The sequence below is a fragment of the Glandiceps talaboti genome, chromosome 7 (assembly GCF_964340395.1).
Source record: "Glandiceps talaboti chromosome 7, keGlaTala1.1, whole genome shotgun sequence".
In the NCBI taxonomy this organism is placed as follows: domain Eukaryota; kingdom Metazoa; phylum Hemichordata; class Enteropneusta; family Spengelidae; genus Glandiceps; species Glandiceps talaboti.
In genome coordinates, this window is record NC_135555.1 from 14,002,935 (window position 1) to 14,124,830 (window position 121,896).

Sequence of the window (121,896 nt, forward strand, 5' to 3'; positions counted from 1 at the left end):
TTAATAAGTTTTTGTATTTGCGTCACGGTTGTGTTTGCTTGTTTGTTTGTTTGTTTGTTTGTTTGTTTGTTGGTGTGTGTTTGGTTGGTTGTTTGGTTGTTCGTATTTATTTATTTATTTATTTATTTATTTATTTATTCATACATTTATTCATTCATTCATTATTTTTTTATTGATTGATTGATTGATTGATTGATTGATTGATTGATTGATTGATTGATTGATTGATTGATTGATTGATTGATTTATTTATTTATTTGTAGTTGTTTCATCTTCTAAGTTTCAGTCACTTCTTGCAAGATTTGTATTCAATGGAGCAATGGATATTCCAGATAAGAAAAGTATTCCTACAGATTGTCATTATACAACTGCAAAAGAAAACGTAAGTTTTCCGAGTGTGTTGTTTAACAGTACAATGGCTGCAATTCTAAAGATCACAAGGAACTCTGCGAACCGTCGTAATATCGATGAAAAGTGACAATAGCGTATTAAAGCCAACGAAAAACATGTTTGTTTTTTTCGACTTGACGAATTCACTTGGCTGAGAAAATGTCAGATGAGACCAGCTGTCATCGCTAATCAGTCTTTCCCTGTACATCCGAGCACTATTCTTATCACTTACATTACCAATACCATCCATAAAGTTCCAAATTGTCTAATCCAGTTTGACACCTTTTCACCTATGGTCAAATGATCTAGTCTACAATCTTTACCATATAGCATTCTGTCAGTTCTTACCATGCACGTCACAGATTAAATTCACATCACGTGCATGCATCATCACGTTCTATATAGCAGAACAGATGGTGTATACTCCATCAGTTTGATCCATTTGTCCTGTGGTCAATATTCATTAGTCATTTGCTTTCTCCGCCGATCTGTTATTTGATTCATGTTTCCAGACAGTTTGATGACCCATGTCACGTTCGAACACCTTTCTCTCTCATCGATTTGTGTCGCTCAAATGATTTCATTAGCAATGCATAGTTAGACGATATGTTTGCAATGATCATTGTCGTTTTAGCACCCTTTTGATGTCTGAAATTATATTTCAATTTGTTATACACGTCATTGTTTTAACCTGCACCAAATACATCCGTGTATTATCCGGTGACTGAGCTTTTTTGCAGTTCTTTCACCACATCGAAACTGGCGTCAGGAGAGATATGGCCGTGTGGCATAGCTTCTTGTGATGCCGCAAACATCATGTATGTATGTATGTATGTATGTATGTATGTATGTATGTATGTATGTATGTATGTATGTATGTATGTGTGTGTGTATGTGTGTATGTGTGTACGTACGTACGTATGTACGTACGTACGTATGTATGTATGTATGTATGTATGTATGTATGTATGTATGTATGTATGTATGTATGTATGTTCATATATGTATATATTTGCATATAATTCAACTCATTGTTTTGTACTGTACAGTCACCCATTAATTATCAAAAGTAACTTCCCTGACAAGTATCACAGTAGTCTTGTGCTGACAAATCACATGTTTACTTTATTTACATATCAAGAATTAGAGTATATTACATAGAGGAAGTTTTTATCATAACACACATAGGAATATCGTCCGATAAGTCTGACTTTGCTTGAATAATTCCCTAAGTAGAGACCAAAAGCAATATATTACTTATTATATGATTTATTATCCTGGGAATCACTCCTGGGGTTTATGATTTTTTTGAATATGTAAATAAGAAATTATTTAACTAATGTTCATTTCACGGATGGGGTCATCTTATATTCAAATCCTTTCATCCAAATACCTATATGTACATTTGAACTTTGACCTCGAATCGCACGCCAGAGCAAATTTACATATCAACGATGAGGTCATCTTAATACCATGAATTTCTATTTATCGCAGACATTCCCGAAGCATATACAAAAATTATTATATCTATTACATTTTAGCCAAAAATACTTTGACCCGACATGCATACATTGAGTGCGAGCAATTTATTTTGAATAATTTATACATCCAAAATCACATCCCAATCAAGTCCAGTCCATCAAGTATCAATTCTCAAGATTTTCTACGAACCTTATGTCAACAAAATTTTCTTGGATAACCAAAACAAAAAAAAGAATTACGTCATCACATCACGTTTATTAAAGGGAACGCCACTTAATTTCATAAAGTTTGGGTTCTAGAGAGACATTTCAGGATTTCACATCAAATTAATTTCGCGCGATTACCCCAAAACACCAACTTTAAATACTCTTTCACCTCCATTGTTCTAGTAGTGGTCCACTGTTGCATCATGGGACTCACCAGACATACATATGTTTTAGATGAACAATGAATATTCATGACTCCTAAACTGCATATCACTTCCAGATAAATAAGTTTTCTCAAGTGTAATGGTACAGACCTTCCGTTTGCAAATGTTGATCAATGAAATATGATTCAGAAACTAAACAATCAATAACAAAAAATATACAGGCATTGTGTTTAGCCCTTGACTGTGGATGAAAGTAAACTGAAAAAATTATACGCCTTGGAACGCGATTACAAACTTAATGGCACAAATTATTCAAGATAGTCAATTATTTTTGAAATACTACGTATCTATTTGTCCGATTATTCTGTATTCTATTGGAATGCATAGTTCAGTAAATTGTAAATGAACAGAAATAATGAATATTCGTTATTCTTCTCAAATTCTATCGTGACCAAAACACCTTGTTCGACACGTACACCGATAAGACGTAACATTGCGCAGGTTGCCCAGACAATACTTTCTTCACAGTTTCCATGGACACCGGCAATGTTCTAGTAATGTAAAAATTGTGTCGTCTTGATTGAACTAATAATCTTCGTCAAATCTCACTCGCAGTGAAATTACTTCTGTCGAATTCCACACCGTTGTCGCTATGAATCATCTGAGTTCGCTATTCAGCTCAAGCAATAAGTAAAATGGAGAGTCACGCGAGATATGACATCTTGATTTCGCCCGAAATAACATATTTCCAATAAGAAAACCCCTTAATCTATCGTACTCTAGATCTCGCTTGCTTACATTAAAGTAGAAAAGATAAAACACACACTAATGATGAAAGTATACTGAACTGAAATATTCGATGCCTTTACGGAAATAAACCTAACTAAATATGGCTGAGTGAGTTTCATTCTTCATTTGAAACTTACATCTAACAGGAAATGAGCACGTCTCGCATATATAACAGAGGTCATGTGAGTAGAGTGGGATTGATTTCACTGATTTTGTAGAAAACATAGAAAATCTCGAAAATAGGCAATTCGATTTTTTCTGAAGCTTGGGTGCTGTCGACCAAAAGTGGTTCTCAAAAAACGTGACTGTTATAGCCCTTTTGATGAGGGATGAAAACGCATTTAGAAATTCTTCTAACTACATTAGATAGGCTATTGTGAAATCTAGCATCAAGCTTTCAGCTACATTGCTTTCCAAATTCAATTAAAGTGCAAGTTAACTCATGCGGATGAACAAAGTAGAAAAGCCTTGCTAACGTTTTTCCATTGTACCCCTTATTTTGTCAATTCCGTTCCATACAATCGTTCCTTCCGCCTTAGACGATGGTTTGATTACACTGAACATTGCCTTTCAAGTAAAGATTTCTTTTTTACAGTAAAAAGGCAAGTAGACTTACCTCCGTTTCTACTTGTATTACTGATTGTGTGAATTCTATAGACTAGTTGGGTGTTACAGACCGTGGGAACGTCTTTTGGGCAGTTCCAGACGTTTAAGATAGTTTCCTGATGTGTTAATACTTCGTTAGTTAGTTAGTTAGTTAGTTAGTTAGTTAGTTAGTTAGTTAGTTAGTTAGTTAGTTAGTTAGTTGCTTCAATTGGTTGGTGACTTTCTTAACTTGGCATAAAATTCAGTTGCCCGACACATGAGAAATTATTAAGATAGATATGGATATTCAGTAAGTTTCGAAATTAGTCAAGCTTAGTTGATACTTGGACATGTTAGTTAGTTAGTTGGTTGGTTGGTTGGTTGGTTGGTTGGTTGGTTGGTTGGTTGGTTGGTTGGTTGGTTGGTTGGTTGGTTGGTTGGTTGGTTGGTTGGTTGGTTGGTTGGTTAGTTAGTTAGTTAGTTAGTTAGTTAGTTAGTTAGTTAGTTAGTTAGTTAGTTAGTTAGTTAGTTAGTTAGTTAGTTAGTTAGTTAGTTAGTTAGTTAGTCAGCCAGCCAGCCAGCCAGTCAGTCAGTCAGTCAGTATGTTAGTTAGTTAGTTAGTTAGTTAGTAATTAGTTAGTTAGTTAGTTAGTTAGTAGGTTAGTTAGTCAGTCAGTCAGTCAGTCAGTCAGTCAGTCAGTCAGTCAGTCAGTCAGTCAGTCAGTCAGTCAGTCAGTCAGTCAGTCAGTCAGTTAGTTAGTTAGTCGGTTGGTTGGTTGGTTGGTTGGTTGGTTGGTTGGTTGGTTGATTGGTTGGTTGGTTGGTTGGTTGGTTGGCTGGCTGCATAGTTAACTATTTACACAATACTTGATAAGTTAATTTTTCATTGTCTTTGTTTAGGTATTCATCTCTGTCTATACATAGAAAGTGATGGATAAGAGTCTCGGGGCTTGGATTACAAATAATCGGATTTTATTTTTTTTAAGTTGAGAATGTCTTGTCTATACCTACGGTGTTATTTCAATTATCTATCAGAAACTTTTCGCTGCAAAATGCCAAGGATCACGCCCTTGGCGATTGTCACCTAGCCAATATTGATAGGTATACATTTCAAATCACTGACAAAGTACCTTACTCCCTTCTATCATGTTGTCCAGAAGAGAGAAAATGAGATTTCTGTTTTTCTTTCCAAAGCAACTTGAAAATATAGTCCTGAAAAACAGCAAATCAGAAAATAACTATATTTCTGAGAAAATGTATCTATAGTATTTTTTTTATTGAAATTTATGTGGTTGTACACACTTGTTTCTTATTATATAGGAAATGAACATTCATGATGAATAGGCCATAACGAAGTTCTGTTGGTTGATTTGTGTAGAATCTTGGAAAACTGTCTATTTGACCATTTCCGCCATTATTAAGAGATTCATAAATTTTAACTCTAATTTATACACTTTGGAAATAAAAAATATTAAACTTGTGCTTTAAGTTTGTTCAAGAAAGCTCAGACCTTATTGGTCTCATTTAAAATCCAGAAGAAAAACAGGGCATCGCACAATGTAAAAAAAAAAGAGACATCAAAATTAGATCAAAATAAGTCATTTTATAACCCAATATGTGAGTGCCCGGTGACGAACTCAAATCGTTCACCTGATCTGCCAGTATACGTTAGACGGAATCTCACAAAACTGAAATTCTGCTTACTCGTTTGGCTTGCTCATAAGCCTTTTGATAAGTGAATGATATCTTACGTATAGATAATGCATGGAGTAAGTGTATTGATACGCTCCAAGGACAATGGTATGGTTGGTCAGATCTGCTAACATATGACGCATGTCAATAGGCTTCTAAAGGTCATATGCGTGTTGCCTGTTCATCATTTGAAGTCAATTAAATGTTTAAAAGCAGACCTACAAGAACACATTGCCTTGTCAATCAAGATTGTTACATTGTGCAATGACGTTCAATATAAGGACGTCTGTTCTTTCATAGCTAGTAGTTGTAATATTTCAGGTAGCATTAGCGAGACAGTGATGACAACTGCTTAATCAGAGAAGAGAGAGAGAGAGAGAGAGGGGGGGAGGAGGAGGGAATGAGGGAGGGAGAGAGAGACAACCTTTGTCAATTTCTGTAACGTGGCTGCCAACAATTCGAAGCAAATTTAACAATATTAATGACATTTCAAAGAAAACAGAAAAAAATAGAAAGGCAAAATATACGTTCGATGTGAGAGCTAGATGTTTGACGTAGAGAGAACTTGTTTACAGTTTTTTTTTTCATAAATTTAATAATGAAATGGGACAATCCACCTTTAAATGTCACCATGAAACAATATAAATATAATTTTATATGAAATCTACAGCCACGAACAATTCTTCAGAAAGTCGGCTACAAAGAACCTATAGTTTTGTACTTAATTATTAAATTTTTCAAAATATAATATCAAATCCCTCACGTGCACACGCTTATAATTATCTGACAAGATTGTATATTGACAGAGAATTGTTTATCGTTCTCCTGTGCAAAACACAACTAATTCAAGCTTCTTTGTTCTCAAGGAGCTTTTGTTACATCTGATCATAAAAGAAATGTACAAAAGTAAAAATAATTTTTTTTTAAAAAGCAATAAAATCATCTCGATACACAAACAGGTGTACATATATTGAAACTTTGTGGGATTCCATCATTGGATGTTTATTGAAGAGTATTAAGAAAATACGAGAATTTTGATAAACTTCGTACCCTCCTGTAACGTTTATTATCCCTTTTATGGAGCGATAAAGTTGTGTTTAACTAAATAAAAAGAAGTGATAAATACACGTGAACAAGAACGACATGTATAAAAAGTCTCCTTACTCTCAAAGATCTGTGACATTATCACCATCACCATCGAAAAAAGAAAGACACGTACAACATGCTAATTGCCACAGCGTTATTGATTTCTCGCTCGTTCATTCTCCCTTTGCATCCGAAAGAAACCCTTATCAGATCAAAGTATTGAGTTAAATACACCATTCGTAACACTGATCTTGTGAACTTTCATCTTTCAACTTTGACCCGGCTGTTTACAATATTTCCATATAATAATAATTTTCATGCACCTATGTTCATAATATATTTTTTCTTATTCCTTGTGCCAGTTTTTGTAAGTCATAAGGTCTACAGGGATATACTGTAATTCGTTAACCTTGTTAAGTATTTATAGGCTTATTATTACTAGCATAGTATACGAAGGAAGATTCGGATATACTGAAATGATACAACTAATTGCAATCGCAGAATTTTCTTGTTATTACATTCTACTATGCCATTTCGGTGGATGCACAGAAACACTCAAGGGTTAGACTACGTGAACACAAGTGATCTACAGAAGGAGACTCAGTCATTAAAGCAAGTTAATTTCCTTGAAAATATAGAAAAACCCGTCATTGCCCTTGGCGCCGTTTCCTCAAAATCAAAGGAAGATTGGTTGTTAAGCAAATTATCATAACGTTTGTTTGTAAGCTTGACTTAGAGTAAAAACGTCACACAATTAGATCTTGCATCAGAAAAAATACTATTGTAAACTATAACATCCCTTTGATTGTATTTCATAAGTACTTTTACTCTCCCTGTTTTATATCTGTGAATGCTGTCAAGAAATACAAATGTAGATAATATCCCAAGAGCAAGCACGTGGCTTGGTTATATCTTGCATTTCAACACTATTTATGTCATTCATTTCAACACTTCAACACTTGTCATATCTTGCTGTTCAAAAATTTAACACTTCATCATAGATACCTTGCATATCAAAACTTCAAAACTGAAATTATCATTCATTTCAACACTTTTCATACTTTGCATTTTAATAATTTAACACTCCTAATATATACCTTACATATCAAAACTGCAACACTTCAAATATTCTTCATTTCAACACTTCAATACTTACTTTTCAATGTGCAATTCAACACTTCTAAAACTCACCCTTCAACATTTCCTATACCTTGCATTTCAACACTTCAACAATTTCCATACCTTGCATTTCAACACTTTGACATCCTATACTCTATATTGCAACACACTAACACACCTTATACCTTGTATTTCAACACATCAACACTTCCTTACTTGGCATTTCAACAGTTCAACACTTTCTATACCTTGCATTTCAACACTTTGACATCCTATACTCTGTATTGCAACACTTCAACACATCCCATACTCTGCATTTCAACACTTCAACACTTTCCTATACCTTGCATTTCAACACTTCAACACTTTCCTATACCTTGCATTTCAACACTTCAACACTTCCTATACCTTGCATTTCAACACTTTGACATCCTATACTCTGCATTGCAACACTTCAACACATCCCATACCCTGCATTTCAACACACCAAAACTTCCTTTATGTTGTATTTCAACACTTCACCATTATGATCAACCGTTCTCATCTATATCTACGTTCAATATCACAATACCAAGGCATTTAATGATGCAAGTATAGCTTCATCTAACAACGAGATTTTTAAAAACAACCTCAAACATGAGTCGCGATATCATATGATAATTACTATTTTGTTTCGAATAGACAACCATAGCCAAGCCTACTCATAGAGATAATGATATAGATTTGTCATTCGCTTCACTGTACTCATTACAAAACCTCCTTGTTATTTCTCCTTTATTATTTTCTAACTCATTAAAAGGAAAGAAAACCACAATTATCATCCTTTTGATTGGAGTTTTACAAGCTTAGTATAAAGTAATTTAATCATTACTGATCACTGGGCATCGAAATATCGAACTTATCTGTTGTGACTTGAAAAGGCAACCTTCGATCCCTTTATTTCAATTTGCGTATTATTCAATAGCTGACGTTTAGTCATGCAGACAAATCATTTCGACACAGAGTAGCTTTTGGTTACTCATCGTAGATAAAATTCCACTCATGATAATTCAATGAAGATAAAACTTATTGTGATGTTTAGTTTTCGCTTTGTATTAATGCGAAAGTTACTTTTAATGTTAATCTTAATTTAGAATAAACGAATATTTACTTATGTCTCAGTTTTGAAAGCTAAGGGATGAGATTTCATACAAGGCACTGGGTAGAGAGCATATTTCAGCTATCGGTCAGCAGTACTCCTGGCAGCTAAGGTCACATTCAATGATTGGAGCTCGATGGCCGATGCTTGTAATACCAAACACAATTCCATGTTAGTCTTTATTAAGTGTATTTGGTATCTCCAGCCATATTTTGTTCTTATCAATTAAAATCGCCCATTTAATTAAAAATGCAATGTAATTAAATCAACGCATTATCCACAAATACGTTTAGAATCAAAAAGCGTAAATTTATTTAATCATGTAACTTTAAGTTAATTAACTACTCTGTCAATCAGCATTAGTTCATGTGAATTAAGGAGCGTCGATTTAATTGGAAATGCCATTTAATTATCTTTTGGTTGTTTCATCTATATTTGTTCTTATGTATCAAAATGCGACGATATAATTGAAAATGTAAACCACTCATGACCATAGCAATGAGTGTTAACATACAATAATTCAACTTTTCAGTTCACCATTATTTCACTAAATTCGAGCTCCACTAAAATCCAATCAACTGGTCCTTGCCTAATTGGCAATCTTTCCAAAGCGTTGCATCCAAAACCATCCATGATTCTTTTTACTAATAAATGAACAAACAAACTGATAAACAGACAGACAGACAGACAGACAGACAGACAGACAGACAGACAGAACAAAGGAACGAGGGAACGAACAAACAAACAAACAAACAAACAAACAAACAAACAAACAAAAAGTCAAACAGGGGTAGAACTATAACCTTCGCCCAACTTTTCCTTTGACGGAGTTAATAAGCCCTTCTCGCTGTGAAAGGGAACTGTCAACATAAGTTTAACAAATATAACGAGAAAGTGTATGATTTCTGCCTGCCTACACAAATATACAAATACGTGATTTTACTTCGAACGGTATTGAATGTTTCGTTGATCTCTCGTGTGTCATTGACAAAAAAAATCACTCACATTCCACGAGGCATCATCATTATACATAACACGTATTTGAGATACCGGTATTGAATGAGACGTGCTATCATTTAGATTGTTATGACGATGTACTGACAGGGGTCTCCTTAAAATGTATCTCTGTATTCCAATCTCTGTGTTATTTTTATATTTGAACCTATGTAATTAACGTTTTATTGACTTACAACAATTTGCTGTAGACTAGAACACAAGGAATAGTTAATTGTGGCTCGAGGAGTGGGTGATAGGCTTGCTTCAATGCCTCCACACCAACATTGCATGTTATAAAATACGGTTTGGTTCTTTACGAAGCAAAATGTGTATTCAAATGCCTTGAGAGGAAACACTTGAGGAAGTAGATCGAGAATAACCTTTTGCTATAATGATCTCTCCTGTGTTTGGATAGCCGAGTGCGTGATGGGTCCTGTTGAGACGCAATTCACTTACCAGCACAGGCCACTTGTGTTAATGATGTCAAAAATCTGAAGCTCAAAAATAGGCTTGAAGATTTAGAAGATGCAGACGAAACGAAACGAAACGAAACGAAACGAAACGAGACGAAACGAAACGGAACGGAACGGAACAGAACAGCACAGAACAGAATACAATACAATACGAAGCCTTGGCAAAGAAGAAGAAGAAGAAGAAGAAGAAGAAGAAGAAGAAGAAGAAGAAGAAGAAGAAGAAGAAGAAGAAGAAGAAGAAGGAGAAGGAGAAGAAGAAGAAGAAGAAGAAGAAGAAGAAGAAGAAGAAGAAGAAGAAGAAGAAGAAGAAGAAGAAGAAGAAGAAGAAGAAGAAGAAGAAGAAGAAGAAGAACAACAACAACAACAACAACAACAACAACAACAACAACAACAGATATACAATTTTGGACAAAGAGGACAGAATCGATGACATCCCAAAGTCAAGTCACATTTGGACGTTTTCGATAGGTTTATTTCTATGTTTCTGGAGACGGAATGTCTGAAGATTGTAGTTGTTGCACTGCAGTCAACAGTCTCTTGTGGATTTGACAGCTACTAGTACGTATTGGTCAAGACAACTGTGAAGTTACATCTTTCAATCAACCGCATCTCATGTAATTATAGCCGACATGTGTGGGTTGTCTGAGACCACATGTAGGATTTATCGTAGCACAAGCTATCACAAATTTATCATTCAACAATCGCCTTATCGGAAATACTCAGCAGAAACCACACTCAGCAGAAACCATACACTTGTCTCTTGTGAGTTGCACACACATAAATACCCTTGGGTTCTGCAACATAACGCATCCTAAGGTTTGATTTCTGTACTAACGAGGCAAGATCATGTCATAGTGCAGATCACTGTCGTTTTGTAACCGGATTGGCAAGACTATAATGGGAATCTTTGCACCCTATCAGCACATAGCTCAGTACACATGTTTTTGCACCGTTTGTATTAGAAAATGACCAGAGACATGGCTTGCTAAGCTGTAATGATGTTGTACATATATAAAGATAACCCTGCTTCTATGTAATTTATACTTTCACAACATATCCTTTACTGCAGATAGTTCTACCTTACTTTAACTAGTACTGCTACTGTCGCCTGTATTTTGCCAAACGACAATATGTAGAAAAACCTTTACATTTAGACATGGAAGTGTGACTCGTCTATCTCCAGAAAAATCCACACCACTCTGTATAACAGCTGCTATGTAAACTAAGAACCACAATGTGTCCCAATAGAATATATGTAATGGCTATAATGCCTAGATTTTAAATGGAGCTACACTATCAATATACTCATGGTCTAATTCATGAATAAGTTTCACACTGGTTGCTAAACTATGCATAATATTGACAAATGAGTTCCCTGTATATCATTTTTTTCTCTCTCTCAAGGAGCCATTGATTGTTTTTTATGGTAACTGACATGATGTTTTTATCAAAATTATCATTATATTGATATGTATCGTGTGTACTCTATTGGATTCTCATATGTAATGGATTCACATGTATTGCCTGGAAAACAAAGAAATGCTTGAAATCACCTAATAAATTGGATTGTCCCTTCTTGCCAAACTATGTCTCCCATTAGCAAGGCATTTACATATAGATATACATATAGATGTACATATACATATACATATACATATACATATACATAACATAACATAACATACACATATGCATACACATACATTCATACATACATAAGGTAAGATTTGTCCGTAGTACAGTGCTCGATACGTCTGCACGCAGAGCGGAGTATATGTTGAGGGTAGAAGAAAATCAAGTCGGGTTTTTCGTCTCTACAAGCCTGTTTCGAAACAGGCTTGTAGAGACGAAAAACCCGACTTGATTTTCTTCTACCCTCAACATATATATATATATATATATATATATATATATATATATATATATATATATATATATATATATATATATATATATATATATATATATATATATATATATATATACCGTATCCATATACATAATTATATAAAATCTTATACATATATGAACACATAGGGAATTTCCTAAATCGCATATCAATGCAAACGTCTGCAATTTTCTCTTTTGATGTAGTAACCCAAGACCATCAATGATGATAACAACGTAGATATTATTGTTAGTTACAATAAAAATGACGAAAATATGAAAAGTTACTAAGATATAGGGCTTATATTATTGTCGTAACACTTGAGATTATATTATACTTAATATGTAGGATTGGGGTCGAATTTCACTCAAATGGCCGATAACTATTCAAGATATACTTAGTAAGAAAGAGAAGAAACAGTTTTAATGAGGACTCGCGAAACCGAGTGTACAATGAAGCGCACAACAATTGAAATCATTATCTTATCGTTGAATATACCTTAAACATTTTTACAAATCATGAACATACTTATCTCAAATACTAAATACACCATCTTGAATCCAGGAGTTAAATTTATACCACCATGACAATTATCAATTTCGTGTCACGGCATTGATTTTATTGTAATGTTGTAAAAATGGTGAATTGATATCGACTTGTTTAGTTGAGATATCACCATGGTAATGAAAGAAAGGAGTAACAATTGAATTATCTGAGAAACACATATGGACAGAGTTGTTATTGTTGGTGTCTAAGATGCATTGCCACCTGAATAATGCAAGGGATAACTTAATCATGACTGAGATAACGTATTGCCATAACGCTATACAAAGATGTGGCAATGCTATTCAACTTATATCAGTACCAGAATAGCACTGATGATGCATTTATTTGGTGTCAAAGATGTAGAAATAGATTTGTACATGTATGACGATCAATGCATGGATGGCTGGCTGAATAAATTATAGATGGTTAAGTAGTGAAATAGGCTGTGTGAATGAGAAGATTGCTTGGTTGCTTGGATGTTTGCTTGCTTGGTTGCTTTGCTTTTTGGTTGGTTGGTTGGTTGGTTGGTTCTTTGGTTGACGCGTGGCTTGCTGGATGGGTAGGCAGGTTGTATGGTTGGTTGGGTGATGCACAGACAAGGAGGTTTCTTCTTTGTCTGCGGTTGATGGACGGACTCGGATTAATGGAACGGGTGGGCGAATGATTTGACTGAGTAAAAGATTGATAAACTCAGAACTAAGTGATTCAGAACAGTTACTTATCTACTTACATAGTTACACTTTTGTCACAACAATGTATGTTCTTTTAAAAATATAACTAGAGTCTCACTAGCGGGCCTTCCTTGTCTAATTTGCACACACATACATACATTGTCATTGGTCTAAAGAAAATCAGTGGTTACAATGTTCGTACCATGTAATACATACTTTCATAACCATAGACCCTATACTAAACCAACGAATTGGTTACTATATGAAATCATACGCTACTTGCAAGGGGATGTACGTCCAAACAGTCGAACACACCGCAATGTATTTTTTAGTTACGGTGAGTGAGTGTTCAACTATTTCTCTAAGCCAACAGGAAACGTTGAACTTGTATTCAAGAAGCCGTGGATCTATAAAATGACGTTTCCGGAAAACCTTGGATTCACTTACCTTAGATGATTTTGCAAGTGGATGTCAAGTAGATATATCAACTTGTCATTAAAGATTTCGTGCACAAAGCTTGGCGGCTCTAATTCTTGCTTTCCCTTGGAGTTTGTTCGTTGAAAGTGCGATACTGCTATCGCGGTTTAAGTAGATGTCTATATCGTATAAAGCGATCATGAGTTTATGAATATACTATTATAGGTTCGGGTGATAGGGTTTTGTGTTAGATATTATAATATTAATTTCTCATTCTATATGCATATGAAAAATTTAAAAAAAATTCTCTAATATATATTTTTAAAATGACATCTTAGATATTTTAAGGGACTGACTACTCACCGTTTCCAAGCCAACCGACGAGGTGATGAAACTGTGTGTGACTATCCAGTAACTGTGGAAAAGAGATTGATGTTGAGTGCCCGATGGTTCGTTAGTGAAGTAAGATCTGTCACAGAAAAGAAAACCAACTGCGATGCAATGTTGTCACGTGACAGCCAGTGAAATTTAGAATTTCACACAATTCTACTCAAGGATTTGACTTGTCTTCACAAATTTTCACTGCGAGCGTAAAAGATGGACGACAGTGTCGCTTGCAAAATTAAAACTGGGTGTTTACATCTTATAAGTACAAAATCAATTATTAAGTACACTATAAGATATATATAGCATGCCAGAGAGAGGCTGGTGTAATATTCAGCTCGTTTACAGAATACAGCATGTGGTTGCACATCGCATGCGCAGTTGATACTATTCCATGATGCGAGATGTCATTAAGCGTTAAAGACACGATAAGACACGGTTCATTAAAGCTGACAACCGTGTCGGCATTATGAGACCAATGTTATTTTAAGGATTAAGTCGATTTAATTCGAGTCTCTAAACTTCCTCTTACACATCACTGGGCGGTAAATTCGTTGAGGAATAGATTCGTTGAGAGGAATCTGTATGGATATAAAGTGAAAACTTAGACGTCGTACAACTAGACATCTGCCAGCAATACACAGTTCCATTTATGATGCGAAGCCCTATAAACACAGTCATAAAACGGGCAAATTAAACATTATAGGGAACCAGTTGCTGAAATCAAAAAGTGATCATGACTATTCGAAGGTGAACGAGGCTGGAGAATTATATTTAAGCGCATTTAACATCAAAGGACGATGACACTAATTCCAGTTTTCGCTTGCCAATTGCGAAGTTTGACTGGGCAGGGTTATATTAGCTAGCATTGTGTTTTACAATGGTAAATATTGTTTCTCATGTCCTACTTTTACGAGAAATACCCACAAATCTGGGTCCAGATTACATTTTGTAACTTCCTTTTCAATACCAAAGCGAATTTTTAAACACATCACTAAAATATACGCTGTTGGCAATGTTGCAATTCAACTGAGCATTATTTATGCTCTTTCACTGCAGGTGGAATCAAGTGATATTTTTAGATGCATAATTTAACTTTGTTCATTGATTGCTTGTCATGGACACTCACTGACACTTCTTGTTCTCTGGTATCGTAGAAGGAAAACGATGTTTTGAATGCTGTACGATTTTCAGAAATTGTAATCTACAACAAGTGTGAAATAGATTTTAAAAATACAATGATAATGTAGACCAAATAGACTTGTCTTTATGGCCAGCATAAAGGCAATTCGTTCCATTTTTATGTTCTGTATTATTGATGTGGAAGCTAACTAACATAGACATATTTCGTTGAAAAACTGTCTGTTCTGACCGTATTGACATATAATTCCAGAAGCAAGTTTCTCATTCGAGCATGCATACATACATACATACATACATACATACATACATACATACATACATACATACATACATACATACATACACACACACAGACAGACATACAGACAGACAGACAGACAGACAGACAGACAGACAGACAGACAAACAAACAGACACACACACACATACATACATACATACATACATACATACATACATACATACATACATACATACATGCATGCATGCATGCATGCATGCATGCATGCATACATACATACATACATACATACATACATACATACATACATACATACATACATACATACATACATACATACAAACATACATGCAAAGACACATATCAGCAGACACATACACTTTCACACATCAATATCCACAGACATAGATATACACACGTGCACACACACACACACACACACACACACACACACACACACACACTCACTCACTCACTCACTCACTCACTCACCATAAACGTTACATGTCCCTGTGTAAGGTACAGACAACCAACATTGCTTTCAATACTCTTGTATCACAGTACCATATATCAGTGAACTTTACTTACTGATGATGACTTTTGATAAAGTGTTCGGTGAACTATACTAATTGCACCACAGATCTTAGCATGACTTTAAAAGTAGGTAAATTCTAATAATTATCTTTCAAGTACGTTTGAAATTAGTATGTTCTCGGTTCAATCTAAGTATATGTGTAATTATTAGCTGAGGGTACTTGGTTTTAAATCTGATAATGGCTCGGTTAAGTACGCAGTGAAGTTATGAGTTACAGCAATGCCATCTCGCCGGCCGAGGCTAATTTAACCCAATGAGATATGTACACAAGGCTTTTAAACACAAAAAGGGAATTATTGCTTTAAGAAATATATGCATAGCTATTGATTTAATGTAGTCTTAAAATGTTCAGTTTTCCCGTGGAAGAAAACAAACAATTGCATAATTGACGTTTCAGATTGTGTGTAGAAAAGAGCTAATCAGAGGTCACCATACAATTTTCTGAAATGCAGGTCAGAATGATAACAAATTCAACCATTGATTCAATACTGTATTCGGCGGCCATATTGGATTTTAGAATCCAATATGGCCGCCGAATACAGTATTGAATCAATGGGAAAATAAAAACAAGATAGCGAAGCCTCAAATTCTTTCAATTTATCCTAAATAGACATTGTATGTTATTAATTAGAGGTCGATTTTATCCCCAATTAGTGCAGTAACAGATTGAAATCGTGATCGAGTTTAGCAGTTGATTTTAGGATGCGGACCAAAATCAATATGATTGGGTTTATAGTGTACCGAATTTATGTGTACAGCTACACAAAATGGTGTGCCCACAGGTGATTAAATATTTTTCAAAGTGTGCGATATTATGAACAAGTCATTATATACAACAAAACAGTTTAAATAAACTTTGGTTCCTGGAGCCACGAGTGCAGCTTTTAAGAATGTGAAAATATCTCCTCGTATGTATGACCAGGGGAATTCGAAACACCTTTTCGATGTTTTATAGCAGAGGAAACAGTAGTGCGTCAAGCTCCTACGCAGCGCTACCGTAAAAAAGTCGACCTCCACAACTTCCGGTCCAACTTTCCAAGGTTGTGCTGCCTTCAGTGGCCCGGGGCCATATTGGATTTGTCGTAAAACCATTGCATTTAAATACTAATACGTATTTAAGTGCAGATTAGTTCATAAACAATACAAATTTCTATATCACTAGAACAACAGTCAGTCAGTCAGTCAGTCAGTCAGTCAGTCAATCAATCAATCAATCAATCAATCAATCAATCAATCAATCAATCAACCAATCAATCAATCAATCAATCATCATCACAGTTTTGGCTCAATTTTCATGAATTTTACTTAGTTTGGACTCATGACTTTACTTCTAAATTGGCTATCCTCTAAGTGAAAAACTGGTGTCGGAAAATGATTAACCTGTGCTATCTTTTACATGAATATGAATATCCCACATGTACTGTCTCATCAAATCAAAACTGGCATTAGTTGCATAATATTATTACGTCAAGAATTTCCTCTCATTTCTGACGCTTCTTTTCCGGCCACTTGATATTAAAAAAAGAAATAGCGTTAGTTGTCGGGTTTTCTTGGTTAAGGTTCATTCAACCCACAATGCCTCAGTGGTTTCATTTCGTCTTATTCTCTTGAATTCTTCGAAAAGTGATAAACGTCTCCTTGAACAGCGTCAGCCATTTATAAACTGTTGACTCGAGCTATGGATACAGATTAGCATATTGACATTTTCTTGAATGGTTACTGTGCACACGTGCATTTTCGTTTCTTGGTTACGGTGGATCAGGGGGTGGTGGTTGTAGTGGTAGTACTTGTTTTTTGTGTGGTTGTGGTGGTAGTCGAGGGTGGGCCCGGGGTTTACGAGCGAGCGTCGTGATACTACCAATGTAGATAGTTGTTGAGATCGAGAGCGCCCTCTCACTCCACTCTTAACTTAGTGATGAGTTTTGGATCCTTTTCAAAAAGAAAATCTAGGTAGCAGTTTATTGGAAATCAATGAACGGAATTAATATCCTAAGTAATATCACGTATATGATTGATATTGTCGAATGTGCCACACTCACTATATTTTAAAGTTTGCCAAGGAGATGATATGTTATAAAATTAGTCACGCACAGATGCACTTTCAATGTAGCTTTGAACAGATGCGTATACGATGCCGATTCGCTGTATTCAATATATTAACTTTGTGCACACTGAAATGGCCGAATTATCACATTTAACAACAACAGCGACATACAGCTACAAATGATTGGCCGCTCTTCCCAATGCGATCTATAGAGTGGATTTTTATGGCGACGGTAATTGACGCCGAAACAAAATCCCACTCCTGAAATAATCGATTTTCTCGTGTGAATCTAGGAGTAATCAACTAAGTGTAAGTTTTATTTGCGTTTGGAAAGAAGCACATTATTGTGTCCCTCGACACTTGGATGTTACTGTAGCTGTCAAGCAAAATTTCGTTAGTTTTCGACATCAATTTTAAATTATTCGAGGAATTACCCCTTTCTTAAACTCTAAATATAGGAAAACATGCAAGGAAAGAGTTCGAGTTCAAATTCGAGCCCATGTGCTGTTTTTGGCTATGTATATGAAGCACCATAGGTCTAAAATATTCGCAGCTTTCGATTTCTCGCACTTTCTATAAAATTCAAAGCATGAGCCTTATCGACGTGGAAAGTGAAATATAGTCACTTTGAAAAGGGTAAATTTGAAACGATTGCGACGTTCCAATCCACCTAATACGGACCTTATCAACGCGGTTTTCATTTTACCGCCGTCAACGTGTCGCCAAATTAAACCTATGTATACGTACGTGCAGCAGTGTTTACAGATACCCGCAAAATATCATGTATGTGGCGTACCCTCCAAGTTTGAAGGAATAAAAACGGGGCAGGCATAGTTTAATCATCGATATCTCTACCTGAATAACCAAGTCACGTGTACATGTCGTCTGCACTACGAAAGAATCATTAGTAACGATACGTAAGTTGTCAAGGTTACGACTTTGCATTACAAGAGAAGTCAGTTATCCTGAAACATAACGTTGGCTGGCGCGACAACAAATCTTTCTAAAAATTGCTACATTTTGTCGTCAGGCGCCACAAAAAAATGTAACCGATATTGCTACATTTTCTTGTGTGAGCTACCGGTAAAAGGATTAACGTGTAACAATGACATATTCTTCATTTTTTTCCCGAGCTAGACAATAAAACGCAACACTGTCAGTATGACTTTAATCGTGTCAAATAACCGTTTCAGATTAATTGGACTCCATTGTAGAAACAATATGATCGCGAAATTTTAAAAGATTGTTCATTATACTTTGATATGCCAAGATTTTACGACACGCCCTCGTACTTGCTTGTGGGTTAATGGACCTCGCTCTGTTCAGTCTTGTCTATTTATCATCAAATATAGTTATGAAGGTGATGAAGCATATCTCTCTAGCGAGCCAAGTTTTTACTTCTGTGTCACGACAATATACACAAGGGGCTTCAATTAATTTGTCGTTATACTGAACAAATTGTTATAATCAAAAGTTACGTTCTCAATAGGTTATAACAAAATAAAGTGAGTTGCCTTTTACTATTACCCTAGGCCCTTAACATTATTTATACTCGTAATGAAAAAAAAAAGATCGGTGATAGTAAGAAATAAACAAACTCATCGGAGGGGGGGGGGGGTACGGTACAATGTTGTAAATAGAGAAACAGACATAAAAATGATATGAAAATTTAGCCTTTTTAGAATCCAATGTACAACGTTAATGTATAGGAAATTAAAAGCCTGCATACTTCCTTGAAAAGAAGACGGGGAACCCCAATCAGTTTTATATCATGTATAAACTTCATATGGCAAAAGTTCGGAGATTGTACATGTGTAAGAACTCTTACTTTCTCGAGAGTTGTTCCCTGGTACGCATTCTACCTTAAACACGGGCTTTTTAGCGATGCTAGAAACATTTTGGTGTGTAATACAAAACTACTGCAAATTGTTAACGTCTAGACGGCTAGTAGCCTTGCTATGATTAAATCGTAGTAAAGTACCGGTAATACCTTCAAATCTCCGGAATTTAGCATATCTCACACACTCAGACAATGTTTCCATGGATTTTTTTATCTAACAGTTTCTTATTTAAAAAAAATGTGCACCGTGCATTATTAGGACATGGTAAAAAGAGGCAGGATAGAACATATCAAAGTTATGAATCATTCTTCACGTCTAAAAACAAATCATACTGTAATCTTATTTCTACCTAGCACAGTAATTTTTTTATATTTTTAACATTCTAAGTTAGCGTGCAAATACTGTGTGTGTGTGTGTGTGTGTGTCTGTCTGTCTGTCTGTCTGTCTGTCTGTCTGTTTGTCTGCCTTCCTGCCTCACTATGTGCGTGTGTGCGTGTATGTATGTATGTATGTATGTATGTATGTATGTATGTATGTATGTATGTATGTATGTATATATATGTATGTATGTATGTGTGTGCATGTATGTATGTATGTATGTATGTATGTATGTATGTATGTATGTATGTATGTATGTATGTATGTATGTATGTATGTATGTATGTATGTATGTATGTATGTATGTGTGTGTGTGCGCGCGCGCGCTCTACCTTTGATGAGCATTGGTGAATTAGCCTCCACAATGAGGTTATTCTACTTACTCAAGTCCAACACGTCACGCCGACTACAATTGGGGATTAGGGCCTTCTATCACACGTACTGCATAGCAAGAAATAGCATGACTAACGTCATTAAAAAGACTCGGTAAGCAAGTCACCTCTACAATACCGTATTAGCCGTATAAAATCATGATCACGGACGCTTTGTTTGCACCTATAGAAAAGTACACGAACGATGGCAGATTTCTCACAATTGAAGTTTAGTGGTAACTCGCGATTGTCACGTTTGCCACGATTTCGTATATATATGACGGTGTTGACGAAAGATGAATTGTAATTTTATTATTAAAGTAATTCTAGTCACCCCATATCAAATTCATTCATTCTGTTGTTTGCCTTTGGCAACAAAGATGTATAAGTTATACTATGTCAATCTTTACATTCTAATTGTAAAGCGTTGGAACCCACTTCGATGAATCAATCCGAAAGGTGTCGGTTACATTAATATATCTTACAAATGATATAGGATTATACAGATCGCTCAGGATGTTTGGAGAGTGACAAAATATGTCACCACCTACGCCTGATTGTCTGAAGCCTTGCACACTCCTTTCGGGGGTGTCATCAATCATTTGAAAGTTTGAATGTATCATTTAGTTATCTAAGTTGACTTAGAGTGAAATACACTTTCATCATTTAGTTCTACAAATATATATAGTGATTAATCAAATGTTACGTCTCTTTGGTACTTGAATATTTGTGACGTGATACTCCTACACAACTTAAAAGTATGTATGTATGTATGTATGTATGTATGTATGTATGTATGTATGTATGTATGTATGTATGTATGTATGTATGTATGTATGTATGTATGTATGTATGTGTGTGTATATATGTATGTATGTATGTGTGTGTGTGTGTGCGTGCGTGCGTGCGTGCGTGCGTGTGTATGTCTGTCTGTCTGTGTGTATGTATGTATGTATGTATGTATGTATGTATGTATGTATGTATGTATGTATGTATGTATGTATGTATGTATGTATGTATGTATGTATGTATGTATGTATGTGAATAAACCACGGAATCACAGGGATATCTTATGACACTGAACAAACTCTGCGATTTTAGTTTGAAATGTTCGTGTTAGATGGCTTAGATGAACTGCATAGACATATGCAACAGTAAACAATTATCCTTGATCTAAACATTCGTAGAACTACGAAATGCACACCTTATCTGTATGGCTTACGAGTCCAAGTATGCAGCATGCGTGTGTCATGTGTCGAGTGTCGGATGAATAAAATATCGTTATTACAGTGAAATATGCACAGAGTCGGTCATATATAGTCGTTGTAATGCAGGTGATGAAAACAATGCCCAATTTCTGTAACTAGTGAACCTTGTATTGAAGAACGATTGGGAAGTCCTTAGATGTGCCGGCATACTTGTGGATATGTAAGTTGTCAATTCAAGCACTTAAAATGCTTCGTGTGATTTTAACCATGTTGAAAAAAAATGAGGAAGAATACTATATCCCCCACCACATACTTACATACACAAAACACTGCGACTTCTAGAATATCAGCATTATATATATTTGCATTTTGTTAGCGCTATCTGGGTATTTTTTTAGAACAATACAAAAACACAGAAATTTGCGTCCGAGATAATAAATAAAATGGATGATAAAATGACCCTTTAAAGCAGTACTAGCTGAAACTGGAACGTTTTTTTTCGAAACTGTTTTGATAGATAGAATAACTTACTCATAATATCGTAAACCCTGAACAGTATTGAATCACCTGTGGGTAAATGTATTTGTTTAGCAGTACATCTAGTATGGTGCGATATCTCTAATCAAATTGATTTTAGGTCCGCCCCCAAAAATCAGCGCCTCCAATGATTCACGATTTCAGCTTATTGCTATAATACTACTTACATATATAACAGCCCTAATTGACATGTACAATGTCCGTTTATTGGTATTGTAACAATTTTCAGTAAATGTATTGTTAGTTGTCTGATCGATGAGATACAGTTAGTGCAGGTTTTAAGATGAGATTTTGAGATCACTAATTAGTTTATAATTCTAAAAATCGCATATCTCTTGGACAGAAGAGCTATACACGTGATTGCGAAATAATTTATTTAACCTTTATTTAACGTGGACATTTCCAAACGAAAGCAATAAATATAGTTACCTCAAGGCGGCGTCCTGTAAACAACGCCTTTCTCAGCTATTTGATAAATATACGGTACTCATTTTCATAACACTACATACCACCAAATATTATGTTGAGTAACATTGCCAACGTCCACAAATCGAAGGCAGGCAGGCAGGAACACACACACACACGCACACACACACGCACACACGCACGCACGCACGCACCACACACACACACACACACACACACACACACACACACACACACATACATTTAACCACACACATAAAACATATAGAAGGGCTTTTCATTTGTTAAATGATTTAATAAATAACCTTTATTTTAAAATAAATAAAACACAAAGATTACAACTAAGGACACAAAGTAAACATCAAAATGCAAATTGAATGACAATGTACATTTCATTTTACTTTAGACATGTTTCTCTTCAGGCAAATTAGAACAATAAATAAACAATACATAGGGTGGTCAAAAAAATAATTTGATACTTCAAGGTCAATGACACGTATCCAATTACGCATGAAATAAATTAAACCTATTAGCAAATGGAGAGATATTTGCAAATAAACAATATGTCGCGAGAGAAGATTGTCAAGGCCACGTTGTTACTTTGAAACTGTCGTGCTGGGTTCGAAATTCTACTTCAAAATGTGCACTGTCACACTCTTTTGCCGGTCGCAGATATTTGGTCTTAGATAGTGCGGTGATACGGTATAAGTCCTGAGTTGTCGTTACTTGGCAGTGATTCACCTGAACCAGGGGATTGTCCTGAAAGGGCAGAAAAGAAATTATGAATTTTGTTGTGGGGCATTGATTGATTGATTGATTGATTGATTGATTGATTGATTGATTGATTGATTGATTGATTGATTGATTGATTGATTGATTGATTGATTGATTGATTGATTGATTGATTGATTGATTGATTGATTGATTGATTGATTGATTGGTTGGTTGGTTGGTTGGTTGGTTGGTTGATTGATTGATTGATTGATTGATTGATTGATTGATTGATTGATTGATTGATTGATTCAGTCAGTCAGTCAGTCAGTCATTCATTCATTCATTCATTCATTCGTTCGTTCGTTCGTCCATTCGTCCATTCGTTCATTCATTCATTCATCCATCCACCCACCCATCCATCCATCCATACATCCATCCATCCATACATCCATCCATCCATCCATCCATCCATCCATCAATCCATCCATCCATCCGTACATCCATCCATCCATCCATCCATCCATCCATCAATCCATCCATCCATCCGTACATCCATCCATCCATCCATCAATCAATCCAGCTATGTGTCATCTTAACGAAAGACATAATTATATTAAATTCAAAAACTGTACACCTATACGGTTTTATAACAAATTCTCGCCCAATGACGTCACCAACAGACAAGTTCAATCAATGACGTCATCAACAGAAAAGTAGAAATTATATAACTTTACTTTTTTCACGATTAGCGTGACTTCAGTCCGCTATGGTAAATGTTTTACTGCAATGATCCAGGTAAAGACGCTATTAAAAACATTGTGTTCGCATTGGTTTGGCGCTCTAATATATTCACACCCGTAATTAAGTTAACGAGAATTACTACTACCAGGTTTTGCATCGAAGTAGGCACGATTATAGGACATCGGAACTGCTAGTTGAAGAAACTCTAAAAGCATACAGGTGCACGTGGCGCTATTAAAGCTGGACGTGAGTTCATGTATTCGTTACTTACTGCAACCATATTCACAGTTCGCTGGGCACCACTCTGCTTGCCAGTCCGGCATATCGATACAACTTTCAGCAGTGTCCATATCGGCACATATATCCCAATCTTCGTAGTGTTTGGGGTTTTCACACGGTTCTAGGGTACATGACACGTAGGCAATTAGATAAAGAGTTAATTAAAATATAGGTTTACAAGCAGTCATAAATATAATGTACAATGGGATGTGTGAATTAAGAAAAACTCAAACCCCTTTCTGTTCTGCTGTCGGCATTATTGATGACACTGGTACTGTATGTTTACATATATGTAAAAGTGAGACCCGTGATTCATTATTTTGCCCTTTTTTTCAAATTGCAATTTCATGAAGACACACGGGTTTTAAACACCTTGGTACAACACCCTGGCGTGTGTCTTTACTATAAAAAAAACACCTCAAAAGCTTAAATAATCGCCTGGAATCCTATTTGCATTTTCCTACTAGGCAAACTCTATCTTGATCAAAAGAAGAACTTTCCCGTTACCTTCACAGTCGATGCCTGTTCCATAACTGCAGTCACATGTGCAGGTTGCCTTGTTGAGTATGCCCTCACCGACGATAGGATGGTTGCAAGATTTTTTACATTCTGAAAAACAAGAAGTATTTTCTCAATCATCTGTGACACCTTTTGACTTTCTGAAAAAAATCGTTTGCAATGGTGTGAAACATGAACATCATTGTAGTCAAAATTTTATCGTCGTTATTGGTTATGATTGCCATTAATAATGAATTCATTTGAGTTTGATTCAATCCGGTACTTTCGGCTCTCATTAATCAAGAAAACGTAATTTCTCCGAAAATTTCTCTTTTCCACTTCAATTATTTCAAACTCTAACAATTTTAGCAAATAGGTATTTATTAGTGCAAGGCTTACTTACCACATGATCGTCCTTTACTTGCAAGACAGTCAGACACTGTGAAGTACACGAGAACACATATAAATGTTGTTTATATAGAGTATGAAATAACTTCCAAAATAAATCCCTCTGATAGTATTCAAGTCGTGTATAAATGATTTTGATAAGTTATTTTGAACACATAATGTTTGCCTGTTGTGTATGTGTTGTGTCATTATAACCTCCTTCCATTATCACGCAATATTCCAGCTACCAAAATTGCTGTCATTTTCGAAAGAAGTGTCTCATGAGGGCGCCCCAGATGGGGAAAATCGAGGGTTCAATTGAAGGCAACATGCGACTATTACAATTATGTGAGTTCCTGATATTTCCTCCATCTGAATTGAAATTAATAGAACTTTTTGGACTGGTTGAGACAGCCACCAACTTGCCATCTGCTTTTGAACAGCGCCCCTAGTGGCTAAACTGTACAATCCTTTGTCTTTCCGATATACGGAATATGGCATGTGCTATATTGAATCACTTTGTACCCTACTTACCACACAGTCCATTCTCACAGAAATTATCACATTGCGAGCATTCTTCTCCTATCAAGAAAGGCTGCTCAAACTGGGTTGAACTGCAAAGAAATTAGAAGATCAATTTGTAAAATATCACCTTAGGTACAATGAAACTATATATCGCTACTGGGATCCTAGACCCGACACGAGTAGGGTATGGGCTGGGATAAACCCAAACAGTGATTCTTTCACACCTTTCCTCAGATACTACGGAGTCGTTAGTTGTCATGGTAACACTCCATCTTCATGTTATGACAGCAACAGGATAGACTGCAGGGCCGTAGCCTGACCAAATTGCCAAGGCGGGGGGACAGCACTTTGTCTTGTGCAATCATGCATTTAAAATGTAGAAAGGTGATAATTTACACAAATGTGCATACAATTTACATAATATCTATTTTACCATACGCAATTAAATATCATATGTAAGGCCAGAAAAAAATAAAAAATGCTGGTCAACGGGTAACCTAACTCATCACATTGGGTAGGTAGGTCGATTTAATTTTTTCACAATGCCTGACAGGATGTAAAAACAAACCATATATAATGTTAGCAAAATATTTCAGGTCGAGTTTAGATAGAACGTATTCAGTCATCTTGATACTATCTCTTGCAATTTGTCTGCATAGCTACAGTTAGGAAATGTACACAATTTACGGTTAAACAAATGGTGTAGTTACTCTCACTCTCTTTCTCTTCTTAAAAAAATGTTAAGCCTCGTCAAATGAAACTCAAGCATTATTAGCCACACCTTCTGTCACCTACACTACAGTGGAGATCATATGGTACAATGATGCACAAGAATAGCCAACTACAATAATACTCCTAACGAGATTACTTTACTCAGGATGTGGATTTCACATACATAAGGAGATGTCTCTAATTAGCTCTAACCTATACAGGGAGGTACTTAGCCAGACACCTTCCATCTTGTTTTGGGAGATACTGATTGGAAGGAGACAACTCCAAGGGTGAAAAAAAACTGAAAAAAGACAGCGTAGGAGGCCATTTAGAGGCATAAAATATCAAACCATAGACATAATTTAAAGTGTTACAATGCTTGAATATGGTAATAAAATACCAGAATTGAAACATTTATGTTATGCATTACATATTATCTGGAAGTGCATTTTGTTGTGGCAAAGTTGAAAGATATTTTGCGGATGTGCACTTTGTAAATGACTTCTCCTGAAGTTTAATTTGGCTCCAAAAAAATCCCAAAGTAAAACATTTCAAAACTTTAAGACTTTTGATGGCCCAATGACTGCTCAGCCTACTCCAATGGTCGTAAACTTGTTTTCAATTCGTTTTAGTGTACATTGGATATGCAACAGCTTAATTTAATCTCAATTCATGTTTATATGCATCATAAGAGCCAAGTAACCACTGTATAAGATATTATATAATTTTGAATAGACTCAAATGTGTATTGTTACATGAACTATTGAAATATCGTTAATTTTGAAAAAAAATGCGAAGCCCGCATGATAATATATTGCCCATCACCAGAAACAATATATGCGTAGGTTGAACATGTACAGCCTTTTCACTTTTTCTTGCCTAATGTCGTATCTTTCAAAGTAGTTGCCGAAAAGATGTCACATTCAAAGTAAAAAAAATGGATGGTGCTTTCTCAAATAAGTAACACAACAAAATAATAATTTTCTTCTCCCCCTCCACTGTCCATGCCTTACCCAACTCCTAAAACTTTTATGGCCGCGTTTATGTCGAAACCCAGGGTGAACTCAGTGAATTCTCCTTGTCATTATCATTAAAATAGAAATGGAAGTGTGGATTTTGATGTCGAAGGTACAGCTTTGTTTACAAATTCAGGGCCATTTTTTCCATAGCAAATTGTCGCTTCAAAATGAATTGCGGAATAACGGTAGTGTCAATGTGTGCGATGAGATAATTATATCAAAGACATTTATTTACCAAAAACAACGTCGAACACATTATTGAAGGTGGATCTTCAAAGAGTGGATCTTAAACTGCGTACTTAGTTTAATAGTTTTTCAGGGCCACCAAATATTCCCAAAAGAGATCTGCCGTTTTATCAGTATGAAATGTTTTAATATAAGATCGAGCGCATCTTCGGAGTCACTGCATGCAGCATAACAGGCGACCTCACGTTGAACGACTTTTTCCGTCTTTTTATGAGTTACACTCGCTGACATTATAATTGCGACTTGCTATCTTCAAATGAAGGAGACTTTCAAGACTACTGTTACTTGAGGAAAATGCACAGTGCATGTGCGCACTTCTTTTAATTTGCTGCAAAAAGTGGACAATTTTTAACTGGACACATTTTAATTCAAAGTTAAGCAAGCGTACAATAGAGATATAAGATACATATTAGCGAGGAGTCAGTGTACAGTCAATAGTGAACCATCAATTTAAATCGCGCATGCTAGGAATCGTCACGTAAATAACGATTTTAATAACATCGCTATGTATTCAAAAAGTTGCTTTTTTTCTTGCTTTTTTCCAAAATCTCAGGGGGACAGCTGCCCCCTTGCCCCCCCCCACAGGCTACGGTACTGCAGTATGCTCTTTCACCTTTCCGGATAAATTTAGTAATGCAGGTAATAGTTTATTAGGAACACGGTTGATATAATTATGCATTATAAATTCATAGTTGGACGAGATGTCGACATTAAACGTTGCAGTAGGTATTTTGACATTGTGAAGCGTGTTGAAATGCTTTTCTTGTAAGCACTGCAACTCATTTTTTCATGATGTACGAAAAGGGAATGAGATAAAATAAATCAAACTTACGGTTGGTTGTAAAGACAGACGAGGAATCTAACAATAGCGCCGTCATGAACACAGCCAGAGTTGACGTAACAGCCAATGTGGGTTGCTTTTGCCCAGGCAAGCTATCAAGAGATATGTAAATAAGTACAATTTTAGGTATGAATCAATTGTAATGATACCATGGAGCATTATTTAATAATTTTATGCAGCCCAAATACAATACAATACAATACAATACAATACAATACAATACAATACAATACAATACAATACAATACAATACAATACAATACAATACAATACAATACAATACAATACAATACAATACAATACAATACAATACAATACAATACAATACAATGCAATGCAATGCAATGCAATGCAATGCAATGCAATACAATACAATGCAATGTAATACAATACAATGCAATGCAATGCAATACAAAGCAATACAATAATATACAATACAGTATAATACAATACAATGTAGTGCAGTACAATACAATACAATACAATTCAATGTAATGCAATTCAATACAATACAATACAATGTAATGCAACACAACACAACACAACACAACACAACACAACACGACACGACACGACACGACACGACACGACACGACACGACACAACACAACACAACACAACACAACACAACACAACACAACACAACTGTATTGCAATATAGTGATTTGTGATATGTTGAGTAACTAACTCACCTGTAAAAATTCATCACATCGTTTTCCTTGTAGACAAGATTGCCATTCATAACTGTAGTATTCTCTCTGGTTGAACCAACCCTCTATGAGTTCTCTAATTGTGTACCTGTTGCTAAACGCTCTATTCATTCCAGGTTCAACACTGTTAAACTCTGAAGCACCGTAAAAATATTCATAATCTGCTGGTGGAGATGTATCCTGATCCTTTCCGATATTTTCACACACTGCTTGGTTTTTAGCTTCTTTTTGCAACTCGTAGTCCCATACCTAAAAGACAAGTTCCCACGTAAAAAAGATTCAGTAAATACAAAAAATATATAGACAGGCTACAGAAACAAACATGACTGCAAAGTTCTATTAAAAAAAAATAATGTCAGGAGCTACGATAGGGCCTAGGGAGATGACACCATATACGACAAATCGACCACTGTCATAACAGACAAGTTATTAAAGCCAATAGCTTATTTGACTACATACTACAAAGCTCTATATGCCCAATGATGTACAATAAGGGAAAGATGCAGTCAGACTTATTTCTGCCTTCATCCTAACCTTTGTATCTCGAAAAATACAAAGCGGAGATGCATAAAGATTTCAATTTGGGTAAATGTGATATAATCACCACGGGTTTACCCATAAACCCTTGCAGGAAATCCACAAAATGGCCGAACACATACACGGTGCAGTAGGATATCTTTACAGTATTAAACTCACTGAGGTACTGTTTTATCACCCCAAAGTGTATATACAAAAGAAACCAATACAAGTATGTACTTAACTAAAGGCAGAATAAGTTTCACTGGATTTTTCTTTTAAATAATGGTTGTGATTCTCAAGTGAGGTTTATAATGTACATGAAAATAATTTAGAAGTACTGTATAGTGATAAACATTGTCAAATATTACAGCTTGTAAAAAGTTGTCTTGAAGATAGAAAACATAGCACACCAGTCCTACTTTTTATATGTCAAATTATACATATTCGTCACATATTGCCGGTACTCCATATATTAACTTTTAAGTTGTCTTTGCTGACCCAACAAGTGGGTTAATTTTAAAAGGTGCAAGGACAAGGCTAGTCTCATCTTAGCCTTAAATTCTTTGAATATGGCGGAACTCAGACAAGTCATTCACACCAACTCTACATCACATGAGCTTTCTAAAATAGTGTTATGACAAATCGGCATGTCTTAGTATATGCCTTATGTTCACTGAGCGGGACATAATGTCAAAGGTTTAGGAACTTCACAACTATTGAAGCTATAGTCTCAGCATTGTTGGGGCAAAGGAAGATGTGAATTTTGTTTGCTTCCCATAATGTCTCGCCCCAGAGAACAGCAGGCCTCTTCTAAGCCAAATTAGTCCATTGGCCTTTCTTGGTCCTAGTTTACGTAACATCTACGTATACGTACAAACTGATGACGTGAAAGCCGAATATATATAACTATGACAAGCTGTTATACAATTGACCTTGTCATTATAAGGTGTGAAAATAACCAAAGAATAATGAAGAGATACCAAATGTATAATAGGGTGTTTTTTGTCACATGCACATGCATTTCTACGTTTGGTGGCTTCTCAATTTTGTTTATTGGAAATCTACGTGTTTTTTTCAGTTTTTTTGTAGTCATTCACGTCTGAATTCATATTTAAATGGAAGCCCGCCTTTTTATTCATAGGAACATGCTCGACTCTTTTGATCTATATCGCAAAAGGTATACAAATGCAGTACGGTCAAATAATTGCTCGGTAAATTCGAACAGGGAGAAGTATCACCGAAGACAGTCTATATCAAGCACTGAAAATACCGTTGCGGTACTTGAAAAGCCCAATTTACGTGACTTCAGCCGTTCCCATCTCGTACTGATAGGCAATAAAATATCCGTATTCGTGATTGTACACTTTTCACGTACCATTGCTGTACGGACCAACCAAAGTACTTTGACAGATAGATATGTTTCTCTATAACAGCCCTTATACGAAAAAAATGTACAGTGAGTCTGAATTTCTTGAAGTGTCCGTTTAAGATTTTCTGCCTGAAGTAATATGTTCTGATTTATAGTAAGGTTTGTACGTCTCTTCCTGATGGCACTTGACGTTCATTCTGTATGATCCAGTAATCGTGATTTGGGGCTCCACTGAGTCAGAGAGCTGACAGCCAACAGGAAAACCAGGAAACAAGAGTCGAATCCATCATCGTTAGTGTTGTAGTGCATTACCTGTATATGACCCACGAGAATGCACCATAAACTGAGGAGTGGGAATTATTCTGATTTATAGTAGTTGGCGAATTTAAAGAAAATTAGGCAAGTGTGGAAATAAACGTTATTTTAAGGCAAACATGTATATATAAACACATTTTATCACGTTTTGGGCCATAGGAGATCTTTTACATGTATGTATGTATGTATGTATGTATGTATGTATGTATGTGTGTGTGTGTGTGTGTGTGTGTGTGTGTGTGCGTGCGCGCGTGCGTGCGTGCGTGCGTGCGTGCATGCATGCATGCATGCATGCATGCATGTATGAATGTATGTATGTATGTATGTATGTATGTATGTATGTATGTATGTGTATGCGTATGTGTGCGCGCGCGCGCGCGCGCGCGTGTGTGTGTGTGTGTGTGTGTGTGTGTGTGTGTGTGTGTGTGTGCACTGATTTTGTAGTACACTATCTTTACGAACTTTCTGAGAGGACAGTTTGTATTTTTTGTGTGGTTGTAGAGTTCAGTCTCCATGACGCAGGTGTTGTTTGAGCAGCAAGGATGGAGAGATGTGTAGCCACTGTGATAAATTGAAGCAGCGCGTCAAGCCATCACTTCAGTTATAAAGTAGAGCGGCCGTCTTTTTGGTGATTTGGCATACATCTTCTATAGTTGATCACTTCAAATCATATTGATGTCATATATGAGCTTCGTAAATCAGTGGACTGAACAAAGTGTGAATGACTGTTAAAGTGTCATGGATATATCCAGAGTCGTCTTTATGAAACATTGTTGAACCCCCAAGGCCTTCTGTAAGTTCAGGGATAATGATGAGCAGACAGACAGCTTGGCTCTTGGAATACACTGGAAACACTGGAAACCAATTGAGTAGAAGCAAAACGTCGTCTCTCTCAAACAAACACTTATTAGCATTGCTACATGTTATAGTTTGACATGACACAAATAGAAATACAATTGCTACATGTTGATCATTCACATGTCCTTACAAAGTACATATTGGCGCAATTTGGGCGATTTGACGACGATCTGTAAAGATACTATGAAGGCAATGTGAGCAGATCGAAATTTACGCATAGTTGAATTTCCCCTTTTTTCGCCTGATAATATCTTATCCACTAAGAATTACGGATTAGACATATTTCCCAGAAAAAATCAAGTTCTTGCAATATCTCCAAACTTTGCAATATGAAAGCTAAAGACCTAATTTCCTTTGAATTAATAAATAAAAGAAATTTGGTGGTTTACCTTTTTTTGCTTTCACGGAAATCTTTAATTTTCCCATAGAGGTAACACAGTATTTGGCGGCCATATTGGATTCCCAAATAGCTGGACGTTGGTATCATTTTGACCCGTATTTCAATATTGTGCATACTAAACCCTTGTTTTTTTATCTACTTTAACTGAGAATGGCTTTAAAGTTTCTTGAACAAAGAAAAAAACAAATTAAGGTTTTATATTTCCGCATCTTTACGTTGATAACACTTGTATACATACCAATTTATTCATGTTTGATATGTCGTAATCGCCATTTTGCCACAATATACCAACTTGTGATCTCAAAGAGTTGTGCACATCCAGTATTAGTTGACTATCCCCATCAAGATATTCTCGAAGATGTAGTGACGTCACATAGCACTGCTGATTGCTGAAAACTAACAAATAGAGAGATTGGTAATGTTATTTTCAAATAATCACGATTTCCGCAGATTAGATTATTGCTAATCAGTCAAATTGCACCATCCGAATCTAAATATATTTGAATACTTCTTAAATCTACTTTATGCATACCCTTTCTTTGCTGCTGCACATTCTAAATTGGGTGATTCTTTATCTTATAAGCCGCCAAGATAATATTGATATGAACTCAAGAATTTATATGACAATGGCAACCAACTGAGTAAAAGGAAGATGTCGACAGGTGCAACAAGAATTGCTAAATTGTATCGTTTGGCGAGACAACAAGGTTTCTTTTGATTTTCTGATACGACAAAAATCCCACCGACATTACAAAATTTATATATTTGTGGCCGACTATTATCTCAGCAGATGGCCACAAAATCACAGACATTACAAAATTCCCTTTTTTGTGGCCTACTATTATCTCATCAGCAGATCTCCGCAATATCATATACATTACAAAATGCCATTTTTGTGGCCTACGATTATCTCAGCAGATCTCCGCAAAATGATATACATTCTAATACTTTACATGTATATTATGTATGTCAATGGATTAAAATAGAACAATTGTACTTTTCCTCTCTTTTTTTGCCTTTTCTTTTGTAAATGCTAAAGCGAACAATAGCTCACAAGAAATGCCCAGTTCATGCACATATATAGTCAGCAAAGCACTATGTGAGTACTTCTGATCATTTTTGCTGTACCAGATGACACACTGTACAATGTCAATTAGATTTTTGTCTTGACTACAGATTTCAATTTTTTTTTTTACAGAATGTGTTAACGTGTTCGAGACAAAAATAAAAACAGGAGAAACAGTGGATGCGAAAACTGACATCAACTTAAAAAGACAAAATAAAATTGTTCTTTCAATCTGTAACGGCTGTACATCTGATAGGAAGAAATGAACAACACAGAGACCATTTGGAAAACCTGAACTAGACACTCACACAGAAAAAAATATAATAAAATAAAATAAAAATCTATCTAACCCCCCCCCCCACCTATTTTAAACTTGAGGGTATTCGGAACCACACAATTTTTTTATTATGCCTAATGGTTAGAGCAAGGAAATATAACCCACGTCTATGTATCTACGTCATTAGTTTGGCCAATATATCACTAAAGCAACAAGCAAAAGCAAATAGTGGACATGGTACATCGCTGTGAAATAAAGCTAACATTTGGGACCAAAAACAAAATGAAGAAACTGTGACAATTTTACATTTGTTAGTTAGTTAGTTAGTTAGTTACGAGCACATTGTCATCGTCAGCACGCACACAACCAATATTATACTTTTATTGATGAAACACTATATATGAATACAGTACTCTGCATGGATAAATTACAAATTTTACTATATCAACTGTTAGAACACGAGTGTGATACTCACATAAACAAGATATGTGCTGTGAATTTACGACAACGCCTTGGGCTTAAACCTTGAATATATGACGATGAAATACCGTATTGTGATTCATGTTGAACATCATAAAAGTCTAGTATAAATGTGACAGTTGTGGATTGAGATGACAGATACTTCGTTCATGTCTTTATTTTTGGTATTGACTCACGATCAGCTCATTGAGTCTCTTTAGCTATAATTGATATATGATATGATATATTATAATTCATTTCATTGATGGTACTTACAATTAGCATCAATTCAATTCCACTTCGATCCAAATAAAACGTCCTTCAAAATACTCAAACTCAAATTATCCCCAATTCATGTTTTCCGTTTTATGATTCGAAATAAACGGACAGCTGCAACCATTTCCTGTTATTATTTCCTGCCCAAGGTATCATGGGCTTATACAACTGCTAACAGACAGACAGACAGACAGACAGGCAGGCAGGCAGGCAGGCAGGTAGGCAGACAGACAGACACACACACACACACAGACACACACACACACATACATACATACATACATACATACATACATACATACATACATACATACATACATACATACATACATACATACATACACACGTGTACATACATAAACACACATACACATACATACACGTACGTGCGTGCGTACGTCTATATATATATATATATATATATATATATATATATATATATATATATATATATATATATATATATATTTATCTATCTATCTACCTACCTACTTAACTACCTACCAAATAATGAAATCAAGTAGCAATCCAATGAAAAGGGGACCTTAATATGCATGGTGAGACTTAACCGAAATAAAAAATTGTTAAGTAAAAAAGCGATGTAGTCACGATGACCACGGATTATATTAACTTGAAATTTAAACTATCACATCTTAGTGATATTTTACATTTTCAGAAGCAGCTAGTACAAGTAATGTCTTTGGAGTTTAAATCTAAGCTTTTAACACTGCACTTTGGGGGTACTGACGCTAACCATACATACACTATCATGTTACTCAAGATATCATTTCACATAAGAACCTCTGACTTAAAACTTACGTCATCAAATTATACCATTAGATTCAATTGGATTATATTGGGACAATTTCCTCTATTGCTTTTCATGTTGAGCGCGTAGGCACACTGCATACTATTCCACGTGTTCTGAGGATTAAATTTATTTAGTCAAATGACGTCTTAATATATTAGATTAAGAAGAATCTGTGGTCAATTTAATCTATATCTGCCGTTTCCATTTTGAGTATGTTACATGTCTAAGATAGCATGAGTGACATGCATGGGTATTAAGCTCGTAGTGGTTGAGAGGTTTAAACTTCGCAATATACCAATTATGTATAATCGGAAGATCAAAAGAATACCAATCGGAAGAACTCTGGTAACATTTCCTTTGCTATTTTCATCGATACCACTGTAATCTCTTAAAAGCTAGGCTAATCTCATCTCATTTAATTCAGGAAATTGGTATACCCGGCCCTCATTACGCGGTTACCTGTTCGACTAACAAGTCGGCAATGACTCATGAAATTACTGTTGACTTTGAACGTGTTACATGTTTACCTGCATACTAATTAGATTAGAAAGCAACACTTGTTTGCCCTACCCTCCATTCAAGTATGTTAATTTCCCAGATTGGGTAGATAATGAAATTCCAATGTTTTCGACAAGGTTTTCCTGTGTATTAGTCTTCGAAGAATATATGCAACCTTATCTGTTAAAATATTTGCTATACAAATGTAATGTATTGTAGAACGTAATGAAAAATCTCAACGTAAGTGATGAATTCCGCTCAAAATATAACTAATGAACCAAGGTAAAGACAGCTGAATCTCTAGTTTCATATCTGTCCGATTCATCGAGAGCTACTTCAACAGTTTATAAATTTCTGACGGCACGTCTTTTCTCTTCATTGTTAGTTTATCGATTTTCTGTACATGTATTCCAATACTGATAAAATCGGTGAAGTTCCTTTGCCCATGTCATAACACACTATACATAACAGCTGCACATATCACAGAGAATCAGTATACGGTTTATTGTATTCTTTCGCGCACTTTCTGTTTGACTCGACTTTGAACAGTTATAAAATATTGATTACCTTTCAAAAAATGTAAGAAACCATCGCTGCTCAAATTGTGTGTAACCAACACAACGCCTTTAAAACATCTGTGTTTTCAGCTATTAGGGAAACCCAATATAATAACAAAGTTTGAGCACATGATATTCAAAATTAGGAAAGCACGACTCCCTTTTGGACAGTTAGGAGGTTTATGGAGCAGTTACACTATGTGTACATGTTCACTTTTCATCTTGTCTCGTTGTGTTACCAGCATTGATTTGCAATAAATTCACACATACATACATACATACATACATACATACATACATACATACATGTACATACATACATACATACATACATACATACATACATACATACATACATGAAAACCAGTCTGAAGATTTTGATGAGAGTCCTTGTCCTGATTGATTCGAACTTTAATGATATATGCACGTTAATCAATACTTGACAAATACAAGTAACAAAACCGTTAAAGTATGCTTTTCAATACGCTTTCTGAAATCCAATTACGACCTGTATCATCGCATACAACACATCAGTAAATAATTCATTTGATTGTTTTTGACCACTACCCTTCATCAGAGCTAGTGAATGGGAAAAACGAATATCAGAAGAAATTTTTAAAAGACGCTATTTACAGAGAGATGTAGTTAACCGTTGAGATTAATAGATATTTAGAAAGTGATATATCCGTGACTTTAGCAACAATTGCACAACAATGTATATATAGCTATTTCAATAATATCAGCCGTTAAAGAAGAATTCGATGCACTATTAGTTGGCATCATTGTAATATTGAATCTTATGATGACGTCAGTCCTAGACAACAACCATCTGGAAAGAAGAGGTTTGTGTTATCTCTCATTATTTTTCTAGAAGCAATTAGCCAAGATGGGAATTCAAGACAAAAAGATGACAGATTTAGCCGTTTTCGGTATACCGCCTTGTATTACATTTCGAAAGACGGTAAGTCTATCTGTTACCGTTTAAGAGCACTGATTCAAACGAAGGCTGTTATCCATAAATCACATATTCGTGATGGTGTATCACGATGTAATGCTTGCAAGCAACGATTGTCGAAACTATTTGCCATTTGTAGTAATTCAGTGTACGAGCCAAAAAAAATGCCAGCATAGCTGAGGACTGCTTGTAGATGAGTTCGATGAGCAAACATTCACAAAATCTAAATGTCAGTTCGGATAGCGGATCTAGTGTAGTAGCGTTTCTCCTACACAGGTAGGCTATGTATGTATGTATGTATGTATGTATGTATGTATGTATGTATGTATGTATGTATGTATGTATGTATGTATATATGTATGTATGTATGTATGTATGTATGTATGTATGTGTGTGTGTGTGTGTGTGTGCGTGCGTGCGTGCATGCATGCATGCATGCATGTATGTATGTATGTATGTATGTATGTATGTATGTATGTATGTATGTACGTACGCATGTATGTATGTATGTATGTATGTATGTATGTAAGTATGTATGTATGTATGTATGCATGCATGCATGTATGTATGTATGTATGTATGTATGTATGTATGTATGTATGTATGTATGTATGTATGTATGTATGCATGCATGTATATATGTATATATGTATGTATGTATGTATGTATGTATGTATGTATGTATGTATGTATGTATGTATGTATGTATGTAAGAGAAACCATTCATGACATGGTAGTCATATATATGCAATGATTATAATTTTGCATGAGATAGAGGGTGTTCGCAATTCAGTATGTCTGTCTCTTGTTAGCAGAACATATCAAACGTATAATTGCTATCTGGTATGAACACGCACATCAAGATATCCGACATCGTAGAGGTGGTTCGTTGGTGTAACACAATCTAACTAAATATGGGTCAGTCATATCGAATAACCAAAGCCAAGACACTGCCAAAATAAGCAGGAAAACTTTCCACCACCAATTTGATACCCTATTGAACTTTATACATATTTATCCCAAATCATGCTTTTATTACGTAGGTTTCTCTCCCAAATCACGTTATTTACGTAGGCCATAGCACGTAAGCGCAAAGAAAAAAGATGTGCCAATTCGCAACTTCGTGTTATGAAGTACGTCATGATCCTCTAATGACCAAAGGACGGTTTCCAATTTTAGTCTCCCATACAATGGTTTTATGTTCCTGTTGGCTATTTGCACATTCAGAACGTATTATAGATGTTATACCATTGTACAAGTGTCACGAAGTCTTTTGCAGATCTGACCCAAATGTTCAACTTTTAACATTTGTAACAATTGGAACTCAACCATATCTAGTCACATAATGGATGTCGTTTTTGAATATAGGTTGTCATTTACGTTGAAAAAGTGAGCCTATAATGACATAAGATTTACTTTTTGTATTGATCAATGAAAACGTGGTCTCTTAAAATTACAAGAGTGACGCATTGAAGCTGCATCTGGAACGTTTTTTTGAAACTGTTTTGTTAGATAGAATGATTTACTCATATGATTGTTCACCATCATATGTATTGAATGCCTGTGTTGAATGCCTGTGGGTAAACACATTTGTGTAGCAGTACACATAGTATGGTACAATATTATATATCCTATAAAATATTAAATTTTGGGGTCCACACCCAAAAATCAGCACCCCAATCAATCACGATTTCAACATATTACTATACTACTTACAGAGAAAATAGGCCTCTAATTGACATGTACAATGTCTAATTATTGGTACTTTAAGAATTTCAAATGATATAATTTTGGTTGTCTGATCGAAAAAAGAGATAAATACGCCGTTTACAGCAAATGCAGGCTTAACACATTAAGTTCGGTATTTTAGGTATATAACTGACGATTTTGATATGATTTATTCCGTAATATTATGTTAATCTCACCAGCTAGATACTATCAAAAATTGTGGTGGTTGTCAGAACTTCAACAAAACCAAACTTGTAATGTAATCTCTACTCAACCCTCAAAGTAAATACGATATGTTGTATCAATGGTTGCCAGAATTAGATTACTTATCTTTGTTTATCCGTCTCGGATTGGCTTTTGTATCTAAATATTTAAATTTCATATCAGGTGTCCTGACATTTCCCTTCGGCAGTTTGAAATTTTGTCTTTTACTCTCCGCAAGGGAGGGTTGTATTTAGGGATGGGATGTCTGTCTGTCGTTCAGTTTAAATCTGGTTTTAAATTACAAAAACGATTACAAAACCTGACATATATGACAAGTCAAAACAATATGGTTGACTGAATCAGGACAGCCTGTCAAAAAACAATAATTCAAGCTTTGAGTTTGGATTTCTTTGACAGTTTAGACTGAACCCCATGACTGAGGAGATACACAGAGGAAACAATGGTGAGTTAATTATAGACAGTTAATGTTGGGGGTTACTATTGCTTTGCTTTGTGAGTGTTTGGGGTGAGGGGGGTTGACAAGTTCATGTTTGAAGAGACAACATAAGGTGGTTTGATATTTTGAACTAGCAAAAGATAATGACCGCCAACACTTGTAAATCTGATCATGAATTACCCGATAACATGTTGCAAACCTATAGAAACCTAAAGAAAATTCAAGTGGACAGGAAAGTGTCGGAAATGACGTAAATATCGCTGAGGAGAATCTGGAGAGTGATGAGTAGATTTGGGAACAGTATTTTGTAATATTACAGCAACATCTGTTAGGCCAAAAACAAAAAGAATTATTTCTGGTCAGGACAGTTTGTCTAAAATGGTGCGACGACGCTTTTTTTTTAAATTCTCAACAAACCTATCACTCAGTCTACTATTTGTGACAGTACTGTTCTTTTTATTTAGTACTTTAGAGTGAGTGTGTATATGGGGCAGGTCATTTGCTTGTGCATGGTTGGCTCTGCAGATGTCTTCACTGAAGTAGGGAGGGTTATTTTTCTGTCTTCCCCACGGATCTGCAGATTGCATGAGCTGGACAAACACAGAAAAAAGACCAATGAGGAGGTATTTAAGTGATGCGCGCGCTGACCAGAAAAAAATTCTTTTTTCTGTGGCCTTTCTGTGATTTGTAAAGTAAAACGGCCAAGGATAGATACACGGCAAAGTAAACTATATACATCTGATTAGACCGCGAGGCATGGAACAATTCAATTTCTGTTTATCGATTGTATATTCTGTTTATATTAGTGATGTTGGGAAAGATATTTTTAAAAAAGGGGGGACTGTATATATCTCTCTAATATAGTAACACACAAACCCACTTTTATTCATGTCTACGTGTGTATATATCCTTGTAGAGATACTGTAGGTTTTTCTACATAATGTATCAGAATTCGGTTTCTAAAAGGTAGTGGATTAGAATACACATAACATCTGATGATCTAGCTTACAATGTTGCAATGTATGTTCCTAGATTTATTCGAGTAAATCAGAGAAAGTAAATGCAATTTTTATGTACCGCAAAAATGTCTTCAATAATTTCAGAGTCCCAAAGTGTCTGAAACATATTTTATCTAGCTCTATAACGTTTCTAAATTGATCACGACATTTATTTATCTTTTTACACTTACAAATCTCAGTTGATCGGCACTTATGCAGACTCAGTCATTTACATGTAAAAGTATTTGAATGGGTTCGATGATTTATTAGTATTAGTGCGATTTTTGTTTTATTCTATATTTGAAGATTTTTGATGGCTCGTTAAAATAATCCAATACAAATTGGATTACAAAAATAAGTTGTCGCATCAAGACTACAAGGAAAATACGTTGATCAGAACTATAAAATAATTGACACACATATACATACATACATACATACATACATACATACATACATACATACATACATACATACATACATATATAATATACGTGTGCGTGTGTGTGTGTGTGTGTGTGTGTGTGTGTCTGTCTCTTTGTCTGTCTGTCTGTCTGTCTATCTGTCTGTGTTTGTGTACAAAATGTTATGCTGTTTTAACAAAACTCCATTTTTTTGTAAATAGAGTCACCTGCCAGAGGTCTAGGAAAACGTCATGTTGGCTGCATATCTAACGCTAATATGATAAAAGACCGGAGATTAACATGGCTATGATCGGAAGATACTGTTGTACGACCCCCAGGGAAAGGGTACATTAATACAGGCATTAGTACAAGCTAAAGATGGTACTGCGGGCTTTACACTGCTGTACCTGGGTCTATGCAAGAAAATCAAATCTTCCTCTGTGATCTGTACGATCCTCTTTGATTTTGATTTTTTGAAGACCATGTCACATCTATTCTGCATGATGAAAACTGATGCACGTTCATGTTGGTCTGCATCATCCTCTACGACAGACAACGGTTGATAAAAAATAATGCGAGCCATGATACTTTTCCTGCATCATAATGATATTCGATCTGCAGTTAATGTGGGAAATAAAGGTTGCGAAGAAGATTATGCAAATGCTGCTACTTAGGGAGATTTAACATCGAGAACCGTGATGTGGTAAACGTGATCACAAGATGACAATGTCCATGTCCATATTTTCACGAAACGGTGATAATGTGCTATTGTTAATTATACAACTACCTTCAGGAACATCAGAAGGAGGGGGGGGGCAAAGACGTGGATGTCTGATATGATCTCGCTAAATCATTCATTTTCCTGGGAACATAATCGTTGAATGAAAGATGATGTAGAGAACGAAATTGTGAATAATCAGGGATTAAGAGTAAATCTGAAAAGCATTGCCCAAAGAGCGTACCTTATTCAGCGCGGTATGATGTATAGATGTCATGTCATAGCAATTCGGATGTATGCCATTTTACCTTGGTATTGATTTCTCATCCTTTGTGGTAGGATAGATCTCGAATTACAAATGCAAAACAATATTCTCTTACTGCAGTAAAGGATGTATCATGTCGAGGGATAGCAGGGGTAGTCATGGTCAAAATTCAACATAGTGCAGACCCTGCCTTAAATAAAATTATAACGCTATCTCAAGTGGAAAATTACTATGTGTCTCAAATCGATGCGGACTGCTTTGTGTATCTTGTACAGTAATTGAAATTCCCATATCCAATACACACCAAAGTGTCAATATAAAAAATAGTAATAGTAAAATTTGATTTATAATATTGGAAATATGTTAACGACAAAAAAGAAACAAATGGAAAAGTTACATTAAATGTAAATAGCTTTGTTGGAGAAAGAACATTTATTCTGAAATGTCAGAACAAGGTACAATAAATCTTGATCAATCTCGGATGAACAGGAAATTGAGTGCACTTCTATACCAGGATAAGTGATATGGAGTAGGGGTTCGTGTAAACTGCTGATTAGTGAGAGGAGGAAGGGAGAAAGGGAATGAGAGACGCAGAAAATATAGATAAAAGCAACAAAAAAGATTGTCAGAACGTAGACAACATACAGAGAGAGAGAGAGAGAGAGAGAGAGAGAGAGAGAGAGAGAGAGAGAGAGAGAGAGAGAGAGAGATGTGGATAACGTAATCTAGATTGGAAATTGTTATAATCTCCATATAGCTTTAATGATTTAAAAGACGATGCCTTAACTGTGGTGATGCTGTAACTAGTGGTATAAATTATATATGTTATCTTTGGGATACGGTTGCTGGGGCAACATGCTCAATGGAACTATGGAAAGTAATACACGCGTTCTCAGATTGACAATAAATAAGCTAATTAGTCCCTCCGTGCACAAGCTTTTTGAGAACCATAGTCATTCAATGCAAAATATCTCACTCGATTTCCTCTTGCTGATTTTCTCTTAACACTTCACTCACTGCAGGTTTCATTTCCACGTTGATTTGATATAATTTGGAAATTTATCTTTAAAAGCTATAATACAACTATAAAGACTACAATTCTATGGGTGAGGTGTTCTATGAGGGTGGCTTACATGTAAGTATATGTATATGTATATGTATTATTTCAGAAAAACGCTAAGACATAAACGCGAATGACAAACTGATCATTTTAAGATTGTCACAAGGAGAAGATGCAGATATACTGTTTGAAAACGTACAACATTATTTTCGGAGCACGTTTGTTAATATAGGCTAAACACTTTCAAATACATCATTTATCTTTAAAATGTTGGTGATTATTGGTGTAAGAAATACTTCCAAAATATATTTTTTTACTAGATTTTTTTTTAGTTATTTCCTTCTGATTTTAAATTTCGATGACTTCAATAGGCAAGTCGCTGTCACTTTTTTTTTTATTGTTAATGGTATTGATTTGCTTCGCATTGTGTCTTTGAATGCTATTGTGGAACATGCTGTCACAATACGTTTGCTGTATTCGCGAAAACAAAACACCAACGCTTCGACGTACAGGCAGTGCTCAAAGGAAAGTCGAAAGGTACATACGTCAAACGATGTGTTGTCTCTTTTGTTTCAGAAAAGATAAATTGCGATGTCATTGTCAACGTTTGTCTTCTTCCCTTTTGTGATTGAAGTAGTTTGTTTACTACATGTTATCCCTTTAATCATTAATTTGATTGAAATGACTTGCAAATTGTTCACTAGAAGGAGACGTACTACAAATGCCGATTTCAATAATCTCAAGAAGAGCTTTCTACATTTATCAATTTGATACTCTATTATAAATGACGCTCTTTTAAACGATGATGTAAATCGAAACATAAAATGTCGACATTCAGTTCTCGCAAAGCTAGAAATTGACAAAAAAAATAAACAATCCAGGTGTAACTAACCTAATATTTGCTTCGCGAAATTCACAAAGCTCTCAGTCGCCACAGTTTGATATTTCTTACTGTAATGACGATTCGGATATCTTACACAGTTTGATATTTCTTACTGTAATGACGATTCGGCTATCTTATAAAAGTATAAATAATATTTGAAGAAGAAAAAACACCTCGAACTACATCAATAAATTGATGAAGAGTATCCACTTACCAGTTAATAGAAGTAGCGAGAACTTTAAGGTGAGTAACATTCTCTGTCTCTTTTCTCTTTCCAACAAAAAAATGTACCCTCGGAATGAATCTGTCTGCCGTTCTGATATCTTAGTAAATGCACTTTCAATAAAAGTATTCTCGCAAGCCCTACGCATATCACGTGATCGAGAGTGACGTATGTGGTACTTCATGACGTATCCGGTATAGTACTAAAGCAATGGTTCATTGTGTAAATTGTTAAACTAGTTAGCTTCTTCCTTGTGTATGGTGCCGTAGAATAGCTTTGGAAAAACAGATATTTTGATGTCTATGCCAACCTTTTGCGAGACCGTACTTGGGAATATAATAAACTCAACGTGTTTCGCCTTACCAGAATCACACCCAAGTAATAACTGAATAGTCTAAGTTTCATTCGTTACCCCACAGACTCCAGGAGGAATACATAATTTGTTTTTTTCATGACTTTCCGGATTTCTAAGCAGACTATAGCAATGCACAATCCCGTTGCATGTATGACACGCGTCACACATGATCGTCACGTCCACACTCAGAGGCAGCTGGAAGGGTCTCACATGCCACCCACGTGACAACTATAGCTATTGCCTATAGCCTAATTACTTGGTACAGTGAAGAGGTAGGGACCATATACTTCCTAGTCTGGTGTAGTAACTTGAGCATTCAATTCCACGTCACCGAAATGCGAAGAAATGTCCTTAAAGTAGTGTCTATATCTTGATCTGTTCTAAGCCCAATTCAAGGAAAAATGTGACATCATCACCATTCATTAAATGATATCCGATAACTATCATTTCCCGCCATCAGTAATTCTATACTGGTGCCTAATTGATTGAAGCAAACACTATTTTGTCGTACCGTCATTAATACCAAACTTTTGTCAATCACACACTCTCACATTATAATTCTGATTTTAAAACGCACATTTGTCAGGCGTATGTTTTTATTTACGGATGCGATATGACTTCAACGATAGGAAGATCTTTATCGCAATAGTACATACTATATTGCACTGTCGTAAAAAGGTTTCCCAACAATTATATGTATGTATGTATGTATGTATGTATGTATGTATGTGAGTGTGTGTGTGTGTGTGCGCGTGCGTGCGTGCGTGCGTGCGTATGTATGTATGTATGTATGTATGTATGTATGTATGTGTGTATGTGTGTATGTGTGTATGTATGCATGTATGTATGCATGTATGCATGTATGTATGTATGTATGTATGTATGTATGTATGTATGTATGTATGTGTGTGTGTGTGTGTGTGTATGTGTAGGTAGGTAGGTAGGTACGTGCGTATGTATGTATGTATGTATGTATGTATGTATGTATGTATGTATGTATGTATGTATGTATGTATGTATGTGTATGTATGTATGTGTGTATGTATGCATGTATGTATGTATGCATGTATGTATGTATGTATGTATGTATGTATGTATGTATGTATGTATGTGTGTGTGTGTGTGTGTGTGTGTAGGTAGGTAGGTAGGTAGGTAGGTACGTGCGTATGTATGTATGTATGTATGTATGTATGTATGTATGTATGTATGTATGTATGTATGTATGTATGTATATGTCGGGGTTGTTGGAGGGTGCACTAATTGTCAACTGACACTGGAAACAAATATCCTGACCGCAAATGTTGCATTCTAAATGAGGAGGCTGTCCCAAAGGACAAGAGACTGCATTCACTCTATTCAGTAGTTTAGAGATGATGGGTTTTAAGTTACCGAAGATCGTGCATGCAAAAAGAGAAGACAATTGGAAGATATTTCCACCACGATCATCACCACAATCATCAAATGTTAAGTGTGATCTGTGATAAGATTTTTTTTAAAGATCTCAATGCAAGAAATTGACAATCATACGTAGGGGGTCCAGTCTTTCAATTGCCATCATGCATATCTCTGGAACGCCGACATTTAACATTCACGATCGATTTTCCTAAAATACGCTGCTTAAATAAGATACTGAATGAAAATTATTTAGAGATATTTCGCTGCGTATTTATATTAGGTGTTTAGGAATGTGTTACCGTGCGCTTCTTTAGCCATTGTCACGAATCTGTGAAAATTAAGACGTCATTTTCGAATCGGTGACTCAAAATGTCTTTATATATAATTTATCAATTTCTTGGAAAAGACTTGAAACAGTGTGCTACAGAAAAAAATCTTCATTTGTGATTTGGGCAATTTGAATTTTCGTTTATGAACGTATTTCCGAATTATGTAATTTCTTGTCGCGCTGTAGCCGATCCGTGTGAAGCCAAACTTTAATTCGCTCGACGTCTGCAAATCAGACATTTGAACAACCATATTCATTTGATCAGCTTAGATATTTCTGATTGAAACTGCATCCTTTTGTATGTTTTAGCATTGTCATCGATTTTTTTTTCAATTTTAGCAACTGCGCAGACAGCTGGGTTTGCTCTTTTGATTTGGACACGTTGTCAATTGACATGGTCGTCTTATTGTTGAATACTTTAATATCAAAGTGACAGTTCGGTGTAATACGAAAGTGAGCGTAACGATGTGAACCCGGCGACATAATGTGCTTGATCAGCGACGAATTATGGCTTCACTCGCTGCATTATGCCTGTTTCGAAGGACATTAAACTGTAAAGCACGTAGTGATATCAGACAGTCAGACTTGATAATACACCCATGAAGTCGTGACACGTTATGGCACTCAAAAGTATTACAACTTGACAAAATAAGTAACAGATACAATCCGACCAATATGCGTCGAGCGGTAGCGAGGCGCATATTGGTCGGATTGTATCTGTTTTGTACACCGGCTAATTTCCTTTGTTGTGTATTGAGTTTCGAAATCCAATATACTCCGGAGATAACCAGCGTTCCGACTGAACTCATACACTGCTATCATACCACCACAACAATAATAATAACAGTGTCTGCGCCATCGTGCATGTCTGCATATCTTCCGGGCTATTTATACACTCTAGCTAAGGCCAAAAAAAAAAATATGTTTGGTTCTGGTCAGCGCGCGCGTGCCCTGAATACCCCCGCGTCGATCCTTTTTTTTCCGATAATTTTTGCTTTCCCGTTCCTTATTTACAATTCCCCGTCGATCAACACTGTATGCAAGGCTAGCGGAAAAATTTAACTCGTGTGATGGCGCACTTCTATTTGGTAACGGGTACCCTTTTCTTCTAGTACTGTTGCATACCCATAACCCCCCGTACGATATGTGTACGTAATATGTACGATGAGCGTGGTTGATGGGAATCACGGGAAATAGTGTGTTCACTGTGCTAGGTGGTAAACCGCTCACATGTTTCGAAAATGTCTGAAGTTTGAGTACGTCGTGAGCAATCGAAATGTTGATATCAATTCAGCTGACTTTCGAGGTGTTCTTAGTTCTGGTGATCGTTTCGTTCTGCCTTCTGAATACAAAGATTTTCCTGTAGCGTAAGCAGTTAGCTCTGGATGTATGCGCTACGATGTTCGACACGTCTTTCCAGCTGCGATGAGATAGAAAGACGTGTCGAACATCGTAGCGTATACAGACTGCGTATCAGACTGATGACGGACGGTGCTCGAAAGAAAACACTGCCTCCTCTACGTCCGTTGGACAGACCTATTTCTCATTATTTAACGTTACAAGTTGCACAATGACATTATACAGTGGTTGCAAGGCAAGACTCATTATTATCTTGGATGGGATTATAACTGCAAATCACTGGGCGATAAGATAAATTTGTAAATGTGACTAGTGATGATGCCCTGATGGATGATTGATCCGCATCGTACAAAACTTGCCATACAACAGTGCCAACTTCCAGAGTTGTATGACATCTTCCGAGAGCATGTAAAGTGTCAAAAATGTGTATTTACTAATTTGCAAAAAAAAAAAAAAAAAAATTACGAAAAAAAAAAAACGCGCGTCGTCGCACCACTTTAGAAAGTTTACCCTGACCAGAACCAGATTATTTTTTTTTTTTGGCCTAATACACATACACAAACAAAATTAGACACTCACTTCACACTACAAGTTCTCAAATACAGTGTCTGCTGTACTGTGCATTATCTCAGAGGATATTTTTGACATTGGAGTCAGAATTACATACATCAATGAAGTTGGATACTCTCCGCACTCTCCATGTTCATAAATGTAAACTGAGCGAAACATCGCTTTCGACAAGACATGCTTAGCTACTGAAAGGTTCAAACACACAAGCTATTGACGTTTATTTCGTTGGGCTTTCGCCACCATCGATCATTCATTTTGACAGCTCTTTCTGGTTGATAACAAACTCGCATTACAAACTTCTTCCTGTTGGAGTATATTGCGCACACAGTCAAATATACTCCGGATGTTGACTTTTCATTACCATGTCTGTCTAATATACTCTGGGTATGGACTTTTCATTACCCGGATGGTATTTCTCATATTCTCAGCTCACTGGATTTTGAAGCGGGAAGTTTGAGGACACCTGATTGGCTGATCGCCCGATTAGTCACTGTCGCTTGACAAGTAACGCCCACGCCGGTGTACAATCCAATATATTCGATAATCACTAAATCGGCATATACCGTATAAAATATATAGAAAACTGAAAAGTGTTTTTATCGAGGCAGCTCAAATTTAGATTTCTAAGTTCAAGGGTACATCTTGTTTATTCATTTCAGACAGGTTAGTTTACATCAAAAGCTTACAGTGCATATTTTGTTCAAAATCACTTTCAAACAAACAAACAAACAAACAAACAAACAAACAAACAAACAAACAAACAAACAAACAAACAAACAAACAAACACACACACACACACACACACATACATACATACATACATACATACATACATACATACATACATACATACATACAAATAAACATGACATAAATCAAATCTCTACCATCCATGTAGACTATCTGATTTCCCAATTGCAGCATATTACATTATACCTAATTGGCACCATTGTCAAAAGGGATATTTAGATAACGGATATTACATTTTTAAATTGAATAACACTTTTACCTTACTACGTATATGGAGACATTTATGAATTTGAGAAATAAATACCATTTGGTTTATTATATTAACCCAGGGAACACTACACCTACGATATGGTTTGCTTTTGGACATTCCTTTCCTGTTGACTTATCAGGAACGTAATTATCTGTTTAGTCTTGGGGCGCTGGTACTGAATTACACTGGTATCATTTTAATGTCTATTCATTTTCATTCCACGTCTTTGTATGCTGTATTTGCGCCGACAGTTTATACAAAAAGCGTGATGGAAATATATATCGTATCGTTTTAAACGAGGTTAATAAAGAACAAGAATGACTTTAAAGTAACTCTTTTAATGATTTCGTTGAAATAGGTACGCACAAAGGCGCCTAAGTTTGCTAATAGTATTTGTATGTTGTTTTGTATCATCTTGTTTGACACGTCATATTGTGATACCAATGTATTCATAGCGTTGAAGGATTTTGTTGTGGTGATGAATATATGACAAGCCATTTCTCGAAAATTTATAACACTATGTGATGCATCTTATATGTATTTTCTTTTTTATTTATCACTGACTTTGCATAAAATGTTACGTATAGTAAAAGAAAATAATAACAAATATTATAACACTGCACAACAGGACAGAGAAGCCCATACAACAGCAAACCAGACACAAGTTAAAATCCTACTAGCAATTGCACAATGACAATTTCAATATTTATAAGTATTGCCCGTGCTTTTTAAAAGGAGAACAAAGGCGCGGCTGATTCTTTTCTTTATGCTTGTATGAAACCTCTCCCCAAAATGATAAAATTCACAATAATAATTTCCACCAACTCTAGTATAGCAGGCGTACCTGACACAATTTTTATAACTCAATATTAGAGAGGTCGGACGACGAAGAGTTGGTGAAAATCACTGTTTCCTGTTATAATGCAAAGAATTATTATGTATGTATGTATGTATGTATGTATGTATGTATGTATGTATGTATGTCTGTATGTATGTATGTATGTATGTATGTATGTTTGCATGCATGCACGCATGCACGCACGCACGCACGTACGTACGTACGTACGTGTGGTGTGTGTATGTATGTATGTATGTATGTATGTATGTATGTATGTATGTATGTATGTATGTATGTGTGTGTGTGTATGTATGTATGTATGTATGTATGTATGTATGTATGTATGTATGTGTGTGTGTATGTATGTATGTATGTATGTATGTATGCATGTATGCATGTATGCATGTATGTATGTATGTATGTATGTATGTATGTATGTATGTATGTGAACAAAGTCAACGGGGCTAGCGATCGTGACACTTTTCTTTTCATTTTTAGAGATATCTACATGCTGTTCTATGCCTCATGGTAAAATGAATGCAATGCAGAAACTAGCTAGATACTTTTCCTTTAGAAATATATATATTGGAGGACTTTGACTCCTAAGATTATGCTGTGCGTTTATTTCAATTCAGTGGTCAACGAGAAGGCTCTGTTCAGGTACTAAATAATGTGTCCGAATAAAAAAGGATATTCATTCCAAATTTGAAAAAGCTGATAATGGAATGACGTGAGTATATCTGTGTCTTGAGAATTGAATAAGAGTGAAGATGTTAGGAGAGAGCACGTACAAATGACCAAGGGTGCACCACTAATATATTGTCGCAAATCACTGTCCCTTTTACGGCAGTGTTATCTAAGTGGGATCCATCGACTAGTATTTTGTGGAAAAACATGAACTGGTATATATATATATATATATATATATATATATATATATATATATATATATATATATATATATATATATATATATATATATATATATATATATATATATATATATGCGAGCTGACGACCACGTGTCTTGTATAAAGATTCCTTATATTAATGAATTTAGTATAATTTCTTATTAATTATATAATTTTTCGTTTCTTTTGGAAAATCGAGTAATAGTTGGTTGGTTTCTTATTCAATAAATGCACGGTAGTTTGTATAAATTATGTGAACGAGTAGTATTTTATAACCACGTTTGTTCTCCGCAACCTTCAGGTGGCTGATTTGGCAAACAATAGTACTCATGTGTATGATTAAGACTGATGTATGTCTTACGACATGCACCTGCTGACTACCATTGATGATCAGTTCTGTCACATTCGGGTAAACAACTTGATCGTTCATTTACCACATGAATGGCCTAAGGCTTGCATGTAATAAGTCAAAAAGCTGTACCAGTGTGATGCAGAAGACCAGCTTTTAATAACATTAGCCTTGATTTATGGGTTCAAGTAAAACCGTCGAACTCGATATATGATAGTACGTTTAATAGAAATTTCAATCACAAATAAGCACAGAGAATTTCATGTTTAGCATACATGTACGTGTGTTTATTATTTCAATTCTCCAATGACATTTTCCAATGATTTCCAAAGGTTATAACGAACAAGCAATTCAAAGTTGAGCTTTCGATCTACTTGACGGACGATCCTCCTCAGATGCGTTCTCCGAGTCCCATCTGTACATTTAAAAGCTTTGGTCATTGTGAAAAACGTGTCAATTAAAGTGTGGCGAATTAGTACTTGTAACGGTATGGAAGAACATTTGTGTGACAACCTTAATCTTAATTTTCATTTTTTAAAGCAGGCGCATCACATTGAAAATAATCACAATGCGCTTACAAATTACAGGAGATAGTCTTTCAAGTTCAAAAGTTTTGAAGAGGGACAATTTAAAATGGAAAGGAATGGCAGGGACTGATTATCGGCCTTAACAACTTCTTAAAAGATGGAGTGAAGTGAAATATGGCAGGGACTAATTATCGGCCTTAACAACTTCTTAAAAGATGGAGTGAGGTCAAATATGGCAGGGACTAATTATCGGCCTTAACAACTTCTTAAAAGATGGAGTGAAGTCAAATTTGCCATGTTTGATTGTAATGCATGTCATCCTGTGTTCAAAGGCTGGCCGGAAACATTCTTTTTGTTCGATCATGGACAAAGTGTACCTTTTTTTCTCATAATTGATCATATCTATTTGATATTTAGAATCGATACCTTTTCAACAAATGTTGATTGTTCACATAACTGCCAATCAAACTGCTGGGCGCTAAACAGGAAATGAAGTCATGAATGCATGGTTTTTCACATTATGCGTATGGTGACGTGTCTCGTTAGGTTTACCCTATCAGATGGAATATTCTATAGTCAAACATATTTATCAGTATGAGTACCATGTCAAAATGTCAAACAAATTATGAAGTAAAAATATACGGATATTGGATAAAAATAAGAATCAATCAATCAATCAATCAATCAATCAATCAATCAATCAATCAATCAATCAGTCAGTCAGTCAATCAATCAATCAATCAATCAATCAATCAATCAATCAATCAATCAATCAATCAATCAATCAATCAATCAATCAATCAATCAATCAATCAATCAAAGAAAATGTAATGTAGCGCCACACTCCAAAACCGTTATTGTTCAATGGCGGCAAAAGGTTTACTCCATTCAAAATGTTATTTTGAAGAGATGTGTCTTCGGTTTGTTTTTTTACAAAATGTTAAGAAATAGTCAGTAGCCCCTAGAATTAAATATTTTACGTAAAACGATTCTCATTGCTTCAAATAACTGAAAATAAGAACATCAATAACTTGTGCTTTAAAATCAAACACATGCACTGATGGTGAATTAATTTGGTGGAATTGTCAATGAAATGCCACATGTAAGGTATCTATTGACAATTTTTTTACTTTCATATATTGTATAATATTGTCCCATTATGATGTACATCTGCTCGAATGAGACTGCTACTTGGGATATTAAATGACGCAATTTAATATTATTCAATGTTACTCGACGTTGGAAATATGTGCTTTGGATATTGAACACTTTTTTTTTCAAAGTTTTGATACATAAAAACCTATTTTAGTGACGTTAACCAAGCATTGCATGCCCTAAAACATATTAATTTAAATTTTTTGATTAATATTGACACCTGAGTCACCATTTTCCTGATTGCTAACAGACTGCCCTTTTTACCGTAGGTCAAATTTTCACCATCGTGTGTCTGATATGTGTGTGTTTAGGGAAATTGCTGGGATTTCTGATTTCTGATATATATAACGAAACGAGCTTCAGAAAGGTTAACTTCTGTTAGTGACATCTAATTATTTCGGTATGCAATATGATCTAAGGTTAATAGGATTTTGCAGGTTGAAAATGGAGATGAAATACTAAAGAAGAGTCGATTAGATTTGAAACTGAAATCAGAGCACTGATGGAAGGTGTGTTATTATACCTGTTGGCTCTTTAAACCATACACTTTGACCCAAATGGGTTCTCAAGTTGCTTTGCAGTGTTACAAACTCTTACGACTTGTAATGGGCAAGTATATTGGCCTTGTCGGATGACACGCGAGTTTTCTGTAGGTGTAGCAAGTGTGTCTGAGAATAGAGAGGTTTCATACCAGGCGATAGGAACGTGAAAAGACAGTGGTATGATTGTTTGGTAAAAAAAAAAGCACTCAAGAATATATATTCATGTAAGACATGTAACTTTTCACTATTTTCAAAAATAATTCCGAGTTGGAAAATACCTAAATCATCAACTCAAAACGGTTCAATCGTTTTGAATTATCTAACTACTAGTCAATGATCAAACATTGTACGTTGAGTTAATGTTTGTGTGTATAGAATACTAGTTACCGTAGCACAAGGAGACGATCATAAATTGTTTATAAACAAATTCTGAGATGCTGATAGATCCTGCATGCTTCAGCAAGTCTAGTACAACAGCATAAGGAACAGTTGTCCGATTCATACATGCCCACATTGGGGCCCCACACTCCAGGCCCACACCACGAAAACCTAGCCATCAACTGATGATGTTCAAACAAATCTTTGTTTCTGACCAGACATTTTCATGATTTAGGAAAGACATTAACCTCGTGAACTCTAGACACTTCGTCCTCAATTCCAGTTAACAGGATAGTTTTGACGCAATGAAAGTGTAAATTTATTAACTATTAATGAAACTGTCCACAATCTTGTTAAATATCCCACAGACACTATCTGTCTCTGGTAAACACAAGCGCTAGCTAGTTAGCGCTAGCCATGTGCTAGGTAAGTCGTTAATATAAAACAGAAAGAGCAACGGTCCCAAAATAGAACCCTGGGGCACCCCAGATGTAACAGTATATTTCCTTAAATTGCTGTATATATTTTCATAGGTTCATTGAATGTTGGGATATATGGTTAGATGAATGCCAGATAAGCTTGTGACTGTCAGTCATGCCATAGATAAACCGTACCAAAGACTTAAAAGGCATATTAGCCACTATTTTTTGGACTTCCTGTCATTAAAAAATACGTTATAACTACACTGCAAATGGTCCAATCTCTGTAATTAGATGATTTACCCGTCAATGTTTACTTCATAGTTAGTGACATACGAGGGCTGTAAAACATTTGGCCGGCTGGCTGGCTTTATTTTCAAACCGCCCACCATACTTGTTGACATCGCTTGAGGCAAGTCATGTGATACTGATGTCAAAATTACGCTATATATTTAGCGAGAGTGCCAATCAGCGAGAGGTCAGCAAAAGGAGGTCAAACGTGTAAAATACCAATGTTCAAGTTACAAGCATGCATTCATGAGAACTGGATCGATTTAAGAGTGTTCTCCTTGACAACTCCGATGAAGTAGAAACAATTAATAGAACAGTGTATGACGTAAACAAAAGACACTTGTTTGAATAGATCTAACAAGGACAAAGCTAATGGACTTCATTTCGAGATCATTGCTGAACAGCTTTTACTATGGTGTCAAATTTAATCAACACATCATGTAAGCCAAGTGTTGCTTAGTGATGAAGTTAGAACAATACTGATGGAAGCAATCTTTGTTTTCATGGGGAAGAGGGCATGTTTACTGCAACACTTTGAAAATGTCTTCTTATCTTAGGTTGATATAGAAGTCTAGTACACTTGGTTTCCAATTTGGAAATAAAAATTTCATTTTAAAACAATCATTACAGGTGTTGATTAGCGGGATAAGGTATCATTTTTTGAATACTCTCATTTCTCGGTAAGGTAAAGAAACACACTCACACCCTTCCAAATTGTTGTCTTTACTTTTATTGTATGATTTAATTTGCATATTACATTCACCTGACAAAACACTTCACTACAATGTCAATGTCATAGCAATGACTGTTTATCTTATGGCTGTCTAATCTTGATGTTCCTTTCCCTTTGCCTGTGTTTCATCACCATCTTCATCATATGACATGCCGTATTCATTAACTCGCTTCTTGTCAACAGGATATAACCTGAGAAGATACGAAAAAGCATTGACATCAATTATTCAAAGGGTGCAGATCTACAAGGTAAGCAACATTGTGAAGTACTCCAATACACAAATCTCTGTATTCCATACAATTGACTGATTTGTGATTTTGTCACATTATGTGCTGTAATGGTGTCACAGCCGTTGTAACAATTAAAAATTCATCTGAACTGACAGTTGGCAAAAATAAACTAGAAACTAAAAAAACTCTTCTGTATTGCATGACACAGCCAATTGTAAAATGTCAAGACTTTTCTGATCTGACGGAATCTGACGCAAAATTAAGAAATCTAAATTGATTTGATTCTGTAGGTTACCATAGCAACATGATGTCACATCTAAGATGAATATAACTCATTAAAATATCGATAGTATTGTTTTGATACTATTTCCTTGAATTTGTGATTTTAATGAAATATAAGTATTATTTATATTATGAGAGTGCCTGGTTTTGAGCACAATGGAGAAAAAGTACTAAAGATATCAACTAAAATTATCATCTGTTAAAACAATGACATAAAAATCAGTGCTTACCATCGTTGATACAAATACACTAAAAAGACAACATCGTCCCTGAAACATGCTAATCGATGAGCTGTTGGCATGGTGATGATGAATGCAAACACATCATCAATGAATGTGTTAAATGCCTGTAAGAATAATAAATTGAAAATGGAATATAGTGGCTTAGAAGAGGCATATTGTACACTGAGGTGGGGCATTATGGAAAATAAAACATAGTTAGAGATGATTGCACAAAGTCAATAAACGAACATCGTTCGTTTAGGACAAAGCCCCCTCCCCCTAATCTAACATTCGCAAGTGCAACATCACATGTTTATATATGATGTAAAACATGATGGAAAGTATAGCGGTCACATCACTACAAGCCATGCAATATAAAAACATGATGGTAAACATGAAGTTCCAACCTTATGAACCTGTTTACTGAGATGATGGTAAACATATCAAAATACTACCATAAATTCCGCACTGTATTCTCACATTCTATAGAAGTTAATTTTTATCACCTTAATTCAACATCTCATTAGTGAATACAGAAGATTTCATCATTGAAGGTGTGAAAGTTGGTTAGAAGTGCGAAAATGAAGTTCCGCAATTGCACCGATGGCAGACCCCTTCCCACCATACCCGATTGAAGTTCGCTTGTTGAGTTTGTGTGAAATTGTGCAATCGTCCCTAAGGAGCTTCATGTATCATGCCCATACAATGTTACATCCTGCCAAAACAAAAGGAAGCTCCTTACACCTCATCCTCTATTTAAAAAAAAAAAATGTGAACTATACCTTGTACATAAATGCTCTCCATGGAAGATGGGCTACTGATTTCAACTGAAAAACAGAGTTTGAAAAAATGAAAATATATCATGTGAGTCATCAATGATGTTTACGATCTGTATAATGTCAGTCACTGATTCTATAGTGATTGCTGACAGTGCCGGGAATAGGATATAATAAGTTCAGAAAAAGTCACAAACTAGTACATATGAAATGGAATCATTGTGTACACTAAGACAAACTTACTTCATTAACTTCTATGAAAATATCTCTGATGTGCAATGCTAACAACTTCATAAAATTGATTTTATTAATTAAGCAATTATACATGAGAGGAACATCGTCTTTACCAGCAAAGTGTAATTCTTGCACTTTCTTATCAATCCTTATCAGCTCATTACCATAACTAAGTGTTTGCTTTTTGTAATTACATCTGATAAGCCTGAGTCGTCGCTGGTACAGGTACTAGGTCAAGACTGAAATGCTGTCGACCGAATGTGTGCAAGTACTAGTGAGTGTGTTACTCCGCCACGAGCCACAACTGGCTTGGGTGAAAGGTCACGATTTGGCTTGGGTGAAAGGTCATGATCCGATCGCGATCATAACATTAGGATACATCATGCACCGTACATTGACGATGTTATATGTGGTATATGGACATCAGATATGGGAATTTGCTATTTAAGTATCTCTGTGCTTAACTTTTCAAAAAATTATTTAACTAACTATGGAACGAGAAAAACTGTAGTTCTGAGTACAAGGTTACTTTCAAGGAGCGAATCGTTTGATTCAAGGGACGTTATCAGCTGTTACAACTTTTATAATCCTATTACAGTTGTCATTGCAAACAGATTTAGAGATTGTCAACAACTTGCCGACTTGCCTATTGATGGACTCGGGTTATCCGTAGTTTGGTTTTACCGAGGCGTTTCCGACATGACAATTTTCATTAACATTCACAATCATGAAAAACAAAATTTGCTCAACTTATCTGCAAATGAATATATCAGGTTTAATTTTTTTTTTGTTCAGTGATTTTTTTTTTAATTAATTTTTTTTAAATTTTTTTATTTATTTATTTATTTATTTATTTTTTTTTTTTTTTTGGGGGGGGGGGTGGCGGGGGATACCAAACAACACTTATTTCTGGAAGGACCAAGTCTACAAATATATTAGTACAATCTACATTTCTTAATTTGTGAAACCTCAAAAAAAACTTAAACATAACGGCCCTGACATAAGTTAGTGGAAGCATATATTGTATTAATTCTTACCTTGTAATTGACAAAGAGTTGTGGAAGCATGAATAGAAAACCAAATGCATAAACACCTACAGACAAACAAACACTTTGTATCAATGCATCAAACCAAATGAGGTATATTAATGAACCTTCCTATTCACAAGGTCAAATATGACTAGGGAAAGCGAATCCCACATTGTTGCTAAAGTGATTTGACTGTAAGTAGTATATTTGCCTTCATAAACATGAACCTAGCATCTGAGAACATCCTCATATTTTCATACTCAGTGTTCACATGATCATATTACATATTTAAAGCAAAAAAAAAGTTATTTAAGTGACACAAGCTGAAACCTTTTACTCAAGTGAAAATACATTCCCAAAACCCACATTAAACAATTATAGTATAACATTAAATGTCAATGCATGCCTTCTGTGACATCACATATGTCTTCTTGCATTGTTGGAATAGTTAATTGCATAGTATGATATAGAGTAAATTATGTCATTTCAGTTTATAGTTTATAAGTTATATCTTAATACGAAGTATGCGTAGTCAATTTTAAGTGATGGTTAAGTATGCTTCAGTAAGTAGAAAACTGCATGTACATTTTAAATGTGTTGCAAACATTACATAAAAGCCCATGCCTCTTTAATGTTATTCTTTTTTAAATCGTAAATTCACTATTATCTACTTCTCCTTTCAACATGTTGTATGTCAAATAAATTCTTCATGCTAAGAAAAGAATTTAATCACTACGTAAGTAACGACATAATTTGTTCTCATAATCTGTTACATATTCATATTTGTAAAATTAGATATGGCGTGAAGAGTGTGTGCATAAAGTAATGCTTTGACATGATTTGCTCACACAATGGAGGTATACATAATTGGCACATACAATTTACTTATATAATTTCAAATGCTTACACAATTTCCTTGTATAATTCTAAATGCTTACACAATTTCCTTGTATAATTCTAAATGCTTACACAATTTCCTTGTATAATTTCAAAAGCTTACCTTTGCTTACACAATATCCTGCTTTCTGTTGTATGATTTGCTTTTGTAATTTGCTCTATGTATATAATTTGTTGTGTATATAATTAGTTGTGTATGTAATTTGCTGCATACCTGACTTTGTTGTATTTATAATTTGCCCTATGTATATAATTTGCTGTATACATAATTTTGTTGTATTTATAATTTGCCCTATGTATATAATTTGCTGTATACATAATTTTGTTGTATATATAATTTGCCCTATGTATATAATTTGCTGTATACATAATTTTGTTGTATTTATAATTTGCCCTATGTATATAATTTGCTGTATACATAATTTTGTTGTATTTATAATTTGCCCTATGTATATAATTTGCTGTATACATAATTTTGTTGTATTTATAATTTGCCCTATGTATATAATTTGCTGTATACATAATTTTGTTGTATTTATAATTTGCCCTATGTATATAATTTGCTGTATACATGATTTTGTTGTATTTATAATTTGCCCTATGTATATAATTTGCTGTATACATGATTTTGTTGTAGTTATAATTTGCCCTATGTATATAATTTGTTGTATTTATAATTTACTCTATATCTAAATTGTCATATACATGGTATTTACGTATATTTAAGTTTCTGTATACATAATTTCCTATGTACATAATTTTTGTATATGTGATAACAGATTGGTAATTTGCTGCATATATCATTTTCATGTATACATATTTTGCATCCATCTTTGTAAGATTTTAATTTCTTTCTGTGACAGACTGTAAAATACAGAAAATATGTCTATCATTCCATCATTGCCATTAACATTGCATCTCCTTTCTAAACTGTAACTCTTGGCCTTCTATTGTAGGCATAGACCTACAAACCTGTTAGGGTTTAAAAACTAATCAAGAAAATACTCCAGTTTTAGACTACCTAGTTTTGAATCAAGCCATAAGATTAAGTGAATAACTCCAACTCCAAAAGGAAGATGAACTTACCATTGACGAGACTGTTTATAACCCAGGAATACCAACTACAACAGAAATATACATTTGTATAATAATGTCATCAAATATCAATACACGTGTTTACAAAAAATGAATTCAATTTTCCTTTGTTGTTTATTTCATTTGCATGCTGTAACAATGTGACTCCAGAAATTGTAGAAAAGATTCTGTTCAAACTATCGGTATTTGACTTTTATCAAATGGAGTGATTAATTTACTTTTTTTCTATTTGGCTTTCACTTCACCCGATTTCAAAGATTGCTGTTTGTCTAGTGGTACAGGCTCACGATATTCATCCTGTCAGAGAGTTGTGCTTATTTGGGGTATTAAAACCATTTGCAGCTGTCATTACACCAAGCACGAACCAAGTTGAACAAAAAATATGGAATATATACTCTGTCACTCTACGTTATGACAATGCATGTCTATGTCACAACAATGCATGTCTACATCACTGGTTCTGCTGTGGTCAAAATATGAGTCAAAACATTCAGAATTGCCATTACTTTCACGATTTTTCTTTGATATTACTGGCACTGGTATAATTATGTTATTCTCAATAATTTTCTTCATTCAACCAGAAAATACTTGTGACCCAAAGCAAGGATTTTGTCACACAAAGGCCCCTTAGGTCACTTGTATTTTCCTTGGCTGAACGAAGAAAAATTGAGGAATAACATCTAATTGTCATGGAATTAAGTGCTGAAGCGGCTGTAATAATACAAAGATGTCTTCCTGAGAAGTCATATTTCTATAGTTTAAATTCACCATCTGTCACAGAATCAGTAGTCATTCACCTTTGTCATGATTTTTCTCAACTCTTATCAAAATGTCACTAATTAGTGAATTGTTCTGTGCATCCTGTTGACTTGTACCATCTGAAGGATTATATGATTACAATGACTTACCTACTTGATAACAACTGTAGCGAGACTCCAACATTATCTAGGACTTTACTGTAGTTCTCAAAAACAAATTTATGAACATTCATGACTAAATTCTTACCTCTTATGAGATGCATAGACAAGTGAGTAAACAGCACCCCCTAAGCATAGGGGATACAGAACATAGGAGAGATACTGCATGGCTGTAGAATCATATTTTTCTGTTTCTTTCTCAGAGTCACTGACAGTTCCCAACTCAATTGTAGGTCTCCAACCACTCCATACAAAATGTACTTTAAATGCCTTTGTTACCTTCCATATCTGGAGAAACATATACGAAATATCCACATAATTAGTATTTTATAGTGTGTATGAAAAATTGATAGTTTGATTACAAACTGAACTTATTTTTGTGAACACTATTATGAATGATAATTTTATGTGATTGCGAACGTGTGAAAGTTGTGATTATAAATTCAAAACACAGAAATAGCTGTATAAGTAAGCATTACTCAGCTTGCTACATTTTTTCATTCTCGCAAACCAGAGCTGCGACACTGCGAAACAAGACAGTGCTGTAAAAGAGGCTGAGGTTTACGATGACGTATTTTTTAGGTATCTGAATATTAAATTGATCTTGTACTATTAGGAAAAATGGAACATATAACCAACCATCATTTATCTGGACTGCTTATGTGTTGAATCATTTTTATTGTGGGATTGCTTATCCAAACAATTGATTACCTGAAGAATTTTTATAGATAAATAGTGTTTGACTGTATTTCAAACTTTAATAATGAAGATAAAGGAAGATAAAAGAAAAAAGTATATTTGTACATAAAAGACATTCTTTTGTTCTGATCTGATCATACAGGTGTCATTTATATATTTAAAAACTTGGTCAGATGCCAAAAGAATAGACCTTTCCAAAATTTGCAATGGTGGCACTTTACTTCCTGTCTATGTGTACCTTGGGGGTATACATGGTATAGGGTACTTGGTTAATCATAGAGCACTGCTGCTTTCCTCGATGTCTAAACAATACAAAATAGACATCCCTGATTTACACTTCTACAGAATACAAAGAACAAAGCTCTAAGGAAACGGTACTTTGAGGTGATGATACCCCCAATTTGAGCGAGGGCGCTGTCTTCTCAATTTCCTGTTTGCAGTCTGCAATGGCCTATTGTGTTGGCTGAGCCATACAGATTTAAAAATGGCAACCTTAAAGTCATTAGCAGTACAAAGGATTATACTATGACTAACCTCAATCAAGGTAGCTATACCAGCAGGTACAAGAACCAACATACTGGTTTGTTCATCCAGTAGATACAGAAATATAATAGAATGACTTACAGACCTCCATACCACTAGTGGATCGAAAGAAGACACAGAATTAGATAGTGGTGACTTTACTTATTTCCTGGGACTATTATCTATAAATTGTACACAATATTACACAAGTACTAAGTAGGTACACCTGATCTACAGTGCATTCAACTTTCTGTGTAAAGACAATTTTACATTTGGCAACAACCCTTTGAAAGTTCACTGGTCATACATACATACATACGTACGTACGTACGTACGTACGTACGTACGTACATGCATGCATGCATGCATGCATGCATGCATGCATACGTACGTACGTACGTACGTACGTACATACATACATACATACACACACACACACACACACACACATACATACATACATACGTACGTACGTACGTATGTACATACTTACATACGTACATACGTATGTAAGTATGTACCTACGTAGGTACCATCACATTGAATTTGGCTTTTTTTTTGCATGACGTCAGGGTTTTAATACCATAGTGACAATCTCCAGTCTCTTTTCTATATACACAATGGCGACAAAACACATACACTGGGCATATGGTAATCACAGGTCTTAGCAATAAGCTATTTGATGATAAGATTGCATTTCCATTCAATAACAAAAAATCCTAAGACCTCTTCCCACTCACTTTTATTCACTCTGTTTACATAATCTTGTAAACATCAAAAAATTTAATGGATTGGATTTTGTTAATTATAATTTTTTCACAAGGACTGAAAATTTTTATTGCCTTGAGGCAGACTATTTCAAAGGATCACACCCCATCATATCCCTAACAAAAGTTTGACACTAGTAACACAAATCATGAAAACACTACTTTGACTTTTGCAATGTGCCATTTGACATGAGAAACAATAATATATCTTCTCACCTACTCTGGTTGATAGTCCAATCATAGAATCTCTGCCTTTCCAAAATGAAATATCATTTTTAAAAGCTAAAATATCAAATAAAAGCTGAAAAATATAAAATTGGTTCATGTTAGTAATTTACATACACCTCGTACAGAATGCAAAGATATGTCAGTAGTAAATTCCTTACAAAAAGGTCTTGAATCTTCAACTATTAAAGATATTTGAAATGACTGTATATATATGCCATGTAAGATAGTAAAAAATTTTGGTTTTGGGGTTTTTTTTTGGTTTTTAAAAAATATTTTTGTGCTGGGAATTTCTCCCAGCGAGTTTTTGTTATTCAGACAAATACAAACAAACACACACAAATACTACAGAGATCCATTCAGGTTTGGTACTATGTGACAAGGCTATGCTGCATACTCTATATCACGTTGCTGTGGAACTGTCAAGGCTTTCCCAATCAGTCCACAGACTATCCCAGAGTCACCCATGCCCAGCAAACATAACACCTGCGGGCTGTGTGTGAGTAATTATCCCCGACTTTTCGAGTCATTACTCCAGGAATCACCCCAAATTCACTCTCATCTTGTGAGTGAGACACAGCTGAGTGATACAGCCTACCCATCGAGTCTGTAGAACACTCACCCCGGGTTTGGGTTGGTCACAGAAAAATCCTGTTTCCAATGGGGTTCGAACCTGTGACCTCTCGACTGCTAATCCTGTGCGCTAACCACTACGCTACAGGGAACCGGTGCATAAAACAGTAAAGTTAATAAATGATTTATAGAGAACCGTCTTGCCATTAGAAAGACAAAAGATTACATAGGTTGACCACTAGGAGTGCTGTTCAGAAGTACCCATGTGAGTTGGGTATCAATGTAAACTCCCTTGAAGAGTCATCATTTCCTAGAGTTTCATGGCCAAAGTCATTGGTATCCTCAGTCCCTCTGAATAATTGTTTCTTTCATTAAAGATGAAGAAATTTCATTGGAGGTGCCTTTGTTGACTGTTTGATGTCCTGCTTAGTGTCCATGCATGTGTGTATGCATGTATGCATGCATGTATGTATGTATGTATGTATGTATGTATGTATGTATGTATGTATGTGTGTGTGTGTGTGTGTGTCTGTGTGTATGTGTATATACTTACATGAAATGCAGACACAAAGAAAGTTAGGGCTAGGAGATAAAAACTTGTATCAATGAAAATCCCCTTGACATCATCAGTATCTTTTTCACTAAAACCTAGATACAGAGAAATGTGAATTAGTAGTGTATTATGCTCTACATGACATTGGAAGTCTCACTTCATGGTAGAATTATACTTAGTCTCCTTACTGTAATGTTCTCATACACACACTCTGAACTAATGATCATGCATTGTACCATGGTCAATACACAATTCCGGTTATGAAAAAGACAAAAGATTGTATAGCTTGGACACTAGGAGTGCTATTCAGACACATAGGAGTGAGGGTCAGAATAATCTAGTACCACAAGCCTTCTTTGAAAAAAACATGATTTTCCCAATATTTCAAGGCTTAAATCAATGACATTCTTAGTCAATCTGAATTTGCTTAAATTTATGTCATATTTTCAAGAACTAAAAAGGTTTTTCTATATGGTACGGTACATTGCATTAGGATGCGATGTGACGCAGTGCGATGCAATACTATACCATACATTATGATAGGATACAAACAATACCATACATACATACATACATACATACATACATACATACATACATACATACATACATACATACAATTACATACATACATACATGTACATACATACATACATACATACATACATACATACATACATACATACATACAGATAGACAGACATACATACATACAATGTACATACATACATACATACATACATACATACATACATACATACATATATACATACATACATACACACACAACACACACACACACACACACACACACACACACACACACACACACACACACATACTATCAGAAACCCTTTCCACAAATATTCAACACATTTTGTCAGTCTCAAGTATACTCTATAATATAACCATTTTGTATTCAATGTTGATACAATCTGATACATATTTGTTGAATGATACATATTAACACTGAACTCATGAGGGATGGCCTTCACTGGACTTCTTGGGAGATTAGTATTTTATACTCAGAGAACTATCCAGTATAAATAAAGATTAGTATTATATTTTCCTACCTAGGCCTTGTAATGCCCTCAAGGATTCTTGCATTGTGGAGAGAAGACGTAACTTCCCAATAGACATGGGTTTGTACTCGACATGTAATGGAATTTCTGTTGTATTACTGGTGATTTCCTGTACAAGAAAACATCACAGCTATTAGAACTGTGTCATGACTCCTGTGTTAAAGGATAGGAGCTATGTCTGCCTTAATTGTTCTGGGTCATTGTACTAACACATCTAGGAAACCTCTATAATGACATCAGCTGTGTTAACAATTTTAATGACATCAAAGGCGTGTATCAACATAAGGAAAGGTCACACAAGCTCATTTAGGACAAACCCCCTCCCCCGAAACGAATGTTCACAAGTGCGACATCGACATGTTTATACATGATGTTTATACATGATAAAATTGTAGCGGTCACACCACTATGATCGATACCGTGCGATGTAAAAACATGATGGTAAACACGTTAAAATACTACTGGAAACTCAGCACTGTATCTGTCATTAGAATTAAATATTAATCAACTTATCAACATCTCAGTCGTAAAATACATACAGAACTTGTTATCATTGAAGGCGTGAAAGTTAGAAATGTTGAAACAAAGTTCAGCAATCGCATTGATGCCAGAACCCCCCCCCCCCCATGAATGAAGTTTGTTTATTGAGTTTGTGTGACATTGTGTGATCGATCCTAACATACATTATGTTAGAATATTTTCATTGAGGTTTTAAGTTAATATCTTGACCTGAGCATAAAAGCTTACAAACTTTTGCCACTAAGGCTACCTTAGCAATAAGTGAATAACAGTCTACAAGCTAAAGTACACTGGAAATGAAAGTGTCAAATTTGTAACTCAACAACTCACCTTCAGGTCTTTTAGTCTGTAGCTGATTTCATCAATGTACAACAACGGTAGGTAGTCACCTCCTGGTGTTGTTCTGAAAGTAAAGATTATAAGTTTACATAGACAAAGATGTGACTTTTCTGGAATGACACAATGTGCTAGCCAAATTATAATAAGATATACAGGATTTATCTCCTAGATCACAACAATGCACATCAATGTCATTGGATTCTTTGGTGTTTGAAATCTGAGTCTAAATGTTTGGAATACAGGTGCAGGTATAAGTATTCTCCCATATTTTACTTCATTCAGCTTGAAATCAGGGTTTGACACTATTTGTCTTCGCACTGCAGGAACAAGGCCCTTACATTATTTGTATTTTCCTAAGGTGTACGTAGAGAAATATTTCAGAATAAAATCGAATGAAATGTAGACATGGACTAAAAAAAACCTTCTTTAGGTTACAATTACTGTTCATTGATTGGGACTGCACTACCTACTATTTAATTTCTCATCAAAAACTATAAAAGATACTTGGCTTTTGATTTTGTAATATTACAGATTAATATACTAGTCTGGTTTTAAGAAAAACAAAAGAATGTACATATTGGCCACTAGGGGTGCTTTTTCAGAACTAGCTTTTGGATGTCAATAAGGGCCCTGCATGGCTGCAATAGTTGAGTAGCTGCCACTGAAAAATTATCATATCCAATGTTTTGTGCCCAGCCATCAAAGATATTGTAAGCCAGTCCAAAAAGTTATGCTTAGTTTGTTTTCAACTGTTTCACATACAGTAAAACTCCAATTATCCGAACTCCGATTATCCGAATTGTTCGGTCATCCGAACCGCTGTCATGTCTCCCAAAATGTTCTATTGTTCCTTCGACCAACGACGCAAACACGGGCGATTCTGTGATCACTGTAACTAAGCATTGCCTGCTCTCTTTTGTCTTTCGTCGGCTTATCTTCTGTGTTTCCTTTATAGTGCAGGGGCATATGGGTTTTCGTGTGAAATGCATGTTAATGTTATGAAACATATATGGTTACGTTCATTATAGGACCACATATAAAAAAATACATGTTGGCAATTTTTAACTTCAAAATTAGTCTGAGGGGGCTAAAATAAAATTTGGCCCCAAGACCCTATTCTTAACCATTGGTTAGGCATTGAAAACCCATGAATCTGTGATTATAGTCAACTTCCATTGATATGGCCTTAGCAACAGCCAACAATGCCAGTATATTTTGTAAAGATAACAACATTTTTGGTTAGTCAGGCAAAAAAAAATATCAAAACATGTATGCAAATATGCCTACCAACAAGACCATGTCCACAGCAACAGTCAGAACATTACGTATATTGTAAAGATAACAGTAATTGGTAGGTATATGTAAGGGCAGCCTTAATTCTGTTTCTCATGACCCAAACGACCCTAAATGTCTTCAATTAGATGAAAAAAAATTAAATTGACGCCCTCTATGCCATGGTTAGGAAACCCATGAGTGCATATCTGAATGAAAATTATTTGTTTATCGCTGAAATTTGGGCAAATTCAATAAAACAAACAATTCAAATGTTCCTTCTGACTTTACTTGCCATTTCTACGTCATGCAGAATATTAAAATATGATTATGAATTGAAAGTATCACCAACAGGTACTCATAAACTTACTATCTTTAAAAAACATTATTTTTAATTTTTAACAGACTTGCAGACCAATCATTTTAAAGATTTTACAATGGCAAACATAGAATTAAGGGCCATATGTGGATAAACATACAAAAATTGGACAGTGTTACATATGCCTGGCCCTAGCAACAAGGCCACACCCATAGCAACTTCCAAATGAGAATATATATTGCAAAGATGGTTAGGCAAGTGGATAAACTATGTATAGGTGTTCATTAGCAGAATGTTTATCCAGTTACCTATCCAACCATATTGTTATCCTTTGCAATATTAATGAGTTATTTACATAATTAATGGTTTTGCAGTAATTAGGTTATATCTTAAGAATGCAAACTTTAAATAAAATGTAATTTAGTACATACATTAATGATAACAAGGTGCATGTGTCATCAAGTTTGATAATACCGTATAGCTTGTAATTGTAATGAGTTATTAGTGATAATTAGTGATTTTCAGTACTTAGGCTAGATCTTAAGAATGCACACTTAAGGATGCACTCATCCTCTGGTGTTATATGGATGTGTGAGCTGATTAAAAATAAGCACTTCTGATCGCAATAGATATATTACTTAATCGATAAAATAGAGAAAATATCATTGTATACTAGTACATGTATATTTTTGCATGTCATACCTCTCAGTATCGAAACAATAAACGGTTCATGCATATATTCGGAACAGGTAGCCTGTGGGGGTCAGCTATGAAACGGTGATGCGAAGCCCAGGGTTAATCGTGAATCTCCACTAAAACTACACCGAGCTGTACGACATTAATACACGTACAATTACAGAAGTTTAACTAGCAAATTACATTTACCATCTTTGAAACAAGTGAATATATCCATCGCCCTTTTGTAATAAAACTTGGCGAATCTCATAAGGTGAACAGATTACACTAACCTAGATCGTGGTGGTGTCTGTGGATGGTAGGCTATTGCCTGAATGAGAATGAATGGGTACTCTTAGGTAGGTTTTATTTGAGTAGACGTCGTAACAAGGACAAAAATAGTTGACAAAACAACTACTTGAGTGGTAGACCTGATTAATATTTTTTTTCAAAATTATTGCCTGATTTTACTGGCACGAAAGAAGAGATTCAGTTGAGGTTAACTATACGAAAAGTCAAATTTACCCACCTTTACCCAACCTTTACCCTACCTGTGACCCACCTAACTATCATCTCTGTCAAGGGGTAGTACGAGACAAAGTGATACTTTTGACTGTTCACAGCCCCAGGGGAGAGGTCACCGGAGGTGAATTAAGTCAAAAGTGTCACTTCGTCTCATATTCACCACATTTACACATCCTCTGCTAAAGATTTACCCAGTGGAAAGACATGGTCAAATATGACATTTCGTATAGTGAACTAAACTCTAGTGAAAGTTACAGTGGGTTGAAAATACAGCAAACTCAACTTTTACAGAAGAGGATATGAAAAATGAGTTCCAAAGCTACGTTTTATTTATTGATGTAGTAACTAATGGATATGCAATATCATGTCTGGTACCGCAGAATTTTTCTTTCGACAAGGCGTGAAGGAACAGCAATCTAAAGTTTTGCCTTTATTGAAGGCATTCAGTTTACATCTGATATAAACATATTGTTGATCAATAGCATAGCATCAATTGAATTGTTACTATACAAAGTTATGTATTCGAGTGAATAGACCCAATTATTTTTATTCAAAACTACTCGCGCCATTATGTCGTATGCATTGTCTACGTTTCTACTAGTATAGCTATTTGGGTGGCGTTACATGTCAATTCAAAGGAACAACATGAATAGACGTGTTCTCCGCTGTTACATTTGATTACGTTATTTCATCGAAATTCTAAAATAAAACAAGATCAAAGACAATGTAGTATAAAATAAAGATGATAAATTCAGTATCTGAAGAATTTCTTTTATAATATTTCAAAGGAACAATATGAATATATGCATATTTAGTTTAGTTATTCAGCGTGAAGGCACTCTTACATTCGATTACGCAACGAACTTCCTCTTGGTCAGTCATGAATAAAGGTTGAAAGTAACAGCAGAGACAGATTCTAATGTACCACCCAACCACAACCCACCAGAAAATAGTATCTTAAATCGAATTTTATTGCATTGTTAGCTATCATTCCACGTGTTTTAGTACTCAAAGAAAATCTGACATTCAAATCCTCAACGTAAACGTCTCATACACAAATAACCTTCATTGCTGGGAATAAGTAGTCACATGCCAACTTGATGACTAAGCCTATCTCATTTTGACACCATTGCAAAGTAGGAAATTAATAAGCACTCATGAAATGCCTTTAACAACGATTCATTTACTTTTTAATATGATATTTCTACAGAACGTAGAGGAAGAACTGCATACAGAACAAATAACAAAAACGTTCTAAAGTAACTGTCATATTGACTTTTTCCATTGCTCTAGAAAGTATCTCAATTGGTCCAAAGTGGGGGTAAAACATTCTGAATGTTTCTAAAGGTGTTTTACTGAGTGATGTTTCTTTTCTATCTAATATTTGCAAGAGGTCCAATTTATGTAACTTGTATGCTAATATTGAGAGGTAAAATTTCAAATTTTGTGTAGACCTAAACTTGGACTCTATATCCTGTGTAGAATGTACCTGTCCAGGATTCAATACTACATGTGTAGATACGTATTAAAACCAGATGCCAGATCTGAAAAGGAATATTTTTAATGTGTGTATGTACACTTGATAACAAGCCACACCAATACGCCGAAATTGGTCAAAATGACATATCATTTGGCAAGGGTCGTTCTATGCAATAAATGAATGCCTTTATTTTTTTTACGATGCATGTACCCATGAATGTACATGGGGAAGGAAGCCATTGAGGCTTTTATAGACCCCTTACTGTTCTGAGGTGTTATCAATACACACTATAAAATGATTAATTGATGTAGTCACAATAACCCTTTCTGGTAAACTGTTCCAAATGTCTACGACATATTGACTGGAAAAACATTTACGTATATCCAATCTGGATTAAAAGAATTGCTAAGTAATTACAATGATTTAATTGGTGTAGTAATAACAATAACCCTTTCTGGTAAACTGTACAGTTCCAAATGTTTACAACATGTCGACTGAAAAAATATTTTGGTATATCCAATCCGGATCTGTCTTTAAATCATTTCAATCTATATCCCCTTGTTGTCGAAGTAGATACTTTGAAAAATACAACTGGATCAAGGAGAATATGTAAATGGAAAAGTTTATACACTTCAAGCAAATCAGCTCTAATTCATCTAGTTTCTAAAGTTGTCAGTTTCAATATGCGTAACTGTCCTCATAATTCAAGCCACCAAGCTGCGGAATCATCCTGGTGAACCGACGCTGCACTTTTTCCAAAAATGCAATATCCCTACTCGTATATATGTGGGGAAGACACTGGGAAGCATAGTCAAGGTGTGGACTTACTAGTGCTTTAAAAGATAAAAACCAACCAGAGTATTCATATCATAGTAACTGAAATAATTCATGGTTGGCATACATTTTTGAAAGAATAGCAATCACCAACATCAAACAATACAGGAAATCAAATAAACTGGAAGCATCATACATAATATGCAAATGATATGCAAATAAAGAAGCCAGAATTTATCATTTTGTGATTAAAATGCAAAATTATACAACTGTCTACAAGTTTATAGTCTACAGGATGCCCATAAGTACATGTATACAGATATAAAGCAATCGTACAGTTCACATATTTTAATTTGCCATCAATATACAGAAAAACCATGATCTTACATCATTTATGAAACTGCTGCAAAAATTACCCTTAATATTGAAATAAAAATTGCCAACATATATTTTTTAATTGCTCAGATGATGGGGAACACAATGAGATATGTTGGCAAAAATTAACATGAATTTCACACGAAACCCAAAAATCTGCCATATGCCCCCGCACTATTATACATGAGTTAACATACATACAATTGTTACAATTCAATTCCAGTGTCTAATTTATTTCAAAACAATACAGAGTGTTGTACTACTCTGTGATTTACTGGCTTTCACAACCAAATGTTAACTCTCATTTTCTCAAATACAATACACCCTCATGCAAGACTCCTTTAAAAATATTGTTAGAAACTGGGTATAATTAGAACACAGTAGTGTTACTACTGAGGGATGTATGAAGAATGACTCTGATTGTGTGATGCCTCTTTGTTTGATGCACTGTTGTACAAATTCCCCTTTGTTTTTGGTGTGAACATCAGATTTTTTTCAATGCTATTAGTACTGGAATTTAAAGTGCAATAAAAACCTCCTTTGAGCAAGTGTGAACACTATAACATTGTTTAGTTTTATGAATAATCTAAAATTATGGCCATGCGTGCATAATAATAATAATGATGATGATGATAATACTAATATTGGTTTTTATATAGCACTTTCCCACTTTGTGCTCAAAGCACTTTAAACTTATTACCCCTGGCTCGGAGCTGCACAATGGCACTTTGGCCTTCAACTCCCTGGGGAACATACAATCCATTGCAGCCTGTATAAGCACATAGGATTAAAACATTCACATTGCAACCTCTATCCTACCAGGTCCCCAAAATATACAGCTGAGTTGACCGAGGCACAGTCATGGTTCAAATCTTGCCCAAGGACTTCAGCCATTCAGAAACGAATGGCAGCAATGGGGCTCGAACTTTCAACCTGCAGATGCCAAACTGGCAATTCTAACCAGTCACTCATCACGACACCAAAGTGTTACACTTACCTCATATATGTGTAAACATCCTTTGGTATTGCAAATCTGTCAAAAGTCTGTAGATCTGTTACAACCCCAATTAATAATGAAGGCTTCCAATGAGATACTGGCTTTTCAGTGCCCTTGGACTTGTTTGCCTGATAATAATGAAAGATTTCTTGAATTAACAATTTATACATCTAGTGTCAAATTTGAAGCAATCACCAACAGATATGTACAAATATGGCTGTGACAGAAGAATGATGTTATCAGCATTCATATCAGGTTTCTACATCATATTCAACAGTTACCACTTAGATTGTGTAAACTGTATATAAACCAGTGTGTTTGCTATGGTAGGTGAACCCCAGCAACAGAAAGGAAGAGTATGGTAAAACTGGTATAGTTTCCAATACATTGAACCATAACTTGCGTGGGGATCACCCCAGTAAAAGGACAGGGGAACTCACATAGATTGTACCTTCTTACACCCGTAACAAAAGCAATGGCAAATGATTATCAACTTTGTCCTAATGTCTTTTTCAGTCAAACCAGCTTGTTCATCTTTAAATTGCAAAAAATTGTACAGTTTAACTCAAGTCAATCACAGTTTTCACACCATTCTGTACATCCCTTATCAAAACATATACAGCTCAGTCATCAATTTTCAACTGATGCCCATACAGGTATAGTCTAGATTCTAGGCTTGTAGTATATTTGACCTATGACCTGGTTCAACTTAAATGCCTACAATGGTACTTCCATATTTCACTTTAATGAAATATTGGCCAGAAAACTGCCACAAATTTTTACTAGATTTAAAAAATACTCCCTGTGCCAGATTACATCAGATCTCGAAGTATCATCATGTGATTAGAATCAAAGAGGAGATCTGTGCAACATAAACATAATTACCATATTCAATGCCAGTCAACATAAACATAATTACCATATTCAATGCCAGTCAACATAAACATAATTACCATATTCAATGCCAGTCAACATAAACATAATTACCATATTCAATGCCAGTTACCAATCCAATCACAATGGAATAGATTTCATAATGGACTTAAAACATGATTCATCTAAAATAGGTTGAACCAGTCGTCATGTCAAATTGTAATCTAATTTTAAGTTTGAACACAAAACTGTTAGCACCATTCTAAGGTGTGAGTTGAGACAGGTCTAGTCTAGTCAAGGCCAAATCAACTACAGGCCTTGACTCCAGGCTAATACAAGTATCATTTCAATATATGAAGACTGGTGCCTTCAACAGCACAAACTAATGGTCAATACTATATATGACCTTGTATTGGCAAATCAAGACACAACATGGATGAGATATGTTTGTTACAAGTGAAATCGGCCTACGTTGTACAAATCTTTGTCATGCAGAATGAACAGATACATCATAGACTGTAAACTATGTCACAATGGGCACCCTTATCATCCCACCACCCGTTTGAGGAAAGGGATGAGAAAAGTGCCCACAACGGCTGATCTTTAAGTTGAAATGTGGGTATTGATAGAATAAACATATTCTGAACTCACGAATGGATCGGCTGTGTTAATCAAGTTGATGTATTTGGCTTGTGGTATAGTGTATACCGTTAGCCTTGAAGCTTGTATAGATGAAAACTGACTATTGAAGGGTGACTGTCCTCTTGGACTCACATAGACATGGGCATATAATGTACCATTGTTGATGGTTTTTTCTGGTAATGTTACATTGAAATCTCTGCAATAAAAACATATAGAAATGGTGTCACAATATCTTTGAAATGCCAATATCAACAGCATCTGAGTTTTTTTACATTTATTCATGTCTTCAGATGGTGTCATTTACTGGAAAAGTCAGTCAACAACATGCCATATTCCAATTATCAAAAAGACAAAAGATGGCATAGTTTGGCCACTAGGAGTGCTATTCCGAAGCAAGAACATAGTTGTGTACTATGGGCCTCCTTTGCAAAATTGTGATTTCTCAGTGTTTCACTGGCATATTCAGCCAGTCTGTTATCGGTTTATACATTGTATAATGAACTACTTTTTGTATTGACAGCCAGGGGGTGCGCCAGGCATTCATGACCAAGTTATTGCTTTGAAAAGTTGGAATATATTGATAAGAAGTAAATGCATGTTGAAAAATTGTGATACATAAAAAACCAAGTGTACAACGTTTACACAGCTCACAGTTACTAGATCTTAGTTAATGGAGTGAAAAAAAGAAACATGTGATAACTATGTGCAACTAGAGAGATTTACTGTACTCATCAACGTAATAAAAATACAAAATACCATCATCTGTGTCCATACCTCTCAAAACTGCTTTCTACAGTAAAATTATCAACCTTCAAAAGTAGTTTCTTGTCTTTTCTGTTCCCACTACTTCCCAGAGATGTATAGACATGAAGCTGTAAATATCAAACAAAAATGACAAAAATGAGATATCCAAGTATTAATTAAAACTTGCAAGTGATCTATTATTCTGTCAAGCACATCTTTATATATGTGAACAATTACAACATCGTAAACCACAGCCTCTTTTTAACGACACCATCCAAGATGCACTGTCAAGATCTTGCAGTGTCACAAAAGAAATACCAGTTCTAGTTTGCAAGAATGAGACAACTATATCATCTTTAGTTTATCACAAATTTACTCGCATATGCAATAATATATATATATCCAAGCCAGAAAGTACATCCATTACAAGAGCCGGTACATTTTCAAAATGAAATTTGAATGTTGTTATTCTCACGAATGACAATAAAACCAAACATACATTATTTCAATGTGTACCATCGATTACCAGCGTTGTTCGGCTGTGTGTCGTATTTATTCGGAAGAACATCCGAGGGCTAGCTGATAGACTAGTGAGTATATAGCCTTGCTCAAGTCTTTGGGCTTTTTTCACACTTCACTTGAAAGGAATTTTTTAAACACATTTGTTTCAAATTCTTCTGTGTGAAATAGTGACCTGAGTAAGTGACTGTGAAAAGTCAGGTGAACACTATTAAAACCTTGAGACAACTAGTAACCAGGAAAAATGAAACAAAGTTGACATTTTCCTTCACAAAATTTGAAATGAATACTAATTTCAAATCATTTGAAGATTTTGAGACCGAAAAAAGAAAGAAAAGAAGATCACCCAAGGGACTGCCTAGTGCTAGTCTAGGGAATAAAGTACCAAGCTAGGATTACAGACTTACCTCTAATTTAGGGTTCGTAGCTAAGTATGGTCCAATGCATTTTTGTTTGTTTGTATTCTTACATTGTGCTGGAAAGAAGAGATCATAGAGAGTGACAACTGAATGCAGTACGTAGGCTATAAATAATCCTAGAACTATATAGTTGATAACTGTTCCAATTGAGAACTTCATTGTCTGGCTATTCTTAGCTTTGACAACACTGTGGACTGACTGAAGACTTGGTTGGCCTGTGAGAAGAGAAACAACAAACAAATTTGTCACTTGAACATTGATTTAACTTTTATCCTTAAACACGTTCATCAGGTCGGTACAACATAGCAATAATATGTTCTTGTACCAATGACCAAAGGTTTTTATTTCTCAAGCCAGCAAATGAACAGTTTGACAAAGCCTGTCGACCTGAACTGGTGAAACGTTACTTGTAAGAAATAAAAAAAACCTTGGTCATTGTACAAGAACGTTTTATTACAAAATTTAACTTTTAGTTATAAGAATCAACATCATCGCAAACCACAGCCTCTTTTACGACACCGTCCAAAATGTCCCATCTCGTTATTTCGAAGTTCGCGGAAGAAATAACAGCTCTGGTTTGCAAGAATGAAGAATCAAGTGCCTTCTGTATGCTCTCGAATAAATGGCAACATTTTTGTTGTGGGTCAGAATGACACAAAGTGGGATTTCATTGGAGTAGTCACATAGCAAGGGATATGGGGAAAAATTGTATCACAATTTGGTGCATCACCAGAAAATTTCTGTGCATATATGTGGTGCATCAAAATAGCTTAGAGGGCAAATTAAATAAACTAGTTTGTAAAGTACTCATGACGGGGTACCAAGTTAGGGTGGCGCGACACGACATACCTTACACTGTCTAAGGGCAAACTAATCATGTGCAACCTCGTATTTGGAATATTACCACTATTATTTGAATTATTGATTTCTAAATTCCATACATTGCTCATAAACCTGCAGACTATGGGAAACTTGACAACACTTTTGACATTAATTATGTTAAAAAGAAAAGTGACAGAGAGGGCTAAGGTATATAGTGATTTTAAATCATGTTCTCTCCATACCTGCAATATGTACAGTGCACACATATATACCTGAACATGTCTCCTATTTTGCCTAAGACTACCTGGATGTTATCTCTGGAAATATGTGACACGAGGACCCTGACTCATCTTTACCCAATCCATTGGAGTTCTTATAGAACACATTTCCAGAGCTACCTGCTAGTCATAACAAATCTCTGTGTCTGCTGTATATGTACATTGATGGGGAAACCAGTCTGCTGAGTACTTTATTTACTCTTTGTTTCATTATTATTTTACTATGAGCATCATATAAATATGTATTCCAAGAATCAGATATAAATACTTCATATAGTTGAGTACAGGAAGTCCACCTTGTGTTATTCTGAACACATGTACTTGACTCACACCTTGTAAATACATGTAAAGTACATACCGATTACATTTATTATAATAGTATTTTATATTTCATCATTTTACCCAGAATTCTGAACAAGTGCACATTCTGTGTAAATTTATGTAAAAAAAATTTAACAGTTCCTGTATAAGAATAACCATGGAAGTAGAAGTTTTACTTCCATGGAATAACCTATGATTTGATTCACGGCCAAAGTTCATCGAATCTGTTGCCTGTCGATGTCCTAGCCATAGTCCGCCAATGGGTATCAATAACAGCAAATATAAAACAAAAATCTCCTTCGTGCCCAAAGTTAAAACTGAAAATGTAATGATGTTATATTGCTATTGTAATGTTGTTTACTATCAACATGATCCACAGTGAACTGGTTTGCCAATGTAATCACATCGTGGACGGGCAGGTCAGCAGGCCATTGATTGCACCGTCAAATGTTAACAAAACGTCGGCACATGAACTGGCTTGTATATGGGTGTGATTACTCAGTTATTTATAGAAATGTAGAACGAAACATACGATTCAATTTTAAGGCCTTCTGCACCGGATGGTTGCAACTCTACATGTCCTGTAGGACTTCGCCAAGATTTCTAGGAACATCTTCCGGTTTCATGACGCTGCACACCTATGTTGAAACGTGTACTTACGCATACGTTAAGAAAGTACTGTTATTTTCCCGGAGAAAGGTCTATATATTCAATATTCTGGAATAAAAAAAATAGCTTAGATATATAAAAGTATGCAATTTATGGTATCTAAAAGTGTGAATTTCAGAAATGTTGTATTTTATAGCTTTGACCAAATCAGTCCGCGCGTGTTTATTATGTAACCTTTGACCGCATATATCCCTTGACGTCACAATGACGTGGGCCAATCCATGTTCGTCATTTAGAGGTGTGTCTGTCACATGGAAAAAGAATTTGCGCGCAATATCAGTACATCGTCAAGACACACGCACGACAAATTACAAGCCAAAACACAACGGTAATCGTCAGTATGGCTGAAGTAGAAGGGTAAGTGTGATATAGAGGAAATCATATAACAAACAGGAATGTATAGATGCCGAAAATGAATCTGAAATGTTGACGCGATCATTTTTAAAAAGCATATTTGGAGAGTGGCGCGAATTTAGCACGAGTACTAGTAGCCGGCCACGACGTCAAAACCGCATTGTTTATATTTCGGTGTTCATTCACAACATAGCACGAGGGACCTCGTACTTGTACATTTGTGGGGGTTTTGAATCGATGAAATCCGTGACTGTTGATGTAAATCCTGCACCGCCATTTGAGTAATACAAAACATTGAAGAATTCCTTCGACAAATAAGTGTTCCCTACGCCTACCGGCGAACATTGAAAAATGTGTGTCACATACATGCGTACTGTCGCCCGACGTGTCGTTGGCATGTGCAGTGCTGTCTTACATGTTTACTGAGCTGCGCCGAGTCAGCAACGAGATATTGTTCAGTAGACCATGGATGTATTATCTCCCCTAATACATCCATGAGTAGACAGGGTTATGATGTTTGGTGTTGGATGGCCTAATTCTAACAGTAACAGAAGACAATCTCTATCAACATCCCTCACACCAAAGTCATTCTACCTCTGAATATGTAGAACCTTTTAATTATTTATTTTTTACAATATTTTTTTTTCAAAAGAATATACCGCCAAAAGTAGTAATTATGATCAGACATTTAGACATCTAGTGTAAAACATAAGCTTACCGTACTACTAGTTGAGTCACAACTATACTGCTAAAACTATTTTTGTAGTTGCAGTTAATGAGTTCGTGTTATATGTAAATTTATGTTAATTTAGATAGATATGGGCTATCCCTAATCAAGTATTAGAATGAAGGCTAGTAAATTGTAATCTGAGAACATGTTTATGTTGTATTAAGAGATTAATGGTGACATTGTTTCTTCTATCCCAACTCAATGAGCAGATTTTTACAAGCATGATTTGGTGGACTGGCCATATAGTGTAACATATTCTATTTGATGTGAAAGGCCTACTACATGTTTATGTAAATTCTATACTCACAATTATACACAGAGAACAAAAAAATCTGATTGAAGCTGTAGTCTTTACATATTCGAAATTCTGATAAAAATAAAATCGAAAATACATGTAAAGGCATTCAGACAATGATTGAATGAATTAGTTGAACAATGTTGGTACATGTTTTCTATACAAAGTGAGGGGCATGTTGGCAAGTAGCCACAACCTATTAGGCCAAATAAAAAAAGTTGTTTGGTTGTGGTTACCCGACCCCACCTACTTTTTCACACCGACCTTAAACTTTTTTTGCCTTTGAGAAAAATAATAATACAATCGCGAAAATCGTGTGAAGTATCGCAAGAAATAGTGGGTGTAGAAACTGACATCAACTTAAAAAGACAATATAAAACTATTCTTCTAATCTGTAATGGCTGTACATCTGATAGGATGAAATAACCAACACAGAGACCATTTGGAAAACAATGGAAAACCTGAACTAGACATTCACACATGAAAAAAAATATAATAAAATAAGATAAAAAATCTACCTACCCCACCCTATTTTAAAATTGAATGTAATCGGAACCACATAATTTTTATTTATGCAGTATCATTGAAGTTATGGAATATTTCGAAATTTGGTCAGAAGTGCGAAAATTAAAGAAGTGCAAAAAATGAAGGTCAGCAATCACATTGGCACCAGACCACAACCCCCCCCCCCCCATCCCATCTTATACCCAGCGAAGTTAAAAAAAAGGGGGATTTTTCCTTTCTGATTGGAAGAATAATTGATGAACAAATAGTATTTTAATATGCAGATGAGTTCTTCCTTCTAAAAAATGTCAGTATCTTTAATTCAAGCAGTTCTGAAATGGTAGGAAATTTCAGACTCTCAGAGAGAAAAAAACATGTGAAATTGTTGACGAAAAAACTTTCCCAAGTAAAGGAGGGCAGTTCCCTCCCAAATTACCACACAAATGGATGCGACCCACTACTAGGTCTAGTATAACATGGCCTAATCTTTGCCCAATCAAATGTTTCATAAGAAAACTGTGAAAACCTTTTGACTTTTATTGTCGAAGTAAGTGTATACGAAATGTTAGAGTTACAAAGGTGAACAACCATTGGTGGTACTGTTGTGGTTTGTTAGTAGCAGGTACTTGAAAATTTGATGACACAGCAATATTTCTCAAAGTGGGTTGATACTGATCACAGTACACTCACTGTCAAATATTTGAATACGAGAGCTCATCTCCATTTTTCCCCAGAGTTTCAATTTAACCAAATAGTTCAGTTGTTTTGAGTGAAGGCCACTTTCTGTTCCTACCAGTTCATGTATATCTCCATGCTGATCCAGACCATCAGCTGTCCCTGCTTGCTGTGGTGAAAATTGAAGCACTTCCTCAAATCACAGGCTGTTTTATATAGGAGATTTTACTGTGCGTGAACTTTGTCATTTTGTAAGTCGGGGGAAAGCGAGTGAGAACCATTCATTTGAAATATTAGAGAGAACGTGCAGTGATATGTTTTATGTTACCAGTACTTTATGATTTATAATGTGGGTTGACACGTGACGTGAGTGTCTGCGTGGAGCTCATATTTCACTACTTGACAGGTACAATATATATGGGTCCCTTCATCAGGAGAGGCTTGGATTCAGGGCACACAACATAAATTGTAACCTAAGTGATACTATTCTTCAAAAGTGATGCAAGTTGATACGGATCAATTTCTCATAGTAGTCCCACACTACATATGTTCAATACAGATTAGGAAGTGTAAGTTAGGACTGATGAATCAAGCTATATTTTTGTCATTCAACTTATCAAAAGTAATTGAACCATTTCTAGCATTGAACCATTTTTTTCAACATTCTTTAAAAATTATCAGAAAAGAGCAAAATCTTACAATTTACATCTGTTAGGTCTTTAACAATACTGATATTGTCCTATATTCATGTTAATTTGCATGACTTTCGTAGTGCACAAAACATTTTCCACCATTAAAGATAACTTTATTGATCGAGATCAAAAGGCCATCAGTGTATCTCTTTGTGGACTTATCTGCCGCAGTCTTTTGAAGTACAAGGGAAGGGTGGAGCATTATGGTGTCAAAAATAACCACTTTTCTATTCAGCAGATTTGTTGTTCACTGACTATGACTTGGTAAGGGTTTGTGTATACGCATCATTATTCTGTAAATGGGAGAATAAATTTTTGCATCCCTGGAGAGAACCAAGGGTTTTGCAGTGGATCGAGATCAAAAGGTTATCGTGGTTCCCTTTGGCGGTTTTTTTCTGTGGCAATCGTTAAAGTGTAATATTCATGCTAGTATTGTTTACTTTTTGATGATAAATAAAGTATCTGTATCGTGTTCATTTTGTATGTGTGGTCAAAGGTTCCAGCAGAGTAGTATTTTTGTCGTATTCTACTTGAATGAAGTGACACTGATAGTATAAGTACTGGACTAGTTGACGATAACAACAAACCTTTGCTCAGTTAAAGTGTCTGGTCTTTTTTTTTTTTGAAATCTTTCACATTGTGTTCATGGTAAATATACAGTTCAATACAATCACCTGATCATGTTTGTGGTTATCTTTTGTTTTGGGTCTTCAATGTCAATAATAGAAACAGATGAACCTAAGCATCACACAACTAGTTTATTCTCCTACATTTGTATGTCATGTCACCCCATCACCGTATGGGGCTGTCTACCCTAGCTTTATTACAACCAGTGACAGGCAATCATTTATAAGTAAAACTTGTTACAAACAAATTAATTCTTGTAATAAAAAAAAACTTTGCTCAGTTATTTTTGAAATCTTTCACGTTGTGTGCATGATAAATATAGTTCAATACAATCACCTGATCATGTTTGCGTTTATTCTTGTGTTTTGGGTCTTCAATGTCAATATCAATAAACAGATGGACCTAAGTACCACACAAATAGTTCATTCATTCTCCTATGTCACCCATTTACAAGCAGAACTTGTCATACACAAACAAATTCCTTCTTGTAATAACACTTGGCCGCAGCATGTTGGAAGCACAGAGACAAGTATTACATTTGAGTGATTTGATAAGTACAGTTTTATGGCCTCTTTACAAACTGTACATAATAGTTCACATTCACACACTACAACTGCTGACATCAGACCATGGACAAACAGAACTGTTACAAACAGGAAAGTAAACAACTGAATTGGATTAATAAAACTCAGCACAGGATGTTGGAAGTACAGATACTGGTATTACATTTCATTATTTGATAAGAACAGTTTTATGGCCACTTTACATAATAGGAAACAAATTTCCAGTTCTCCTGTCATTTTATGAAGAGGCCATATGTTGTTATCAAACCATGGTGTGTAATACAAGTCTATACTGTTCCCAACCTGCTGAGCCAAGTGTTATTAATCCATTTCATTTGTTTACTTTCCCTGTTTGTAACAGGTTCCAGGTGGTCCACGGTCTGATGTCGGCAGTTGTATTTTCCAGTTCCCCTGACAGTTCATGTACTTGTAAAGATGCCATGAAACTGTTCTTACCAAACTGTTCATGTCTCTCTTCCAAGTGTTAATCAAATTAATTTAATTTCCCTGTTTGTAACAAGTTCTGTTTGTCCATGGTTTGATGTCAGCAGTTGTAGTTTGTATCAGGAAACTGAAGTATCTGAAGGAACTTGCCACATTGACAGGAGCCCTTGATAATATCCATATTCATAACCTGATTAATATTCATGCTAATCAGCATAATGTGATAATTTCTTCTCTTTTTGGGGGTCAGGTCGACACGATATCACTTCTCTGAGCAGACCTAAATATAACTTCTCCCCATACATTCTATATCGTGGGAAAACCAGTTTTTTTCAAGAGTACAATGGCAGTGTGCAAAGCCATTTTAGAATACATGTACATGTTATTCTGTTATCAAGGTTTTAAGAAAAACAATGAAAGTTGACTGTGAGTCTATGTGTCATGATGGGTCGACCAGTGGAGGTTGTATGATAGGTGATAAACATGTTTACCCAAAATACATACGCCCTTGTCACTTCTAGGACTGCTGACAACATTTTCCATTTTTTTGTAGTTTATCTAAAAACCAGTTCCTGCTTATAAATCCCTTCACAGGAATTCCTTAATGATGATGTCATTATTGTCAAAACATTTTGTGTTGCCGATGATCCATATTTTACTGGAATAATTCTACAAAATAAGATTAAAACAGATAGCAAGATGATGATTTAAATTTTTTTGCTCAGGTTTGTCAACATTACATGTACATGTATAGTAACAGGTGGGGGAAATAATAATGATTAATGAGTTCTATAACGCACCTTTTCTCGTGAGAGCTCAAAGTGCTGTGAATTATTACCCCTGGCATGGATCTATAGTGGCACAACAGTACTTCCTCAACTCCCTGGGGAGCATACAATCCACTGCAGCCTCTATAAGCGCATAGAATTAAAGCATTCACATTGCAACCTCTATCCTACCAGGTCCCCAATTATACATCTGGGTTGACAGAGGTCGCGTTAACACGTTATTGGTGCGTATTTGATGCCATATTTGACACTTGGGACGCACTTTTTTTGGAAGTATGCGTCACAGGGGACGCGTCATAAACGGTGGACAAATGGGGCTTACTGTTGGCAAACGTACGGTTATCATCTTTGCTTCAAAGTTGTAGAACTAGACATGGATTTAGTCAGTTCTAATTGTAACTACCGTCTAAATCTCAATGTGCAGTGTGACCTGTGAAATTTGAATATGACCCATCACTTAGGCACAATCATGGTTCAAATCTTGCCCAAGGACTCCAGCCATTCAGAAGGAAATGGCAGCGACAGGAGGTTGAACTTGCACCTGCAGATTCCAAGCTGGCCATTCTAACCATTCACCCACCGTGACTCCAAAATCTGATAAAAATTCATCAATTTCCTTATTGTGTCTATCATAACTTTGCCTGGTAACCCGAGAGTTAAGTACTTGGGGAACTCTGGGTTGAAATTACTGATTTCCCATCAACAAGAACAAAGTTACAATGTATGTCTCACTTTCAAACACACGGTCTGAAGTGAATTTGTAAAATCAGTAAACAGAATTTTTTCCGAATATAAAGATAAAATGTGATAAGCTGTACTGATTAGTTAGTATGTCTGACAGGTATTTATTTGCAGAATTGTCTGATACATATTGATATTGATGGTATCATGTGATTATCTTTTATCATCAGAATCTTGATACATACATACATGTAGGTTTCATTTCTGAATGTACACAGCTGTGTGTGTGATATATTCGATGTAGCCATATAGCCACAAATGTTGGCCCAGTGTTCATCAATAGCACTGGTTTGATCCAGAATCTTTGCAATTTAGAGAAAATTGTATAATTATTGTCAAATTGGTACATCAAACACTACTTGTATCGTTAAGCTTATCTTGTGCAGAATGGTTAGATTTTGATCCTGATAATCTAAACCTTGATGGAGAAACTGACATGCTTACCTAAATTGTTTGCGAGGTCATCGCTGGCAGTATCTAAATATGGTGAATGATATCTTAGACAATGTCAAATGCCTGAAAAATGTTTAACTCATTTGCATATTGTGTTAAGTATTGATATAACTAACCATGTGCCAGATGGCACAAAGGTAATACACCACACAAGCTATCTGAAACACAAAATGCAATCTTTGGCTCAAGTTTTGTCATAATTTATAATTTCAAATTGTTTTTTTCTATATTTGCAGGTACACATATGATGAATGTGAGGCAACAAGCCAATATTTACTGGAGAAAACAAAACAAAAACCAACCATTGGGATTATCTGTGGCTCAGGATTAGGTGGAATAGTTGACAAGTTAGAGGATACTTATAAGATAGCTTATGAGGATATCCCTAATTTTCCTGTCAGTACTGGTAAGACCAAAAAGACAAACGTGTAGATCATTCATATTATATTAAAACAGTCAATCCATTTCGTAAAGTGGCACAGTGTGTAACTATATGGGTTTTGACCGGACACACTATATACAAGTTTTTACTGTGGTGTCATGAAATAAACTGAATTCAACATAAGGCCTAAGTTACCTGACCCCACCTAGTTTTTCACACCGACCCTAAACTTTTTTTTACATATTCAAGAAAAAAATAACAAAATTGCAAAAATTGTGAAGTCTCGCAAGAAATAGTGGATTCGGAAACTGACATCAACTTAAAAAGACAACATAAAACTGTTCTTCCAATCTGTAATGGCTGTACATCTGATGGGAAGAAACCAATAACACAGACACCATATTGAAAACAACAGAAAACATAACTATCTGAACTAGACACACATATGAAAAAAAAAAAAAAATTTTTAAATCTACCTACTCCACCTCTTCTAAAATTGAACATAATCATAATTTTTTTTGTCAGGCCTAATCAGAAGTTGGTAAGAGCTTGCAATTTTATGATCCCAATGTGAAGTATGTTTGCCAACAAAGAAAAAAAGGATTCATTTGCACATGGCATATTGGACGCCCACAGAATTGAAATCCATGGCTCTGTTATATAAGATGTACAATGTATAATACAATTGTATATGTAAAAAGTTATAAATATCCTGTTGCCCCAAGATTTCCTTTCTAATATACACAAAGATATAAATTGTTTCTTTTATATGTGAAACTCTAACTTTAGAACAGTGGTATGTCGACTGCATAACATTGAATACATTGAATAGAAGTTAATTAGTAATTAGGTTACAGGTATTCAATTATATTGTACATGTAACTGTCTATGCATATAACTGTTAAGACAAAAGTAGAAAGTGTGTGTTTGTGTATGGGACAGCTTTCAGCCTGGTATAAAAAAGAATTTTGTCTCCTTGGGCATTACACCAGCTGTTTAGATATGTCATTAACAAACATCCAAATAATATAGTCAAATACAGAAAGTTCAAAAACGATGGAAATAAAAGCTCTCAGATGTCTAAGGATCTGTCATTTACCATTTACAAATTTGACATACTACTATAGGTGCATAGTAATGAGTATAGAAAATACTGTAGGCTTGTAGTTGATTTATACAATTATGTCAATTTACAAGCCCAGAGTAGGTTCCATCTGATTAAAATGTGATGTGGTGAAAGCGGCTAAATGCTTTATTTACCTCTGTTTCCATCGTTTTGTGACGTTTGTTTTTGTTCTGCGTGATCATGTGTGAAGGCGGCGATCACCCTGAACAAAAATAAACATTACAAAGCGATGGAAATAGAGGTAAATAAAGCATTTAGCCGCTTTCACCACATCAGATTTTAATCAGATTGAGAATAGGTTTATACTGTCAGCACCTATAGCCTAGGTTAATATACCGTCAGAATACAAAAATGTCTTGAATTTCTACCTCGTAGTGCACCCAAATGGGGCTTCTTCTTTTTTTAGGAAAGTGTAGTTAACTAGTTTGAAATTGGACGAAATATGTGTACATTCATGTTTTTTTCTGTCCTAATTACAGTTCCTGGTCATGCCAGTCGTCTGGTCTTTGGTAAACTAAATGGTAAGACAGTGGTGTGTATGCAAGGACGAACGCATATGTATGAAGGTGTTTCACTATGGAAGGTAAGTAACACTCTACAACCACTGCTAAAATGTTTCAAACTTGTGATGTGTTGTAAATTTGTAGATCGTATTATATTATTTATAAACACTGACAGAAATCAAGAAATCAAGAAATCAGATAAACTGGCAGAGTTTCGCTTATAGACTTTGCACCATAATTTCTTGCGACTTGGAGATTTTAACTTTGTCAAAAACACGACAGTTTCACTTTTTAGTCTTTATAAAGAGTTGTCCTGCATTTGAATATCTTTTTTCATGAAAAAAGTTTTTACAAACCTTATAGTCCTCAGCAAGATTGATACCTTTTTGTAGCTTTTATCATGTAATGTATAGAATTATGATTGCCATAGTTTTCCAAAAAATGTCTAACAATTGCAGATTTTGTTATCACTATGATTGCTTGATGATGTGTTGAATCAGTAGTGCTTTAGTAAAGGGCTGTATTTGTAGCTAAAATGTAAATGTGTTCCCAAGCCATTTTACCAGGGTTCCCCACCAAAACTACAGTGCTCAAAAATTAGCAGTAATGTAGAGCATATTGACTTCTAAGCATTTGATTTTAAACAAAACTGCCAAATTTATAAGGTGATTGTCTGTAAGACAAGTGGAAATCAATAGAAAAAAAAACTGTACTTGAAACAGTTCACTTGGTATAATCTACTATACCAAGCACAGAAGTGAAATTCAAACCCTAAACTGTAGTACAACTTAGGTATTGAAACCTGTATGCCCTTTAACTCATTTTGTCAACTCTTACTGTGGCTACCACACCTTATCAAAAGCACTGGTTATATGTGAGCAAACAGCTCATCAGGCAATGAAATGACACCAGTTTTGCTATGCAATGAAATTGGACAATAGTTAACTGCCATCTGTTCCACAGCTGTGTAGTTGTAACTATAGCAAGCGCTGACATTTTGCATAATTAGGCATTGTCAACACATACCTGAATTCAGTGCTGTTAGTGTTTTGGGTTGCTCAGAAATGTCTTTTTTTTCTAGTTAGATAAGGATTTAAAGCCCTGTTGATCATTACCAATATTAATCTAGGTGTACTTTGAGTGCAATGACATTGCATTTCTATAAATAAAATTTTTTTTTTTCAGTTTTCTTTATCTTCACAAGTATTTTTTAAAACAGTCTGTAGAACAACTTTGAAGAAGGGTACTTGTATAATAATTTGCATTTGTTTTAATTAGGATAGTATTTTGCATATTGTGTGCTTGTTTGTTGGTCAAAGTTCTTACAGAAAGGGACATAGGTGTAAACATACCATTCCTGCCCAAGCCCACCACCCACAAATACATGTTTGTCTTCAAAGGTATATTTTATTGCGGTTTAGAAATTAAAGTCCCACATGAGCTATACAACGTACATTGAAGTACCGATGGATACTAATTAGATGTTAATTCTCCAATATTTGTCTTCGTTCAGCTAAGGAAAATGTGAGTGGCCTGGTTTTGTCAATACAAGTCACTAGACGAGTAGTGACAACACCTTTAGGTCATGAGTATTTTCCAGCTGAATGAAGAAAATTATTGGAGAATAACATAATTATACCAGCACCAGTAATTTCAAACACAGCAGAACCAGTGACAAAGACACTCGTTGTCATAACATAGAATAACCAGAGTATAAATTCCATATTTTATTTTTTAACTTGGCTTTTGCAAGGTATAATAAACAGCATGTATTCAATGGTGTATAGTAATGAAACATGCAGTCATTGATCAGGTGTGGGCGTCTCCATACATATTTAAGTTACATTGGCAGCAATGAATATAAATATTTTACCTCATACATTTTACAATGTTGTTTTTGTTTCTTTTCTTTTTATGGGTTATGTACAATGACCAAATCACAAGTGTCAGATCATGTTATCTTCACCCCTTGAAGCCATACTGTCCTGTTCTGCATCTAGGCTATTGTCTCCCTCAATGGTTGCCCCTGACATCATATACATGCTTTTAAATGTTATTTGCAGATAACCATACCAGTACGTGTGATGAGTTTACTAGGTGTGCACACATTGTTAGTAACCAACGCGGCAGGCGGTATCAATCCTAAGTACAACGTTGGTGACTTTATGGTTATTAAGGACCATATCAACATGCCGGGGTTGGCCGGCAATAATCCACTGGTTGGGCCCAATGATGACAGGTCAGTGTTACAGCCAGTGAAATCAACATGTTGCCATATGATGTAGGTCTTGTTGTATAAAAGTCACACGCAGTTAAAGAATAGATAGGACATGATTCCATAAACCTAGATATTGTCGGCACTAGAAAATCTTCGCAATGTTACAGTCTTCATCTAGTTCCCAAAGAACCAATATTTACACATTTCTAAGTGTGGTGCACTGATGTGTTAGGGCACCCCACCACGGTGTAATAATCTCTTCTAAAACGTGATCATTATATAATCCTTTTTCTCCCTAGGGGGTATTTGTTTGTACACAACAAAGTACAAGCTGGGAGAAAGAGGATTTAACCTGTAGCATATTTTATGCACCAGCTACATATTTTGCCATAATTTATTCTATTTACTATTATGCTTACATAGCACTCTAATTGATATTTATTACAGCAAAGTCAAAAATCACGCACAGATGATGAAATAGTGTTTGTTTTATTGATTAACATATCTGTCCAATTTTACTTGTCATTAGTAGGCAACAGCATGGCTATTTTCCTTTTAATGTCTGTATTTATATATTTCTAGGAAAAAATTGAATATTACATTACCTTACATCATAATTTACTAATTTACATACAAAAACAGCAGCACCAAGGATTGAACTTGCAACCTGCAGATTCCAAGCCAGCCAGCCGGCCACTCGGAGTCTGAAAGTTGCAGAATATTTCTATATTACAACTTATGGTAAGAGTGTCTGAAACACCATCAGAATTCTACAATCACACCAAGTTCTGTAGTTGTAGAGAGTCAGTGTCAACTTTAAACTCAAGTGACTGTTTCTTCATTTACAGGTTTGGTCCCAGATTCCCATCAATGACTGGTGCCTATGACAAAGACTTGCGGGCACTCGTGTTCAAAATTGCAAAGGAATTGGAGATGGAGAACCTTATGCAGGAAGGCATATATAGTATGGTTGGTGGTCCCTCGTTTGAATCCATTGCTGAGTTACGGTACCTACAAACCATTGGTGCTGATTCTGTCGGTAAGTCTCGAGCAACGATTTATGGTTTTACTGTCATTTCTGATTCGCGTGTGTGAAAAGTTTTGGTAGGTATTACTTTCTCCAAAAATATCGTATCAAAATAGTAGGAATTTTGCAATACAACCTGTAACACCCAAGTGAAGTGATTTCACTGTGTGACATACTTTCTTTATATCGTCTGATACATGTACTAGTTTTTGGTACGAATCATAACACCCAAGTACAGGGATTCCACTGTATGCCACACTCATTCATAGTTTTCATATCAGGTATTTAATACAACCCATAACCCCCAAGGAAAGTGATTCCACTGTGACACTTTGAATCATGTTACTTGGGTATTATGGGTTGTAGACTATGTTGTTAGCATGCTAACACAATAAGTCCATATATCAAAATTCTTGTGTGCTGCCATCTTGTATTCAATTTGATAAATGTTCAAAGAACTTTCTACCTAGAAGTCATAACTGACCAAATTACCTATTTATTATACAAAAAGTGATACATTGTCAGATTTTTTATCGAAAATTTGACAAAAAATATATAAATTTAGTATAACTCTGTACCTAGAAGTCATAGCTAACCAAATTGTCAACCCGTACCCATTTATTATACAAAAAGTGATGGATTTTCAAATGTTGTATCAAAACATTGTCAAAAAATAAATAAATTTAGTATAACTCTGTACGTAGAAGTCATAGCTAACCAAATTGTTGACCCGTACTTGTCTGTCATACAAAAAATGATATATTGTTAGGCATTTTATAACAAAAGTGTCGGTTTTTTGCCACTAGTCAAATTCCATACTTCTCAAAGTTTTCTGTCTGACTTGTTCTTGCAGGCATGAGTACGTGTCCGGAAGTGGTTGTTGCAAGGCATAGTGGGATGAAAGTCTTAGGCATGTCCCTCGTGACCAACAAATGTATTCTTGATTATGAAGACACCGCACAACCTAATCATGAAGAGGTCTTGGAGACAGGACGACTGAGAGCAGCCGACATGCAAAATTTAGTGTCTGCTTTTGTCAAACGTCTTCCAGAACCTACTGTAAATAACAATAAGATAGTTTAGGAGATGGTATTTTTATGTGTTTATTTATTGAGGAAATTAAATGTATGTTTGTTTGTGATGCCTAATTTATATAAATCACCTCGTGTTGTTTGTAGTGGTTGACATTTAGTAGAGACTCAAAGGTCAGCTCTATAATTTTACAAAGGTGAAAAGGTCAGATGGTATAATGGATATAGCTATGTTATTTTTAATTAAATTTATGGTGAAAGTTTTATATTTTCTGAAGCGGTTGTATGGCAGCTAAGTTTTAAAATTAATAGGCTGATAATATGCACATATACAAACTGGATATTTGTTGGTAAATGTCAACCTTTGTTGTGCAAGATAGAATTCACCTCAAGGGGAAGAATTCACTGAAAACCAAATTTCACTCCAAACTCTGGTCCTCTTGAAACAATTCCAAAAATTAGGGTCCACCATCTTGTTTTCAAGGAAATTATTAACAATCTTTTATTTGCCCGTTGAGTTAACACAGTATTCGGCGGCCATATTGGATATTAAAATGGCTTATTTTTGGTAACATATTGACTTCTTTTTCAAAAATGTGTATGGTGACCCCCAATTTTTTTTCTTGATTTTTAATTGTAACTAGGTTGGAGGGTTTTTTTGAACAATGTAACAACAAAAGTTGAAACACTTATGATGATTTTGAGGCATATTTCACATGAAGAGCTAGGGAATGGTTTCATGTGTCGTCATCATACTCATAGAATTTTTCATAAATTTTGTTCTTACTGTTTGCGTAGTTTTAGTTTCATTCAGTTTTTTTTACCCAAGTTTATCTGCTTTAGATAGATGTTTATATTCAAAATATGCAGTATATTGACAAATTTTGAGTTTTTGCATGATTTGTAGACAATAACATACCTCATTAATTTGTGCAAAGAAATTATGTATTATTGTAAAGAGAGCATTATCTCGTCATTGAACACTAGAGGGCAGCCTGACAATGTTCACATGAGTACACTTTATTACCATACAAAAGTGTATGACCATGTAGTGCAACATAGCAGTGTATATACGTGCAATGTCATGTACATTTATGTTAACATGGAGGCAGCAGCACACTTTACAATTTTAGCATATCATATAAACTTGCAGCTGTGTATAAGATTTACAGCAAGGTGTATAATTTGTAATGTAAGCTATAGATTTGCAGCACAGTGTATAATGTTGCAGTGCAATGGCTGTACTTACAACAGTATAAAGGTGCAAACTGATTGTAATTTGGAAACTTGCAGCACAGTGTTTATACTTGCAGCACAGCCTATAATGTTTGAAGACCATGGCTGTACTTATCTCCACAGTACAGTATAAAATTGCAATGCTGTTTATAAACCAGGAGCACAGTGATATGTATAAAAATTTCAGTGCAGTAACTGTACTTACAACACCTCATGTCAAATTGTAATGCATTGTATAATTTCAGAGACTATTCCATAATGATTATCATTCTGATGAACTCAAAATCAAATTCAGGGAGAATTATTCTATGAACTCCGAGAGTTTGTAGTGCGGGTGAACTTCTAAGAAAAACCAACAACTGACGAAATGCAAAAAAAGTTAGATTCTCAACAACAACAAAAATATTTTATTCCAAAGTATGACTATTCACTTAAAGTTGATGGAAATATTTGTTGTTCCACAACAGTGACTGTCATGTCAAAGGTCAATGACTTTTTTTTGCTATCTGAAATTTGTAAGAACTTCTCCAATTGTAAATAACAACTGAGATTATAGTGATGAAACGTTATCAGGGAAATAATCAGGAATATTTATTTTAAGTCATAAAATATTGCACTGTAAATGCAAAATATGATTTCTGTAACTGTTGAATAATGCACTGTAAATGCGTTTCCAATTTGTTACTGCAACTGTAGAATAAGGTACTATAAATTCATCTAATTGTTTCTGTAACTCAAATAATGCACTGTGAATGCAAAAAAAAAATGGTTTCTGTAACTTGAATAATGCACTGTAAATGCATTTTAAATTTGTTACTGTAACCAGAATAATGTGCTGTAAATGCATTCAAAATGGTTTTTGTAACTCAAATAATACACTGTTAAAATGCATCTCATAAATGGTCAGTATGTATTCTGGATGGCAATGATTGCTATTTTTTCAACGATAACACTACCAAAGTTTTATTTTGAATTGATTAAACTTCCTATCAATTTTAGTCTGCAAAAATACTATGAAGTGTGTTCGCGCAGAGTTTTATTTCCAACTAATACCACATTCTTGTGTAGTGTTCATTACACCACTGTGTCGTCATCTCACATTTTCACATATAAACTCAAATCAGGTCATATTGGTCAGTTGTCAGGGGCAACACAATACTACAAGTACAGTATTTCATTGTCAAAGTTTCTAATTGTAATGATAGTGAGATCCCTCTGTATCTACATTTAATAATGAACCTGACACTTTGTGGTGAACTTGGTTTCTTAGAATTATCTTAGTAGACTATATATGTGTGTACTTTAAACAGAATTGTGGACTTCATTTTGGCATTTAGATATATTACACTTTTAAAGGCATCATGCATGAGTCACTATATAGTGCTAATTTTTAGATTGAGTGGGTTCAATGATTATGTTCACATGTGGAATGTTATACCAAAGTGTTCTTACCTGAAATAAAGATTAAAATCACTGTGTATCATTGTGTGTATGTAATATTTGTATAGTGTGTTATTGTGATGGTATAACATTAGTTTTGAATGTTTTACAGAAATTTTTACAACTGCAAAGCAATGAATAAGGTGTAAACTTATACAGTACCGTCGTCAAGGAAACCAACGTCTTGCAGGCATTTGTGAATGTTGTATTGGCAAGTAGCATCGTACTTGGGTCTGCAGATTGCCGGCAGCGAGTAACAGCGCCCTCTGTGATCACATATAATGATCTTTTGTTTTACCATATTGCATCGTAATTCCAGGGCTAGCTCACAATATCTATTAGATTTCACGGGGTTATTTTTACTATTAAACACAACAAGCAATCGCGGTGCCTAATGATTATACGCAAGAATGTGTCAATTACACCAATCAAACACATAAACAGCTGACACATAGATTGCTTATATTGTAATCATTGACCAATGCATTTAACTACCAAGAAAAGTATACAGTCTACATAACACATGTATGGCAAGCCGAGTGGGCCAAAAAGAACATTTTGAATTTGCATTTACTTTTCTGAATTTATTTTAGTTGTACGATTTATCTAATACGTCCATTTTTTATATATTAGTTGTATGATTTTTTTCCCCAGGGGACATTCATTTAAACTTGCTAAGTCCACAGTCAGCTTGGACAGCAGGAAATATTTCGTCACTCAGCGGACTGCTGTATCTCACTGGAATGACTTTCCTGAATATGCATAAGTTATTCAAGCCAACACTAGTACTGTGTGTGACTTTAATAGAATTAAACTAGTCCAATATATGAACAGTTAGAGGGATTATCTCAGCCATAAGCTCTAAAAGACTTCCTTTCCTGTCTTGCATGCCATCATGGAGCTGTCCATGGCGTTTATAATTTATGATACATGTATTACATTCATTGTATGCAAACGTTAGAAATGGTGCTATCAAGTCGTGTTAAATTAAAATTATTTTATTGTCATTTTTTTGTGTAGCATATTTATACATTTCCGATATCTTTATAACAGTATATACATATGCAGGGTATTCATTGTCAAGTATTCAGTATTGGTAACTACATTCTTTAAATGCAAAACAACAAAAGATGTACTGTCATTAATTTCTCAATTCCATGATACTGAATTATGAAGGCGAGAGAAAGAATTTAGGTGGTAGGGGATCAGAATTTGTAACTGTTGTATATCCCTGTTGTAGCCAAGGTAAATAAAAAGTGGTTGTTTGGAGAAGTAAGTAGTTTGATCTAGATAAGTTAGAGTGGAGATGAAGGCAGTACTTATATCAATTACCATCGTTCAATAATCCATTCATCATATATTTCTAGGGTAGTAGTATGTTCTCAGATTCCAAAAGATTTTGAAACACGTTAACCATAAACTAGTGTCAATTCATAACTACATGTACATCCGATCGAGACCGTTCATATATATATATATATATATATATATATATATATATATATATATATATATATATATATATATATATATATATATATATATATATATATATATATATATATATATATATATATATGGTCACACAAGCGCGACAACGCTATGTATTGCATGCCATTATGTTGCAATTGAGCGATGTATGCATGTACACTCTCTAGTCTTCACATCCTTGCCATATGTCAGCTCTCTATATACATGAACAGACTTGCCTGTAGTCAGTCAGAATGTTTCATTCTGCTGTTTGTCAATTGAAGATTTGCATTCAATTATTAGCTCTCCTCTTTAATAGTCAATGTTCGTTTTTAATTACTCTATTTGATTCACCATACAACTAATCAAAGTTATAATATCTTCAGTTCTCCTATCCAATAATTCGTCATCTACATCCTGGATGTTGTGGAGCCCGTTTCTAGTGTCGTTATTTTTACATTCCATCACCATGGTTACCAAACAGACGTCCATCCCTGAATGCCTTGCAATAGTGACTTCAGGTAGCATGTCCATCCCTGTTTGGAACGTATAAAACACAATTACGTTAACATTGACCAGATAATCACTCGGCAACTTTAAACGCTGGTAACATTTCTTGAGTCAACTTTCAAGTTACAGTTTACCCCCGTTGAAAATACACAATAAGACCTTCGTGTTGTTAATATCGTGTTTATCAAAACTTTCAACCCATCCATAATTTCATATTTTCCTGAAGGCAATCCCTGTCCTAAAATAAGGCTTAGCTTAGATTTATCATATTTTCATGTTTATGCGTATACACATGCAAGCTATATCACAATGTATATCTCATAGTGTACACGTGATCAGGATTGTTATGTACACATAATATTTGTTCACCTGATAACAGAATGAAAGCTAGTCATAATTTTTAGAAAACTTTTTTTTATTTTAGACGAATTGTGTTAAGACAAACAGTTTTCATTTGTAATTGACTGTGTACTTAATATTTACGGTTTCTGATGAACAAAGCAAAGTCTACCATTACTAAAACTGAATAAAAGGGTTTTATCAAATTAACTTACCGAACATATCTGCATCGATTGCACGTAGGTGATTCAGTGCTGTTGTACTTTCAAACGAGGGGCCTGCTTGCTGTACATATATCCCTTCCCTAAGGTAGGAACCATAATTGAGTTCGGAGCCAATGGACAAAGCAAGGCGTCGTAGTTTTTTGTCATATGCGTTGGCCATATTCAGAAAAATTGAACCAAATCTTCAAGAGAGATAAGACATGGATTAATTTATATTATACACTACTGAACTTAATACGATGAACGCGATAGAGCGCCATCAACGACCATATTTTACAATCTAATGGGCCACAGCTTCACAAGTGAACATTTGTAAATGGCATACCGGGGGGGGGGGGGGGGGGGGGGTAGTCTGGATGTTTTATGAAATCGCGCGCGTTTGAAACACCTTTTTTAAATTATGTATATCATTTTGTTTCATTTTAACGTTTTAGTAGTCTTAACGGAGAATGGATGGGGATATGGTAGAGAGAGAGAGCTAGAGAGAGACAGAGACAGAGACAGACAGAGAGGGAGAGACAGAGACAGAGAGAGGAGATAGACAGACAGTGACACAGAGATGGAGAGACAGACAGACAGACGGACGGACGGACGGACGGACGGACGGACGGACGGACGGACGGACGGACAGACAGACAGACAGACAGACAGACAGACAGACAGACAGACAGACAGACAGACAGACAGACAGACAGACAGACAGACAGACAGACAGAAGAGATGCCTCAAATGTGTCTTACCTGTGGTCTTTTAAACCAACTAATGGGTTATCGCCTGCAAAAGACGGTAAATTAATATGATCTTTCACCAGAACTAAATCTCCAATATTATATGCAGTGTTCAATTTTTGACCAGTATTACAAACCATTAGAGTTTTCACGCCTATGAATGACATGATTCTCACTACTAAGCCAACCTGTAAAACAATAATAGAAATTTAAATATGGGCATGGAGGTAAATAATCGCTGACTTGGTGAGGTCAAATGAAATTCATGAGTACTTATCAATTGAGTTGGTCACATCTCAAGATGCAAGGGGTATGTACATGTGTAGCCGTTCCATCTTACAACGTAAATATGACGCCTTACTTGGTAAGACAGAGTAACACCTGCACCTGTCAACGTATATGTTTTGGTGGTTGGGGGCGTTCTGCAACTTATACTAATGAATGATGGGTGTTACGTTTTAGGGTATGAAAATCGTTCATCTGGTAAACTACAGAAAAGGTTGACCCTGTCTCAGACCTCTTGTCGTCTGAGGCCCGGAACAATTCAAAATAATGCTCCTATGTAACCTGCATGGCCCAACTGATGAGAGAACCTAGTATAGAAACCCCGGGTTTTTATATATGTAAAGAACTAAGGCGAAATTATCAATAACTTACTTGCCATGCTGGGTACCCATCTATCTGCCGTAGATTTGATTGACAGCTAACAACAGGTATACCATGAAGTGTTCCGAATAACAAACAACATTCTTCATCTGTGACAAAAATTAATATAGAAATACAATTAGATATTATATCCCATGTTCTCTTCGTTCAACTGAGGAAAATACAAGTTGCCTAAGGGGGCCTTGTCACTACGAATGGCTAGACATGTCGTTAAGCCCTTAGGTCAAGAGTATTTTCGACTGAATGAATTAAAATGATGGAGAATAATCTAATGATGCCTCCTCAAGCATAATTTATGAAAATCTGGGGAAAAACACGTTTTGACTCATATTTCAAGTATCGCAAAAACAGTGACGTAGACACGGTCTCTCGTGATGTAGAACGACAGGGTATATAATTTATCCATATTTTCTGTTCAACTTAACTTGAGCATGGTATAATACTATTACTACATATACAATTCAGCCACATTTATGTTCGACAAACACCTGTTAATGTATTTCATGATTTTCAAAAGTGTCTGTAGTCTGGACGATCTCAGCAAAATTGTTGTTTTACTTCATAAAAACAACAACATTTTTACTGAACTCAGCAAGCGTGTAAGTGAGCAGAGGGTTTTAAATCGTTTAACATTGTTCGCTAGTTCATCGTGTAATACCTAAGCTTTATCAATGTGTAAGTCATTACGCGTATTTGCCTGTCGCCAGTGGGAAATAATTCGTCTTCACTATACGGACGAAAACTGGATGGCCTCAACAACAAAATTCATCACCTCAAAGGGTAAATTTCCAAACAATCATCAGGTCAGTGAATAAAAAAACCGTAAAAATATATTCGCTCTGTAACAATATTTTGATGGGAACACTAGTTATTCTTGTCAATATTACCGAACTGGTTTATTACCATACACTTACTATTATTAGACGGGAAGTTAGGGAGTTCAGAGCAGACAACTTTGTCTGGACTATCGACGATTGATGCCACTTTGTTCAATCCACTTGCCACAATAATACCGATTTTTGGACGATGACGTGTTTGCCTCTCGACACATTTCGTCATCAGTGTGATATCTTCATATGTATATCTGAAATAAAACCAAAATCCATTCATTTAAAAGTAACACAAGCTGAGTCCACAAACTTTTAACTCAGGTGAAAAAAAACACATTCCAGTATAATAATGTATAATAACAATGCATGTCTTCTATAACATAGTACAATTGTCTTCTGGAATTGTTAGAGCAGTTGATTACATAGTACTAGTAGAAATTTCCTGCCTTTTTTTAGATTCGTATGATAAATTACATCATTGGGTCATTTGTATATTAAGTTATATACCAGATAGCAGCTTAGTGGTGATCGACGCGTTCTTTAATATGCAGCAAACACCACGCCCAAATACGTATAAATAGGGACGTATAATATGTCCCTGATATCAAACTGAGCTTGTGCCCCTTTCAAATGGAACTACAGAAACTACAAAATTAATGTATTTTGGTCTATAATGTGATCTTCTAAAACCTGCAATGGTCTAAAATGGGGTATGAGAGTATATCAATACTGTCAACTCGCTAACTACCGTACCAGGCTCTAATTCAATCATTTACTTTGCGTAGGACTCCTAACATTATTATCTTGGAAGTCGTAGTATATATAGTCTTCACGTCGCAACAACACATTTATCTTACTCAAATTACTGTCGCAAGTCACTCGTGATGCGTTTACTCACAGAGATAAGATACTCAACGCGATAAACAGTGTTTATTTTGCAGTGCCCTGGCAACTCTCAGCAAAGTCCGAAAGTCGGGTTGTCAATCAATTATAATCATGTTTGAATTTAACCTTACAATCAGTACGTACGCTGTCCACTATACTTCAACCAAACAACAATTACTTGTAATCTAGTATCGATTATTTCCCAATGCAACTTGGCGATCCATCTTCATGTTAATTTATGCACACAACGTACAACTGGGGTGAAGGAATTTGCTTAGAAAGCCTCGAAACATTCAACAAGTTTGATAATCGAAGCCTAACCGGTTCACCGGAAACAGAATATTGTCTGGTGTGACAAAAATCCCACTAACTTTGCTACATTTTATCAACTGTGTCATAAAATCTTACTAACATTGCTACATTTTATCGTCTGGTGCAACAAAAAAAAATAGAGTACAATTGCTAAAGGTAGCAATGTTAGTAGAAGATTTTGTAACGTTCTCTTTCATTTTATCTGGCTTATATTATGCCATTTCACCTTTTGTTTACTTCACACAATGAGATATAAGACATAGTTAGAGACAGTGATAAATTGCTTAAACTAAAAGTCTTTTACATTTTTTGGAAGTTTTTTCTGTGAAGCAAAAGTGTCGGTGTATTTGTCACGATGAATAAATAAATGAATGAATGAATGAATGAATGGCCGTATGATGGCAAGACTTCATCAAGGTCTTTTGATCTAGTAACTATGATAGAAAACGAACATCGACGAACAACGTCGTTTCAACGAACATCGCTTCTTGAGTTACTTGGAATTTTTCTTTTGGGTTGTTTTTTTGGGGGGAGGGGCTTTTGGTATTTAATCTGTATTACATTTGAAATATACTATGCGCATTTTCATAATCAAACAATGACAAAAAATATACTGACCTAAAATGACTAGTGTTTTTAACAGAAGAAAGACTCGACACAATCAATTCACATGTAACAGTTTTTATATATACGACGTAGATCTAGCTAGCTATATAGGGTAGAATCAGGTGACAACGTACCGACCCCCGTCCCGGAGAAAGAAAGAAAGAAAGAAAGAAAGAAAGAAAGAAAGAAAGAAAGAAAGAAAGAAAGAAAGAAAGAAAGAAAGAAAGAAAAGACGTTGTGTGGATACTGTACTATATGGGGACATAGGGGCGTGTAATATTCCTTAGATTGTTGTTTTCCTCGTCTACAGACTAAATATAACAACCCTTTGACTATATATTCCTACCTGTATTATAAGAAAAAACAGTGTTCTTTCTACTAGTAGTATAGAGATTGATACATTTGTAGCAGCAGGATGAATACGACTTTTCTTAAGAAAACGGCAATCTAAGCAATAATATACGTGTCTCTCTGTATGGGGAAATGAACGCGCAAGTGCGCATTGAATCATGGGCCGGCAACACGTCCATTCATGTGGATGGTTAAAGCTGTATGGATCACTCAGGCTAGTTAAAGTACCAGAAAGTAAACAACTGCACTGGTCGACGGAAGTCATAGTAAGCAGTGCCTCTACTTAAGTGATACAGGGACTGAAATAGACCATTGGCAAGAATGATAGCGAAGGTTAAACCATGAAACGCAACAGTGCATTGAATTCCTTAAGGATTAATACATTCGCTACTAGATTGGGTTCAAGACAATGGGTAGTCCATCATCGGTATAGTATTAAACGCAGGAAGTGGTGTGATGGTGTGATGGTGATTTACATGTATTTGAAATCACTAGGAAGGATAGTACAATCACATATACTTAGACCTTTCTCATGTTCTCAATAGTTAATAGATACAGTATGGTGTAAGAAGTTGTTGGGCATTCATCTTTCGGATATTGAATTACAAATTTAAATGTATGTGATGGATCACTTATTGTTTAGGACTCATGCATCAACATGCACATGCATGTCCCCAATAGTGAATCGAAAGCAATACGTTGTGATATACGATTCAATGCACCCATTTAGTGAATAGCTCTGTAATAAATTTATCCACTTAGTAACCACCACCCCACCCCATCAATTCACTTGACAACGAAAGGTAAGCATTTGGCATTTGAGTCCCCGACTCTTCCACCTCAGTTTTTTGGGTCATGGCCTGTACCTTTTCTGTTTGTTCATCTATACGAAATGTAGATAAATATTTGGCAAGGCCCATCGAAAAGACACCAGTGTCATGTAAAGTACGCATTCTTTTAGGAGTGATGATAATAACCAGACTGTCTGGCGACTTCTGGCGCTTCCAGGCGATAAAATCCCACGATGTATGCAGTGATGCTAGCTTGACCTTCACGTTTTCATGCAATAGGTCCTGCATAACATTTTGTACACCCACATATTAAACATTGGCAATGCATTATTCTTCGTAGAAACAAACGATTATACAACACACAAGATTATGCAAATATCAAGATTACGTCACCTTCAATCATCAATGGAAAGATTCTGCAATAATCTTTTAACAGGTGGAATTATACATAGTATTACTATTAGTAACAGCATATGACAAACACTGATCTGTACAGCAAGTTCATTACCTGCTCTCTTCCATTATGTACTACTCTTGACCTTGGCACTATGTGGTACTCTGTAGATATATTGTAGATTCGATGCAGAGACACCTCCCTGGTTCAGCTTTAATTTGGTTACCCAAATTAAAGATTGTACAAGCCTACAATCGTGTTGAGCTATGTCCACACGTTTCCATCTGTGACGTCATGGCTGTGACCCTGTGTCAAATTATCGGCTGTCACATCTTGATTGTTGAACGGGTAACAATCACATTGAATCAGGCAAGATTGATACATGTAGTTGGACCATACAAGTTCTCCGAGTCATACAATGGGCTTTCCAAAGTGACGCTAGCCGCGAATGAGTATTCGGGTATGAGATGCCGCGCGCGATGATGCCCAATCATATCTTATAAACAAGTTAAACCTTGATCAGGAGTTAAAACGTGTTTGCGAAAAAAAGTGAGAAATTTAAAGATGCAAAATTTCTAAACGTGAGCGGGTACACAATTAATTTGGGTAACATCGCACCAACAAACTTTTTGACATGTTTCTTAGACGGTGCCGTAAAAGAGGCTGTGGTTTACGACGATGAGATCTTACAATATAAAAATAATCTTGTAATGCATCATAAGAATACCTACAAGAGTACACTGGAAACCAGTTGAGTAGAAACAAAGCATCACCTGGCTACATTTCATCGAGTGGCTCAACAAATATTTTGATAATGTTACTATACTAGGATCGAGCCAGACAATATATCATAATGTTATTTATTTATTTGTTTGTTTGTTTGTTTGTTTGTTTGTTTGTTTGTTTGTTTGTTTGTTTGTTTTTTGAACCAATCGCAAGCGACGTTTAGTAAACAACCCTTTGCCTTGAGTGAAATGATTCTCACTGCATCTTCATCAAACAGTCTATATATGGTAAAACTTAACTGTTGTCAATTAAGAAGAAACACGCGCTTTTTGTTTTTCCCCCTTTTGTAATGTTTTCCTGTCATTTTTAATGATGCATGTACCATCCATGGGGTGTCACCTTATTATAGTAAAAAGTCACGTGTTAAACTGTGTTCTGCTTGGAGATGAACATTCTCAACGTGATATCGATACATAGTAAAAGAGTTTCATTTGTATAGACACCCAGTGGCTATGTGTGAGATATGGGCACAGTCATCATTTCTGCAAGTGGGCATGGGTGTCGTCTGTAAGGTACGCCGTGACGGGGCGCTCTCACGTATATCACACATCGGCCAACTCCTCGTGTGAGAGAAGGCCGGTGAGGGCGGAACGTCATGACGTATCTTACAGTCTAGCATTGGTGTTGCAATATTAGATTGGTGTGCTTTATGACTGGTCATCGATATTAGTTGTTAGAAATAAACACATAACATCACCAAAACGTGTCTAATTTTCAGGGTCAGAAAATACAAACGTAAACGCGTGTAGAATTGCAGTACCTTCATATAAGTTCTGTATTCGCAATAACACAAATTAATAAATAAAAAAAATGAAATGAAAATAAGAGATATTCGCTAACACAACAGAGTTTTTTAAACTTGATAAAATATTACACCTGTTAATTTTTTCATTTGTCATTAGGCGTAAAAAAAAATTAGTGTGGTTCTGATTACATTCAATTTTAAAATAGGTGGGGTAGGTAGATTTTTTAGTTTATTTCATTGTATTTTTTTTCATGTTTGAGTGTCTAGTTCAGGTTTTCCATTGTTTTCCAAATGGTCTCTGTGTTGTTTATGTCTTCCTATCAGATGTACAGCCATTACAGATTGGAAGAATAGTTTTATATTGTCTTTTAAGTTGCTGTCAGTTTCCGCACCCACTATTTCTTGCGAGATTTCACAATTTTCGCTATTTTATTATTATTTTTCTCGAATACGTAAAAAAAAGTTTAGGGTCGGCGTGAAAAACTAGGTGGGGTCGGGTAACCGGAACAAACAACTCTTTATTTGGCCTTTAGGGTTAGTGATCCTTGACCAGATGACCGCTTGGTGGCGGTCAATCTGATTAAAATCCGATGTGGTGAAAGCGGCTCGATGTCACAATACGATGAATAGAGGTAAATAAGGACATCGAGCCGCTTTCACCACATCAGATTTTAATCAGATTGGGTGGCGGTATGATCAGTCTATTGGTTGTTCGGTACCCCAAGCTGAGGTATAAGGTTACATCTATCTATCTATCTATCTATCTATCTATCTATCTATCTATCTATCTATCTATCTATCTATCTATCTATCTATCTATCTATCTATCTATCTATCTATCTATCTATCTATCTATCTATCTATCTATCTATCTATCTATCTATCTATCTATCTATCTATCTATATGTCTGTCTGTCTGCCTGCCTGCCTGTCTGTATCTGCCTGTCTGTCTGCCTATCTGTCTGTGTCTGTCTGTCTGTCTGTCTGTCTGTCTGTCACTGTCTGTCTGTCTGTCTGTTTCTGTCTGTTTCTGTCTGTCTGTCTGTCTGTCTGTCTGTCTGTCTGTATGTATGTATGTATGTATGTATGTATGTATGTATGTATGTATGTATGTATGTATGTATGTTTGTTTGTTTGTTTGTATGTATGTATGTATGTATGTATGTATGTATGTATGTATGTATGTATGTATGTATGTATGTATGTATGTATATATGTCTGTTTGTCTGTATCTGTCTGTCTGTCTGTCTGTCTGTCTGTCTGTCTGTCACTTTGTCTGCCTCTCTGTCTGTTTGTCTGTATGTCTGTCTGTTCGGTATATTTTAAGAGTATAACATTTCACAGTAAACTTACGGGTGGTCAAAGAATATGTCATGTGGTTGCGAAAGTAAAAAGAAGCTTAAGGCTTTTGACGAGAAAAAAAAGGTACATGCAAGGTTAAGAAATAGTGTACTAAAAACACTTCAGTCCCGTCATGCGTCACTAGTTAACCCCCCCCCCCCACTCCATTCTCATTTTAACGGCGACAAATACCCCATTTCCCTTAGGTAGACGTCGGAATTATTCTAGACAGACACTTGTCTACATGTCGTTAGTGTGATGACCATTGCTTGAATACGGCCCCATGTCACAATCCGAAGTAAATACTCACGTTTGAACATGGCGGTACATGTTGTCACATGCACGGCGGGTTACTTGCTTTTTCTGGCCGCCCGCGGACAATCGAAAAGTGGCATTAAAGTATCATTCGTTGAAAATTTTGTTCATAGCAATTACCTAATTTGACACGTTTCATTTCTAAGTAATATTAATCGATCAGTTTATCTCTTTTTTAAGTAACTGTTCAGTACAAGTAAAGGACTTACTATGATAAAAACAAAACAAACGGCGAATACATCCATGTGAGGGCGATCATAAAATATCCCATGATCCTTTGCAAATGGACATGCGCACTTTGAAATCTTGAGCACAGACCTAACCAAAATGGCGTCAGCGGATTCATCGCTCGAAGAGATTTTCACTTCGGACATCGATGAAAGCGCAGTCAATGCTTTGGTTGGCTCTTTGGAAGCCCACCTTGCTTCACAAAGTACCCATGTACAAGCAGGACAAGTTTCAGCGAATTCTGTAGACAATAATCACGTAGGTAATACATCGATTTCAGCCCCTACTATACTACAGGCAAAGGCAGCCCAGCAAGCACAAAAAACGGCTGTTGGCCAGAGTAGTAGCAATAGCAATTCTTTGTCGAATTCTCCGTTAAATGCTGTTGATCAAGCCAAAAATGGTACAAAGAACCAATCAGTGACGATCAATTCAGTTGTTGTGTCTTCAGGAACTACTACACCAACAGCTGTGGTAGCACCAACAACAAAATCACAAGCTCAAGGAAGTGGTACACCAACGACTTGTGTTAGGATTATAACATTACCAACAGCATCGGGCAAACAAGTTCTGGCTACACAGAGTCTTGCTAATGTTAGTTTGCTTCAGAACGTATCAAAACAATCCCAAATTACAACGTCATCACCGATTGTAGCCGCACGAACGGTTATGAGTAATACTATCAGTCCTGGAAATGTAATAACAAATGTATCAACTGCTAGTCCATCTTCCACACCACCAACTGTGTTACGAATTGTGACAACCCAAGGAATACAGTCTAATGTGTCAACTGCTGTGCCTGTGAGCACAACCTCTCAATCAATGAACACCAAGGTCGGTGCTGCTGTGGGCAAACTCACTGTAAGAGAACAGCTTGCTCAGGCCCAACAGAACAGTGTGACTAGACCACAAACAAGTACTGTTATACCACAACAAGTTATTCTTAAACAGGACCCTAGTAAAACACAACCAAGTGTAGTAGTGCCTCAAAGTTCAGGAGCTGTTGTGAAAACAACAGTAACTAACAGTCCCCAGTTTGTGACTGTTAACGTTGCTGGACAGGGTACTATTACATTGCCATCATCTGCGTTATCTGGAAATACAACAAGGGTTATCACCACAACACAGCCACAAATGCAGCACAAACTTGCACCACGGGTTGTGACAACCCCAATAAGGATAGCAGCAGTCCCACAAGCCATTGCACCACGACCCCCAGGAGTTACAGTGCCTCAGGGGGTCAACTTGCCACCCGGTATGGTGCTAGTGAAACAAGAAGGAGGTGGTGTGCAATTGATTCAAAATGCTGCTGTGGCTGGAGCTTTACAACAAAGAGCCAATATGACCAGTGTACCTGGGGCTACAACTTATAGATTTACAACAGTACAGGTATGTGCGCAATAGTTTATGCATTTTATTCTTTTCACATCTATTCTAACCTTAAATGCAGTATTTTCTTTAAACTTCACTCAAATCAAACATTTCTTGCATCACAAATACAACTTTCCAGTTGGTTGACTAATGTGAGGTATTGAAAACAGTTTTTTTCCCTTCTACAGAATTGCTAAAAAGTAATAATGTTTGAACACAAAATATACCACTAACCTGTACCTAGTTTTTGTTTTGATGACCCCAATCACTTGAGATCAGTTGCAGCATTTGTATGGCTTCCTACTTCTGAGGTCATTGTATGGAAGTACCTTTCTGTAAATTGTTCTAGCCTAACAATAGTAAATTTTAGGCTGTATGGACTTTAACCCGATGATGACAACAAACAAAATCTGTAATCGTTTGGGATAAATTTTCCTCAATATTATAATTTAGTTAAATGTATTCAAAGATAGTGTGCTAAACACAGGTGAGTTGACACGATTTCTCTAAACAGATTTTTTTTTTTCAGTTCATAAAATATATTCATTTTAAATGGCGAGTTGATTATTCTTGAAAAAATAGGTGGAAAAACTGCTGAGAATTAGTAAAAAGTAATACATATAACCATTATCGGTCTACAGGTTTTAGCATAAAGTTGTACTTAAAACTATTGTTGCATATGATGATACACATGTGAGATGTGCATGTGACATTCTCATCAATTTGGTCACATAACAATCAATATTATGAAATTCACAATTTGGGTAATATACATGTACCTTTCAAACTTCAATGCACAGAGACTTAAAAGGAATAGACTCAACCTAACAGACAGGATTTTTTTCAGGTTGATCTTGACCTTGGTCTCCAAGGTCAATTTCAAGTCTAACTATTTCTTGCATATTGTATGTACAGTATACAGTGTTAGCAATTATTGTTTCTTTCAACCCTGGGATAGACCATACATAATACATACAACATATGTACATTTTTGTACATGAATGTCAAATACATTGAAATTAAAAGTCATGATGTTTTACAAACTGACCTTGAAGTTGAGCACCAAGGTCAAATTTATATATCCAGCTATTTCTTTCCTATCGCATAAGCTTTGCAATATAGATGTAGGTGTATGGTCACTATGTTTGCAAATTTCTAAGTTTCATTTTGTAATGACCTTGAATATTATAATTTGACCTGATGACAAAACTTAACATCTGTGCATATGATGTAATGACATGAATATGTGTGTCATAATATATGTACAAGTTAATGATCTTGGCTTTGACCTTGTCATATGTCAAAATCAACCCACTCTTACATTTTGTGCCAGCTACATGTAAGAAAATCGATGGTAAAAGTTTTTACCACTGTATTATTAATATTAGGGTGCATTTTCTTCACACTATTCATCATATTTGATAACTAATTTGAAGACATCTTCTCCAACATTTGCTAAATCCATTTAAAGTACCTACTTGGGGATCATCTCCAATAAAGGTCTGTCTGATCTTTAAATTACCAGTAACAGGAAAAAAATTGAAAGAAGTCAACCCTCTTGTTCTATTTCACCTAGAGTGAGGCAAAATGTTATTGCACGTACCGAAAAGAGCATACACCCCTATAATTTACTAATGAGATAGAAATTATTTTTCTGAAATAAAGAGGTCTCCTCATATAAAGAAATAAAAAATACTGGCTTGGATGATGTAGAAGGCAAGAAATTATTGAATGTTAATAGTGCTGCTATGTCAATACATGTAAATGTATGATTTCTAAAATTGTAACCTTAGATGAATATCTGTTGAAATGCAGAGGTAGGATTTCACAGTGTTTAATTTTGTTTATTTATGCATTAAATAATTAAATTTCCTACAGATCTCTATTGAATGTGTATGATTATTCTGATGGTACTATTTGACCTTGACCTTCAAGTTCAAGGTCATATGTTTACACAGATGCCTTATGATGTTAAAATGTTGCAATTTTTTTCCAAATCTTATCGATAGATGATGCAATACAGTAGCTACATTAGCAATAGAGTAGGAAAGCAGTACTGTTTATCAAGTGACTATAACCAGTGATCTTTCATATTGGAATATTCTACTTGTCATGACCTTCCAAGGTCAAAGTCAGAAAACACCGTCTTGACCTTCCAAGGTCAAAGGTACAGAAAATCAAGTGTCTATAACCAGTGATCTTTCTTATTGGAATATTCTACTTGTCTTGACCTTCCAAGGTCAAACGTCAGAAATAAACTTTTCTTGACCTTCCAAAGTCAAATTCAAGCCATTACTTGTACGTTACTATGCAGATCATGAGTTAGATTTGGCTGATTACTATGAATTATAATGAGAGACATATAGAACATGTTTTTTTTTGTACATGTCTGACCTAGTGACCGCAATAACGCTATGTGTACAATATCTGATGAACTATAAAAAGTAGTGACATGTCATGACTAGAGAGCCCGTGTGGCCCATTGTTATTGTTGTCTTTCTGATGTCAAGGTGATATTAATTATTTTTAAACTCAACCATATGACCTTGACTTTCAAAGTCACAGGTCAAAACCAAGCTTTATGCAAATGACTGATTTTCTGTTCAAACCTTGTAAAAAGTAACAAATGATATTGGCTACATGTATTAGTTTTGTTAACCATGACTGCAAAGAAAAGAAAGACAAATAAATGTATTCCGATTTGTTATTGTGACTGGAACAGTAAGAAGTAGAGGAACATTTCAATTGTCGACATTCATACATGTATTGCCATGTTTGATCTTTCTGTTGAGATCATTGAATCAACCACTGTGTAATCGTGGGTTCATGATGGTTAGCATAGTGGACAGTTTAGCCAGTATGAGCCTGGCCAGTGCATTTCTTTCTGAATGGCTCAAGTCCCTGGGCAGGATTCCATTTTGAATAATGATTGTGCCCCAGTTAACTTTTGGGAGCTGTTTAAATGGGGACCTAGTAGGATAGATGTTGCTTTGTGAGCGCTTCAACCCTATTATGTACGTAACTGTTTGCAGTAGTTGCAGGAATTGTATGTTTGGCAGGGAGTTGAGAAAAACATAAATGGCCACTTTATCATAATATAGCCCATGTCGTGTATAATTATTATAAGCTCTTGTGAGTGCAGCGTTGGAAAGTGCTACATAAAAACATACATTACTATTATTATTATGATGATGATATAACTACTCAGATTTTAGTAGTATGAAACACTTTTACTGTAAATGTTGAGTAGGGTCATATAGAATCCTGCAAGATCTGCAACGAGATTGCAAAGTAGAAATTAGAGATATGGCATGTAAACAAACATTATTTAAAAACACATTTTGAAATAAGTAGGATATTACATTTTGATGTGGTAAAACAAACAGGAAAGAAATTAATGTTGAATATTGAATTGATATTACGCCCTGTCTCCTCAAGAAACAAATGAACTGTATTTTGTATATGAGCTATAGTGTAATTTGGATTTCTGATCTAAAGTTTGTCAGTTTCTTTGAAACTGCTGATTGCATTCATTCTATTAACTGTAGCTTGGTGAAGTAGACACACATGTGTTGATGTGCAGATGACTGGATTGTTCAAAGTGACAACATTTTGAAAGTACTCTAGAATTAGTAATAGCATTTAGCCTCAAAAGCATCGAGAGAAGAACTATGGAGTTGGGCATATACTCACCTTATGATCCACTGAGCAAATAAAAATGAGGAATTGTGAATTTTATTTTTTATGTTTTCATTAAAAAAAATGAATGTCAAAACTTACTTGATGTGGAGAGAATTGTAAATAATTGACTTGCTTTACTGTTTGTATCCTCAGCCTGGAACCCAGATGGTAGCTGCAGGCCAACCACAGCAGGTTTCTATGCAGCAGCCAACAGGTCAACAACAGGTAGTGCAGTCTGTTGTACAACCTACGGGCGTACAAAAAGTTGCCACTACCTCCCAACAGCCAACAACAACCCAGCAACAACTACAAACTGCTACTCCAATTGTGATTGGTGTACAACATGTACAAAAAGCCATGGCAACAGCCCAAACTGCCTCAGCAACAGTTCCCTCAGTTGTCACAGTGACGAGTGCGCCAATCAATGTGGCCTCGTCTAATGTTACCATGGCAACAAGCTCAGTGACAGGCAGCAGTGCCACACCCCAAGTTGTCCAGGCAACAGCAGTAGCAGCAGTATCAAATGCAACAAGTGCAAACACGACACTGGGAGCAGCACAGCAATCTATTCCGGTATCACAATCAGCTATGGAAAATGTTAAGAAATGTCGGAACTTCCTGACGACTTTGATAAAATTAGCATCAAATCAACCCCCAGAGACTATACGGAATGTGAAAGAACTTGTTCAAAACCTCATAGTAAGTTATTTCAAAAAGTATGTGTTAGAATCAAGGAAATAGATGTCTTATCATTGTTCATCAAAGAACAAACTAAGTGTACTAGGTGGTTCAGGCTTTGGTCGTTTTCCAATACAATAATGGCAAGTGAACTGTCGGCAAGCCAAAACAGACACAAACTAAAACTAGAATTGTGGATCTAAGCCGTCAATGGACATTGATGTACTAGTTTTGACAATCACTAGGGTGGCATCTCTGATAGCCCTCAAGGGACAGCACATTCAACCTCATTCAGTGTTTTTACTATCTTGGTGATTATATCCACATAACCAAGGCACTGCAATCGCCCACTTGTGCAATCTACCACATGCAACAACAACAATAGTTTTAGTTTGTGTCTATATGCCGATAGCATGTTTTCCATAGTAGTACCAAACTACTTAGCAAATCAATAATTGGATAATAAGCAGCTGTATAACAGTCTGATATGTGTTGGTTGTCATTAGGTTCAACTATATGATGAATTACAGATTGTTTTACTAGACATCAGGCAAAGATTTCTATATTGGGTAAACTTGTTAAACCCTAGCCATCCTAAATTTGCTTTCTGGGCAACAGTTAGAAGGCACTATAAAACTGAAACTACAATGTCGCCACTTGATTCAAAGTGATGTGGCATTGCAGTAGAAGTGACTACAGTCATGTGAAGCTCTCAACATAACTTTGTAATAAGAAAACTGATGCTAATAATGTGGTTTGGATATGGCAAAGATCACCGTCAGTCTAATTGTATGGTATTGTTCATATTAACAGGACGATAAGATTCAGCCCGAGGACTTTACATTGCAATTACAAAAAGAACTGAAATCTTCACCACAGCCATACCTTGTACCATTCCTTAAGGTGAGTTTAGTGCGAACATAGACACACACTGACAAACACACACACACACACACACACACACACACACACACACACACACACACACACACACACACACTTACATACTCACAGGTAGACACACTCTCGCATACATATGCACACTTACAAACGCGCATGTGCACGCACACTATCTTTTTCACAATCAGTCTCGGTGAAGTAGACAATACTGTTCATTGGGAGTTTTGCATAGGATTAGGACCACTTTCATGACAAAGACATTGTTTTGAACAAGAACAAACTTTGTACACACCTCAGTATTCAGTGACTCACAAGAAAACTATTTTTTTTTATCAGTTTGACCTGTAACAAAATTATTTTGTCCGTTTGCTAAAGGACAACTGCGTATTGTGATATCAACTACTGCCCTCTATGGTAGCTTCTTACAAGGCTTTAGATTTTCTCAGCATTTGAAAGTGCCTTTGCATTAAGTTTGTACATATCATGGTTATTTTCTTGTGTAGCTATTTTGTGGAAAATGTTGATTTACTAACAGCAGTACCGAGGGTGTGTAAATGTTTTAAAACATGATAAAGTCCAGCTTATAGTACTATTTTTACTAATTTATCATATCGACTTCTAGATGTGAACTAAATTATCTTTAATTTGTCCTCAAATTACAGAGGAGTTTACCTCTGCTTAGGCAAACCCTTCATAAAACGCCAATCCAGGGACTTCGAGCTCCTACCCTAACCAGCAACACCATAGCCTTGCCGACGACAACAGTGGCTTCCACTCCGACAGTATTTACTACAGGCTCACCAGGAACAACTACTGTCACTCTGACGCAGCAGCAACTTCTGAAGATGCAGCATCAACTGAAGATGCATCACCCGTTGCACCACCAGCAGCCAAGTTCTAAACCTGGCGTCACACGGCATTTAGTAGTTACTCAACACGGTAGCACTGCTGCTGGGGGACTGACAGCTGTCGGTCAGTTTGCTGGAATCAAGGCAATGAAAGGTCGCACAGCAATATCAAGTTTGAGTACTACTTTACAAGGTCAGAAGGATAAAACAAAATATTCGTCAACATTTCGGTAGGTGGTGCACGTTTATTTATTTTTGAATAATTTTCAGAATAGATAAATACCAATACAAAAATGAATACCAAATCCTCATCCATATGGCCACTTTAATTTCCGTCGATATTAGATGTTGCACTTATCAAAAAGTGGTTATACGTATCAGTAGAGCTGTTGGTAAACAATCTACAGTGATAAATGAGTCGACAAATGACATAGACTTGTCTAGTGAAAATAACTGATGACAATTGAGTCAGCCAAGTTGTTGAATGAGAGACTAAAAATCGTAACATTCAATGAATTACTACTAACCATGTTGTTTGATAAATAATTACTGCTAGGACTGTAGAAAACCATAGCGAACCGAGTTAATTTTGTTCAAAACATTAAGTGAATTTTTACATCTTTGAGGACTCTTGCATCATTTTCTATACCATATTGTATGATATATAAATATGTATTATATATCAGAGCTCAAAAACTAGAGGTAGTCTTGCATTGATTGACTACTAAGTCCTCCCAAATGACTACCAAATTCTAAAACTGGTAGTCACCATGACTACCACAAAATACTGGGACATTGTATGTACAATAAGCTGACAATGTACGGCAAATGTTGCAATGCAAATGTACCACATTGCATATATTGAGTTGGTGCCAGACACATGTCACTCTCAAGTATGTAATATTAATTAAAGTAATGAAAAATTACTTCCAATGTAGTCATGGACTTGGTTCAGTGGCCTGCTAAAATAGACCAGTAGTTTATATTTCCTAGTAACTAGCTCACCTATCATAGTATCAACTGACTGACTTTTATTTTAGTGGCTGTTGTTTCAATCTTTATTATGTCTATCAAAACAACCATTAATGAATGCACAATTCTTTTGGTCACGTGCAAAAAAAAAAATTTCAACCAAGTATTCCCTGTTGACTACATTTTCATAAAAGTTAATTTTTAAGGCCTGTATTTATGACAAATTTATTGGTATTACTGCATATTGGGATGTCATGCTTGGCATGAACATAATATGATTTACTGCTTTGTATGTTTCTAATTTGAGTATATGTTTTGACAAGAACGATTACATTGTTTATTTAGGTGGTAAGATGTCAAATATGATTTAAGATGGTCTAAGCCTGTTTGAATGTGTAGTTTTAATAGTTCCTGTTTGCACGATTTTATGATTTTTATAGTCCAAAACTTGTTTAAATAAGTGGTGGGCCAATAAAAGCTATTTAAGGTCATTGCGAGGGCGATATTCACTCTGGCAGTGATCAGTGGTACTAAAGCAATATTTTCTAGCATGGATGCTATATTATATTGTACTAAAAATGCCATTAGATGTCCGATTTTAAGATTTCACCACCCTCCGTAAAAAAAATTGGCAAGAGAAATTCACCAACCCATTTTTGTCTTTGAGTCAACTCACATATTGAACTTGAATGTGAATATTTTTTGTGATGTTGTTTGCCCAGTTTGATAATTTGTGAACTCCTGAATTTCTCTTTAGATTTGTAATATCATGTTTCCACTTTAGAAATTTCTGCATTCTTGATTTTGTGTTCAGAGATTTATAATATCATGCTTCCAATTTGGTAATTGCAGACTTGTTTTTGTATTCAGATTCGCAATGACAAAGATTGATAGTTTTCTTGTTGTTAAAGATGTTTTAAAGTGGCCATATGGTTGACGATGACAAATCGGTATTTATTTTGGATTTCCTTCAATTCATAAAACAGCTCTACTAGGTTTTAATACTTGTGAAAAATATTGTGAAAACAACTAATACTAAATCCTTGTTTGTAACTCAATAAATTGCGAAATAAAAAAAAAAAAAATTGTAGAATATGTGTTCTTGTATGTACAGTAACAAATTTTTGACACGGTTTTTAGCTTTTTGTAATTTATTGAGTTACAAACTTGGACTTGGTCAATGCTGTTTCACATTTTTTTCCTCCAAGTATTAAAATATAATTCTGTCTTTCAAATTAAAAAATCCAAAATAAGTACCCATTTGTCATCCATATGGCCGCTGTGAGTCGCATCTCTGGGAGGTGACACGCAACTAATTCAAACTAACAAACATGTCTGTTTGTGTTGTTATTTCACAGGGATGATGATGACATCAATGATGTTGCATCAATGGCCGGTGTTAATCTTACAGAGGAAAATGCTCGTATCTTAGCAACCAATGCAGAATTCATCGGCACTCAAGTACGGTCTTGTAAAGAGGAACAGTTCCTTCACCCCACGCCATTACAGAGAAAAGTAGCAGAAATTGGTAGGTTTTGCTATGAATAGATTTCATTGTAATTTGCAGATGCAGAGTATGAAATGCTCCATGGATTTTGAAAGGAAAATATGCCCTTTTCCCCCTCAGTAAAATTAGGTAGACATTTGTTGATATGAAGGAGAGATAGTGACTGCCTAAAGGTGTGGTGGTGGTGGTGAAACCTATTGCAGTTTGTACAGAATTTGGGGAATGTTTCTTAAATCTGTAGACCATGAAATGACAGGGATGGCTGTGATTATGCCCTACTGAAAAAAAGTCAGACTTGTCACAACTTTGCAGTCTTTGATATTTCATATAATACTGTTACACCAAGTGATGGAAATCAAGTGCTGAAATTTCAAGATAACAAATACACTAAACACCATTAAATCAGTTGTGGGTGGTGATGATTTCTAAACAGACATTTTGAGTATTGATGTTTATAAGTTTAGTATGTTAAAACTATGTTGCCCTACTAGGTATGTATGAGTGGAATCATGATTTGCGAATCCTTAGTGTGGCCAGCTTGGAATCTGCAAGCTGCAGGTTTGAGCCCTGTTTGTTTCTGAATGGCAAAAGTACTTGGGCAAGATATGAACCATGATTGTGCCTCAGTCAACCCAGCTGTATAATTGGGGACCTGGTAGGATAGAGGTTGCAATGTGAATGCTTTAATCATATGCGCTTAAACGGCTGCCATGGATTGTATGCTCTCCAAGAGTTGAGGAAGTATAAAGGCCATTGTGCTGCCACTGATCCATGCCAGGGGTAATAATAGGGAGTGCCTTGAGCTGTCGGGAGGAAAGGCACATTATATATTTGCATTATTATATTATGCATGAATCATAAGTTGACATTGATGTGTGTATGGGTTCACAACCATAGACCAAATGATTTGATACTCCTGTCTATAACTGTTGAAAGGAAAGGGTTAAACTTTTGTCAATTTTTGTGTTACAGCGAGAAGACATGGACTTGATGAGCCGTCGTCTGAACTTTGTACAATGCTTTCACATGCCACACAGGAACGGTTGAAGGATCTTGTAGGCAAACTAGCATTGATAGCACAACATAGAATGGAGATTTACAAAGTAAGCCAATCTCAATCCCAAAATCATTTTAATAATTATTTCATGAATGAATTTGTGCTATCTCTCATTATACTAAAAAGTAAAATGTACGAAATAAATTGTTCTCAAGACATATTTGTTAATTTTATAACTTAAAAATGTACAAAATAGCTCATGCTAAGAATATCCTAGTTCTTTTCTAATTACCGAAGAACAAACAAAGCATTGTACAGAAAATTTCAAATCTTCCCATATATGCATATGGATGTATGCACACATGCTTGCATGTACCTACATACATAGTTACCTACCTACATAATACATACATACATACATACATACATACATACATACATACATACATACATACATACATACATACATACATACATACATACATACATACATACATACATACATACATACATACATACATACATACATACATACATACATACATACATACATACATACATACATACATACATACATACATACATACATACATACATACATACATACATACATACATACATACATACATACATACATACATACATACATACATACATACATACATACATACATACATACATACATACATACATACCTACCTACCTACCTACCTACCTACCTACCTACGTACCAAACCTACCTACCTACCTACCTATATACATACTTACCTACGTACCAAACCTACCCACCCACCCACCCACCCACATACATACATACATACATACAGACAGACACAGACAGACAGACAAACAGACAGAAATCGAGGAGCAATTTAATAAACACTGTCTTTTCTCTTTTTTTCCCCCAAGAATGATTCAAGGTATGATGTCACAACAGATGTCAAAGCAAAACTCAAATTCTTTGAACAGTTAGATGCACTAGAGAGGAAAAGACACAATGAACAGGAGAGGGAAATGTTACTCAGGGCAGCCAAAGTAAGTTTATTTCTCTGTAGGTTACTCAGGGCAACCAAGGCTTGTGAAATTGATTAGATGAAGAAGTGAGTCCTGTTGTCTAGTTTGAAACAACTTTTTTATTCAATATGGATGTCTCAACACCACACATGATGTCTTTCCACAGGGTAGAAACCTGTCAGAAAAATGATACAGTTGGTGTACATAAAATATTCTGTCCATGATATCCAAGCCTTTCCAGCAAACAGCTCCCTCTAGAGGTGAAATGTGTCATTTTACTATCTGAGTAACTGTGGTATGGACATAGCTGATTTGAATGTATTCTGGCCTAAACTTCAGTAATCAAAAGCATTCATGATTGTTTGCAATTTGTTTTTCTTTAAAAAAAACAAAAGTTATATTCATTGCGATTCCTCATCACATTTATTTTCAGAGTCGGTCAAAACAAGAAGATCCCGAACAACTTAAGTTAAAACAGAAGGCCAAAGAAATGCAGCAAATGGAGCTGGAACAAATGAGAAAAAGAGATGCCAATATGACAGCGTTACTTGCTATTGGTCCAAGAAAGAAACGGAAATTGGATTCCCCTGGTCCAGGGTCTTCGTCATCAACATCACTACAGGTTAGATACTATAGGAAGTACCAAGTTTAGGTTGACAGGTTCTATATCAAATGTATAACACTCAATTTAGGTTGACAGGTTCTATATCAAATGTATAACACTCAATTTAGGTTGACAGGTTCTATATCAGTGTATAACACTCAGTTTAGGTTGACAGGTTCTATATCAATGTATAACACTCAATTTAGGTTGACAGGTTCTATATCAAATGTATAACACTCAATTTAGGTTGACAGGTTCTATATCAAATGTATTACACTCAATTTAGGTTGACAGGTTCTATATCAATGTGTAACACTCAGTTTAGGTTGACAGACACTACATCAATGTATAACACTCAATTTAGGTTGACAGGTTCTATATCAATGTATAACACTCAGTTTAGGTTGACAGGTTCTATATCAAATGTATAACACTCAATTTAGGTTGACAGGTTCTATATCAAATGCATAACACTCAATTTAGGTTGACAGGTTCTATATCAAATGCATAACACTCAATTTAGGTTGACAGGTTCTATATCAAATGCATTACACTCAATTTAGGTTGACAGGTTCTATATCAATGTATAACACTCAATTTAGGTTGATAGGTTCTATATCAATGTGTAACACTCAGTTTAGGTTGACAGACACTACATCAATGTATAACACTCAATTTAGGTTGACAGGTTCTATATCAATGTATAACACTCAGTTTAGGTTGACAGGTTCTATATCAAATGTATTACACTCAATTTAGGTTGACAGGTTCTATATCAAATGCATAACACTCAATTTAGGTTGACAGGTTCTATATCAAATGTATAACACTCAATTTAGGTTGACAGGTTCTATATCAAATGTATAACACTCAAATTAGGTTGACAGGGTTCTATATCAAATGTATAACACTCAGTTTAGGTTGACAGGGTTCTATATCAAATGTATAACACTCAAATTAAGTTGACAGGTTCTATATCAATGTATAACACTCAGTTTAGGTTGACAGGTTCTATATCAAATGTATAACACTCAATTTAGGTTGACAGGTTCTATATCAAATGTATAACACTCAAATTAGGTTGACAGGGTTCTATATCAAATGTATAACACTCAAATTAAGTTGACAGGTTCTATATCAATGTATAACACTCAGTTTAGGTTGACAGACACTCCATCAGTGTATAACACTCAGTTTAGCTAGTTGAGGTTGACAGACTGTATATGTATGTATAACACTCAGTTTAGGTTGACAGACTCTATGTCATGTCAATGGACAGCACAGAGATCTGATAGGAATCTTTCCTTGTTGTCTTGGTAACAGGGTGGTAATGGTAGTGGTAGCAGCAGTATGTCACCAAGTATGTCCAGTAGACCACAGGTAAGTAATTCTATCACTAAATGCCCTCTACATACATATAGCCATGTACACATCATTGTATGAACACAAAATCTGGCACAGTTGATATTCTGGTATATTTCAATCAAGCTAACATTATATTCTGACTGTTTTGTATGTGTTTACAATGATAGTTTGTTCATAATAGTCATCTCCAATGTTACATCATTTTACAAGGACATAAAATATAAATTGTGTATATATAACAAACATTGCACTTAGGCAAGGATACAAATTAAACTTGGCTTACTTTGAATATCCCTCCAATGGTGACCATAGAGGGCCACAGGAATGGTTCCAGAGGGATATGGGCCAAGTACTTGACATGTGTGTTTTCATGTGTTTGTCATACCTTCAGCTCTTTAGATATTACACTATGTTATGATGCAGACTGTATGATGTATCGTAAATTCAAAGCGGTGGGGTTGCCTTTTTTAAAATTCTTTTAGCTGAAAAAATTAGAATCAAATTTCTCAAATCATGCATTATGGTATCTTGTGTTTTGAGTTCAAAACATTTATTTGTCTCTCTTGAAAGTGAAATGCTCTGTGTACTGCTGCCAATGTATTGATTTTTGTTGAAGTGACCTCATTTGAATTGAATTCAAGAGTGTTCGCTGCCAGTAACTCACAGCACAAACATGGGAAATGTTATCATGTATTTCTAATTCTGAGCATTCATTTCTTTCATCTTATTTTAGCTGAAACAACGAGTGAAACGTGTCAATCTCAGGGACTTGATCTTTCTACTGGAGCAAGAGCAAGAAAGCAAGAAATCTACTTTACTCTACAAAGCATTCTTGAAATGAGGCTGTCAAGACATACAATATGTGAGTGTGTGCGTGTGTGTCTGTGTATATCACACTACACAGAAAAGTACCAAAAGTATAGCCACAATCACCAAAACCAGTCCAAATATCCAAGCTTGCAGTCTAAATGTGTATTTAACACACACACACAACCCACTTTTTTTATTCCTTTCAGACACTTTGTAATGAAATTAGAGAGGCATTTTTAGACATGTCCCAAGAGAAGTAGACAACTTAATATAGTTGGCAGTATGTGATTTGTGTAGATGAGAGTAATCAAATGAGAGAGTGTATACAGTATATCTATTGGAGTTGTCATGTACATAATATATATAGGAGAGTCATTGATATAATGCTGCCGTTAGCGAGAGAGTATTTGGAAATTTACTGTCACGACAACGAAAAGCGATTCAGAGAAGAGACGATTTTAAACCTATATAACCAATTATTTCTACTAATTCTCACTCTATTTTGTACATGAATTCAAATTGAATCCAGCAGATGTTTTGAGTGTTGTGTTTTTATTTATTTTTTAATTGTGTTTTTGTTTGGTACAGCAGTGAAGCTAGCCAAACTGTGTTTAAAATGATGTCTTGTGAGTGGTTTTTGATTTTGATTGCCACTGTCTGGAGATCCTGTTTGTGTCTGACTACAGTTAACTGGCAATGAATTTATATCGTCACCAAACACAATCCAAACACAGTATATTCATATCTACGTACAATAATGGTATTGATGATGCCGCTACTTTTTAAAATTAAGGAACTTCAATAATTTTTGGGGTCAAATTTGCTTGATTTTTGCGTAACAAATATGCTATTTTGACAGCCAGAAGCAAATTAGTGTGTTGTCGTCATGTGTAGAATGTTGTGCCATAACCAAGTATTTCTTATACATTGGCCTGTTGTCATTTCCAGGGTGCACTGTGTGTGCTCCATGCAATGCAAGGACATGAGTTTCACATATGCGGAGGGAGGGAGAGGGGGGGGGGGTGCAAGGGGCTAACTTGTTAGCCAATTGTAACCATACCATACTCTTGATTTACGCATCAAAACTGTTATGGTGATGTCTTTCTTCCGTCAAAAAAGACACAATTGTACAGGTCACCACGTCTTTTCATCGTCTAATCATGGAAAATGTTATTTCAAATGTGATTGATAGAAAGAGAGACAA

General features: G+C 35.4%; 5 protein-coding genes across 7 annotated transcripts; 2 read left to right on the forward strand and 3 right to left on the reverse strand.

Annotated features, from left to right (window-relative positions):
- Positions 1 to 23,380: 23,380 nt before the first annotated feature.
- On the reverse strand, positions 23,381 to 44,879 carry LOC144438237 (cysteine-rich venom protein VAR8-like). Its single transcript, XM_078127284.1, has 9 exons — positions 44,773 to 44,879; positions 33,181 to 33,338; positions 29,464 to 29,730; positions 28,763 to 28,863; positions 25,964 to 26,043; positions 25,446 to 25,481; positions 25,052 to 25,153; positions 24,537 to 24,665; positions 23,381 to 23,569 (listed from the first exon to the last, which is right to left on the reverse strand). Exons 1-9 carry the CDS (start codon positions 44,810 to 44,812, stop codon positions 23,493 to 23,495), a joined length of 990 nt encoding a protein of 329 aa, XP_077983410.1. The 5' UTR covers positions 44,813 to 44,879; the 3' UTR covers positions 23,381 to 23,492.
- An 11,032-nt stretch (positions 44,880 to 55,911) lies between these two features.
- On the reverse strand, positions 55,912 to 78,551 carry LOC144437263 (lipid scramblase CLPTM1L-like). Of its 3 annotated transcripts, none has more exons than XM_078126167.1 (16): positions 78,459 to 78,551; positions 76,494 to 76,720; positions 75,598 to 75,695; positions 74,833 to 75,019; positions 73,309 to 73,436; positions 66,883 to 66,955; positions 66,025 to 66,142; positions 64,952 to 65,046; positions 63,817 to 63,901; positions 62,846 to 62,949; positions 61,701 to 61,900; positions 60,687 to 60,721; positions 58,713 to 58,768; positions 57,448 to 57,492; positions 56,675 to 56,790; positions 55,912 to 56,123 (listed from the first exon to the last, which is right to left on the reverse strand). In XM_078126167.1, the coding sequence occupies exons 2-16, from the start codon at positions 76,662 to 76,664 to the stop codon at positions 56,024 to 56,026; spliced, it is 1,611 nt and encodes a 536-aa protein (XP_077982293.1). In that variant the 5' UTR covers positions 76,665 to 76,720; positions 78,459 to 78,551; the 3' UTR covers positions 55,912 to 56,023. The 3 variants fall into 3 exon arrangements, with proteins under 3 accessions (XP_077982293.1, XP_077982295.1, XP_077982294.1); XM_078126169.1 differs by having other exon boundaries at positions 74,818 to 75,019; XM_078126168.1 differs by lacking the exon at positions 78,459 to 78,551 and adding an exon at positions 77,570 to 77,676.
- A 266-nt stretch (positions 78,552 to 78,817) lies between these two features.
- LOC144437129 (purine nucleoside phosphorylase-like) lies at positions 78,818 to 94,462 on the forward strand. Its single transcript, XM_078125986.1, has 6 exons — positions 78,818 to 78,952; positions 85,698 to 85,867; positions 87,449 to 87,552; positions 89,536 to 89,711; positions 90,539 to 90,729; positions 91,571 to 94,462. The coding sequence occupies exons 1-6, from the start codon at positions 78,936 to 78,938 to the stop codon at positions 91,798 to 91,800; spliced, it is 888 nt and encodes a 295-aa protein (XP_077982112.1). The 5' UTR covers positions 78,818 to 78,935; the 3' UTR covers positions 91,801 to 94,462.
- A 1,768-nt stretch (positions 94,463 to 96,230) lies between these two features.
- On the reverse strand, positions 96,231 to 102,298 carry LOC144437978 (purine nucleoside phosphorylase-like). The gene is made up of 6 exons (XM_078127011.1): positions 102,123 to 102,298; positions 99,276 to 99,445; positions 98,353 to 98,450; positions 97,708 to 97,883; positions 96,959 to 97,149; positions 96,231 to 96,430 (listed from the first exon to the last, which is right to left on the reverse strand). Exons 1-6 carry the CDS (start codon positions 102,296 to 102,298, stop codon positions 96,231 to 96,233), a joined length of 1,011 nt encoding a protein of 336 aa, XP_077983137.1.
- A 3,746-nt stretch (positions 102,299 to 106,044) lies between these two features.
- Positions 106,045 to 121,672, forward strand: LOC144437520 (transcription initiation factor TFIID subunit 4-like). Its single transcript, XM_078126461.1, has 10 exons — positions 106,045 to 107,334; positions 111,151 to 111,696; positions 112,489 to 112,578; positions 113,238 to 113,653; positions 115,754 to 115,923; positions 116,875 to 117,005; positions 117,809 to 117,934; positions 118,347 to 118,535; positions 119,841 to 119,897; positions 120,616 to 121,672. Exons 1-10 carry the CDS (start codon positions 106,045 to 106,047, stop codon positions 120,721 to 120,723), a joined length of 3,123 nt encoding a protein of 1,040 aa, XP_077982587.1. The 3' UTR covers positions 120,724 to 121,672.
- Positions 121,673 to 121,896: the final 224 nt, after the last annotated feature.

Bases quoted from the DNA above. Each gene is read 5' to 3' on its own strand.
- LOC144437129 (XM_078125986.1), top strand. The intron at 89,712-90,538 runs GTCAGTGTTACA...CTTCATTTACAG, and splicing joins GTTGGGCCCAATGATGACAG to GTTTGGTCCCAGATTCCCAT. The intron at 90,730-91,570 runs GTAAGTCTCGAG...TTGTTCTTGCAG, and splicing joins CATTGGTGCTGATTCTGTCG to GCATGAGTACGTGTCCGGAA.
- LOC144437978 (XM_078127011.1), bottom strand. From the start codon at position 102,298: ATGCGTACTTTACATGACACTGGTGTCTTTTCGATGGGCCTTGCCAAA. The intron at 98,451-99,275 runs GTAAGTGTATGG...TTTTTGTCACAG, and splicing joins TAACTTCCCGTCTAATAATA to ATGAAGAATGTTGTTTGTTA. The intron at 97,884-98,352 runs GTAAGTTATTGA...ATTGTTTTACAG, and splicing joins ATGGGTACCCAGCATGGCAA to GTTGGCTTAGTAGTGAGAAT.
- LOC144438237 (XM_078127284.1), bottom strand. From the start codon at position 44,812: ATGTTACTCACCTTAAAGTTCTCGCTACTTCTATTAACTG. The intron at 29,731-33,180 runs GTATGTATACAA...CTTGTCTTTTAG, and splicing joins TATCAAACATGAATAAATTG to GTATGGGACTACGAGTTGCA. The intron at 23,570-24,536 runs GTAAGTAACGAA...CTGCCCTTTCAG, and splicing joins GAACTGTGAATATGGTTGCA to GACAATCCCCTGGTTCAGGT.
- LOC144437520 (XM_078126461.1), top strand. From the start codon at position 106,045: ATGGCGTCAGCGGATTCATCGCTCGAAGAGATTTTCACTTCGGACATC. The intron at 113,654-115,753 runs GTAGGTGGTGCA...GTTATTTCACAG, and splicing joins AAATATTCGTCAACATTTCG to GGATGATGATGACATCAATG. The intron at 117,935-118,346 runs GTAAGTTTATTT...ATTTATTTTCAG, and splicing joins TGTTACTCAGGGCAGCCAAA to AGTCGGTCAAAACAAGAAGA.
- LOC144437263 (XM_078126169.1), bottom strand. From the start codon at position 76,664: ATGAAGTTCTCAATTGGAACAGTTATCAACTATATAGTTCTAGGATTA. The intron at 75,696-76,493 runs GTAAGTCTGTAA...TGATATTTACAG, and splicing joins CTACGAACCCTAAATTAGAG to CTTCATGTCTATACATCTCT. The intron at 57,493-58,712 runs GTAAGAATTAAT...TCTGTTTTTCAG, and splicing joins AACTCTTTGTCAATTACAAG to TTGAAATCAGTAGCCCATCT.